This window comes from Rhamphochromis sp. 'chilingali', assembly GCF_963969265.1.
Source record: "Rhamphochromis sp. 'chilingali' genome assembly, chromosome: 17".
In the NCBI taxonomy this organism is placed as follows: domain Eukaryota; kingdom Metazoa; phylum Chordata; class Actinopteri; order Cichliformes; family Cichlidae; genus Rhamphochromis; species Rhamphochromis sp. 'chilingali'.
In genome coordinates, this window is record NC_137944.1 from 8,163,484 (window position 1) to 8,279,153 (window position 115,670).

The following is a 115,670-nucleotide window of genomic DNA, read 5'->3' on the forward strand; positions in this document are numbered from 1 at the left end:
TAACACAGACAGTAACACTCTATATTAGCACACATTTTTGATGCACACATTGACTTAAATGAACAGTTTCACAGACATTAACTAAGCTCATGCAATAAAAAGTGCTTCAGGAAACCTGTTGCGTCCTACATGTATTACTGCTGTAAATCCAGCTGTTAGAAAGCATTGACTGTAAAGTGTGAACCTCCTTTTATAATCTTTATACGAACTGTGACATATTCAGAGCAATGATTTCTCTCACCCTGCTGGGCAACCATTAAATTCTGATTTGATGAGTCCGGTGCCAAACGCTATATGACAGTGAACCTCTGCTGTCAGATGTCAGTGAAGTTGGGTAAAAAGATACAAACACCCGTAAAGAAAGCAGATAATTTGATTGTGTTCCACTGGTTTAGCTGTTGACATTTATTGTGGACTGGAGAAGAGGAGGCCAGAGAGGGTGCAACCAGTCTGATCACTAAACGGAGCTGTGACAAATAGCTCTGACAGTCCTGTCACTGGTGCAAACATTAAGCCACAGTGTCTGAAAGTGAATGGAGACCTGCCACGCTCCGTGTGACAAATCGTCTCAGACTGACAATTTGTCTGCCTGCTCACATACTTTCAGCTGTCAAATAATGTAGAGCCAAAGCTCAAAGATTATGGAATAAATGCCACATTTCTGTAATTTTTTTGTTTATTTTTGTTTTTGAAGTAGAACAGTATTGGGCAGAATTACTCAAATATTCTTAGTGGCACCAATGCTGAAGCTCATAGTAACTCATAGTACACACTGGGGAAAATAGTTAAATGGATATGAAATCACCTTATTGATGCAAAAATACTATTTTCTGTCTGCCAAACTATGTTAGCTTTGGCATTTTTCATAGATTCAGCAAAAGAAATTGGAGCAAATTATTTTTTTGCAGGCTTCTAAAGCACCTAAACACACTATTTAAAAGTGGTTCTTTGCTAAGTTGTAGGTGTGTATGGTTTGATAGTGTACACACAAACTGGTTCATCCCTTTAGTTAGGAAACTTAAAGAAATTCTCTGAAAATGGTCCGGACTAGATTGCTCAAGACAACTTTAATATGCTCATTTAACAATTTGCTACAAAGACAGGTGGCATTTATGCAGAGATGGGCGCGTTACTGTAATCCCATTACTTTTTTCAAGTAACAACTAAAGTAAGGGATTACTATTGCAAAAATGGTAATTAGATTACCGTTACTTTCCCGTAAGCACGCTGCGTTACTGCGTTAATGCGAGAATGTCTCATGACAGTGACGTAAGCGAGTGCGACATTTGTGACAACAGCCGTCTGCAGATCAACAATGGATAATATGGAGTGCGGGGGAGAGTATGAGTGTGCAGCGTTTAAAGCGTGGAAGTACTGACCTTACTTTGAGTTTGATTCCATAAAAAGTGACAAACACATTAGTGTCCGCTGTGCGTGGGAAGAAAACTTCTTTTTACAGCAAAAAAACCCCCCCCTAAACTTCCAAGCAAGCACCGAGTGCGCTACCACGTAATGGGAAACTCACAGAGAAATCTTCCACTGACCGCTGCGGCACACCTGCACCAGGGTAAACCTCCACCTACCCAACTCCTGCTTTACAGGTGAAAATAGAGCAACAGGACCGCTAGTCTTTGATTTTATCTATTTTCTGCTGTGTTTAAAGTTTATGTGCTGGAATGTGCAGAAAATAGGTTTAAATGTTAAACAAATTTCTTCCAGTCAGAGAATGTTGCATATAATTAAATTTTGCTTGTTGGGGGATCATGATAAAACTTCATATTTACAGCCTAGAACACAAAAATGCTTTCTGTACCAGGCTGAGTACAATGAATAGTTTTGTTATAACTCATCCAGGTGGATACTGGAGTTAGGGGAAAGAGCTGGACCCAACAGAAATCTCACGGGCCTATCTGCCTATCAACGTAATGGTAATCAGGACTATCTGACTACTATTATGTAGTGATGGGACTTCCGGCTCTTTTTAGAGATCCGGCTCTTTCGGTTCGGCTCACTAAAAAGAGCCGGCTCTTTCGCCTCCGAACCGGCTCTTCAGGTTGTTTTGTTGCTTTAATTAATTTATTATTAACAATAAATAAATAAATAAATAATAAATAAAATTATGCACAAAAGGAATTACTAATGTTAAAAAAAAGTGGTTTTATTTATATATGTTTATATATAAATATATGCGGTGGACCCTAGAGACAAAACACGCACAAACTCCAAAAAGCACATACAAACTCCAAAACACATTTCTAGCATGAACTGAACTTCCAAAACAGAGCTACCTAGATCACTTAAATTACACAATTGAGAGCATGAAAGCATATGTGTATTGTTTGTGTATTTATACACAAGCTTTCATATATAGTCAAATAAAATGAAAAAAAGTTCTTTTACCTTTTACTACCACACACCATATCCGGTCGTTGGTACTTGCTGGCTTGTGTAGCCACTAGGTAACAAAAGCTCAACACTGCCCCTAGCATCCTGGAGCACTTCTGTTGTCTTTTGTACGTGTTTTGAGTTTTTATGTGCTTCGGAGTTTGTACGTGTTTTGAAGTTTGTATGTGCGTTGTCTGTAGGGGCCACCGTAAATATACTTTTATTTATTCACTCCACATAAAATGTAATAAATAAATCATATAATACAAAAATCAACTATTCACATTTCAACTTTTAACTATTTAAATTTTCAGCTTTTTCCTTTTACAAATTTAAAGTGAAAACAACACAAAACACTGCAAACCACAACACAATTAAATATAAAAGAAGATGCATATTCTCTGTCATATGGGCCTGCATGAATAAACTTTCCGAATCCTTTATCATCTGCAACTGAAAATAGTTGTGGATGATTACTATACCTTTCTAATGTGACATTGTTGTCCCTGACTCTCTGTCTCTCTCTCCCCCTCCCGCTCTGTTCTTGTGCTACTGAGTGAAACTACCGCCCCTCCCCCTCTGCCCAGCGTAAAGCACAAGGCTCGCATGCTGAGTGAAGCGAAAAAAAATTGCGAGAGAGAGAGAGAGGGTGAGAGAAAGAAAAATAAAAACCCCACGGCTCGCGATAAGGAGCCGGCTCCCGTCGTTCACGTCAAAGACCCGGCTCTAAGAGCCATTTCGTTCGTGACTGACCCATCACTACTATTATGGCTTACTATGTGGCTTAGACCACCCTGAAGTTTCAGTTTGTGTGAGTAAAATTCTAGTTCGTTATTAATGCATTACATAGCATTAATAAGCTGATCTGTGTCTGTGTGTTGCACCCTCACAGTTTTTTGGTGTACATAGGTAACAAAGTACAGCTAACACCTGTTGCAACCATGTTGGATTCCAAAAGTTGGAAGATTTGTCCGTGGCACCACCACCAAAATATTTTTTTATTAAATCCTTGTGATTCTTCATCACTACATCATAGAAACATAGAAAATATATATCATCTTAAAAAAATCTATTCAAATTAAGTCTGATCAGCAATTAGCCTAAGTCACAATTTGCTCAGTAACGCAGCATGTGTTTTATTTTTAACATGAATACAGAATACAACAAGAAAATGACAGGTTTTACATGTATGGTGAAATAACCAAGAATGATCAAAATCATTGCTGTGATGATAACAAATGTACTTTTGGCTCTATCATGCAAAGAAGAACCCCTATATGAACATGATCAAGAAAGGCTGCTGCTTTGTCTGAGGCAAAGATTTTTAAAATGGACTAGCCAAATCAAAATGTGATATCTAAATGCCACATCCTTTCAATCACAGCTAAAAGGGGCAATTCTGTTTTGTTATGACCTCTCAGTTCAAAAGCCTGCAACTATCGGTGCACAAGTGACAGTGGAAGTGGCAACTTTGACATGTGGAAAGGCATATAATGGTTTAGAAGCAAGATATGCTGTGTTATTTTAATTTTATATTTATGTTTTAGAATCAATGTTGTAATTCTACAATCAAGCCTCCCTTTAGAAGCTTGATTTACACAAGTTGCTTACTGCAGAGTTTGTTCCCTTTTCAATAGTTTATACTGGCAGTGACAGCAGCTTCAAACATTTGTCTGTGGTATACGTTGATACGAGAGAACAAAATGTATATTAGTATTGTCGGTTTTTGAATAGGAAAGGAAACCCACTCTGAAATGTTAACCTTATAATCTCTCACTCAAAATAATTAAATAAGCTCTAACGTACCCCTAGTGCTGGTCCCAACCCTGGATAAAAGGAGAGGCCTGTGTGAGGAAGAGCATCCAGAATATAATCTTTGCCAAATCAAAGGAATGGCTCATCGAGAAGATTCATAGAAGCAGTGAAGGAGGATATGGAGAGGTTTTGTGTGACACAGATAGGGTGAGATGGAGGCAGATAATTCGCTGTGGTCTCGTCTCTTGTCTTCCTCTTTGTCCTCACCTCATCAATTGTTTTCCTGCTTGACATTACAGTCACCCTCCAAGTTACGCGTCTAACACCTTTTAAAATAAAAAATGAATAAAAAATGATTTCTCTTTTTTTATATGCTGTCAACCACAAACAGCCAAAGGTCATATATACAGAGAGAATCATGACATAGAGCCAGGCTTGTTACTATTACAAAAAACACTATAACAGTAACATTATTGTATGACTAAACAAAACCCAACCCAAATTTTCAGGCAGATTTTCATTTCACCTTGTGTATGTTAACCCTCATCATCCTAAAACTAACTTCAAACCAGCCATAATGTATTTGTTGTTCTTTTAAAAAAATTCTCTGACACTTTGTCAAACAGGAGACAAAAAGTGATGGCAGATATCAACATTTGTTTACTTTTTTCCCACCAAAAAGTTCTTCTTCTTACTTTTTTCAAAAACACAGTGTTGTGGTTAGGGTGTGGGGCTACGGCTGAGGTCATCACCAACAATGACTTAGGGCAGCGGTCCCCAACCTTTTTTGCGCCACGGACCGGTTTATGCCCGACAATATTTTCACGGACTGGCCTTTAAGGTGTCGCGGATAAATACAACAAAATAAAACTAGTACCGGTACCGAAAAAAAAGAAGATTTATTCATAACACACGTTAGTGAGTTAAAGATAAAAACGATAACAAAATAACACTGAAAACCGATAAAAACCCTGAAAAACATACATTTCACACCCGAGCCTCAACTTTCGCGGCCCGGTACCGGTCCGAGGTCCGGGGGTTGGGGACCGCTGACTTAGGGCACATAGAAAAGATCTGGGACTTTCTCATGCTGTAAGCAACGTCACAGATTCACTAATCACTCTCTTTCTTAATCTTTGTCTATCTATTTGTTTAACATTCCGCAGCATGTTGTTTTATGACTCTCCCTTCAGTCCAAGTCAAGCAATTATTGAGTTACTTAGATAAAAAATGAACAAACTGCCCTAAATTGCAGGGAGATGGGCAACTTAACTGAAGGTCACATTTGCATACAATTTCCCACTATTGACTTATAACCTGAACAACGGAGGCTTCGCGAGGCGAGTATTCCCTCTGACAGCAGCAACATGCTTGAGTGCCGGTGAGAAAGCCCCGGGGCTGTGTAAAGGCTCCGGGTAAAGTGTTTGTCACACACTCTGAAGCTCATTTTTTTCCCCAGACAACAAGCTTTCCCTCTCCTTCAGAGTGCCACAGGCGCACACACACAAACAACAATGACAAAAAAGTGCCTCTGGTGCAGAAATGTCATGCAAATTGACTTGTTAGTAAATCTGGAGAATGCAGCTTTTGTTGCTAAGGTAGTGTTTAAAAAGGAGAAGAAAGGGAAATAGATTTCCAGCAAGTCAGTACAGATGAAAAATGGGGCACTGATGGCCAGTGCCCTCCATCTCTTCTTGACACAGTTAAAGCCTGAAGTAAAACTCCTCAAGCACCTTGACTCTCAATAGAAACTCGTGATAATTCGGTTTTCTAAAGTTCTTCATAATAGAATAGTTCTTTTTTTTGGTGTCGCATCAAGATGTATTTTAGGCTTCTTGCCCCCCGCAAGCAACATGTGACCAGCTCTCATTAATTTAATCATACACTCCACCCATGGTACTTATCAGTGGGTCATGGCCCATTATAAATACAGTTTTCTCTATTCATGCACACAGTGATTCCCAGCGGGGTTGAAGAGTAAGTGATTAATTTGATTGGCTTTCCCCTCTGGCGGTACAGCCTCAGACTTGGCGAGAGTTTTGTCATTGTGCTGAGCAGATGGGAACTGCTACTGCGCTGCTGATGAAATTTTATGCAAGTACAATCTCACCTCCGTGCCGCACAATGACAAACACCTCGTCTAACATATTTTCTTTTCAGTGATAAAACACAACTGTGTAATATACTTTAATTGCTTTGCATCATGTTTACTCCCATTGAGCAGTAGATTAAAAATTATCATGAATAACAGTCATGCAAACATTTGATAAAAGGGCGTTTGTATAGGTACCAGTTACCGAGGTGATGGTAGAAATTAGAAAGAAGGCGACTGGACTTCTTTAATTATATTTATATATATTTTCATATATTTATGAATTATTTGGAACCTGTGTTTTTAGCGATACATCCTGAGCAATAGTATCATGGATAATCCACTTTGTAAGTTAACATTAAGAAGTTATTTAAAAGATATTTAGTTAAACAATTCTGTCTTTCCATGATGCTAGCATGCCTAGGTCCTATAAATCTTCTGGATACTAATGATGAGCTCATGATAACTTCATGGTACCAAGAAAAAGTTATTTTGTTTAAATTAAAAACATTACCAGTGTTTTTTAAAGATATTTTAAAGCAGCAGTCCCCAACCTTTTTGTGTGCCACCAACCGGTTTAATGCCAGAGAATATTTTCATGGACCGGCCTTTAAGGTGTCGCAGATAAATACAACAAAATAAAATGATACGACCGAGACAAAAACTGTGGTATTTTGTAAATATATATAATAATAAACGTGAATTCACTGTGTAATTGTGTAACTTTATTAGCAGCGTCCTCCTGAAATGTGCCAACAACATTGAGAGCAACAACCTCCTCCCTGCCCCTTAATGCTGTCTGGTCGCTATTTCTTTCAAAATAAGACACACAACTATAACAAGGGAAAAGACGCAGGGAAAACGAGTTAACCATAAAACCCCTGGAAACTATAAATTTCATGTATTTAAGAAATGTTATTTAAATAATGTTTTATTTCTTAATTATCTGAGCAAATTTAGGTCAGAACTAAAATGGTAAATGGCCTGTATTTGTATAGCGCTTTTCTAGTCCCTAAGGACCCCAAAGCGCTTTACACAACCAGTCATCCACCCATTCACACACTGGTGATGGCAGCTACATTGTAGCCACAGCCACCCTGGGGCGCACTGACAGAGGCGAGGCTGCCGCACACTGGCGCCACCAGGCCCTCTGACCACCACCAGTAGGCAACGGGTGAAGTGTCTTGCCCAAGGACACAACGACCGAGACTGTCCAAGCTGGGGCTCGAACCAGCAACCTTCCGATTACAAGGCGACCTCCCAACTCTTGAGCCGTGATTGCGAACTACACTATGCTCATCTGCCTTGACACCCATATGAACTTGAATGACATTCCATTCTTGATCCACAGGGTATAATATGATGTCAGCTGCAACTTTTCTATGAAGGCTTTCCACAAGGTTTAGGTTTATGGGAATGTTTGACCGTTCTTCCAGAAGCACATTTGTGAGGTCAGACACTGATGTTGGAGAAGAAGTACTGGCTTACAGCCTCCACTCTAATTCTCCCCAAAGGTGTTCTGTCAGGTTGAGGTCACGGCTCAGTGCAGTTAGTCAAGTTCTTCCCACCAGTCTTGCTGATGTATGTCTTGTCTAACCTTTCTTTGTGCGCTGGTGTGCAGTCAAACTTGGCACAGTGCAGTCAAACAAGGACTGATTTCCTGGCAGCTGCCAAATACAGACTCATTGGATTCCCAGATGGAGACCTGATTTGTTATTCCAGAGAACATGTCTCCACAGCTCTAGAATCCAGTGGTGGCATGCTTTACAACACTGAATTTGACACTTTCATTCAACTTGCTGATGTAAGGCTTGAATGCAGCTGCTTCACCGTGGAAAGTCATTCCATGAAGCTCTCTACACACTGTTCTTGATCTGATAGGCACTTGGAGCTTGGAGGTCTGTAGCTACTGACTCTGCAGAATCTTGGTGACCTCTGTACACTTTGCACCTCATCTACTGACCCCACTCTGTGATTTTACGTGGACTGAGTTGCTGTTGTTCCCAGTCGCTTCCATTTAGTTGACTGTGGAATATTTAGCAGCAGGGAAATTTCACGACTGGACCTGATGCTCAGCTGTTGTTTGATTTTATACACCTGTGCAATTGGAACACCTGATTTTGATGGGTGAGTGAATACATTTGGCAGTCTAATGTATTTTCATTGTTAGGGAACAGTGGAGTGTCACCAGCTGAAGGATCATAAGCCAAATTGAGACTTCAAGATAGACTGAATAACAATAAGCAAGGTTTTTATTTTAGATGATGAAATTTTTTTTAAAAAGGCAGGATTTAAATGCTCACACACGAGCTCATCAAGTGGAGTAGATACAGGACGATAGACTCAGGTCAAACCAATAAAGATAACGATACAAGGTAAGCACAAATAATACAATACAAGGTGACAAAATACCCAAATAGAACAGGAAGTAAGTAAAAAGGTTAGACGTTACACAAACACATAGCAACTTTACACTAATGGGAAGTCTGGGATAAACTAAAACACAAGGTATCAAATTGTAAACAATAAACAAACCAAGAAAAAATCTGTTCTTCTTCTTCTGCTCCTTCCTTTAGCAATCGCCACAGTGGATCACCTTTCTCCATCTCATCCTATTTCTAGCATCCTCTTCTGTCACAGAAGAGGGTTACTCTCACAGTCCCCTTTCACAACGTCTTTCACTGAATCTTCTCTGTGGTCTTCTTCTTTTTCTCCTGACAGGCAGCTCACCTTTCAGCATCCTTTGTCCAGTATGACTTGCAATGGTACCGCTTCTGCATATGTCAAAATCATCTAAGCCTTGCATCTCTGAAATTGTTACAAACTGCTCAATCTGACCTCTGATGACTCATTTCTAATCCCGGTCACTCCCAGTGAAAATGTTAACATCTTGAGCTCTGTCACCTCCAACTCAGCCTGTTGCTTTTTTGTTAGTGCTACTGTGTCTAAACCATGAATCACAGCAGATGTTTCAAACATCTTCACCCGCTCTGCGCTCTTCTTTACCTCTCTTGTGCACTGTTCATTGCTTTGGATGGTTGATCCTCTCTGTATTACAGGTATGCAATTTAGACCAATCAACTCCATAGCTACTCTCACTTCCCCTGCACTCCCTGATTTAATTAACTGTTCTCCATCCATCCTCCCTTCTCTTTCATTTTCTACATTCGTCAGCTCCTCAAATTAGTCCTTACATCATCTCAAGACACTCTCTTCACTTTTTAGCTCATTTCCAGCTGTACCCTTAATCACTCTAACCTGCTGCACATCTTTTCCAAATTGATCTCTCTGTCTAGTTGATATAAGCCAGTTTCCACTTTTTCATTCAAAACTTAAAACTTTTCCTTTGCTGTTTCCTCCTCTAAACACCTCCTCATCACCTCTGTTCCCTTCATCTACATGTCAGTTGAAGTTCTCTATTTTCTGTTGAAGTAATCACCAATAGAAACACTCTCTATTACTTAAAAAGCAGTTCACTCATCGTGCATCATGATGGTTGGTTGCTAGTGACCCTTCCAGGTTCAGATTGTGCAAGTAATGTATTTTACGCCTTTATGCCAATCAGATGTATCCTTTACTGCTATGGATACTATTAATGGTCTGCAAGGAACCTTTAATGTGTTTATTTCTGAATTTACCTCTTGAGTAGTTTTTGGCTTTAGCTGATAAAATAGAAATACGTTAAATGAACGCAAATGTTCAAAGATATTTTTGTGATTAGCTTCTGTAGAATTGAGCCAAAACCTTCACCACCAGGGGGCAGCATTAAGCAGAAGGTGTGTACAAGTATTTCCAAACGTGTCCATGGTTTTTCTTCAACAGACTTAGCTAGCTCAGAAGCCCAGGAGGTAGAGCGGGCTGTTTGTTATACTGCATGCCAAATGTCCTCGGGAAAGATGCTAACTCCAAGATAGCTATTTGATGCATCCACTGTGAATGTTAGATAAAAAACACTTACATATAGAAAAAACTGCTTGCTTGAATGGATGTGAATGAGGCAAGTGCTTTGAGTGCCCAGAGAGAGTAGAAAAGCACTGTGTAAGGACAAGTCCACTAAGTATTTATTGCCCATCTGCCAAATAAATTAATAAAAAGTTAGATAAAAAGGTGCTCCTAAAACTTGTCTGAGATCAATATCCCTGTGGGGTCATTATTTATAGATATTCGGCAGTTAGCTTTTGCATTTTAATGCAGCTTGATTAAGCAACAACAACTGCGGTCGGTTGGGTTTGGGAAAAGATTATTGCTACAGTTGCTTCAATAACTGCAAGGAAATCTGTCATTTCCAGAAAGGGGTGGGAATTGTCTTCATAGTAATCAAGACCTAAGGCATCTTGCCTTTCGTGTAATTTTAACACATTACATGCCACCAACGTCAAATGAGTTGATATGTGTGTACTCATGCTACTACCACTCTGTAATCAAGTGTTACAAGGATACATGGCATAAAAAAAAAAAGAAGCACCACAGTCTGTGCAGATCAAAGACCGTTTGTAGATGTATTATGAAGAAAGATGAAGTCTTCTGAAATCTTTTGAAATCAACTGTGTGAAGTTTTATACATACAGTCAAACACCTTTGGGAGCTGAAGACTATAAAATATAGATATTTCTGCATTTACTGCCTATTTTGTCTTTTTCAAAATAGTGCAAATTGCACACTTCTTGCAGAACATATTATATATACACAAGTTACTACACAGTCATTCCTTTCTCTTGGATGTAGTTAACAGTTAAACAACTGTGTTAGCTTAGCGTTGCGGCATTTTTCTTAGTGCATAAGGCTTGCTTCAAGTGTTATTAGGTCAACCTGTTTGACAGACAGGCTGCTGCTGTAAATGCACTTATTGGCAGCAGATATTCCACTGTGGTGTCACTAGTGTCAAACCCACTTAAGCATTTCAGAAGATGGAATAAGTTCGATTCAATTTTATTTATACAGCACCAAATCACAACAACAGTCGCCTCAAGGTGCTTTATATTGTAAGGTAGAGCCTACAATAATACATACAGAGAAAAACCCAGCAATCATGTGACCCCCATCCTCCCGCCACCCCATTTAACAAGTGAAGTCTTGGTGAATGCCTTTGTCAGGGCTCTGTATGCGGGGAGGTGGAGATGTGGATCCAAGTGCAGGACTCTCAGACGGAAATATAACTGAAAACCACAGCTTTATTGCTGGCACCAACAAAACAGAAACCAAACATGAAAACACTAACTGGAACACACAGGCAGGGTCTGAGGGTACGACGCGACACCGAGCATGGGAAAATACAGGGCTTAAATACACAGGGTAGTAATGAGGGAATGGGCAACAGAAGGGAGACACAGCTGGGGGAGATCAGGGCTAACGAGACGGGGGAGCTAAGCTGCACACACTAACATAAGACAAAGACTTTCACAATAAGACAGGAAACAAGAATTACTAAACCAGATGCAGACATGACACTGAGAGACGGACTAGACACTGAACAGAAACTGCAACACACATGAGAACCCAAAACCTAAGAACTGATCCCTCACCAAGAATAACAGAAACAGATCCATAATGATAATAATAAACAAAGCACCAGAACATCAGAAAACAATCCATAATGCAAAAATAAACCAAAACATAATAAACTCAAAATACTGGGTCCAACGGACCCAGAACCGTGACAGCCTTAATACATATTAACAAGACTTTGATTGATTTACACATCTTTAATCTGCTGCCACAAATCAGCAGGCTTTTTATCTTTTTATTTCCCTTTCATAACTACTGCCTTACCAACAAGCACACCTACAATGACATACTTTACTTCTCACCTTGTAGCACAGATGCACTTCAGTGGTGCTGAAGGAAGCTGGAGGGGGGAGGGGGGTTGCTCGAGCTAGGTGCTTGAATAATGGTTCATGAAGTGTTGATAACCTTTCAGCTTATTATGCCAATTAGAGTACACAGCTGGAGGAGGAAATTAATTCAACACCGGGCCATTTTGTTTGTTTATTTACCAACGTGCGCCGATTGCAATGGGGTAAACAGAGCTTGAGAGATCGAGGCTTTTGCTTGGCGCCACAACGATGGTCGTCGTTTTAACTAGACGCGCTTTAATTTCCAAAGCAACTTCAGAGTTGCTTGGGGTCTAATGAAGACTATTCGTTTAAACACACGGGGATAATCATAAAGACCCCATTTGTATATCTTCAATTTAAAAAAGCTGATTTTGTCATTAGAAATATCTAGTTGCAAGTAACATTAGTCACAAGAGATGACACTAAACTCCAAAGATAAACTGACAAAACACCAACAGTACCATAAAGCAAAGAGAAAGGACGGGGAATTGATAATCAAGCAGCAGATGGAAAATTTTCTTTTGAGACCACACAGTTGGCTCATTTTAAACTGAGAGATGTATGACAGGAGAGAGGAAATTGTGCTTTCCTCTGTTCTCCTCGAGCCATAATGTGGGTTTCCTCTGAACTGGTGTAATTCCCCTCCCAAGGGGACAAGGTTGTTCCACATGAGCTGGTTCCCTAATAACCAACCCAAGCCTCCCATTGCAAAATCCATTAAGGTCAAGTCATGCATAGTTGATTGAACATCTCGTCTGGTGGTCTGCTAAGGAGAGCCATGAGCCTAAGAATACCACATTAATCAGAGGCAAAATGTTTTTATGGTTATGGAACCGCAGATGTTCTTTAGGGGACTTTTTGGCACATTTGTATCATTAGCACATACGTCTGATTTCGAAGCATATTGCCAGCAATGACTTGATGTATGACTGCAGAGCTGGATGTAAACAAAAGCAAGAGACCTTTAAATTGCAGATCCAAACACTCTAAAGGGATCATCCCGCCGGAACCCCCTAGGAAGCCATGGCATCTTTCGCCACTAAATATTACTCTGCTTCCTAAAAAAGAAAAAAGAGAAACCCCGATGACAGTAACCTGCTGTTGTGCAAATGCAAAGAGGTGCTTCAAGAGCACCCTGATCTCTCCTCCACCTCCTTCTATTCACAGGCAGCCTGTGTTCTCCCTGCTCCATTAGTTCAGACACCGCATCCATCCCGCCGAGCCTCACACGGGGGAGGCAGAACCAAGGACGTCACCGTCTGATGCTGTGCGTGTTCTCATGTGTGTCTGCGTGTTTTGTATTGCGGCGGTGGAGTGTAGCACCTACGAAACGATGCAGTCGAGCATGAAATCACCTCTCTTCAGGTTTAAAGGGCTTACATGGATTTTTAATGATGAGCCCGTATCTTTTATGCGCCAAATATACTCAATGACTCCATTCTTTTCAATGCATATTTAACAGTAAGAAAGAGGACGGACTGTAACAAGATTAATGGGATATGCATAGACGCAGGTGTCTCTCTTTTTCTTTGGGTTAACAATGAAGCTGTTGTGTTCCTTCAAGCTGCCATTTGCATTTTTAATTTAGTGAGGTTTTTTTTTTTTTTTTGAGAAAACATCAAGCTGATGAGAGGACAACTTAATTATGGTTAAAAAGTCAATCCTAAAGTTTAGCTTGTAATGTCTAACACTTATAAGACATCTAGTCATTTAACTTAGACATACAAAGTGAGATTAATAATACTGATAACAATTAGTTTTCTAAATATCTAAATAGTAGCAGTTTAGTTTTTTTTTTTAAATTATAATTGTAAATGTACAGTACATATGTACAACTACTTCACAGATTCTTATTCTATACTATAAGTGTGTTAGGTGTAATGAAGACTTTCAAATTTGCATTGTTAAAATGACACATTTCAGTCAGTCATATCAGTGAGCATGTTAAGATGAGCTAGTGTGTTGGCAGAGAGGAATAATACGTAGCGTAAGTCAGTGACACACGCTTGTAATGTTTATGTGTTGTGGTAACATACAATTTACAAGGATGTTTAATTTGTGCTTAAAGATCTGAAATCAGGGGTACTGTGCTTTTTTTTTTACAGTTAAAAAAAGCATAAGAAGCAGAGGTACCCTGGCTTTCAGCTCTAGAGTAAATGAGAGCAGGAGTCGACCTGCTAAAGTGAAAAAGAAGGCAATGTGAAGCAGTAAAACTGTAGATCCCCTAATGGTAACTTGAGGTTGTACTTTATACATGAGGCCATCTATATTAAAGACCAGTGGAAAGTTGTTTTAATTCAGAGAGATCTGCTACTGGCCAAGCTTTATAACTTCTTTTCTTTTGTTTATTTCTATCTTCTCCCCTTCTTCTGTGTGCCTCCTGTGGTTGGCTCCACAGGGAGTCAAGACAAATAGAATTTACATGTTAAAATGTCCACTTATCAATAATCATTAAAATACATGTTTACAGCTGGGTAGAAAAAAAAGTATATTTTCCCCAATCGTAACATAATATTGATTTTTTTTTAAGTCTTTTTCCAGGATAATTCAGTCAGATCTGTCAAAGATGACTGACAAATGTCCAGGCACAGGCAGGTGGAGGATGGTAGGCCTCATCCGCTACTTCTTCCATTAGGACTTGATGTCTTCATTGTGTTGTCTACTGTTCAGGATTTTTAGAGTATTGTTTTAACAGGTGGTTCTGAAAACACATCTCTGTGTTCAAGCTCCGCTATACCTGATGTCTGATAAATATCTTTAATATACAGACCCCTAGTTTGTAAGACAGGTTTTCTGTTTGAAGTTTCGAGGCACGACTGAGATAATTCTATTTAACTGGTAAAATATAGACATCTCCTGATTAATTAATTCGGCCTCATCAACATTCTCTTTGTCACCATTATCAGTACTTAAGGAGTGTTCATAGGAGGTAATTTAGTTGCCATCCAGGTTCATAGGAGAAACCAGGTTGCTAATGTGGCCATTATGGGATAGCTAATTAGACCATGAGGTAAATTAGTAGGTTACTTTAGATTTATACAAGACCAAAACTCCTTAGCCCTGTTGGCAGCAGTGAGACTAGAATGAGAATTACCTTTCTTACACTATGCACAGCCAATAGTGGGGAAAAGCTAAGCTTGTCTTAAGGATCTAAACTGATCTAAAATATGACGTTTTTCTCAAACTCAGCTTGTCCAGCTCAGTCCTGCATTTTAAGATTTTTGGACGTCTCAGCTAGAAGATTTATAATCTGACTTTTCCTGCTAAGTAGATATACTTGGGCCCAATGGTGCTTTTGTTTGTGCTCATATAGCATATTGACGTCTATCAAGAATAAAATTGATGGACACCCATCCATTTTCCTCCACTTATCCAATTTGATGTCACTGGGAGCTGGAGCCTATCCCTACGGAAATGTAGAGCTGCCACCCAGGCAAAAGAAAAATAGTATTTCACGTTATAACATGAAAACTTTACTGTTCTAACAATGGCAGCTCTACACTTCCGTATACCCCAGCTGCTATAGGGCAGCTCCCTGTTTTTAGCCTGTGCCAGAGACACACAACCATTCACAACAACAGCACAACAACAAAACTATAACCATTGGCCAAAATGGTTTTTATATTTGCCTCTAAACATTTTATTGATATTAAAGCTGAGGTCATTAACATGGGAACTGAATTACTTTTGGAGGCAATCACAGGTGTTTATTAGAAGAACTGCAGTTTTTCTTATATTTTAGCTTAACTTTTGAATTAGCTCATCATGCAAGAGCATGCAGTTCTTGTCCTTAAGCTGAACTACTTCTTTTAACCTAAAGCTAGTGCTTTCTTTGCACAATGGATTTTTAACCCCTTTAGTTCATTGTGTCCACCGCTTCTTGTGAATAGCTGTTGACAGCTTGCGTGTTTCTTGAAGAGATACTAATACGATAGCAGTGCAGCCAAAATGAGAGACACCACTTTTGAAAACACTCTAAGCTTGGTTTGCATTACACGATGCAGACCAGAGACATGGCATCCCCCCGTTACTGTAATTATGTTCCGCAATGGTGCCAATGAATTTAAAGCAGCCACATTATTACAACTGACAGTAGACTCATCTCTTCATCACTTATTCAGCGCAAGGCAATTTTCCAAGGCTTCCCCAGATGGCTGTCAATTTTCATTCATTTCATTCATTCATTTATTTATTCATTTTCAGGCACAACAAATACCTATATTGAACATAAAATACACAAAACAAAAATTGCCTGAAAAAGGAGTGGGACGAAGAAAACTTATTAAATCCCACCCCTATACTCACTCATCAACAAAAAAAAACAATAAACTTCCCGCAGCTACGCCCATCATTGCATACAGACCCATCAACAGCTCCGGGCACATACAAGCATCTAAGCGGCAGCTCGCAACCAACAATTAGAGCCTTCATAACTGAATACAGAATATATAAATTATAAATTGCATTACCACAGGTAACAGGCAGTAATAACTACAAGTAACAAACACACATACATATACATACATATATATCTACACACACAAGTACATATATGTACATACATACGCACACTTTATTTTTTTTATTTTATTTTGGAATCCATACCAGCAATGGTAAGAGGACAGACATTACAGAGCACACTAAAACCCATCATTGAGTATACTGTGACCAGACCAACTGTTTGTAGAGAAATTTAAATCTATGAATATTTTTGCATTGTTTCAATTGTAAACTCAGACTGTTCCAGATTTTCACACCACATACAGACACGCAAAAGCCTTTACGGGTTGTTCGAGTTCTGGGTAATTTGAATTCTCCAAAGCCTCTCACATTATAAACCTTTTCTCGAATTTCAAATCTAGTTTGTAAATTTGCCGGTAAAAGTTTAGTAAAAGCTTTATAAAAAATTATGGATGTATTGTAATTAACCAGATCCTGGAATTTAAGTAACTTTGCCTGAAGAAAGAATTTGTGAGTATGATCTAGATAACCAGCCTTGTGAATAATACGCAGTGCTCGTTTCTGTACTGTGACTAATGGATTAGTTGTATTTTTATATGTATTTCCCCACACTTCCACACAATATGTAAGATATGGAAGAACCAGGGTACAGTACAGAGTACGAAGTGCATCTTTATCAAGGAATTGTTTCACTTTGTTCAAAACTGCGAGGCTTCTAGAAATTTTGGTTTTTATGTGTCTGACGTGGGGTTTCCATGAAATTTTGTTATCAATTATAACTCCCAAAAATTTGTTTTCACTCACATTATCAATTGGTACACCTTCAATGATAATTGGTAATTCTATATTATATTTTAAATTACCAAAAAACATTGCTTTAGTTTTATTTATATTTAATGATAATTTATTTATGTCCATCCATTTTTTTATTAATTGTAGCTCCCTGTTTACGGTCATTACAAGATCAGTATAATCATCGCTACTGAAAAATATGTTGGTGTCATCTGCGAACAGTATGAGTTTAAGTACTTGAGAAACATCAAAAATATCATTTATGTATACATTGAAAAGTTTTGGTCCCAATGCCCTATGCTAACATATTGTTCCCGACCCGTTAGGTAACTTTTTAACCAGTTACCAGCTTTCCCTCGAATACCATATCTTTCCAATTTATCCAGTAAAATTGAGTGATTGATTGTGTCGAAGGCCTTTTTGAGATCAACAAAAATACCAACTGCATATTTATTTTTATCCAGTGTATCAGTAATTTCTTCTACTGCCTCAATTATCGCCATTGAAGTGGTTCTTTGCGTTCTGAAACCATACTGACCAACATTTATTATTTGATGTTTTTCAAGGAATTTTTCTAATCTTGAATTAAAAAGTTTTTCTAGAACTTTTGAGAATTGAGGCAGTAGAGAAATAGGCCTATAATTGGTAAAACTGTGTTTGTCATTACTTTTATATAGTGGTATTACTTTCGCAATTTTCATTTTTTTTGGAAAACAACCGGACTGAAATGATAAATTACAGATATATGTTAAGGGACTAGCAATATTCAGAATAACCTGTTTAACTACAGACATATTTATGTCATGATAATCCATTGAAGACTTACTTTTACATTTTAATGTGATATTTATTACTTCTTGCTCATTTGTAGCTGAGAGGAACAGTGAAAAGGGATTTGATTTTATATTACTGATATTTTCATTTTTATGACACGGGATGTCCGCTGCTAGTTCAGGGCCAACATTTATGAAGAATTTATTGAACCCATCGACAATATTACTCATGTTGTGATTTTCACCATTTGCATCAGTAAAATATTCAGGATATGATGTTCCAGAAGATCCTTGTTTAATTAAGTTGTTTAACACATCCCAAGTTCCTTTTATATTGTTTTTATTTTCATATAATCTTCTTCTATAATAAAGTTGTTTGCTCGTTCTTATAATATCAGTCAATTTATTTCTATATGCTTTATATCTTTGTTCCACTTCTTTTGTTTTTACTTTGATAAACTGTTTATACAGATTGTTTTTCTTTTTGCAAGCATTAATAATTCCTTTTGTGAGCCAAGGACTTTTTATCTTTTTTTTCTTTGTCATGTGTTCGTTTACAGGACAATGTTTATTGTACCACATAGTAAAAATATCTAGAAGATTATCATAAGCCTTGTCCACATCTGACTCTTCATACACCGAACTCCAATCTTGTTGTGCTAAATCGAAATTGAAGGCATGAATTGCTTCTTCATTTATTGTTCGCTTTGCTATCATGATCTTGGTATCTATTTTTTTTAAATCACAGTCACACAAAGTAAAAACTGGTAAGTGGTCAGTTATATCACAGACAAGCAGGCCACTATTAATTTGGAAATCCATGACATTAGTAAAAATATTGTCAATAATAGTGGCGCTATGTGATGTTATTCTGCTTGGCTTTGTTATTGTTGGATATAGTGATAAGCTGTACATTGTGTCAGTAAAGTCATCAATGGCTTTTAACCTTGTTGGATTTAGCAAATCAATGTTAAAATCACCACAGATAAATAGTAATTTTTGGTTTTATGCAAAATGGAAAAGAGATTCAGTCCAGCCAGGCTCAAATTGATATCTCCGAGTCATAGGTTGGATAGCTGTTTGAAAGCGTTGAAATAAAGTATGGGGTTTTGGTCTCATATGTGCCTGACAAAAAGTGACAAAGAAAAATACATGTTTTGCACAGATATTTTTCATGAAGGATGACAAAACATCCTGGCTGGCTTTTATGGAGCCATTTATTCCACTTTAACATCTACCACACTTTTAAGGGTCACTTAGGTTGCGTTAAAAGCGGCCATTAGCGCAGCTTTCAGAGACAGGGAGCTCATGGACGAGGAACACCTTTCGTCTGATCTTTCTGTCTGAATGCAGTGGTTCAGCCGCAAAACAAACATATCACGCAGGGTTAAATTAGAATGTGTCCAGATAACACGTTACAACCTGCTGAAAATGCATTAACACCACAAGCATCAAGTGTACTCACTCTGTTTACTTTGAGCAACCGCTAATTATTATTTTGACCTACACAATGCAATGCTTCATGTTTTTGTAAAAAATCTGATACACAGTTTTTCTAATTGTTTGATGTGTTGAAACTGCGGTTGAGTGTTTTGCTTTTATTTTTCTCTCGGGGTTTTTTCTTTCTGTTCGGCTCCTTTGCTTAAAAGCCCATGATGGGTAGGTTAGACTTGACCCGAATGAACTATTACTTCTCACAGCCTCAGAACTAACATTGTGGGAAGCGAAGTGGTGATCCCAGAAGAAAATCAGTATTATTTTTTTCTTGATATTATATGGTTATATTATATTATATGGTTCTATTATATGGTTTATAATTATGATTATTTGTATTAGGTGCATTTGTGCCTTTACCAAATGTTTATTATCTATTACCACTCTTTACATTAATGACTGGCTGTGTTGTTACGGGAGATTGAATGAACCGGTTTTGGTCATGGTGAGTAAGACTGACTGAGATACAAAATGCAAAGCACCGTTTCTGAAAGTGAGAAAATCCATGAATTTTGGTTGACATGGTAGATTCAGTTAGGAAATGTTGACTTTTCTATGTCAGTCTGATTCGGTACCCAACTTAAATATGTACTTGCATTTAATACAGAGTGAATTTATTCATAAATTAATTCAAAAAGGCAAACATTTATATATATTCTTGCATTAAATACATATATGTCCAACTTATGAAAGGCATTTTTAATTTTTACGTTTTCAATTCAATTCAGTGTTATTTATAGAGCGCCAAATCACAACAGCAGTTGTCTCAAGGTACTTTATACTGTAAAGATCCCACAATAACCCCATTTATACTAGTGTTATTAGTACTTCTTTCAGTAGGAATTACTGCATCAGTAAGGTGTGGCAGGGAGGAGTTCAGCTTGTGGCACTGCTGATTTATTAAAGTCCTGACTGATCTGATAGTGCCTGCGACTGTATTTCTGGGTTGGGTGTTCGTCATCGTCCACTTGTTCAGGTCAGGTGAGTTGTTACGGCAAATCAACCATAGCACTAGCATGGTCAGGAAACTGTTTAGTAGTAGTATTGGCCCTTTGGTTAGATGCTAAGTCCTGCTAGAAAGGAATGGGTTTTTCCATAAATCTGATTTTACCGTCGAGCAGAGGTAGCACGTTCGCTGTCTCCTCCAGTCTGGGACTGACCATCTGCCTGCAGTGAGCGCTGCTGTCAGATAGAGGCAGTGTACAACCGGACTCTATCTTGCGCTTCTTTGGCCCATCAGTTAGTTGTCATGAAGACAGAAAGTTATTACATAAAATGAGCTCAAGTGAAACAGAGTGTTTAAAACAATGAAATGTGTCCAATGCAGCCACCATCTTTTCATGCTTTATTTTTTTGGTTTATCTTTACAGTTCTCCTGTTACCATTAAACTGGTTCCTGTCCCTATTTAAATATTCTGGCCAACTTGTTAGCAAGAAAATACCTTTCCCTCCTCCACCTGACCAGAACCCTGTACACTGATGGACAGGACTACAAAAAGATTTTCAGCTGATGGAAGCATGTAGTGGTCTAAAACCTAAAAACCTTGTAGGCAGCTGTGTTGACAGTGGACTTGATAAAACCACGACCACCTACTCCAACAGTTCACACCCCAAATCATCACAGCCAACTTAGAATTTGTGCCTCTCCGCTCTTCTTCCAGACTTTGATTTCCCAAATTAAAATTAAAATTTTACTTTCATCTGAAAAGAGGATATTGAACCACTGAGGAACATTTCAGATGTTTGTCAATGTTTCTTAATGCTTTGACGCCAGCCCCGTTTCCTGTGAAACGCTCCCAAGCTCTTGAATAAACTTTTCTCGACTGTCGCCTTGAGGCTGCACTTAGCCCCGTTCCTCGTCCTACCACACCTCTCCCTTTCAGTCAACTTTCCATATGCTTACATCGATACAGCACTCTGTAAACAGCCAGCATTTTCAGCAACAACCTTCTGTAGCTTACCTCTTTGGGGAGGGTGTCACTGATCATCATCTGGACACTTGTCAAGTCAGCAGTTTTCCCCATGATTGTGGTTGTGTACGTGGAACTAGGCTGAGAATTTGAATATTTATTTCTTCAGACTTTACATGAAATATTCTGATAAACTGAAATACTGGACTTCTGGTTTTCATTAGCTATAAGAGAATAATCAAAATGTAAATAGATAAAAGCTTAATTGTATATTTTGATGATACTTTTTTTTAATTTAGTGTACAGTATCCATGCACACTCCTTAAAATCTATTAGTTAACATGGACAATCTTAACTTTGATGTGAAAGTATCTGACCCTTCTTATATTATTATTATTTGGTTCATTGAATACTTTGCTTGAAAAGTAATTGATTTGAATCTGTAAAATTGTATACTTTGCTACTAAAATTATGCATCAGAATATTTAATAAATTGATCCCTTACTTTTTTTTTAGCAGTGCGTTATAAATACATGCCTCATAGGATCTAAAAAGACGAGCATTCACAGTAAAGATGAACAAATACATGATCATAACCAGTGAATATGAATGATTTCAAATCATTTTCTATTATAACTTCTGTACCTGAGCGTACCTGGATTTTACTTGTGTGGGCGACTCAAACTTTAATATCATCCCAGTACAGACCTGCATCACTGAATTTATACACACATTTTATGCATGTGCACCCAGTTATTTTTATAGTTTGTCTTTTCAACCATCACAATGAATACACTACTGTACAATCCCTTCACTCTTTATATTTTAATTTTTTGAAAGATTAGTCACTACTTGCACATTTCACGTTTCCTTGCTGTTAGGCTGATCACTGCACTTTTGCATCCCCGGAGAGGGAACAGGACTGAACATATCGATCGACTGACTGATTGAGTTGAACTCTCTGTTCTCTCAGCCTCATGTTCACATTCTGCAGCATCTTCCTCTTTTTGTTCTTTTAACCCGTTTTTGTCTGAACAGAATAGAACATTGCACACACGAGGGAGACTGTGGCCAAAAACTCCTTATGTTTCTGCTCCACTGTTCAACAGTTTTTCAGTTTCTCCCTGGAGCAGGATGGAAAATAATCTGAAAGGGAGTTTATTTGTAGTCTTGCAATCAGCGACCCTGCAAAGAGCCCCCATCTTTGAGAAATCTAATAGGTTATATCTGAAAACATTGACTGATAATAACATTTTGTTTTTAGCTGTAAGAGGGTGGCAGACTTTCGCAATCTTTTCAAAGTTTTCTGGCATGGTAGTCTTCAGTTGATCTTTGTCAAGAGCAGTGTATAGAATAGGTTTTAAGTCAGGATCAACCAAATTTAAGCCTAGACTCAACTATTTCCAGTTTTATTCATTGGCATGCATGTCTGATTTGCAGCAACACTGAATCAAAATAAAAACAAAGGGGAATTTAAATTATATTAAATTATGAAAATCAATAAAGCTGTACCGTCAACACCTTCACGGTCAAGCAGTCTAATTATGTATTAACAAAGTGAAAAGAGGTCTTCAACAAAGCAAAGAAAGGCATTTCTTTGAAAATGAGAGCAATGCTCACGTTGCTAGGTTTTTTGTGAAGATTCAACTACTTTTAAATGATCTCGCCACTCGCGATGCTGACCATGGTAAACACAAACTGTACATCCAATGGCAGCGGTAGACATTTCCTCCTAATCAGAGACAAAATCTCCCAATCAACTCCTCACTGCTGTGTACGCTCAGCTTCTTGCAAAGCGTCTGCTCAATTTAAACCCTTTAAATGACACGAGACGCCGTCTTCAGCGTTAGAAGCTGTACAGGAATGTCCAAGTGAAACGAAGGCTTAAGCTGAAATGGCACAACTTTGTTACAGCTGGTGCATTTGTTACAATGTTTGTCTTTGTGCAGCACTAATAGCTATGTGTTGACTGTCTGCTGCATGGTTTGAAGGATCAGCAGTGACTTTATATGACTTTAACACACAACAAGGTGAGCCTTGAGCTGCTAACTCTGTAGCTACAGACTGTGAGAAACCCAATAACACATACAGGAGCCTAAATAAAACAAGATGTGGACCCAAGGATAAAGTCTGGATTTGCTGTAACTCTGTTTCACCCCTCTGAGTCTTTCACAGAAACATCAGCTAGGGTGCAGAGATACAGCAGTTTCTCCAAACTGTCTGATAAAAAGATCACCTCATTATCACTCTATTGCACATCATAGTGGGACATACCTCATAATGGCCAACAGCTATACTCTAACAATACAACTGATTAAGCTGTAATTTTATGTACTGATTTTCAGGCAGCTCGTTGCAAGACTGAGTGTTAGATGAGAGAGGAAGCGTTTCCTCCACCCACATTTTGTATTTACTTTATAGGGCTATAAAATGTGTTATGCTTCATCCCTGATTGTCCTTACTTTTTGGAACTGAGGACAATCTTTGGCAAAGCAGAGACTGATCTTCAGAGAATTCACAGACATTATCATATTGTCTATAAGCCATCAACTGAACAAATACCAAATTAGCTTCAGACAGATAGAAAAGAAAAATTCCAATTAATACTAGTATAATCAATTTAGCTGATTCTGTGGGAAAATAAACTGTTTTGGTGGTAATTATTAGATATTACAAAATCACAAGTTAGAATCATTAATGGTATTTTCTATGCTTTTCTTGCTTTAGTTTGGGTTAGCAAGGTGCATATTTGGAGTAGCTCATTCACTCTATGTAAATGTAACTTCCTCATATGGAAAGTGGAAGTGTTTTATTTTTCAGTGCCAATTGTTAATGCTTGGTCAGGACCAGTGCGCTTCACTTTATATAAAATGGGCTCTGAACACCTCAGGAACACATTATTCGGTCTATAATTGATGAATCCTGCTTCAGGGCCCAAACTACTCTGCATTTAATAAGGCTGTTGTGTTTTTAACATGTTTTAATGATTTGTATCTTGTTCTATTTAATCTCAATAAGCCCCTAAAAATAGGCAGTGATCACTGTCGGCCTCTCTCGGTGTTTATTGTCACTGTTCATTTTAAAGCTCATTTTTAAACTCTTACGATGTAACTACGGCCCAGCCCATGCAGCAGTATATTAATGACTAACCTCATATTGTGGATGGATTATCTCAGTTGTTTTCCCACCCTCACGTTAACATTTCTGTAAAAAAGTTAGTGTTCATCCCCCAGCTTCGCTGTTTTAATTATGCTAACATAGCTGTGTCGCTAGCGATCACGTAGCACATCATTATATACCAGCTAGCCCAACTTCAGTAACCCTACAAACGTCACTGCTGTTTACTCTCCTGTCTTCATTTATGTTGGAAGTGATAGCAGAGCTGTACGTGTTAATTTGTCTCAGAAATCTCTCAGTAAGAACTTGCTATATTATATTTAGATGGAAACTAGCGAGCTAACTCCCTGCTAACTTCTGACTCTGTTAAATTTAATAAATTCTGTTTTCTTGGATGCCTGGATGCTAAACTTAATTGTTACACCTGGTACATTTTATTTTGTTTCATTTTATTACAGATGAAAGAAATTAGACAGTTTTTCAGCTCTCAATGATCCCGCGGTGACTGTGTGACTTTGTTAAAGTATACATGACATCAGGCTCAAACTAACTGTTTCTGTCCTAACTCTGTAAAAGATAATAATAATAATCATAATAATACATATAGATATACTCTCGTCATATGCAAGAATTTAATCCACACAGGGTCAAAAGTATATATTAAGTCTTTTATATACATATAGTCACCTAATCTTTTAGTAAGTGTTGCTTTAGTGTCTTTTAACTTGACAAGGTCTATTAACTTCTCGTTAGTGATCATGATTGACTACAACTGGTTTTACTTCAGCAGCATCAAAAGGATTTGTTTGACAGCGCTCACTGGATGAAAGTGTCACAGTCATGAAATACCTTCAAACTACTGATTCTTTGCTGTCAATGTTCTTCATGCTGTGTTAGCAACTCTACTAATAACTCATTCCAATGGCTGGCATTGCAAAGAATAACACAGAATTGAATTGAAATGACTAGATTAACCATATAAATTGCTCTGTGTCATGACTCAGCTTTCTGAGTTGAGATCGGACTGATATCTCATCCAGATATGGTATAGGTGCCGCCCTAGTCCTGGTCCTAGCTCCACCATCCTCACTTATTAAAGGATCCAGACACGCAGACAAGTAGTGCTTCTTGAGTCGCTGCAAAGAAGCTTTGCTTTTTTAGTGCTGACCATTCTAACAGAATGAAATCTACTGCAAAACAAACCCGTGCATACCTGCACATAATAAGCAGCAAGGACCGGGGCTTAATTTGTTCTGCGATGCATTTCAGCAGGACGAAAGACTCTGCAGGAGACACCGCAGAGAGCTACAGAGGTTTGTATTGATGCAATGACTGTAAAAGATGCGGCACCCTTTGCTTTGATTTATTAGCTCCTGCTCAATGTAACTGTAGCCACAGTTGAAAGGTACATATTGGTCACAGCCCGATATTGATTTTTCTACAGTTAAATGGATGGCTTTGTTTAACAGTGAAAAAGTGAGCAATTTTACTCGCACTAGCAAGCTGTTTAATAGTCCCAAATCTATATTTCATTAAAATGATGACACATTGCACTCCCAGCCCCTCTCTTTACTCCTGTTCTATTGATCTCTAGCAGTTTGGGTCTTGTAGAGAATCATAAATCGTCCAAGCATCTGTGGCACTTTTTTTTTAACACTTACCTTCCATCTCACAAATAATGAAGCACGGGAATTACACAGAGCCATGAGCGAATGTGAGGTCTGCGTTTCAGAGTATTCTCATCCTCATCATTTCCATGCAGAGCTGGACAGTAAACACCAGCTAGGAATGTTGTCATGTACAGTGCATGTTCCCTGTCACAAAAGAATTCATTCACTCAGTAGTTCTCAGTTTTTTGGAGATAACAGCAAGGAGAGTAACAGCCATAGAATTCCCTCTTGTTTTCCTTTAGTCAAAACACTCTGTGGCTCACACTCGCCTTGAACAACTACAGGTTACATCCCTGCTTAATAAGCTTGCAGTGTGTCTTCATTGTGTCATCATTCCTGAATAGATGACCTTTATAGTCCCTAAACTAGCATTTCTCTGGAAAAGAGAGCAGCAGACTTTTCCCGCATCTACCTTTCTCTCCTTTTTATTTTCACACAATTAAACCAGAGGCAATGGCTGCACAGCTCAAAAGGGGATGAGGGAATTTTTCCGTAATGGGAACCTGTTGTGTTTATGATGAATTCTGGCCAATCTGTCTGCTTCTGGAGGGTAAACACGTTTGACATTTGGTGATGACCTTATCCATTCTATTAGGCTGCTTGTTTTTCTGACAGAGATGGATAAGCCTGCTTTTTCTCGTTTCATCTTACAGAATGATGTTGGTTAACAAGGTGTCCTTGTTAGGTCAGAGCATGTTCACATTTACATGTTTCACTGGGACTGTCACTGTCTGTTTGATAACACGAAAAGCCATGAGATGCTTTCACCCCCCCTCTCAAGAATACAGACTCAATTTGATAAAAGCTTTCATTTTAAATGCAAAAGAATCAAACAAACGAATAAAATCCATAAATTTCAAATAAAGTTTTCAAATGTTTGACTGATTTTTTTTTAGAAACTGTGTAATATTTCCTTCTTTTCCCTTTTTTTCCCCTCCTAAAAAAAGCTGTCACTGTAACTTTGTAGCATAAAAAAAAAGTCGCGCTGTCAGCGTTAATCTCAACATGACGTTAACGCCATAACCGTTTTAACGCGGCAAATCTCTGTTAGCGAGTTAACACAGATCGCCCCGTGTGAGGGCTGCACGGCGTCAGCGCCTTAGCGTGGTTAGCTCGTTAACAGTATAGATGGCTGCTCGTTGTCCAGCCACACGCACGGGGCGATCCGGCTCTTTGAGCTCCTCCCAAAAATCCTTCAATTAGATTCTGTCCAATTATTACACACGTATTCTTTTTTAAATCATAGCAGGTAAATATGTTCTTATTAATCAATTATAGTATGTCCGTGTGTATTTACTGACCTCGTCCATTACAAGGTGATTTCCAGTCCCCGGCTGAAATTAGTTTCCTGTGCGTTTGTGATGGTCTTTTGTCATTATTACTGCAACAACTCTGATTTATGCTGATCGGCTTTTATAAAGCATCTTATTTTTATTTAGAGTGAACTGATGCCTAGCTTAAACGATGAATTTGGAGCCTTAAGATGAACACAATGTGTCACATTTAGAATAATGATTGCTTAAGTATACCCACTGTTGGTCATTAACATAATAATCAGTGTGTAACAATTTTATTGTCATCACCGGGACTGACAGATGTTTTTTTTTTTGTTTTGTTTTTTATAAATTTTGCTCCAAATATGAAGGGCTAGGCATAAAATTTCAGATGTGCAGGAGAAGCAGCCGTGGACAGGAGATGCTACAGTGGTTTAACAGCAAAAGGAAAGAGGTTGCTCTCCTAACAAAGTCAAGCAGTAAATCAAAGAGACGTCAGAGTGCCAAACACATGGCTTGATTGACAGGTGACCTCTGGGAGGTGCTGTGCTGAAACTCTGTGGCAAGATGCTAATCAGGATGAGCACCTGGGATCAGGGGAGTGCGTTGGGAAACTGTGACAGTAGAGGAGACGGGAAAATGTGACCCTTACTGACCCAGACACACCAACCATCACAAAGCATTTACATCCCACAATGTGGACATATTAAGAAGACGGTCCTCACAAAGCTTGTTTGTTTTGATTTGTTCACCATGAAATATATTGCATTAAGGCTAACAAGACACTTCTGATGGAACCTATTTTTTTAGCTTATGCACTAAACAATAAACAATAAACAGTGTATAGAAGGTGGAGTGTACTAAAATGCATGTTTTTGCATATTTGTCACACTTAAATGTTTCAGGTCATCAAAACATAAATATTAGACAAAAATGACAAAATGCAGGTTTCACATGATGACTTCATTTTTTAAAAAAAGCTTTAAAAAAGGCTAAAAATAGCGTCTCCTGTTTTGGTCTTCTATGTATTAGTGCAGCGGTCCCCGACCTTTTTTGTGCCACGGACCGGTTTATGCCCGACAATATTTTCATGGACCGGCCTTTAAGGTGGATAAATACAACAAAATAAAACTAGTACCGGTACCGGAAAAAAAGAAGATTTATTCATAACACACGTGAAAAGACCAAGGAAAACCGAATTAACGATAAAAACGATAACAAAATAAAGCTGAAAACCGATAAAAACCCGGAAAACCATACATTTTCACACCTGAGCCGGTACCAAACGAGTCACGGACCGGTACCGGTCCGAGGCCCGGGAGTTGGGGACCGCTGTATTAGTGCTTTCTCTATGCTGTTGTTTTGTGATGAATGCATGTTTTACTTGATGTGTGTATTGTTTTTGTTTTCACTTCCTCTTTACTTTCACTTGTCCGTTGTTCTCGATCTGTTTCACATCTCCCAGTAACGTCTACGATGGATAAGTTTGCTTTTAGTCCTTTTTATTCCTGCTTTCTTCTTGTCTTTGTTCCATCCTGTTGTGCTCCTCAGTTGTTCTTCCTTCTTTTGTGCCTGTGTTTCCCGTCTTAACTTAGTTTTCCTACTGTTTTCTTTGGACTTCCCCTATCCCAGCAGTTTAGAAAAATATTCTCTAAAAAGATAGCAGGCTTTTGATTGTCTCACCTCATTGTGATCTTCTTTACAGTATGTAAACAGTAAATACACCATGCCTTGGATACAGTGCATTTCTTCATTGCCTTCCTTTTACAGTAGACAACTGGCAACCCTTTTTTGGTGCTTACCATTTTTTAAATATTGTAACATGTATTTATAAAATGCTGTTATATCAGTTATAGCATACATTACAAATGTTGATCCGTGGTAATTTCAGAGAGCTAAGACAGATAGAGATAAAAGGAAATAAAGAAAAGTAAGCCTTGTTTTGTATCTATTTTTCTTTTAGTTTAAACAGGAACAATCATCTGTTTGATTTTTCTGAGCTGCTGCTAATGCTAGTTTTTGTCATTTTTTAAAATAATTGTTTTGATGATTGTTTTATCATTTGCTGTATTACACCTATACAGTTACTGTGCATCAGGAAACCGACTGGTTTTTTTTTTTGAGGGGGGTTTTTTGCACAAAGTGTCTTAAAAAAATTATTCTTTTGATATTTATTCTCCCATCATGTGCTTTAATTCTATGGAAAATATTCTTTGCTTTAGCTCTCATGCTGCTTGTCACTAACTATGTTTGCAATAAAGTGGCTGTGTTTTGTTTTGAATTTTAGTTTTGTCTGCAAAGGTTGGACATTTAACCTTCTAGAGTCGAAGAAATTGCTGGTAGGTCCAGATCACATGACCAATTAAGATCATGTAATAGCAACATACACTCTGGTTGAGTCTTCATTTCAAGTTGTGTCGAATCTCAAATTGTTCAATTATCTTGATAGGTCGGGTAAAACCAGACTTATGATAAATAAACTATTGTCGAGCTCAGCGCAGGAAAAAAACAGTAAAGATGGGATTTAAGAAGATTTAAAACTTTCTGCTTGAAAGCACCACCAAGCCTTCTGGTGGAAAAATGCACCACGTCAGCCAATCAAAAGATTAGAAAGCAACATGAGGCATTTGGTTGCTGAGGGAAAGGGGAGGTTGTGGGCATGACAGTAAAAGCCAGAAGAGTGATATGAACAGCAAGTTTTGAAATTTGTGACATGGTGGTAAGAAGCTTCTCGTAGTTGGTCACCAGATTTGGACACATTTCACGAGGGCCTGTTTACCTGAACTCTGTAAAATCCTTTAGGCTTCTTTGGGTGAAACCTGAAGCTTCAGCTCCCTTTCTGAGGTCTGGAGCCTGGTTAGGCTACTCCATGACATTAATGTGCTTCTTTTGGGGTCTTTTTTTTAGCCATTTTGTATTGTTGGTGGTGTGTTTTTGAAGACCTATCTTCAGTCTGCTGGCTGAAAGAAGAAGGTTAATTTTCCACGATTTTACACTACATAGTCCTGCCCAATGGGTGAAAATACTATACAGTATAAAGGGCAAATATACAGTTTCTCCGACCCCCTAACCTCAACCTTAAATAGTCACCAATAACTAATTACCGTATTTCCCGGACTACAAAGCACACCTGAATATTAGCCGCACAAGCTAAAATCAGGGGAAAATTCTGTTTTGTACATACATTAGCCGCACCTGACCAAAAGCCGCAGGTGTTTCAATGTTGACTCATCATATGTAAAAGAATATGCACAAAGGGAATTGTCAGGAAAGAGATGGCTGTTTGGAGACACACCCCTTTTATTAATATTTTGAAAAACAAGTTATGGGTACATATTTGCATAACTTTTTAGGTATATGTACAAGTAGCGGTAATTACAAGTACGAAACATGTACTGTGTTTCATAAATGAGTAACAAATGTAGTACATAACAATAACCTACAGCACACCAGAAAAATAGATTCAGACTACCTTTTAGGCTCAGGTGCAGTGACACGGCTTTAACAAGAAGAAAAGTCAGTCATTCACCATCTTTCTCTTCTTCCTGCGCACTAAAACCACCAAAGTCCTCTTCTCCAGTGTCGGACACGAACAGGCTCAGGATGGCTTCGTCATCCACTCTCCACTTCTCTCCTTCGTTGTCACTTACAAAACCAAAGAAATCCTCGTTGTCAGTGTCAGAGTCAAACACCATCAGAAGGGCCGTGGCGGTGTCCTCCTCTCCATCATGCAGCAGTCCAGCCCTTCGAAATCCGTTGGTGATCATGGATGTTTTCACACTTTTCCACGCTGTCAGATTCCACCGGTGGAGTTGAGCATAACTTGCTTTTCGCAAGTTTATCGCCGCTCGTCATCCACGACTCCCGCTGAACGCGTAGCGTTAATTTGAAGTTTGTTTTTCGCGCTACTTGTACGGCACTATGTTGCCTGGCGGATGGACACGTGACCAACATACCACTCTTGAACCCAGATACTTGTCGTGTCCAAATTCATGGGCTGCATCCTCCTGAGGCCGCATTTGTAGACCGATTACGTCACAGCGACGCGCCGAAGGCTGTCCAAATTCGTAGACTCCTCCGAATGCAGCCGACAAATGCGTCCTCCTTTTCCCCGAATTTGAAGGATGGGTCGGGTGTGTCCTTCGTGGCCTACCATATCCCAGAATTCATAGCGCGGCCCAGCCAAACTCCAGTTTCCAACAATGGCGGCCGCTACTAAGTTTTAAAATTACTCATACTAATCTTTCTGGGTCACAAAATAAACTTTTAACATATTTTCAGGCGATAAAGTAGTTATGTAAACATCAAATATCTGCTCAGTTTATCAAGATATCGCATATTTGCAAAAGTGCTTCGACGTTTTCGGAGGCGTCTGCTACCCACCAGCTCGACAGCTAGCCGGGAGCTCGAGGGTTACTGATGCGGCCGAGAACGACACAACTCCCGGCACATCATTTTCGCTGCTCGGGTTAAACGTAATATATAAGTCACTTAGACAACCTAAAAATGTTATTGTTGGGCTTTTTTCAGTGTTTTGTTTGTTCGTGAGTAAATCGGTTTGGCTGAGATTAAAGTTAGTAGATTAGATAAAATAAAACTTTATTAATCCCCCGGGTGGGTTCCTCCTTGGTTTTTACACAGCTGACTAAACGTCAAACAGAAAACTGATTAAACAGAAGTATGAGACAGTCGAGAATTTACGCCAGTGTCCCGTTATATTTTAGGTAGGAAGGAGCAGACGGCTGAGTTTATTAAACTCCACCGAGACAGCGGTGACGCTAATCAGAAGGCTAGACTGTCCAATTTCACGGCCGTTTACTTCCGGCCTACCCGACCTTCTGAGGACCCGGCCCACGTAGACCGCGAAGGCCTGGTCCTGAGGAGGATGCAGCCCATGAATTTGGACACGACCACTGTGTGTCTGATCACATGCCCTTCCGCCAGGCAACGTAGTGCCGTACAACAGCGGAACAAATAAAACAAATCGTCTTACGATATGACAAAAATCATGGACAATCCATAGAAAAGCCGCACCTGACTAAAAGCCGCAGGGTTCAAAGCTTGTGCAAAAAGTAGCGGCTTATAGCCCGACAATTACGGTAATTTGTCACCAATAACCTGGTGAATGTTAAGAGGGTTTTTCAATAGCGTTTTATAATTTGGTGCCCCTCCCTGAGCCTGGTTCTGCTGGAGGTTTCTTCCTGTTAAAAGGGAGTTTTTCCTTCCCACTCTCACCAAAGTGCTCACAGGGGGTCATATGATTGTTGGGTTTTTCCTCTGTATGTATTATTGTAGGGTCTACCTTACAGTATAAATCATCTGGAGGCGACTGTTGTTGTGATTTGATGCTGTATAAATAACATTGAATTGAATTCATGTTACACATCAGCAACAGTACGCTGACTAATAAGCAGTGAACTGAGCATTTTTATTGCCTTGTATGGTACAAAATGTAGTGAGATGGTAGACGGATTTTGCAATGCTCAGTTACCATTGCATGACTAACAGTGCCTTCATTATATAAAGCCCTGTTCATATAATTCATGTGCTTCATTTATAAACAGTTGCCTCCATTTGCTAAAGACAAAAGTGTTCATTTCTGTTGCTCAAATAAATATGTTGTCATGTGTCATTGTTTTCTCAGTGCCCAGACCCCAGAAAGAACATCCCATTAAAATAAAATTCTGTAAAATGTAGTCAATTAAAATCATTAAATAATATTTATCTTTCTGGTTCACTTACTCAGTGGGATTGTGCGAATTACAGAAACGTAAAATATATGGTCGATTTATTGGCTTATTTGATTCGATTATGCTTTGGTTCAACAGGTAAAGGCTGCAGCTGTTGTGATGGCCCCGGCTGTAAACAAAAATCCTATTAGGTCATGATAAATGATTATCTTTCTGTGAGAAAACTGTTCCATCGCTCTCCCGTGTGCCTCTTAATTATGTTCCTTGGCCCCGGTGAATTTAAAGAGGTAAATAATGATATGATTTTTTTATTACGATTCATCAACTTTGCCTTTCACTGCCATTTGAGCTCGGAGAGTGCCCCGAGTCATCATCTCTCATTAAGTAATGAATAGTGATTGGTATGAAATTACTTCACCCCACTCTGCTGCCTGTCCATTAGTCCGTTAATCAACAGCATATGACTGCCAGGCTGCACAAAATCCTCTTGCAAACAAATCACCCTCGCCCTCCGTCCCTTCCCTTACCCTAAAATACAATTCCTGATTTGCATAATGAGGGCCAAAGGAGGCCAATGTTTGCTCATAATCAAAATGCATTTATTCACAGGAAGCTGTCCTGTTTCACCCGCTTCATTCACACCTGCTCTTTTCTGTAATCAAAGCCAGGGTTCAGGTGGAAGCACAGGACTTGTAATGTGTTCTCGTTGGGCCCAGAGTCTATGAACTGACAAAAGAAGAATGTTTATGATTCAGCGAGCTTGCACAAGTACAGGCGAATCAGGAGGGTTACCCTTCACCAACATGACATGTTGACGGCCGGTGATTTTTGGAATCATCAGTTTGTTCTTTGCGCTGTGGTCTTCTTACGTGATAAATACATGCAATGTGACCAGATGTTTGATAATAACGCACAAATTCCCACCATTTCATGCTTTTATTCCTGGTAAATGCAAATCAGGACTCGCAGCTGGCAAAAATCTAATTTCAATGACGTCGATGGCTTAAAGCGTTGAATCATTCTTTTTATATTCAGTCAGTAGATGAAATGTGTAATGTGCATGGGGGCTGCTCATACGGACAGCACGACAGAGGAACAGCAGCCAAATCTGACATAAGTTTAAAGCACAATTTTAGTGATTTTTAGCTATTAAGCTCATTTAGCTCATTAAGCTCATGTATCTCACTTCTCCTAAAGGCCTTTAGGGAATGAAAAATTGATCCGCCAACACCAATTCCCCAGAGATCCTCGCTCCTCAACTATCCTTGGTCTTAATTCTTAAGGACGGTGAACGGGAAGAAAAGGCTGAGGAATGACGCATCACACAAGAACTGCACTGAAACAAGTGTTTTGGAGTGATGGACCCAAATTTAAAATTTTGGGTTGAAATCATCATCAGTTATTTCATTTTATTGTTCATTGTTTAATAGCCATTTGCAACCTACGCTTTTAACCTGGTTCAGTATGAACTGTGATTTCTTTTGTGTGTGTATATGAGAATTTTGCTTGTAATTTTTCTTCAATTGATTCTTGATGTATTGACTGAATACCAATAAAGGAATCGGAATCTGAAAATCTGTGTACGGAGGTCAGAAGAGACATAAAGCACTGGGTGTGTACAGCCATCAGTGATACATATGGATATAAGAAATGATGCAATATAAGCATGCTTTTAAAAAGATAGACTGGTGCAATAATTTTATGCTTTAGTACTATAAGAAAATCAGAATTTAAGCTTTAATTACAGATCAAAATGGCATCAAGCTTTGCAAAATTCTAGCATTTCTATATCTAGACTAGTTGTTTTGAATTGAAAAGCTGTGAAAATAGTTAAATGTGAAGGTTTGGGTGTAATATACATATAATTGATAGTAGACCTAATTTATGTGAAAAACTGTGATATACTGTTGAAATGAGGCTGTTCATCATTTCTTTTGTAAACTAAATAGCCACTTATTAAAAGAGGAGAATATCTTAACAAGAAATAATGCCTTCTGTTGTCTAGTCATTTGTCAGATGAGAGGTGTACGGGCTTGTGGTTTCACTTTTTTTAAATCCAGGCAATCGCTCAAGTGAACATCATCGGAATGCAATTATAACTAAATCTAAAGAAAGGGGAAAACATTTATTATTTTATGGATAAAAGGTATCATGCATTTGACAATAAATAGGGTAGCATCTGGCCCATGAACTAAGGGTAGTTTCACACTCACAAAATGCTGCAAAACTGGATAAGACACATAATAAATTTTTGTTTAAGTGTGTTTTAGCAGGGACCAAGAAACTTGCAGGTGAGTCCAGCAATGGCTGAATTCCTACAAATCATCCACCCACATAGCAATAAATAGCCTCCGAGCAGAGTTCACTAAAAGTCTAAATGTGCTATAACTCAGTTTGTGTTTGTTAAAGGTCTTCAGGCAACTATTTGGCAGGCTTTTTAACAATATGTGTTTTATGTCCCTGTTTTCACCATTGTTTTTGAAGGAGATATGTGATGGTCTTTATGGGATTTGAAGCAGCTTTTATTTCTTCTCTGCACAGTTTTAAGAGTTCTTTTGGAAATACTTCAGCAACTGAGGAGTCCAGATGAAGCGTCGACGTGCATATGGTCCAATAATCTAATCCATATGGTTGAAGTTATTCCTCATGTAAACATCCAATTAAATATGCTCTCTCATTCCCCGCGCAGTGTTGATCTATCATTACTGAACAGGTGCTGTTTGAATAGTGAAATGTGTAAATTGTGGAGCTTACCTGAATCTCTTGTCTCTTGACAGTCAGTGTGCATGTGCAGAGAAAAAAGGCAGACAAGGAAACGAAGTCATATTCCAGATCAATGTACCAATATATCACTGTGGGGGGGAGGTGGTGCACTCACACCAGATTTATTCAGATCATTGCAACAGATCATGCTGCAGGTTCAGTAAATCTGAATTTTAAATGCTCCCAACTGTGTGGCTGTCTGTGGAGGCTCAGAAGAGTCACGCACATCAGATAAAGAATTTCGTGCTTCAATAAGAATCGTGGAATGAAATATCTTTAATTGTTTCATTTATTAGATATTACTAAAGTCATTTATTATTTAATTTTTTTTTAAATGCAATTTTAAAAAAGAGAAATAAGTAAAGGAACCTCCCCGTTGCTTCTATCATGTCAGAATTTGAAGACTTACTAGAAGCTCAATGTTCTGGTCTCTGAACTGTCGAAGCCTTTAGTAAAAACCTATCTGGTTGTTCTTGACTGTTATCAAATGGCTGAAGAAACCCAAAGTAGAGCTTCGGGCTGATTCATCTGCAGTGCACATCAGGTGCACAGACTCCACAGGTCTCAATCGATATACAGTTTACAGAGAGTTTATCAGTCTAGAATCAGTTGTAAGTGTAGCAACAACATAGTTGGTGTTAAAATGCTCCTCTCTTAAAATGATAGGCTGCAGAGATTTTTTTCCTGACATTTAACATTTGCATTGAAAAAGCTAGCAGCACTAAATGTAGGGTTCAGCTTGTTCAAAGGTCTTACTGTAGTCATGCTAAATGAGCACGACTGGTCTTAAAGAAGCTGCTTGCATGATTCTTTCATAAGTTTACGATTCCTACCTATTGTTAGTCATGTTTTTGGGAAAAGAGGCAATAAATAAAATGAAGCTTGTGTGTAGGTTCAATAAGAAACATCTGTAGTCACACATCTGTCTGCTTCCCAGGTGTTTGGTGGATAATCTAATCACTTCCACTTCAACACACTGTCAAGCTCATTGCGACGTCACTCGTCTAATCCAATCATGTTTCCGTCCGCCTTCTTCAGTCCAATCAGCCTCCACTCCACGTACTTTAAGTCTCACTGCTCGTTGTAGGCACCTTCATACGATTCACCTCCTCCCATCTCAGCCTCCCCCAGGTTACTCAGGCTCCAGCTATGTCTCCATTTTCATGTCCGCTACAAGCGTCTAGACTCCTGGGGTGGTCGTGGCCTAATCCCGATCACCGCTGGGATTACATTCTGCTGCGATGGGCCATAGAAGTCTAATCACCAAATACCTTAATTAAATTCTGCATATTAATAAATCATGGAATCCTTCTAATGATCTCTATTTATTGAAATGGTTAATTCAACAATGGCTGAAGCTCTTGGTGAGTGACCACTGAGTTTCTGTTTGTTACAGAAGTTTGTTACAAGACCTGCCTAGCAACATTTATGCACACATCACTCACAAGTAGAAAAGAAGTGATAACAGTGAATGGCATAGTTTATAAAATATCCTATTCAGTCATATAAGAATGTGTTTCAAAGTGACCATTCACCTTAGTGTTCATATCATAGCTCTGAGGGGAAACGAGGAGCTGGTTCTCATGGATGAGCAGGTTAAACACAGACTTTAAGTAAGTTTCTTTGTTTGTTCTCAGTCAGACTCATGATATCGAGTATGTTGGAACACAGCACAATATCAGATAATGCTCTAGTTATTCTGGATGTATTAGAGAGACTCAGAATCAAGGATAATCTGTGAAATGCAAATTTCTTTCCTGTCTAATGACTCGTGAAAATGTTTCAGGGCTTTCAGCTATGCTTTTGTGTTGTGTGGCATGTTGGACATGAAAATTAAAGTTTTCATAGGACTTGCTGTGAAAAATGAAGTAAACTCCATGAGTCAGCAGCTGGTAGAACTACTTGTAGCAGCAGTAACTGATTTATTTTCAGTACGACTTTATCAGTCTCTCACGTCTTTGTGGAGGAATTTTTGACAAACTCTTCTTTGCTTCTGTATTTGAGTTCATTTCGATTTTGTGCGCAGCTTTTTTAAGCTACCACCACAACATTTTAGTCAGGTTAACATCTGGACTTTCACTGAGCCACTGCAATACCTTGATTCTTTTTTAGCCATTCGGTTTTAGATGTGTTGCTGTGCTTTGGAATATTGTCCCATTATATTGTAGAGGAATAATTTCTCTCTGCTTTGTTCAGGATTCTGCTGATGTAGGCGAACACTTCTTCTGTGCCTAATGCACTTTGTTGAACAAGCACAGCTCCAAGTCAAACTGGTCTGTGTACACAACAGAGGATAGGTCAAGGTTGGGATGGCCTAAGATGGGAGGGGATATCAGATGTTGTTTAAGTGTCTCAAAGGAATGCTTACATTCTGTGGTCCAATGGAATTTGGCTCCTTTTCAGTTTAAAGCATTCAGCGATTCAAGGGGAAATTCTACTATTCCCAAGAACCTCTGAACAGCCCTGAGACTAGTAGGTGCTATGAAATCCTTCATACCTTTGTTTTTTCTGGATCCACCTGGATGCTTTCTGCTGATACACTGTGATCTTAATAAACTTAATTATGTCTGGAATAAATGAGCTTGACCTGCCTTAATTTGTCTAACACACACTGAAGATCCAAAAAATAACTTTGAATTTGAAAAGGTCAAAGGGACACCTGAGCGCTGTTTAGTCAATGCTGTTTTTCTGAGACTCACCTAGTAGCTAAGTTTTTTCCTTTCACAAAGAGCCCTCTGGCTGGCACCACAAAAATATAAAATAAAAAAAGGATATAAATAAGGAAGTTCTTGGACAAACCGTTACAATATGAGCCAATTTCAGCCAAACTTTAGCTGTCGGACAGATTCCCTCACATTTGAATATAGAATACTTTAGTCTACAGGGATGTTCATGTTCATTTGTAAATGGTTTAAATGCACAGATGAACTTTCATATTGACCAGAAGTCTCAAGTATATAAGAACATTTCAAAAGAAAAAGTTTAGGTTGTAATTTATGTAACTAACACAGTGTCTCCACTCTGACGTGTAGCAACAAGCTGTCTAATATGAAATGCTGTCATTTAGTGCTTTGTGTTATACCTACTTCCTTTCTGACTTTTTCTGTGCAGGAGAAAAGTGGCCAAAGCTTAACTCAACACATGATTAATATGTCCTGTTTTAGTCTACGAACGTGATCCACATTACTGTTCATATTTATTCCAGTCACAGCAGATGGCCCCGCCCCTCCCTCAGCCTGGTTCTGCCTGAGGTTTCTTCCTGTTAAAAGGGAGTTTTTCCTTCCCACTGTCACATGATTGTTGGGTTTTTCTCTGTATGTATCATTGTTGTGTCTGCCTTACAATATAAAGCACCTTGAAGCGATGTATTTTCTAAGCTGCTACAATTATTGATAGCAAAGAAGACAGTTCTACTCTGAGAGCATCGCCCGACCTTAAAAAAAGTTTTACTTTTAATGTTAGTACTCTGCAACTTCAGCTTCACAGTAGTTTCTGACATCTTCCAACTGTTGGATAATGAAAAATGCATCACCATTGATCTCTGCTCTGTTGCAAATCTTGCATAACGTCGACTCTGTTGAACAAACCGTCCTCTTTTATTTCTGTTATTCATTCTTTGTCCTACCTGGTCGCCATTAAAATGTAATCTTGACAGTTTGATACCCAACATCAAAGCTGCCAGCACCACTTCTACCCAAATGAGATGAGTTCTCCTTTCAATTAAAAATGACTCCTGACTGTTCTTTGTTGGACTTTCTCTGTTCATGATTTCCCTGTAACCCTTTCATCACCTGCTCCTCATTAATTCACCTCACATGGTGTATTTCCTCCTCTCTCGCGCTCCTGTTTTCTGACTCTGCAGCACGCTGTTGTCCGTATATTTTTCAAGTCTGTAATGTAGGCACATAGAATATAAGAATTTTTTTTTTAATTCAGAAAACCCACCTGCACCAGCAATTTCAGCAGGTCGCTGTGCACTGTGCTGGCTTCCAGGAAGGCAGAATGAAGCCTGGGATTAACAGACTAACACAGCTTTACGTTTGCATATTTTTCCCCTCCTTTTAAATTCATGAAGTGGTCTATCCTTCCCTCTTTGCTGGATGTCCCCACTGAGATTGACTGAAGCTTCATGTTTAAAAATCATCTGCGTTTGACCCAATATTTCTGTTTGATTCTTCTTGCAAAGATTTCTGCCAACTCTGCAAACTGCTTAGTTTCAGGCCAACATCATAGTGAAGCTGGCATTTTAAAGTAATCCCTGGTAAAATCTTTTGTCTCCACTATCTTTATCGAGAATCCACATCTGCTAGTGATTAAACGGCTCAGCAGCTTTAAAAATTAGCTCAGAATCATATTACTTTTTATTAATAGACTTCTCCCTCATAGTCCGGAGAGAGAAAACTATATCTCTGTAAAATTAAAAGGGTGAATAGCCAACTGCGCAATTCAATTCTGAAATTTAATCAAATTGCCAATTAACTGTATTAGCAGGGGAGGCTACATGTTTAGAATTGATGGATCCCAGTTGCTCCCCTTCCTTGCTCTTAATGAAACTATAAGGCAAGTGAAATCTTCGGAGGATGACCTTCATCTGCTAATCTGGTAATTAACTTTGAATTAGACTTTGATGCTTAATTATTTACCTGCATATGTACAACTACATTTTCACAGATTACGGGAGTGAAGCATAAATAGAGATGAGCAAATTTGTGTACCGTGTCCTATTATTGCATCCTGCAGACATAACCACCCAGGGAGAGTAACTAAAACCCAGGCAGCTCTTACGCCCGTCCTCCTCCATCTGTCCGTCCATCCATCTCAATTCACTCCCCTTTTCTTACTTGTGCCCATCAAGACCAAGTGTCAGATGGAGGTGGGAAAAAAGCATTTATGGAAGCAAAAAAAGAAAATATCACGGAGTGGTGCTCTGAAGTTGCACAATGCTTTGCACAATGCTAACACGACATCAAAAAAGTGACAGCCTAAAAACCACTGTTATCATCAGCCACTTTTGGAGCAAAGGCTCCATGAAGTAGTGCTCTCTACTTGCTACAATATTGTAATGTTGTTATGCTCATTATGGCACATATGTATTAGTTCCTCACACATGCAGTCAGTGTGGAAACATACAGCCTGTTTTTAGTCTTAATGACCCCTGAAAGCCACATATACTCTTTAATAATATATAATTTCAGCACTTTTTTTTATGCATTTCAGTTCATGGCTGGACAGTTAATGACAGCTGTCATTTTGTCTGGTGTTATAAGCACATGACTTTTATTCAGCAGTGAAAGCCCAAAATCACGTGCAAATGTGATGGAAAGAGAGCCTTTTTAGGCGAAGTAAACATTTTTATAGGTGAGCATGTGAATGGATGTAATTTGTCTGCCTATTTTGCCACTGCTGACATCCCAAGCTGCATGAGTCCGATTGAGGCTACGGGACTCGCAGAGCGCACCAGCTACCTTTACAAGCTTAACTTTATGGTCAAAAATATGAGCAATCCGGTCTTTAAGTGATGACGTGATGAATCCTGCTTCCGGGCCCAAACTACTCTGCGTACTCTGCGCATATTAATGACTAACCTCGTATTGTGGATGGATTATCTCAGTTGTTCTCCTGACTGAAGTTTGGTCCGTTTACAGCATCCTGCCATGCGATTGCATTTGTTCCTGAACATCGGAAACCCTCACGTTAGCTTTTACTGAGTGGAAAAAGTTAGCGTTCATCCTCCAGCATCAATGTTTATATTATGTTAGGATAGTTTTGTTGTTAGCGATCACGTAGCATAGGGTGACCATATTTTGTTTTTCCAAAAAGAGGACACTTGGCTCAGTCATGAAGAGCTTTAATAATACAATAATGCAACTTTGGGTGACTTCAAATACATGGGTCCTCTGTCGGACTATAGGAAAACCCGGACATTTTCATCAATCTCGAAAATCCCCCCGGATGCCCCGGACAGAACGTGAAAAGTGGACATGTCCAGGGAAAAAAGGACGGTTGGTCACCCTAACGTAGCACATCATTATATACCAGCTAGCCCAACTTCAGTAACCCTACAAACGTCACTGCTGTTTACTCTCCTGTCTTCATTTATGTTGGAAGTGATAACAGAGCTGTGCGTGTTAATTTGTTTCGGAAATCTCTCAGTCAGAACGTGATATATTTAGATGGAAACTAGCAAGCTAACTTCCTGCTAACTTCTAACTCCATTAAATTTCATTAATTCTGTTTTCATGGATGCCTGGATGTTAAACTTAATTGTTACACCTGGTAAAGCAGCAACGCTGATCATTTTATTACAGATGAAAGGATTTAAACAGTTTTTCACTCTCAGTGACGCCGCAGTGATCGTGTGACTTTGGGACCTGCGGCGGAGTTTGGGCCCAGACACGGCTAATGACGTCAGACTTAAAGATCGGATTCTGGGAATAACGCTCCACCAGATGACTCTGTGTCCCCCACTGTCTGAAAGTCAAGGAAATCCCCTGTAAAGTTCAGTATCTACCTTCCATTCACGTCTACACATAGGAGGAAGCCAATGATTCCAACTCACAATATTCTTCTTATGAGATTTATGAGTCTTTGGCTTTGTTATTGGACCAGACGAACGTTTTATTCTTGGTTTAGTTACAGTATTTTGTCCTCTTCTGTAGTGTATATGTATAATGACTAAACAACCCTAATCCTACCTCCACTCAGAGGTGGATGTTAAGACGCTAAGGCTTTCATTCCATCAGTATCCTCTTTGCTTCACTGTTTTCTTCTCCTGTGGAAAGACAGAGTTTGGCTTTTTGAAATATTCATCCTCACTGCCTCACTCTTTCCCCACCTCATCCCCACCAGCTAAGATGTTGCAGATTTGTCATTTCAGGTGTCAGGTATACTTTCTTCTGTAATCCCAGGCAGCGTCAAATGAAAACCTCAGCGAAAAACAAACTCTTATTATACAGCAGTGAGCAAAAACTCTCTCCAGAAACGTCAGACTCATCAACATTAGATCTGTTGTATCTTTTCAATCCTCTGACGTCCTTTTTTTTTTAAATGAAATCTTAAATGCATCGAAAACAAGCCACAGATTTGTTTGTTTGTGCTTGATGTGAAGTTTGAACCTCTCTGTCATCTCTCTGTTGTCTTTGCATGAATAATTCCCCTATAGTCTATTCTATACTGTCTATTATTAAATAACCCTCAATTATGCAACTTAAAATGTCTTTTTCAGTCTGCACTCTTCACCGGGGCCTGTAGCCTGAGGCTGGCCTGCAGGGCTTAAACTTTCCAAAACTCCTTCACCTTTCAGTTTCTCTTACCACCTGAGAAGAAGCAGGCTGAGGCTGCAGAAGAAGCAAAGGTAAACAAGTGGAGGACAAATGCTGTGCACGTAAAGCGTCTGATTCTGCCTCGGTGTAGTTGTGTGATGTTCAGACGAGGACCACAAAGGCCCCTGACATCTGAAGAAGATGCTGTTGATTCTAAAGAGTGCCAGCAGTGCGATCTTGAAGAGGAGGGGACTGTACAAATGCATGCAGCTATGATGGTGGATTTGGATGCATTTCAGAAAAGCACACCATATGTACTTGTCACTGAGTGGATAATCCCGAGATACACAGGATCAAGGTTAATCTGTTGTTAAAAAATGAAATGGATTCAGAAGATATCAAGACCAAATATCTCTCACTCAGCACGTTCTGTGGTTTTGCCAATGCAGCACATTTAGCTGGAGGGCGAAAGTCATGATGACTTACTTGAGAGTCCAGACGTAAAGCCTGCATGGGTTTATGTCTGTATATCCTCTTTCACCTTTCTTTCACAGGCTTTCTTTTGCATGATAGAGTGGACCTTTGTAAAGATCATCTATCATTATGTGGGATTACTATTTCTTTGCATGTAGGGATCTCTTGGGATTACAGGGAGATTACTTCATATTTTTAAACCCCTGTGCTAAATCTGCCTTTATCTTTTCCATCCAACAGTTTTTGGTAAGACACTCAATCTCCTCCATCCTGACGACTTCTCAGAGAATTAATTTCTATTTTGTCAACATTAGTAAAACTTGTGATTTATGTGCATCCATCACCATTCTAGCCATTATCACCATTACCTCTGTAAGACCAAATCAGTATTATATGCTTCAGTTTGGGTGTTTTTTGTTGTTTTTTTTTTACATTTTCATATGCATTGAGCAAGACTTGCCTGTTCTCTCTCCCTAAGGATTTGAAGGAGATATAGTAGCTGTTCCATGTAGGAAACTGCACTTTATTAACAACGCACGAAGTCAGCTGAGTAAATTTGAAGGTGATATTCTGATCTGTTCTCTTTTGCCTTCTTGGAATTCCTGTATGGGGATAAATAATAGGCTTGGGAATTGTGTCTCCAACAAAGCACAGGAAGCTGGCTTAAATAAAATCTAGATAGATAGATAGATAGATAGATAGATAGATAGATAGATAGATAGATAGATAGATAGATAGATAGATAGATAGATAGATAGATAGATAGATAGATAGATAGATAGATAGATAGATAGATAGATAGATAGATAGATAGATAGAGTTTCTCTTGGTCAGCAGTAGTTTTCTCCTCAGAACTCTTGCATGGATGCCATCTTTGCTCGGTCTCTCTCTTATTGCTGAATTATGAACTCTGACCTTAACTGAGTCCTTTAGATGTTGTTCTGGGTTCTGTTGTGACCTCCTGGGTGAGTCGTTCATGCGCTCTATTAGTATTCTATTTTGTAGGCTGGCCACTTCTGGGAAGTTTCAAAACGTTTTCTCTATTTCGGGATAATAGCCAACTTAGCTGTTTTTCCATTTCAGCTGTCCTTACTGCGTAGGAAATGCAAAGAGTGACTTTAACCTTAAAGTCCAGACATGGCCGATGGGATCATATTAATCTATTGGATCACCTAAAATCATAATTGAAAGATCTAAAAACACAAATAATGCTGATTTCCAACTGCAGACATTTTCACCAAAATGATCAAAGCTGGACAATTTAATGAAACTGGTTGTAACTCAGTGTCTAAGTGTTACACACTGAATGACTTCTCAACCGATGGGAAGGGGAGTTTTTCTTTCCCACTGTCGCCAAAGTGCTTGCCCATAGTGTGTCATCTGATTGTTGGGTTGCTCTCTGTATGTTATTGTAGGGTCTACCTTACAGTGTAAGGCAACTTGAGGTGACTGTTAATGTGGTTTGATGATGTATATATAAAATTGAATTGAATTAAATAGAAAGAGGCACCGTGAGATGAGTGTGCACCGTCTAAAACATGCGACACTGGAAAAATGGACTGTTGGTGATCATAAAAAGTTTTGTAAAGCACCATTATTTCATTTTATTAGGGAAAATATTTCACCTTTCTAGCAGCTGTACAGTGGAGATTGCAGTATTCACTTCTATGGTTACTACTAAAGTTTGGAGCGTAGCTGCTGTTAAGGTTCAGAAATTGAGGAAGGAGAGTACAAACCACCATGGTCCAGAAGATCTTGGTCAAACAATGATTTTAATGACTACACACGTGTGGGAAGACACTCTGTACGCAGACAGCAAGTGGTCTTCAACTTAATCAAAGCATAAACAGATATTTTATACCGTCAGGGTTTGATTTACTGACGCCCCCTTCATGCGTCACAGACAGGATATATACACATACGTCAATATCAAAACCACAACGACTTTTGACACAATTTAAAAGAACAATTGTCTTCTATCTTCATAACAGGTGCTTCCTGTCACTGCCGGATGCTCGCTTGTCATCTTGACACCTCAGCAGCAGTTCTGCAACAAACTGCTCTTTTTGCAACCCCAGCAAAACATGATTAAACTTTCACCTATAAATGATTCTCTCTAACTGAGTGTGTGTGTGTCTGTGTGCTAACCACAATTGCACCCTATTTCACCTCGCCGACTAGCTCCTGACCTCTAACCAGACAGAGAGACAGAAGCCACTCTCAGATATGTAATGACTGAACTAAAACTATGGATATGTCCTCTACTAAATAAATGTTTTAATCAAGAACCCCTACTAAAAGCTTAATACAAGAATATGAACATATAAAAGATATTAAAATGAACTGTTGTGTAAGCATGTATTGCAATTCCTTCTATGTTCTAGTTTTCCCTCAGCATGGATCATCTAGACACTCTCACTAGTGAAGCTTTAGACCATTAATGAACCTGAACATCAACTCAAATAAGCACAGATATGCAATATGTATAAAATAGTTATAACTGCACCTGAAATACAAAGTTAATATAATAACTTGTATGCATAAACATCTTAAGGCCATCTTAAAGCTATCTGTTACATTGTTAGAGCAATGATCATATTGCAGATTATATTATGCTGGTAATAATGATTTTTAACAATAGCAGTAAAATAATTTCCCTGCTCCACACTGCTTTCCTGTATCCTGACATTCAGAGCAGCTGCTGCAGCTCTCCACCGTGTTCGTGGTTTGGTACGTCCTGTATAAGAACACAGTGCTTCCTGTTTTGGTTAGTGAAATTCTGCACCATTGCATAACCATTAATATTTCTTCATTCAAGAAGCAAGAATTTTTTGTCCCAGCAAATTATCTGACAATTTATTAAAAGCACTAATACTATACTTTCTCGTGATCCCTGCTATCAGATGCCTTATATTGTGGAGCACTCTATACGTGAGAATAAGTATTTTTCCTCCAAATGTTGAACACTCGCTTTAACCACATCATTTTCTTCTCTTATCCTCCCACTTTGCATCTGCCCAGCTCTTTCTTGACAGCCTGTCACCCCCCACAGATATATCTAGTTTCAGGTTTCACTGACCTCTATAGTTACAGCCCAGCCCAGCTGAGAAATGATATGAATGTGTCAGGTGAAGTGTGTTCACCAGCAATGACACAAAATTGGTAGGTATTGTCTGAATCACTTTTGGAAGCCGACTTGCTATTATCCCACAGCAGAGGTTGGTCACCTTGAGGAAAGATGGAGGAAATGGGTCTCATCGAGGTGAAAACGAATAGATTTAGTGTATTTTTTCCTTCCTTTTTTCTTGTCTGCTTTCTAACCACTTAGCTGAGATATGAGGAGGCATCTTGACACTTTATGGCCTGTAAGGATGCTACAGTAAATGTCTCTGGATCAATATCATTGCCTGTAGCGCTGCACAGTACAACATCTCTCTCACTTCTCTGCTCATTATAGATGCATCTGACCCATGGGTCTACATAACCTTAAAACTGCACAAACAGGAGCTACATAAACATAATGCAATGATTTAAAGGGCACTGTGTAGAAGTTTTATTCCCCATATTACTGACAAAATGTTTTCATTGATGGTTCTTTTAATAACAGGCTGCAGTTACAGGTGCAGTAGCATCACCTGCTGGACAAACGCACCGTGACAGAAGACAGCCAGATGTATTTATGCCCTTACACTTTCAACAGCTACAGTAATATTCAGCTGCTGCAATGCAATGTTGAAATGCAATACCCTCTTGTGGATGCTACTTAGACACATATCACACACTTAAATGGTGTTTCAGACCAAACATATGTTCTAATTATGTATCTGATCCATACTGAACTTGCACAGGAGTTGTCACCATCTTTTCATGATTCACTGGCATTTCTGTCATGGTGATTAGTATAAGGCAAACAATTTTGAATGTATATAACTCCATCTAGCAATTAGAAAAATTGTACTTCTCAGTATAACATTTTTGAAAGATTGCCAGCAGGCTGTGGTGTACACATGCTGTCGTCAGTGACAGATGAAATTATCATTTTAAGGAGATTGACATCTCAACTTTTCAGTCAACTTCTTGACTTTCTCAAATTTTCATTTATACATATTTGGAAGGCCAAGCTTGGAAGCAAATATGTAAAATATCTGAGATAACAGTCGTAGTGATGTGAGCAGATTATTCCAGAGCCAATCCACGAGAGTCATACTGTTTGATTGGTTTAGACCAGGGGTGCCCAATCCCGGTCCTCGAGAGCTACCGTCCTGCAGCTTTTAGATGCATCCCTACTCCAACACAGCTGAATCAAATGGTTTGATTACCTCTTCAGCATGCCATCGTGTTTGGCAAAGGCCTGATAACAAGCCATTCATTTGATTCAGCTGTGTTGGAGTAGGGATGCATCTAAAAGCTGCAGGACGGTAGCTCTCGAGGACCGGGATTGGGCACCCCTGGTTTAGACATTAAGGATTCATGACATGACATGCTCCTTTGATGTGTAGTTAAATTCAGAAACAGAAACTTACATGTGTAAATGAAGCAGCTAGCTGTGCTGGCCTTAAGCAAATATGAAAAGTGCTTCTAAATTCTGCATTTGTTGTTAGCGTGACTACAACATCTTGGATGTTTTGGGAACAGAAGGGACAACGAAGTGGAATATGAGTTTTCAGCTCATGCTAGAAAACTTTTTCCTTTTTTTAACAAAGTTAAAAACTAATCCTGTTAATTAGTCCCAAGCAAGTACACCAAAAACAAAAATCATTCAGAAACATTTAAAACACAGTCTTCTTTGATGAGATAGTGCACACAGCAAGTAAGATAGTTACAGCAGTAAAAACACAGTTAAGAGGTCCAGCTGGTTTATCTAGGATGAACCTAGCAGATAAACCAGCTGGACCTAGCAGATCCTGGCAATCACAGCAGTCATGCACCTTACCAGTATAACACCAGTATAAGTTATAAAAACAAGTAAACCAGTGTAAACAGGCTTTTTGTAAAACTGTGAAGTAGATTTTAAGAAATCCACAGTGACTGACAGTCATTTGAAAATTAGAGGCATTGTGAGGAACTGCACTTAGTCTGGAACTTAAAGGCCAGCTTAACTTTTAGCCCATTCATTCAGAAACATTTAAAAACACAGCCTACTCAGGGCAACGAGTCATCACAGGTGGTCCCCTAAGCCCAATCCTAATATATGAGAAAGGGAAAAAAAGACTTTAGCAAGCAGACTAGGGGGAAGCCAGGAGTTGAACCACCAATCTACCGCCTGAGCTACATCCTGAGGAAAGCCATTTGTGCTGATGTTTTCATGCATCCTGTCTGCACATAATGGTACACTACACTTGTTTTTAAAGGCATGTAGAGTGGGGGTATTGTTCTCAGTTGGATCTTTCTTTCAAATACATCATTTTCCAAACAAATTCTGCAGCAAAAATCCATAGCGGTTAGGCTTCAGAACCGTGTGCACTTCCAAACAGCAGACAGCGAGACGTCATTCAGAACAGCTCTGGAAGTCCAGTTCCGTCACATTTGTGCTGCTTTATCTCCCCAATATTTAGGTGTGAAATCCTGCTAATCAGTGTCACTGGAGATAATGAGACCATGTGAGATCTTATTACCTTCCAGCACCGACAGTTTCGTGCAGCAATAATTACTCCCACTGGCAGCTTTGCTTATTGACGACGCCTGCCCAAAGTATCGCTCTGGGACTAATGGTTTCCCTCCTTCACAAGGCAAACAATGGAATGAACACTGCTTCAATCAACTCTGAGTGATGGATTTAATGACAAAATCATTCCTCGCTCCGCTTTATGGCCGGGGCGGAGCAACACATGCAGAATGAGATGGGTCTCCGAGGGGATGTGTTTGTGCGAGAGTCGAGCTGTAAACACGAAACATGCCTTTTATTTGCTACGATTTCCCTGCATTTGATGATAAGTGAATGTGACCGACAAATTACTGTTAACTTGATGAAAATGAAATGCATTACTATGTGTGAGCGCAATTCCCTCATCATTTTTCCAGTGACAGTGATGTCTTTAGGGTTGGGGGAGGAAAAATGAGCTCTATTGATTTCAGGGAGGGAAGAAAGAAAGGAGAAAGGCAAGTAGTGGGACTCCAACTAGCCTCAGTTGGATCATGAGTTCAACACGCAATGACAAATGGGGGGCGGAATGAGAAAGAACACCCTGAAATCAAATTGAGTATGGATTGTTGTGGGCCTGGATTTATAGCTCCAGGGTACCCCAGACCTGGAAGTCATAAATTGATGTAGTTGAAATGGGGCGTCAGTAGGGGATTGCTGCTATGATTCGTTTACTGCGCGTTTACAAATGGCGAGTCACTGTAGTCCCACAACAGGGCTCGTTAATAGAATATACACAGACAGAATTTAAAGGGCGTGACAAATCTGCCTCTGTGGGCCGAGTGGCTCAGGGAGGCAGGAAACAGCCACATATCTGCGCGCGGCACAAGCACCGCTAAGGGACACTGATAGGTTGACATGCGAGGTTAGACCAGGTAGAGTACACATTTTTTTCACAAAATTGTAGTTTGTGTAAAAATACACAAACTACAAGGTAAACAGTTACTTTGCAAAAAAATAAAGTGATGCATTAAATCTGAGGTTTCTAAACCACTTTTCAGTAAGGTCCATATGGGGAAAGAAGAATCACAAGGAATAGAAATGTTTTAATAAGCATCCAAGTCTAAGTGATCGTCATTCGTGAGCCTATGATGCTAAATGTTTATGAAAATGTATATTTTCAACATTCAATGGATAAAGAAAGTAACATATAACAAAAATCTATTCACTTTTTTAACATTCTGCATGTTACTTGTTGCTTTTCTTAAAAGTAATGCATTACATTACTTCATTGGTCACCAGAGAAAGTCATGGGTTACACCAGCGGTCCCCAACCCCCGGGCCACGGACCGGCACTGGTCCGTGAGTCGCTTGGTACCGAGAGTTGAGGCTCGGGTGTGAAATTTTTGGTTTTCAGGGTTTTTATTGTTAACTCTGTTACCCTGGGTCTTTCCCCGTGTTGTAGTTGTGTGTTTTATTTTGAAAGAAATATTTACGCGTTACCATAGCGACCAAAGAGCATTAAGGGGCAGAGAGGAGGATGTTACTCTTACTGCTGTTAGCGCATTTCAGTAATAAAGTTACACAATTACACAGTGAATTTGCGTTTGTTATTATATTTCCAAAATACCACAGTTTTTGTCTCGGTCGTACCATTTATTTTGTTGTATTTATCCGCGACACCTTAAAGGCCAGTCTGTGAAAATATTGTGTGACATTAAACTGGTTCGTGGTGCAAAAAAAGGTTGGAGACCGCTGGGTTACACTACGAGTTACATTACTTTCTCATTACTCTGCAAAATGACCTGAAACACTTTATCACACACCAACACAATTCCCCATTTTCATAAGGAGACGGAGATAGGATCTTTTGTTTAGTTTTTAGGTATAGTTACAAGTCAACAACACAAAGTAAAAGTTAAAAGAGCCAAAAATACGTTGAAGCGATCGTCACAAAGATTCTACTTTAGAAACATGAACAGGTAGAAGTAGAGGTTGTAAGCCTGACTGCTCATCACTGCTTTAACATCATTTGGGTTCTTGGCTAGCTTAGCATTAGCTTGCCATCTGCGTAGGTGCTAGCAAAGAGCAGAAGTTCTGTTAGCAGCATAATCCAGCTGTCCTGGATGCAGTTTGCACTTTACCATCTCACTCTCGTCCTTTTGTGCAATAAAAATAAAAGTATAATGTCCACATCCACGCTGTAGGCTGCAACACTATTTTCCTCGTTCAGCACCAAATTCAAATCAGTGGATTATAGCAGTAGTGGACTGATAAATGGAAATGATAGGCGAGCTAACAATTCCAAGGAATTGAACTACAGTTCGCTGCAAGAGTTATTTTTTAATTCCGCTCCCTACTTACACCTCAGGGGGTTAATACTTCACTAATCCCCAAGGAAATTATGATTGAACATAATTTGAAAAGAGAGAGTTGAGCATAAAAATGAAGCTCTCAATTTATCAGTTGGTCTACGTCCCTACCCTCACCTATGGTCACAGGTTTTGTGTAGTGACCGAAAGAACAAGTTCGCAGATACAAGCGTCGGAAATTAGCTTTCTCCGACGGGTGGCTGGCCTCTCCCTTAGAGACAGGGTGAGCAGTTTAGCCGTCTGCTCAGAGTAGAGCCGCTGCTCCTCCACATCAAAAGGATCCAGTTGACGTGGTTCGGGCATCTGACAAGGATGCCTCCTGGGCACCTCCTGGGTGAGTAGTTGCGGGCATGTCACACCGAGAGGAGGCCCCGGGGCAGACCCAGGACACGCTGGAGAGATTATACCTCTCAGTGGGCCTGGAAACGCTTTGGTGTTCACGTGGGAAGGCTGGAGGAGGTGGCCGGGTAGAGGGAGGTCTGGGCTTCTCTGCTTAGGATGGATGGATGGATGGACATGCTTGTATTTATTTGAAAATTATGTCTTTTATAGTTTGTTGAGGTACAGTTTGGTCCACATAAATCCTTCAGCCCGTCCAGAAAAATGATTAGCCCTTATTAGACAAGCACAGTAATTAATTTGGAGTACAGTTTAACTCACAACAACCTGTCTCACAAGGCCAAAGCCTGAATTGGATAGCTATTGGCATGTAATAAAACCAAATACATCCTGATGTAAAAGAAAACTGATGAAACTTTAATTTTGACAAATTCCATATTGTGACACGAATCATATGTCTAGATAATTCCTAGCCTCTTTCACAGGTCTAAACAACAAATCTCATTTTTTTTAATATATACAAAGTTGCCAAAAAGTAGCATGTTTTCAGTCTTCTCCATGACAAAGGAAGATTGATTCTGCTGCAATTTTACATCTTTGCATTAATAGCCAGCAATTGTTTCCGTATTATTAACCAACACTTTTCAGGACATTTTCCGTGTCATGTCAACACATTTTAAGCTTTTCGCGAGTCATTTCACCCTGAGAAGGACTGCCGGAATTGATGGAGCGGAGACTACAGTAACTAAGATAACCCCTCTTTCGAACTGTGCTGAGATGACAAGCTTCTCAGAATGCATTCTGCTGAGGCTGCACATACGCTCACAAGTTGGCTCACAACAGCATGAACGAACAGACCAAACTTGCAGCACGTCAACAGTTCACGCTCAGTATCACGGTGTGAGGTGTGTTGTGTTGCCTGCACCAATCAATCACTGTTTGAATGCTTTGTGGCCTTTTATGGCCACAATTTTGCACCTTCTCAAGGTAACTTCCAACATGAACATGCTTCATTTCACAGAGCAGTCCACAGGATGGTTTAATGAACATGACAAAAATTCATATCATCAGTAAATACCAGTGACCCGGGTCCAGTGGCACCCATGAATGACAATGCAGTAATTATGCCTTTCACAATGTTTGAAAGATGCTTTGGATCATGAGCTTCTCATTTCCCTTCTCCACACTCATCCCATCCCTCTTCTACGAGTTCATCTAGGTTTAAGCTGTCCCGAAAAACTTGTTTCATACATGAACAGACTTTAAGATGTTTCCTGTGAATGTCTTTCTGCTTGTGAGTGTTACCTGTTACTGTACTTAGACTTGGATTCCTTCTTTTTAAACTGTACCAGGTTTTTGATTCAGTTCAATTCAGTTTAATATGTATAGCCCAAAATAACAAGTCACCTCAAAGTGCTTTCTATTGTAAGGTCAAGACCTCACAATAATAGAGAGAAACCCCCAATATTCAGATGATCCCCTATGAGCAAGCACTTGGCGACAGTGGGAAAGAAAAACTCCCTTTTAACAGGCAGAAACCTCCAGCAGAATCTGAGAGAGGGGCAGTCATCTTTTGATGTGTATCAGTCAGAATGATTACGTTCTTTGTCGCCCCTAATTAAAAGTACTTTTAAGGGGAAACATATATGCTGATAGCACTCTGTTAGAGTTAACAGTAATGACCTCGCCGAGCTAAAACCTAGCCTTTACCTCATGCTATGAGAATATGTAACATGTATGACCTCTTAACATGAACCAGGCTCCTAAAACTAGGCTTGTTTACCATGTCGCCAATATGCAACACAACCGTAGCCCTAATCCCACAGCAAATTCAAAAGTGTTAAATGTTTTGGTGTTAATAGTCTTCTTGCAAAAGTAGAGTTAATTTTACTCTAAGCAGAGTCACATTCTTTTAATGTAACTCTGAGGTGTAAAATGATAGTAGTTAAAATCGAGTGTTAAAAATGAGTGTTTCTATGTCAAATCTGGAGGTGTTACAATGGAAACATTAACTCTTGACCTCTGAACTCTGAACTCCTACAGGGGCTATGACACCAACAGAGTAAATTCACAGACTCCGCCCCCAGCACGGCTCCAATCGAAGCTGAAGTGAAGCCGTTTTAGAACATTTTGCTCTACATATTTGAGTTGTTTGCCATGCTTGGTAAGTCATTTTTTCAAAGATTGTTTCAATTATTATTATTAGCTTTTACTTCTGTGGCTCTTTGGAGTTGAGACAAAGCTGTGTTAAAGGCATTAGCCATGTTGCTCGGTGATAGCATAATATTCTGTTTTAGCTAGCCTTGAAAAAAAGCTTGCATGTGAATTTTCAGTCAAATTTTTTGGTCAAATACACCTAAAACAATGTCTAGAATGTGAAATGTTGGTATAATGGTGCTACTTGAACCCTGAAAATGATCTCCCATAAATAAAAAAAAAACGAGCAAACAGCAGTAGCTGACGTCCTGACTGGATTCTATGGTAGCATTTAGATCCCTCCAGAGTTTTGCGCACACGGTTTAGGTAAAAATGAAAAAGGTTGAGGTTTTACATTTAGTTCAGTATTACCTGTTGCCTGTGTCTTTGTCTTTTGGGAAAATACTTTACACAAGTAATGGCTCAAAGAGGATTCCTTTTTTTTTTTTTTTAACTGTGCTGCAATTGATTACCGGATTATTTGTGCCATTAATTAGTGTCAACTAATTTATTTTTTTTTCAATCTCCACATAGGATATGCTTGTGAAGATGGAATGTGGGGGAGAGCAGAAGTGCGTTGAAGTTCCACAAAGTGATGAATGAAGGACATGCATATTGTATTGAAGAAATAAGTGATGAGAATGCTGTTATTTGCATTTACCATGTCAGACCTTTGATAAACAAAATTCTAATGAAAGTGAGAACATGTATACTGTTACATCTTTCAGAAAATGTTTTGAAATTGTGGTGCACAGTTCAGAATAAATGTTTTTAAAAACCATTGCATCTTTTTAGTAAATGTTTATTTCCAAAAGAAATTTCTAGAGGTTCAGAACAGGAAAATTCCCGCTTTTTAGAATTAATTAGAAGATAACTCTTACGTAGTTAAACTAAAATACTCTTTGAGAGTTAATATATAAACTCTTAACACCAAGTGTTAAATTATCAACTCCAGACAGATTTGGTGTTTAACACTAAATCAGAGTTAACTTACCAACTCTCCAAAAAGAGTTAAATTAACACTCTCTGGTGTGGACCCATATAGACACTCTAATAGTGTTGAAATCAAATCTGACAGTGTTAATTTGGACATGCTGGATTTGCTGTGGCCTTGATTGTACTTTCTGTGTCCTCAAGTACGCTAGGATCAAATCAGGTATGAGTGACATGAGTTTCATTATAAGACAGTGAACACAATGGTCCACATGAATGCTGAGGTTTTGTGACCGCAACGACTCTTGCACATGTGCTCCATGTCTAGTTGTTCGCAGTGTTAAGTGGCTAATCCTCTGAGATCTAAGGCATTATTAATGATAATCCTAACCTTATGCTAACTCTGTACTTTTAAGAAAGAAAAATGTCCATTTTTAGTGTTTATCAGGTAGAAAGATTCTTTTTTTTGTTTTGGGTTCAGGTTGGAATCATCATTCAAACTGAGAGAGTTAACATCAATATAGAACTGAGGCTCACGAACAAAATAATTATGCAAAAGAACATTTGTCATTTATTTTTTTCATATATGTTATAACAATATTATGCTATATACTGCATATAATTATATTTCTATTTCTACATTGAACACAAGCTACTAAGGAATGCGTACAGTACAGTCAGCAACATAGAAAAATATTATAGTAGTATTGGCACAGATGAAGTAGTATTTGTTTTATACTTTACATGTTGTACATTCAGCAAAAGAAATGCAGAATGAAATAAATTAATGATTCTTTGAGGGACATGAAACATTTTTATAATCAGATCAAACAAATGGAGGGTCCAAAATAATAGGGACAGCGAAGACAGATGAGCTTTCACAGACATATAACACAGTTTCCATACACACCTCCATGTGCTACACATAAACAAGGCTCTCTAAAAAGTCAAATACAAAATGGTTCAAGTCAGTCAAGTGTTGGGTTTATAGAATTTACTCAACAACATAAATGTACAGTTAACAGCCAATAAATATTTGGTAAAAAAGAGAGCTAAGAGTGACGTAAATACAATTCTTTCTGATGAAACCTTCAAATGAAACCTTTTGCAGGACAGCCATCCATCTCATAAAGCAATTTCATACCTCTGTTTGCCCTTGAAGGGGTCAATCTCAATACCTCTCCATCACTTTTCCCCTCCATTGATTCCTGCCGACTCCTTTGAGTAAACACACACAAAGGAAAAGCAAACAAGCTTAAGCCTCAGCCATGTACAGTATGTGTGTTTTTGGTGCATGATACACGGCAGCTCCAGCAGACTGCTTGCGCAGCTTTGCTTAGCGGGTCTTTGAGAACCGTCGTCCTTAAGGAACCCATTTGGTTAGAGTCGATCACAGTGACAGAGCAGCAGCTTCCACACGGGGAAAAAAAGCACTTTGCCGTGTCACCGGTCGTTCTTTGAGACAGCACGCTTTGAACAAAAAACAATGCTTGTACAGCCAAGACAGACAGGTGAGGTTAGTTTTTACAATGAGAACAGGACGTGACCTTCAGATCTAAAAAAGAAAGAAAAATAGCTGTTTGTAGTTTGTAAAGCTAGTGGAAGTTGATCCAAGGTTTTCAATAAAGTGCACTTCAAACCAGTGCAAAGGTTAAAATATATCTCTCTGTCTGTATATAACTACATATGCAGCAGACGCATAACTACAGCTGGAAATGAGACGTGTGTGACAGTTCTCTAATATCAGAATATGTAAACACTGTCTGATGAACAGCACGGCGGTGAGGAAACAATCCTCGCCAGGATGCTAGAAAACAACACTTTGCATCTGACAGCCAAGGATGTGGGAAAAGCTGATGAGATCACAACACGGCATGTTACATGTTCAAGAGAACATTCGACTGCTTGCACAGCGGTTCCCTGCTATCATCATGCATCACATTGCGTAGACAGTGTGCGGGGGAGAATCTTGGCAGTGTGTCAGTATTACACAGAATCATCCAGGATAACAAAAGCAATGACACCCTGATTTACACCAATTTAAAAAAAAAAAAGCAATGCATTTCAAAGGGTTTTAATCTACAGCTTTACATGGCTAATTAGAAAATAGATCCTCATTAGACCACAATAGTCTATTGTATCGTACAGTCATGAATGGCAAATCTTTGTCACATGCATGCACATCAAATCTGCCGTTGATTATACCAGCAAGCCTGTTTACCGCCTGCCATTCGAGATTCAAGACGCATTATCAAAAGAACTGATTAACTAGAGGCTACAACTACTAGTAGTTGTATATAATTTTATATTTTATAGCAGTAATTCCATAAAATTGCTTCATGATTGTTAGATTGTTAAATATTCATCACGTCAAAGGAAAAATTGTTTGCTAAACCTCTCCCCCGGTTAGCTATCGCTCCATCGTAGCAACTCGTTTAGGCACAAGAAGCCTGTCAAGCTATGGATTTCTGCATGTTTAAGTGTGTGGGCATTTATACAGTGCTTTTCTAGCTTTGTTGATAAATCAAAGTGCTTTTGACTCCAAGCCACACTTAAACATACATTCATAGAGTGCTTTACTCGATGCAGTTTAAATATTTTATCTATACATCACATGCATGGCCAATTTAGACTTTAGACTGTGGAGGAAGATTACCCCGAGGAAAACCTGCTCATTCACAGGGAGAACACGAAAGCTCAACACAGAAAATTCCCAGCTGGGGTTCAAACCAGTGAAGCAACAGAACTAAACGCTGCCCGTGGCTTGTTCCAAAACCAAAAGTAGGCACAAAAGTATGGGAGGGTATGATAATGTTGGGTGCTACCATCAGCTGCAGCTGTATGCATTTACATCTTACATCATTGTAACCTATCAACTTCCACATCCAAAGATGTCCGGGCAAAAGTAGATGAATAATTTGTGTTATAGGTTGTGACATATAAGAAGTTGTAGACTGCCTTTAGATAAATATGACGTTACCTTTTGGAAGAAAATGTGCTGTACTGTGCTGAGGGCTGAACATTTTCACTGTCGCTACTTTGGTGTTTTTAAACCGGATGTGAGAGGGGAAACTGACGGAGAACCAGAATGCACTGCAATCACATGCAGCAGCCACTTGTCAACCACACAGCAGCCCTGGCCTAAGGGCTTTTACCCTTTTACTATTTTTTTATAACCTACTAACCTACTAAGGACCAGAATTTACCAAACATGCACTGTGACACCATAAAAGAGATCAGAAGAGCCAAGGACAATTTTTCCATTGACTATAGAAGTTCTTTTTGACACAAGAGGAGTCGCCCCCTTCTGGTCATTAGAAGAAATGCATGTTTAAAGCCACATACAGTATCTTTTATTTGGAGCTGATTTCTTTTTTCTTTTTTTTCTTTTTTTTTTGCATTATTTGACAAATACTATGGCTGTGCAGTTATTTATTTCAAACACACCATATAAGAAGTCCAAAAACATCATGAATCTACATATACACTTCTTGTTCCAAAAATCCCAAATGCCAAATTCACATTCACTTTTTATATAATGCCATGCACACATTGCCTAAAATTTGTCTGCCATAATGGACATGATACAACAACCTGTTGCTAAGGAAACATATGTATGCCTTGACTGGCTGGCAGCAAATGTTTCCTGTAGTTCTTCAGATTTGTCAGCAAACACTGTTACCGGCACTATTAGCCAAGCAGATATAAAACAAACCAGAAAGGGAGAAAGCTCACCTTCAAAGTAATGGTCAGACTGTCGCTAAGATTTTGTGTCTAGTCTTCAACTGATCTTGTCACCATTTTTGGCACATGTCTAAAATGGGTGATGAATGGTTGGTGGTCAAATGTCTACAGAATCAGTATAAAAACGTCTAATCCCAACTTGTACTACTTTTTCCTTTGTGCGCTGTTTAACACATTTTGGGATGTTGGCTTCCCCAACCAACATAACCCAAAACGTCATGCAAACGTCATAAAAATCATGCAAATAAAGCTATGTTATGTCTAAATTCAGCTTAAAAAAGGAAAAATTGCAGGCAACAAAGTCAAACAGAGGTATGATAGTCAAGTAGCTGAGATTAGCTTGATTGGTTAGCTAGCTAACGCTGAAAAATCCAGGAGCAGTGACAGGTCTGCTTTTGTCTACTTAGGTCTGACATCACATTTTAGTAATGTAAACATTACTGCAGGTTGGAGGGGTATCATTCTAGATTGCATAAGGGCCTTAAGAGGCTGAAAAGCTCGACAGGTGGCACGATGGTAACTAAGGGGAGGTGGGGCTTAGCAAATGGTCCAATCCTGAATCTTGTTAATCTGTTACTAAGTCAGTACAAAAACACAATTACAAAGTAAATGCTATCACAGCAGGTAGGATCATTTCTTATCAAATATACTTTGCTGCACACTTCTATGCAAACGTTTGTTGTAGCCTAACACTTAGCTAGTCATGGACAGCAAGATTTTTTGAGATGTACAGATAAACATACAGACAACACACTTTTTACTTTTCATTTGACACATTTGATGATAATTACACACAGAGACTTAAATGTAGACGGACTACTTACACTGTAAATAACATAAGCAGGTAAAAAATAAATAATTTTAAACAATATAGTCATTTCTGTATAAATGAACATCTATGTTTCGTACAACAAAATACTTCATGTACAATCAAGGACATAAATGCTATGCATCTATTGCCTTGTAAGGATAGTGTAAGACTATCATTAGTGTAACCCTTAAAGAAGAATTCAATCAACCAGCGATAGCAAAGGCTCTAAACCAACTCTAAAGGGAAAGAAAGTAAATGCTTTAAACCACAATTAGCATCTGTTAGTGTTCTGGCTGAGAGGTTATTCATAAGGCCGACAAAACATCTACAATCAATCCTGTCATCGATGTCAGATGTTTTGCTTTGACTGGCTACACATCAAACTCAGACTTCTGAGTTAGCGGTTTAAACAGTCACAATATACCAATCCTTTATTAACAGCTGCTAACCATCCTAACAAATGGGATATACAAATCTGGCCTCTTGGATACCAGGAAATATATACATTACATCTATTGTACAGGGTAAAATGACCTCATCCCCTTCCTTTATACTCTTTTATCCACCATTCAGATCGGTCCAGCAAGCCTGCAGTAGGAGCACCTTTACTTGAAGTAGTTGAGTCCTGCCACTAAGAAGAACTTCTCCAGGAATAGCTCAGAGTCCAAGACGGCGATGTGGGCGGCGCGGCCGATCAGCGTGTTGGCTGTGTTGGGTAGAGCGTGGAACACATTCTGGCGGATCAGGCGGCACTCTTTAGCTTCTACGAGTGGCTGCAGGAGGTTGTTGATCATCTCGGTGTACACGGGCCCTTCAGTGCGAGGAAAAAAAAAAGGAAAGTAATAGCGTGTCCTCCTACGTGCATGATGTCTTATCCATATTCAAGTGTTAAAACTTAGGGCCACAGTTAGATTCATTAGTGATTCATCAGCTGTTTTTGTTTGGTCAACAAATGCCAGATATTCTATGGAGAAACTTACTTTTTCATGTTGATAGAGTGGATATAAAATTAGGAAAGCTTCTAAATATAACGCAGTGCAGAACATCACCACCATCTAAACGACCTTAATAAGAAACATGAAACATACACCCCATAATAACAATAATTCTTGTCAATTTTTCTGATTTGCATACTTACTGCAACATACTTCCGTTCCACTTTTTTTGAAATCTCTGATGAGTGCAAAGTTTTGCCATTGCAGAGTGTTTACCCTTACTGGGATTTTTGCCCAAAGTTGCATGAGGCATGTACAGGTGCTGGTGAGCCAGACTGTTTTTTGCCCCAGTGCAATGACTTCCTAGAGTCTTGGCTGGTTGCCATACAACACCCTAGAGCCTAATCTCCTGTAAAACTAAAAATGTCATGCCAACCCCCCCAACCATGTCATGTGTGGAACATGGGTGGCAGGATCAGTTCAGAGTGTCTGCACAGATATGTATGACTTAAGTTTTCCATATGGGTAGAAATTTAGAAGAAGTTGCTAAATCTGAGCTGTTAAAGTCCAGAGGTTTATAAATGAAAGCAAATGAATTTGTTAAAGACGTCATCAGGCGATGCATTCATATTTAGCCACATGCTTAACGGTTTTTATACAAACTAGCAGATGTTTTAAGAGCTGACGGCTTGATGTTTTAAGGACATTTCACTTCTCATTCAAGGTTTCTTGATTTCTAAAAACAAAAGGTGCAGAGTGCCAGGTATTTACCTCCCTGTGGGGGTTAAACAGAGCTTGTGGCTTACAACACCAGCTATCAGCTACCTACCATGCAGTCTTGAGATCTCTTTCCAGGCATTTTACCCGTATTCACACTTTGCCTCTAGTTACCTTAAGGTCTCGCAGTGATTTAACCCTTAACTCCTGGTGACGTTAACAACTTGCGCCTGTTTTCACACCTTAGCTCACATGATCAATAGTGGATCAACGACCCTCAAGACCACCTTGAACTCTCCACCTTTTGGTTTTTAAATCTGAAGAAGTCTCTTGTGCTACGTCCACATGCACACGGATATTTTTGAAAACTGAGATTTTCCGTTTTCATTTTGAAAAAACAAAACAAAACTCTGTCCACATGTAAACGCTAAAAACGAAATGTTGGCCAATCAGAAGTCTAGAAGCCTGGGTGTCAGCGTTTTCAAAACTACCCATGTACGTGTGGACATAGCCTTGGATGAACGGTCCAGTTCCTTTCTTTTTTTAAACCCTGACCTGGATGACTAAGAAACATATAAAACTAGAAGATGATACATCAGTGAATGTATTTGGCCTACACTGGCACAGTTACAGGTCTTCTGCTAACCATCTATAACCACTGATAACCCCAACCCTAAATGTATGGTATAAGATTTTTTTTTCATTATTCCATAAAGTCTTGGCAATCCATGGACAAAGAGAGGAATAATTCTCACTGACACATATAAAAATCTGTTGAGGCTATTTTCCAAAGAGGTACTTTTTTTGCTTCTCTCCAAATAATAAGGTCAGTGTTGAGAGCAAAGGCTGGACTCATCACTGATGAAGCCCTTAAAAGGTTTTGCATGTGGGTGTTCTAGACCCAGACATACGTAAAACAAAAGTAAAGCATTCCTATATCTTATTTTAACTCAACAGGGATGGCATGAAATGAGAAAAAGTGTGACTAAGTAACCTTCTGGCGTTTAAGTCATCGATGACACCATCAACTCTAACTCCAACTCAAACTCTGAACCCGAGGCGATCAGAATATGTAATTGCTGTTTTTATGACACTGTTCTGTCAAGTCTTCCCTATTAACCTGCAGTGTTAGAGGAGAGAAGGGGACACAGTCTTACCTGCTGTTATGTGAGGCACGCTCCTTTCGTGAATAATGTAAAATGTCATTCTAGGAACAAACAAGTGTGCTAAAATAATGTGGACGACAAGGTCCCCAGGTGCCCAGATATCCAGATAGAAACTATTGAAATACAAATATGAGCTGAAGTGATGACAGCTGGATTGTTCACCTGTGGTTCTATCTTTGAGAGCAGTTTTGCACATCTCTATTCTGGCAGAGTGAAAAGGAACGTAGCGGTCCTGCGGAGACGCCACTAGCACAACGTTCTTGAAGAACTGGAGCCCTACAAGGACATGAAAGACGCAAGTAAAGGAGACAGCACAGAGTAGAGAGAAGGAGGGCAAGACAGGGTAAAGGATTGAATTGGTTGTAAAATGCAAAGTACAATCACAAAGCACAATGACAGGCCTTGATACGATAAAGCTGTGTTTTTTTTTTTCTCTCTCTCTCTAGTCTCCTCTCTGTGTGCTTTTAAGAGAGTGCACTGGTGGGTTTCCAATGGCAGGGTTTGGATCACTTTGTCAGCCTGCCACAGCTGTAGAGAGGGGGGGGGAAAGCGTTTTCAGGCTTATCTTCTTCAAGCCTGTGTGACAAACGACTGCTTTGTTCCACTCACACAGTGGGGAGGCCTCTCACAGGCCTCTTGCAGCTCGCTGGCAGGGGTTTGAGTGTTAGCGAGCTGACACGTACAGAAATTTGACAAAAAAAAGACAAGATGACAACATTTTCATGAATATTTGAACAGCCTGCCTTTCAAGCAACAGTCTGTAAAGTGGGGCCGTCAACACGCAGCCTCTGTTTCGGATCTCAGCCGCTTTCAAGCCGTACCTGGTTTCTGACTCAGGAGATAGAGGAACGTTTTCCGTGGATCAACGTGATCTCTGAAGGTGAGCTGCAGCAACGATCCGGATTTTTTCAGCTTCTGCATTAACCACAAACCTAAGCAAAACACACACACACCGAATCAGGACTCCACATGCATCACAGTAGCTGAGCAGTATGGATGATATTCTTAGACAAAAGACAATATGCTGCTGAGAGGCGCGAAACATGCAGCGCTCTGCCTTCTTCCAGGAGACGAGCCGTGGCCTCACCTGTGCTGACCAGTGTGCTGTTGTTGTACAGCGTTCCCAAGTGTGGCCCTGACAACGAGAGGAAAGTGTGCAGTTTGGGCAAATAGCAGCGGAAGCGAGGCCTCGTCAGCACCGAGCGGATGATGATGTTCCCCAGAGAGTGGCCGATGAAGCTGTTGGCCGAAGACAAACAACTTTCAGAGAGAGGAACTTGCAGCATGAGTGGGCGGCTGGGAAAAAAAAAATGCCTCCAACGCTGTTGACCTACGACACTGCCCGATAGCTTTGGTAGATTCCTCTGGAAGCAGGAACGGGTTGCAGCGGAAGCTATTTGGAGATTCCTGCTGCAGCATGCGGTGATTACAGAAAATTCATTAACTTGCTAAATGTTTAAACATCCTCAAAGGCAATGACAACTTATTGATGCGAACATAGAGGACAAACCGCACGAATTAATAGCAGCTTCCCAGCAGTGGGAAATATTAGATTCATCAAGCTATGTCTGTCACTTAGTTTAATTACTGTACTGTTGCGGCTCTACCCACAATCCCTCATCTCCATCCCTGCTCCTTCTCATCTGTCTGCTCCCAAACTAAATATAGAGGTAATGTGGAAAGAACCAGATGCTGTTGCGGCACTCCATTGCCTTTTGTCTTTGATACTCGCTCCCCAGAGAATACGCCACAATAAAAAGAGAGTTAAGAAACTTGGGCAGAAACTCTCACAAAGAAATAAATTGTCACATTGAGGGCAATTAAGCGGGAAGATGAATAGCTTAATTTGATTGGAACTAGGCAGCACAGTGCTGCATAAAGCAGCGCAGTCTATCATGTGAAAGTCACAAGCTTATTGGCACGGTATGATAAGAGCTTTTCATCTGTTTTCTGCCACTTATCCATTTTGAGTCTATACATTATGATGGAGCTGTCATTCTCCGAAGTTAAGACTTCCACAGAAGAATCAGAGCCAAGTCTCTGCTGCCATCTGCTGACTGGACTGAATACTGCTCAGGCTGGTCCTTTACTGGTTTCCCTTAACCTCAAATGACTTCCCACATGAGAATCTTCTAGCAGAGGAACTGTAAGACCAAAATGAAACTACAAACTCAACTTGAAGGGTGATATATTCTAATTTCTGGAAGCAGGCTTGTTTGAAAAGTCACTTGAATGTATTTGCACCCTATCTCTGCCCTTAGGGGGTTCACCAGCAAGCTAGTGGATATTAAGAGGTTTAATATCCAATCAAAATGAAATGTGTCAATAATGGGCACGCTGCAGCGTGTTAAACCTGGCCGACTGACCTGATCCTGCCTATGGTGAGATTGTAGAGCTGGATGTGCTGAATGATTTCATCCAGCAGCCTGTCCGTCATGGCGTCGAAGTCTGCAAACGTGTCGGCCTATGGGAGAAAAGCAAGGCTGTCAGCGCTCTGCAAATTGCCTCGAAGCACACTTTCACAGTTTTGCTCCCGTCACTGTCAAATGTACCTGGTTCCTCTCAGACATGAGGAAGTCGAGCCTGGATCCTGGCAATCCCAGCTCTATGAAAGTCTTCACAAGACGAAGGTCAGCACTGTTTCCTAGAAGCAGGTGACGAAACAGACACACAAAGTTTGTAGCTCTGCTTTTATTAAGCATGTTCGATAAACATTTAAAAGTTAACCTGAAATGAGTTTCAGGGAATTAGTATTCACAGACTGCACAGTGCAGTGTAATAAAGTTGTAGGACTTTATCAGGCTATATTACATTTACAATGCTAATAGGGAATGATATGAAAGGCTGTACAGAAAGTTATGGATGTGTCAGTGCAATGCAGACGTGGAACTGGATCGCAGCGAAGCAGAACATTTTTTAAATGTGCAGCCTCACCATCAAGCCCATGGACGCACACCACCAGGTGTATGCCGTCATCAAACTCCTCATCATCCTCTTCAGGAGGGAAGTAGGGGAGATCTGATGCCAGGAGCGGGAGGTCGCTGTACAAGCTGGCCTGGAAGCTCAACTCTTTGAACAGCTCCTCTTTGGCTTTGTAGAAACTGGAGAAAAAAATGTGATATTATATTACTAAACTTATACTGAACAATTTTAAGCTAATGAGATATGAGCTGATTTAAGCCTTTAACCCTTTGCTGTCTCAGCCATCATACGTTCTAATTGTAATCTAGTCTTAAAAGGGCAAAATGTGGCTACTTTTTCATGTGTGACAGAATGATTCATTTTTATGACTCTTGACTGTAAACACTGGAGAGAATAGTTTAATAATATTTTTTAAAAATTATATACTATAATTGCCTAGCTTTAAACTTAGGCCTGAGTTTAGGGTTGGCATGTAGACCTTAGAGCAGGGGTGGCAAATTAATTTCCCCAAGGGGCCACATGAGATGTGGAGGGTCGCGCCAGTAGTCTTATAAAAAGATAAAATTGATATTAAGCAGAACTGAGTCCAGCCTACTGGGACAGTCCTCCACAACAGTCCCAGTATCTCACTTGCAGCCTGTTGGGAAAACCTAATTGTCTACCGCTGCCTTAGAGACAAGTTGATGAATGTTTCATTTTCCAAAAAGTGAATTACTCCTACAGCTTTCGCTGTGTGGCCCAAATATAATAGACAACCTACATTCAATTTTCAGAATTTACATTGCTCATGCTGCCCACTTCTTGAGCAAGCCCGTGTTGCTTAACAGAAGTCTCAGACTAACCAGTAAACTGCTCAAAAGTTTTACTACTCTGTCATTCTGCCAGGTTTCAGATTACAGTCATGCAGAAGTCAAAGCCAAGCCGATTCAAGTTAGTGTACTTCCAGCTTATCGTGATGGATTTGTCTGTGTACTCTTTGATGTGACTTAATACATTCAGGAGGCATTTCACCTCGTTTTGGCTTCCTTGCTTCATATTTGCCCTCGTTTCATTTTGTTATGCTAGACTTTCCAAGCATGAGTAACTGCCAGCTACTGCACCAGATGTCAGGAGTCATCTCCCAAAACCCATGTAAACCCCTCATGTTTTGGCCTTCAGTGATTCCTGAGATTAGGGACAAAACAGGTTTTAATTTTCTAAAATATATTTTTTGATTTTTCAAAAACACATTTACATATAATTGTTACACAAAGTTTTGTCTGTCTCACCATGTTTTGGTACAATCTCCCAGGTGTAACAGTTTTTAATAATTTATGTTTTTGCTGGAGAAGTGCAAGGTTTTTGTCAACACCGTCAGACACAAAGAAATGCAAAAATATATATTTTAAATGAAGTTGTTGCAGCTATTTTGACAATTACTTTTCATACTCAGTTGTAAATAGCATTTGTATTCTATTTTATTCTGTTGTATATATTATTTTATTCTATTCTATTTTATTCTATTGTATATAGTATTTTATTTTATTGCATTCCAGTGTTTTCTAATTTCTGCTACATAACTTTGCACTTTTGCTGTAACAAAACAAATTTCCCACCTGTGGGACTATTAAAGGTCATCTTATCTTATCTTATCTTATTAGCAGCTTCTCTATTCTATTGTTTATGCACATAGGTTTTCAAAGTAATTATACCACATTTAAAAGTAAGATTGTTTTGGCTTTTTATTGTTAGAGTTACAGTCATACATATTTTCAGAAGCTTGTATTTAATCTGTATAAGAAACAGTCATATTAAGCAGCATGCAAATTACACATTTATTGAGAAAATTATGTATTTTTATTGGAAGATCATGAGGGAGGAAAATGGTTCTCCAAAAGAGAAAAATAAACAAAAACTCCATATTATGGAGTTGACAAGGCGCTGACGGTGGTGACACTCTAGTAGAAAACAAGATATTATTTCTTTCAAAATGACAATTAAACCTTAACAACCTTTGTAATATCACAAGACACATCATAACAATTCTGCTTTTGCACATGTCAAGTTCTACATCTTAATAGTTCACCAGCAAGTAGCTGCCTACTACTCCTTGATTCCTAAAGTTCTCTGTGGTTGTGTGTTTAGACCCTGCTGGACTTTCTCTCCTTTTGTCTCTGTGCTTGTTTCCAAAACCTTCTCTTCTGACTTTTTTCTCTTCCTTTCAGATCACTGGTGTTCTTTATTTTTCCCTCTTTCACTCTATTTCTCCATCTTTCCCTTTCCTTTATGAGAAACTCTTTCTTCAACTCAGGCTGGCTGTTAATTTTTTCTCTCTTTCTTTTTTGATCATCCCTGTTCCTTCTCTTTCGTTCCTCTACTGACAGGTTCACCTTTGCTATTCTAGCCTGAAATGTACCATTTTGTAATTACTATAATTTTTCTGAACCTTATGCTTTTTCACAGATTAAGGATGAATATTCACAACACAATTATGCATTAAGCAATAGAAATGCTATCCGGCCATTAAGTTTGATGGTTCAGAGTTCCTTTGACTTTGGAACTCTGCGGCATCACTGAGAGTTACAAACTGTCTAAATTCTTTCATCTTTAATAAAATGATCAGTGTGTGGCTCTACCAGGTGTAACATCCAGGCATCCATGAAAACAGAATATATGAAATTTAACAGAGTTAGAAGTTAGATTGCTTGTTTCCACCTGAACATGATACACCAGCTCTGCTACCACTTCCAACATAAAGGGAGACAGAAAACTAAACAGCAGTGACTATTGTCAGGTTACTGAAGTTGGGCTAGCTAGTATATAGTGATGTGCTACGTGATCGCTAGCGACACAGCTGTGTTAGCATAACATAAACACAGTGAAGCTGGAGGATGAATGCTAACTTTTTACCACTTGATAAAGGTTAACGTGAGGATTCCCGATGGTTAGGCTGGCAGTGATCACTGGCTGTTTTTAGGGGCTTGTTCAGATGTAATAGAACAAGATAAAAAGCATTAAAAATTTTAACAGCACAACAGGCTATAAGAGTAGTGTGGGCCCCGAAGCAGGAAGCATCATCACTTAAAGACCAACTCTCGGGGCACAGCTAGCTCAGTAGATGCCACATGATTGAAAGGTTGGGCGTTCAAATCCAACGAACAGAGGCTATCCTGGATTGGTAGCTGCCCACTGCATCACTGAGTGAATGGGTTAAATGCAGAGGACTAAGCATTTTCCTCTGCATTCCTCTACAGGATTAATAATGTATACATAAACAATGAGATTCAAGATAAGGCAAATTTGATAATATTTGACACATCTGTGAAGCAGAAATATCAGTAAAACACACAAGAAGTAATATGACTGAAATATTAGTAAAAAATAACTTAATATAAATGGTGAATAGAACACTTTTGTGACATTTGTCAACACCATTAGAAAAAGGGTCAGACAAAAGTCCTGATGGTGTTGACAAAATACCCGACTTTCTCTCATAACACATGTTTATCTGACAGAAGCCATCTTGTTTTTCATCATTTGCTGATGGCCTCTACAATCTACCTAAATGAGGCTGTTTTTACAAAAAAAATAATTAATTACATCGACTTTGGTGTTGACGCACTATGGTTGTGACACAGAGTTTTATCAGAAAGGTGTGCAATAAATGAAATAAAAACAAACAAATTATCACAGCAGTGACCTCATGGCATGTGTATCAAACAGGAAGTGGTAAAGGGGTCCTCAGAGTGTAAGCCACCCACAATAATTCCTGATTTTTTGTACTTTTAAAAAAATCTGATGGTGTTGACAAAAACTCTGGACATGATTTTAATCACTTAAAAAATATTTAAAAATAAAGTTTCAATTGCATATTTTGATATTATATAAGGTATTGACTTAAATACTTAGTGACGAGAGCCATGATGTTTAATTTTACATTACTTTAAAAAAAAATTTCTGTATTTTAATATTATCACACCTGCTTCTGGACAATGGATTTTTAAGGTACTGGTAATGTACTGTACCATTTAAAATAAATATATATTTATAAAAAATGCAAAATCATAGTTTTGTTGTATAAACATTGCCTTGGTTTGTCTTTTAGGCAGTTGGGTTAACACTTGTATGCATATTTTTAACCACAAAATTGGGGTTTTATCTGCCAGACATGTTTTGTCCCTTATCTCAAGAATCACTGCCTTGTTTCCTGCAGCTGGTGTGGATGATGATAACACTCAAATAACACAAAATTTTCCTTCAGAAATTGAGCTAAATTTTAGAAAAAATTTTTATTGACACCCAATTGAGAAAGGAACCCTGAACATAAATCCAGCCCACCATAACCCCCTGAGATCTAAATTCTCATTAGTGATGACCTCAAGTCTCAAACCCTAGCCCAATGTTTTGGACACAAGCAAGTATTTATCAGAAAAAATGTCTACAGATTTTGATGCACATCTGCTAGGATGGTTACTTTACTTTTACACTAATTGGCTAGAGCTTTAGAAAGAACAAAAACATTATATTCTCAACTTTCTTTTCCATCTTCCGTGTTTGGTGGGTGTTAATCAAGAAAGTCTTCAAGCTTTGTTGTACAAGACACACTGTACATATTTAATAGATAGTTATACAGACATTTAAGCTAAATACTGCGCTTCAAAACTTGTGAAATTGATCACATCGGTCCTTGAACTTTAAAAGTGCATAACAGAACTGATGTCATAGGACTGAGAACATTTGCAAAGCTATGTTAATACATGTTTAAATTTGCAGCTACTCAGTAGGTCAGTGTTGACCGAAGTCAACAGTTTAATGCCACATTTTAATGGTAATTAAGTTTAAGGTTTATTTGAAGCATCCAGTTAACCCTAGGCCAAAGTCATCATAGGTGGTAACCATAATCCTAACCCTCGTCCTACCCTAAAACAGTTTTTAGAAAAAGGTAAAAGATGCCTTTATTTGAATAAATATGAATAGTTTTCAGTGTGTCCATTTTTTTTTTCTTGATTCCCTCATTGCCAGAACTTGAGGGAACACATAAAAAAAACATATATGACAAATTCCCACTGATTATGGTTAGGTTGGGATTAGAGTTGGTGTTGCCAGTGTTGTCAACTCAGACAGAGTTTTAAGATCTTCAGATTGAAAATATACTTGTGCTTCTTTAAGTAGGCGGTTGTTGATTCTCTTGCTTGTTCTGCAAACCAAAGTGCAGCATAAGTCTTGTCTCTTTGTTAGCACTGGCATTGTATGTGTATCATTCTTTGTGTATTTCTGCTTTTTCCCATATTCCCATATATATTCCCATATATTATTTGTTTGCTTTGGGAAAAGTTATTTTACTTTGCAGTGCAAAGAGAATTGAGCACATTTCAATGAGACATTATATATTAGCTAAGCTAGCAAGCATTGCTAGGCCTGCCGGCTTAGCTAATGCATTTAATTTTTCATTTCTAAAGGTTACTGCTTGGTAAATACCACAAGAAAGTTGTATATGCTTATAGATCTTAAAACTCTGTGTAAATTGGATGTGATTTGCACTTTAAAATATCTTTTTTGTATTGAGCAGCAACACAAAAGTAAGTAGTAAGTGTACTAATAAACTTAGCGGGATACAAAGAGGTAGAATGCCTGTTAGGAAAAAGAAAAACTCACTTCAGCATTCGTTCATTTGTCTCTTCATCCATGTTCAGGGGACTGAGTGAAGATGAGGAGATGATACCGAAGGAGCCCAGAGGCTGATGGGTGATAGGTGAGGTAGTCTGACGAGTGGACATTCCACTGATAGATGGAGAGTCTCTCAGGACGGATGAAAATGGGAGGCAGGTTGGGGCACAGGAGACTGACATGTTCACCACCTCCACCATCTTCTTGTTCACAAAGGCTAGTCCTGAGTTAGGGATCTTGGTGGCCTTCGATTGGCAGTCCAAAGGTGCTTTCTCACAGCTCGATACTCCATTTACATCAGCAGGTGACACTATCTCTCTGTTTGTCACACCCAAGGGGTCACTTGGCCTCTGAGTGGTGCTGTTACTGTTGGGCAGATCACTGAAGCATGAAGGTTTTATAAGTATCTGTGAGGGATCTAGGCATTCATGTTTCTCAGGCCCGAATAGTTGGGTCTGATGGAAACTTTGGCATTCATCTCCCGTGTTAATCCTCTCCTGATCTGTTGCACTTTCATGCACACATGGTTTGTTTCCACAGCTGCAGGGCACTGTTTCCGATTCAACGACAAAGACATTCTTCACTGAGGTTACTCCACTGATGTGTGTTTGATTGTTCGTATTCTCCCTCTGGCTGCCAATAACAGCACTTTCCTTGACATGAGGGCTTTCTGCAGACTCTTGTAAAAGTAATACTTCAGAAACACTGCTTGACGCTGACTTTATCCTGTATGTCTCTGACAGGTACTGTGGAGAGTTTGACTTTTCAGAGGTCCCATTCTCCTTGACAATATGGCCAGGATTTGATGATGAACTCATGTCTAATGGTGATAATTCTGACTGTCCAGAATCCAGGTTGCTGTACAAAGAACAGTTTGTCCTACATGAATCTTCATGTTGTACTAAGCTCTTGCAATCTGTTTCCTGGTTGAGCAGCATATGGCCATCCTCTACATCTTCTGGGCTACTTATCTGCGGCGCAGAAACAGACTTGGTCAGCTTGCTTAGCTGCCTCTGATGCTGATCCTCCTCATAGGGCAGAGAGCTAATTGATGTAAGTGAAGCCTGTATACCTCCACTTGGAAGGCTGCCGTTGCTCTCCATCTGCAGCCCTTCCAGATAGCTGCGGTGCACCGGATGATTTAACACTATTTGCTGTGGGATCTCCCGTTCGCTGGAAAAGTCCAGAGGGGGTCGTCCTCGCAGTGCGGCCTCCACCGGCCACGCTACAGAGCTGGGCTCACTCTCGATACCAGAGTCTGAAATAACAGAGGACGAGCGCTTCATGACCTTGGTGCCGACCAAACCTCCGCGATGAGTCGTCTCTTTTCTGAGCTCACCCGGAAAGAGTGGTATTACTGGACAGCCAGCGGGTACACTGATAGGAGGGACATCCTCACTTTCATCATCCACTGAGTGATTTAAAGGCATGGCAATGTCAGGCTGCTCTTCAGTGTTTTCATTCTCTATTGCTTTGCTGTGGTTTGTGGCATCACAAAGTTGGGTAATTACTTCTGTTACAGGATGAGAAGACTTGTCACTGTTGTCTGCAGAATCTGTGAGGGGACTAAAGCTTGAGGAGGGAGCCAAAATTGCCTCTCCTCTACAAGGATCACATGACTTATTTGCAACGTAGATCTCTCCTGAACTATAGCTCTCCTTATTTTGGTTGTGATTTTCTGCTGCTTCCGTCAAGTTTTCCTTCACTGCTGCGGAAAGTTCAGTTCTGCCCTCAGTAGGAATGATATTCTGGGTACATCTGGTGTCGCTCTTATTCTGGTCTGCTGTGAGCGAGACATACAAGGGCAGGTCCGTGCATTCACTACCCAGAGAGTCATTGGGTACTGCTGGTGATACGGCTTCTTGGCTGCTTTCGAGAATCCTCTTGGCAAGATCTAAGTTGGTTTGTTCATCAGCAGTTGCAGGCATTGGCACATGTGATGTGTACTCTGGAAAGACAAAGAAATTCAGTTTGTAGAACAAGAGTTTGGTCCTGAGACAATACGTAATGATATGTTAATAGCAGGTAGCAGAAGATATATATTTTGTAGTACGTGTTTGAGGAGACTCCACGTATCTGTCCTCAAAGATGATAGGCAGGCTGTTCCAGTCTCCATCGATGTCCAGGCACTCAACAGGTAAAGGAGGCATTTTGGTCAAGTAGTCTGAGCTCCGTACTTCTGCAGCTATCTGGCTGTGTCTATTGATTCTAAATCAGGACAATTCAATATTAAATATTATACTTCTTTGCACTCACAGAATGAGCTTTCTGACAGGGGTGGTACTTACAATTCCTCTTGAAATGTCAGAGATATCTCTTTGTGGTGCTCGGTGAAAAAGTACGCCTCAGAGAACCTCCTGACCTTGTGTTTCCAAAGACATACAAACAAATTAATTTTGATAAGAGCCTCAGTCTCAGTCTCAGATCACTGGCAAACATATGGTTGGGTTCGATTTCTTGGTTCAATAAGCAAGAAAAATTTACCAAGTATTTGATGAGCACAAAAAACAGACAAAAAAGCTTGAGAGCTACTCCACTGTGTAGCACATTTTCATATTAAACAGCCCAGTGATTTAATAGAAACTGCAGGGGAAATCATATTAGATTGCTCAGCAAGCTTTAGGATATAGAGGTCCAGAATGGCATTTATAATTTGAATGATTCCTTTTGAAACACTCAAAGCTCACAAATAGTCAAGTGCATCAGCAATGAGACTAAACATAGTCTAAATGTGGACTCAGAGAGGGAGCAGCAAGCCTGCTGTGTTAATGGCAACAGGTTTGATGCATTTTACACAAGATTGGAAATTAGTGTATTCAATATTTAACAACAGAATAAATTATGTACATGGAAAAAAGGACAACTTGATTTAATGGGACATGACTGATCAGGGGTTCATGATATGAAATTACATCATTTAAACCTTTGTCTCTGATCTTACACATATTCAGTAAGCATAGCTGGACTGGCCATCGGGCATACTGGGTATTTGCCCGGTATGCCCGATGGTGATTTTTCGTTTTCATGGGCTGATGTTTTTTTGTTGTTGTTTTTTTTTACGGTATAAACAACGAAAGGTGGTGGATTGGCCAGATGCTGGCAGATGTGTAAAAATAACTCAGTTGTTTGGTGGTGGCTTCTATGGCGAAGCTTCCACAGAGGCCAGCAGGTGGATGAGGGAAAGGGGAGGCAGGAGGAGCAGAGACCCGAGGCAGCCGCCGGTCTGAGTGTCAGGTGAACTAAAATTCAGGTAAAAAGTTGTGACCTGCAGTCTATCTGGGTCAGATATAAACAGAGTTTAGGTGGAGTTTTATTTTCGTTGTGCTGACTTTTTACAGTCAGCTACAATAATAATACTGCGTACTAGCTAGCATAATGGAGTTTCTATACAGCTGGGTGGGTGCTATGATGTTACTGATAGTGAACTTTATTTTATTCATAAGGTTAGTTAGTAGAGTTGCCAACCGTCCCGTAAAAAACGGAATCGTCTCATATTCAGGGAAAATATTACGTGTTTCGTATTGAGCTGAGAAGGAACACAGTTTGTCCCGAACTTCAGCTAGAATGGAAAAGACACAAAGCTGGAGTTATTCTGTGTCTTTGCTGCACAGCTGCCTCTTGTTTGCTCATTCTCTCCCCTCTCTCTCCTGTTATTATTTCAATCATGAAACTGATCAATGATCAGCTGATCGGCTTTTCTGTCTCAAGTCCCGTCTCTTTTGTTTGTTTATCGCACACTTTGTGCCAGAAAGAGGAAACCAGCGGATGTCGCGCTAAACAACAGCAGCACGTTTACGCTTGATCAACTGTGGTTAGAATTTTTTAATATTAATTTCTAGTATCAGCTGATGTTTGCTGGAGCCACAGCTGTAAACCTGCTGGTCATGACATCGGTTTGGATATGTGGTGAGAGGGAAACATGAAAATGAAACCAGGAGATGTCCTTACTGAATCATCAGAGCTGAACAGGTGATTGGAGAAACAGTAGGGGTGCAACGATACTCGTATCGGTATTGAACCGTTCGATACACTGCTTTCGGTTCGGTACGCATATGTATCGAACAATACAAAATCTTTTAATTTATTTTATCAACTTTTCTTCTAACGATGCTGTCTGTGTTGAGCGCTCAGTGGAACTGTGTTCGACTGCGATCGTGGCTCAAGAGTTGGGAGTTCGCCTTGTAATCAGAAGGTTGCCGGTTCGAGCCCCGGCTTGGACAGTCTCGCTCGTTGTGTCCTTGGGCAAGACACTTCACCCGCTGCCTACTGGTGGTGGTCAGAGGGCCCGGTGGCGCCAATGTGCCCCAGGGTGGCTGTGGCTACAATGTAGCTGCCATCACCAGTGTGTGAATGGGTGGATGACTGGATGTGTAAAGCGCTTTGGGGTCCTTAGGGACTCGTAAAGTGCTAAACAAATACAGGCCATTTACCATTTTACCATTTTACTCCGCCTAGGCTGCACTGTCGAGTGCAGATCCACTGAGCGCAGTGCAAGCTAGCAAGACAGAAGTTAAGCTCGTTACAACATGGCAATTGCCTCAACTGTACTTTTGAGTTAAAATATGTGTTTATAATTTTAATAAATGACAAATTAAAAAAGGCATGAACATTTTTTTGTATTGAAAAAATATAAAATAATATCGAACAGTTACACCAAAGTATCGAACGAACTGTGAATTTTGTGTATCGTTGCACCCCTCAGAAACAGCTTTTAGGTGACATGAATGAGTTGAAGGGAAGTTATGAACTGTTTCTGAGAGACAAATAACACCAGGATCCTTTTCTAAGTAGCTGACAGCTGGTAACTGTGCAGCGGCGGGTCTAGCAAAGTTTTGGCAGGTGGCCAGGTAGGGCATTAACATTTAAAATGTTTTGCTTTTAATGAATAATTATCTGAATCTTACAACCAAAGTTTTGACCTGATGTAACATGTATAGAAATCATACATATACCAACAAGACAGTGCATATCACTGTCACAACAGCGTTTATTTCCATTCAAAGGCCTTATGGCTTTTCCTATAATACCTTGTCTCTAGTCAAAATGCCCGGGCAGATTTTTTTGTCCCAGTCCAGCCCTGTCAGTAAGCTAAGCACAGACTTTTCATGCTCCTTACTCACCTGCGATCAAATCTTCTGTTTGAGAAAGTCAACTAGGCTTAAGGGCAGGGGAGGGAGAGCTTATAAGGCTTATTTAGACAGAGGATGAACTGAGGGTCAGTATGGATGTATAATAATAAATTTAAATCATGTGCAGTTACTCTAGAAGAATCCAAGAATAAATATGCAGAGCTGGAATTGAGAACAAAGCTCCCCTTTTAAAGACTGACTTGGCTGCCTCTGGTATCTTATTATCTTCATGTATTTAAACAGACATTGATGTCATGGGATCAGATGTATTTCCAATACCAAACTTTAAGGAGACAGTAACATGTATATTCTTTTTACAGAACTTTATGCACTCCTGTGAAAAACTAAGTACACCTCATTCAGGAGCTTATAGAACCATCTTTACTAGCGGGAATGTGAAGTAATCACTTTCTCTATGACTTTATTAGATTCTAACATCACTGTGGGGGGATTTTTGGCCCACTCATCTTTACAACACCGTGTTGGTAGGGTGCAGGTTGACTTTGGAAGTCAAGAAAAGGAAGCAAGTGAAGGCAGGAACAGGAATTAAATATTGGAAGTTGAAGAAGGAGCAAAGCACAAAAACTGGTCCTGGGTGGTAGGGAAGAGTTGCCAGATATCTGGGAAGAAGGTGTTGAAGGTTAAGGATGTGGGTGATGATCAGTGAACAGAGAGCAGCCAGTATTGGTAGTAGTAGAAGAAGAAGATGATAAACAGTAGGTAGAAGGTCTGATCTGATTGATGGATTTTTCAAGTCTTGAGGTTTGCTAAGATGCAACCAAAGTCGCTGCCATGTTCTTTTTAGGGAGACGATACTTTCTCCTGGCAGCTCTTCCTAAAAAGTAATTTTTGTAATATCTCTGAGCTTTGCTTGAGGTAATCTTGGGATGAATTTGCTGGGATGTCCACCCCTGGGAGGACTGTGTCACCCTGCTTTTACAGAGGTCAGTCCTTTTTGGGACGATCACTTAATCAGTAGCACTTGGCTCCTACTTAACCTCCAAATTGGAAGCAATAAGGCTGTACTTCATTTTTCACGAGTGCGCATTGAGTCCTGTGAAAGCGCTGTATCCAAACTATCTTCATGATGGACAAATTTAACAGTACTTTCTATAGGTAATCATCCGAACTTTTTTAGTGCATAACAGTTATTGATGCTTGATTGGGCTTAACTTTGACATGTTTTTCCTCATCAATGTGAAAGTTAGTTTGATTCTTCTTAGACAGACTGTTCAGTATCATGTTACTTTCTGAAAACTGGTGACAACATGCCTTTAAGGAGCTGCTTTCAGAGATAAAATGTCAATGCTTATGAAACATGTTTTATTGTTCTGTGGTATTCTTGCATTTTAGCGTGGGTGGATCACAATCACTATATTTAAACATATCGGCACCAGGGCCTAATAAAGGCTCAGCACCTCAGAGAGGCAAATGATGACGTTTGAACATTGTATAAGCCTGCCTTTGATGGAGCTGAACTCTCACCCTGAGCGTGTGGTGCTCCTGGGCCAGATAGGACAGGATGTGGGGGTTGAACACAGCGGCCTCCAGGAAGCAGCTCCACAGAGCAGCCAGCTGGAAGCAGAGCTGGCTTACGTCCCTGCTGATCTGCTCCGCCACCTTCTCGTGGCCTTCTTGCAGCTGAAAAGAAAAACGCAGTCCTGTAATATTTAGCTGAAAGTGTTGTAATAAAATATTTATAAAGATACAATAAGATAAGATATGTTTGTTACTATCATACAAAGACATGAACTTACCTGTAGCTCTATTGTCAGCTGATTTAGCGTTTCTTCTACAGGCGACACATCTGTGGGAATAAAGATATTTGGGGAGTTTTAACTTTCGTTATCCTGTGACAGGGGGTCATACACACATATAGTTTGAAAATCTTATAAAACAAGTTAAGCATATGTGCACAGTTTTAGATATAGACAAGCTGAAGTGAAGGGAACAGAAATGGCTTGTTTTACTGAGCGGCTAAGAGGCTGCGCGAAGCCCCGTCTAAAAGGGCAAATACGGAAACTTTTACATTCACTGCTTAAGACCATGTGATCAAACTGTGTTCAGGAAACTGGAGGTTACAATCAGCATGCTTGTACTCCACTACATATATACGAAGTTAAGGTTTTAGCGGAAATATACTGTCACTGTACCAGAGTCGGAAAAAGGTTTACAGAATACACAACAAGTACTCTAAGTACATCAAATAATAGCAGTACTTATAGTTTAGTTTTCAGTACAGGTAAACTGTTTAATGTTAGTCCTCTATTTCTATTGGGCTGATTTTAAATTACTTTCTGACAAGGTCATTAAAATAATACTTTTTCTACAGTTTTAATCATATTTTTTTAATAATTTACATTGTCGTAAAAAAAAACAGTTCCTGCATTATTAAAATGTTCCAATATGTTATTTTCAGATCTCACTAGACTTTTAATGAAGAAACAGGTCCAAGGCTTTCTATATATGTGCCACCTGATTCCAGAGGAATCTGCTGCAGCTGTGGGATCTCCTTCATGAGTGCTGTGTAGTACGTGTGCAGGCCTCTGTGTGCCACCAACAGGAGGCGACAGAGTCGCCGGTGCCACGTATGAGCTCTCTGCAGGCAGTTTTCACTGGGCACATAAAAACTTCCCTGAGGAGAAGGACAGAGGAAATGTCAGCTACTATGTAGGTCACAAGCCACCTCTCAAGTACAATGTCCTCTTTTAATGACAAACATGTACACATACTTGAACTTAACAGGCTCTACTATAGCCTGGTTTGAAGGTTTGTTGCTCTGACCTCTTAGTAATAGAAGCTTACTGTCATGGTCCTGGGTCGGTGACCCAGCGCTTTTAGTTATCATTTTCTAGTTTATGATGATGATGATTATTATTGTTTGAGTTCTGTGTGTTATATTTTCGATCTGCCTCTGAGTCTGCATCTGAATCTGTCTGTTTAGTTCAATGTCTTGTCTGGTTCCATGTATCTGAGTTTCCTGTTTTATTGTGAAGGTCCGCGTCGTATGTGAGTGTGATCAGTTTACGTTTCCCCTGTCCCGTCAGCCCAGATTCCTCCCAGCTGTGTTGCCCTCCTGTCTCTCATCCCCTGATTACTGGTGTGTGTATTTAAGCCCTGTGTGTTCTCCTGCCTGTTGCCGGTTCGTCTGTGTTCCTCCGTGTCAGTCTGTGTAACTCTGTGTCAGTCTGTTACCCTGTGTTCCACGGAGTCCTGTTCCTCGTCTGCGTCTCTCTGCTATTCATCATCCGTTGTCATATGCTCCCAGGTCTGTTATTTTAGTTCTCCCAGTTTAGGTGTCTTTAGTTGTTTGTTATGCCCCACTGTTTGTTTGCCACTACACCTCTGTAAATAAAACCACCGGTATCTCATCCACTGCCTGCATCTTGGGTCCTCCTTCTAAATCCACACGGCTCGCCTCGGCAGCCGTGACAGTACGAACCGGCCAACATGGACCCAGCAGCATTCGCACCTACCCAGGAGTTTCGGGAGGAGGTAACCGACACGGTCGCAAGGTTGGTAAACCTGTGGCTCGAGCAGGAGGAAGAAGAGTTCCACCGCGCTGTAGAAGCCAGGCTACAGCAGCTACTCTCTGCACACTCCTGGCTGCTAGACTCGCTTCACCCACTGGCACGGGACTTCCTCCTTCATGAGCTGCACCTTCGCCCTCCAGCCGCTACCGCTTCCCAACCCAGCCTGGCGGTGAAGATTTTGCCCGGCCTGGCAGTGAAGATTTTGCCCGGCCCGCCGGAGGTTTTGCCCGGCCCGCCGGAGGTTTTGCCTGGCCCGCCGGAGGTTTCGCCCGGGAGGAAGCGACGATCGCGCCGTCGGCGCGTCGCCCCACAGCCGGAGAGTAGGACTTCGGAACTGCCGGCTGTGGTGAGTGGAAAAGACACTCCGTCTGTTTCGCCAGCTCGAATGACTGTTTATTCCGGGGCTGTGTTTGTTGAGCCAGCTGCCCAGCAGGTAGCTCAGTTAGCCGCCCGGCCGGAAGCTCAGTTAGCCGCCCGGCCGGAAGCCCAGTCGCCACCTCCGCCACATTCAGCCTCACAATCCATAGCTCAATTACAGTCACAGCCAGACTTATTACAAACCCTGTTACAATCCATGGCCCAGTCAGTAGCCCGGTTAGCAGAAGAATCATTAGCTTTATCCTCAGTTCAGCCTCCTGTTCAGCAGTCACCAGCCCTGCATCCTGTGTCAGTTGCTCCACCACCTGTTCAGCCATCACCTTCACCTACTCCTCCTGTACAGCAAGCCATGTCAGTCCAACCCATAACGGACAGTTCAACAACTCCGTACTCTAAGCAGAGAGACAAACCCAAGAACAATGTCAACATTCCTCAAAGGCTGGCCAGTTCTGAGACTGAGATGCACTCCAGGGCCTCCCCAGAGGCTGGGTTTCAGCCCCCATCAGACTCTGGACCCCTGGAGTTTAAGAAGCCAGCTGAGGACTGCACAGAGCTGTCGCTGTCTGAGCAGGGTCAATGCTCTGCGCAGCTGCAGGCCGCTATGTGTTTGCCAGAGGCCCGTGTGCCTGCTGGTCCTGTTCTGTTCCTGCCAGAGGCCCGTGTGCCTGCTGGTCCTGTTCTGTTCCTGCCAGAGGCCCGTGTGCCTGCTGGTCCTGTTGCGTTCCTGCCAGAGGTCTCCGCACCTGCTGGTTCTGTTGCGTTCTTGCCAGAAGTCTCCGCACCTGCTGGTTCTGTTCTGTGTGTACCAGGGGCTCCAGTGCCCACTGGTTCTGAGACTGTTTTTGCTGGGGGGCCCGAGGAGCCCGTCCAGCCTCCTTTCTCGTCAGCTGGGGGGCCCGAGGAGCCCATCCAGCCACCAGCTGCTCCACCAGCAGCCTCATCCACGCTTGCAGCAGCAGTTTCATCCATGCCGCCATCTGCTGCAGCGCCTCCGTCTGCATCCTCCACGCCGTTGCCTGGCCCGGCCTCTGCTGCATCCTCCACGCCGTCGCCTGGTCCGGATTCAGCATCCTCAGCGTCGCCTGGTCCAGCGCATGCTTCGGCTTCATCCGCTTCACCTGGTCCAGCCACTGCTTCATCCTCGCCTGGTCCAGCCTCCGTGTCGTCATCCTCGCCTGGTCCAGCCTCCGTGTCGTCATCCTCGCCTGGTCCAGCCTCCGTGTCGTCATCCTCGCCTGGTCCAGCCTCCGTGTCGTCATCCTCGCCTGGTCCAGCCTCCGTGTCGTCATCCTCGCCTGGTCCAGCCTCCGTGTCTTCATCCTCGCCTGGTCCAGCCTCCGCATCACCTGCAGTGGCCTCCTCTTCAGCTTCCTCATCAGCTGCTTTGCCTGGTCCAGCTTCAGCTTCCTCATCAGCTGCTTTGCCTGGTCCAGCTTCAGCATCCTCATCAGCTGCTTTGCCTGGTCCGGCCTCCGCTTCTGCTTCAGCCTCGTCTGGTCCAGCCTCTGCATCATCCCCGTCTGGTCCAGCCCCTGCAGCATCATCCCCGTCTGGTCCAGCCCCTGCAGCATCATCCCCGTCTGGTCCAGCCCCTGCATCATCATCCCCGTCTGGTCCAGCCCCTGCATCATCATCCTCGTCTGGTCCAGCCCCTGCGTCTTCATCCTCGTCTGGTCCAGCCCCTGCGTCTTCATCCTCGTCTGGTCCAGCCCCTGAGTCTTCATCCTCGCCTGGCCCGGCTTCAGCCTCCTCATCGGCTGCTGCCTCGCCTGGCCCGGCTTCAGCCTCCGCATCGGCTTCCGCATCAGCTTCCGCCTCGTCTGGTCCAGCCTCCGCCTCGGCTTCCGCATCAGCTTCCGCCTCGTCTGGTCCAGCCTCCGCCTCGGCTTCCGCATCAGCTTCCGCCTCGTCTGGTCCAGCCTCCGCCTCGGCTTCCGCCTCGTCTGGTCCAGCCTCCGCCTCGGCTTCCGCCTCGTCTGGTCCAGCCTCCGCCTCGGCTTCCGCCTCGTCTGGTCCAGCTTCCGCCTCGGCTTCCGCCTCGTCTGGTCCAGCCTCCGCTTCAGCTTCCGCTTCAGCTTCCGCCTCGTCTGGTCCAGCCTCCGCTTCAGCTTCCGCCTCGTCTGGTCCAGCCTCCGCTTCGCCTGGGGCTGCAGGGGCCACGCAGCCTTCAGGTCCCCTACTACCGCCTCCACATCGTCGGTCATCTGCCAGGCCGCTTGTTGGGCATCTCCGCCACCGTGGACGCCCTCCTGAACACCCTCCTGAACGCCGCCACTGCCTTCCGCGTGGCCGGCCCCCGGAACTGTTTGCCCGTCGTCGCAGTTGCCGTCCACACGGTCGGCCCCCGGAACTGAACTGTTTTGGCCTCCTGCGCTGTCGGCCTCCGGGTCGGCCCCCTGAACTTGACCTTCTGGGTCTTTCTGGGCTCTGTCCCTCCTTCCTGGTCCCCCGCCGCCCACCCTGGTTGGGTTGTTTTCTGTTTTTGGCTGTTTTTTGTGCTTCTGTTGGGCGGTCTGGAGCCCGCCCTTGTGGGGGGGGGTACTGTCATGGTCCTGGGTCGGTGACCCAGCGCTTTTAGTTATCATTTTCTAGTTTATGATGATGATTATTATTGTTTGAGTTCTGTGTGTTATATTTTCGATCTGCATCTGAATCTGTCTGTTTAGTTCAATGTCTTGTCTGGTTCCATGTATCTGAGTTTCCTGTTTTATTGTGAAGGTCCGCGTCGTATGTGAGTGTGATCAGTTTACGTTTCCCCTGTCCCGTCAGCCCAGATTCCTCCCAGCTGTGTTGCCCTCCTGTCTCTCATCCCCTGATTACTGGTGTGTGTATTTAAGCCCTGTGTGTTCTCCTGCCTGTTGCCGGTTCGTCTGTGTTCCTCCGTGTCAGTCTGTGTAACTCTGTGTCAGTCTGTTACCCTGTGTTCCACGGAGTCCTGTTCCTCGTCTGCGTCTCTCTGCTATTCATCATCCGTTGTCATATGCTCCCAGGTCTGTTATTTTAGTTCTCCCAGTTTAGGTGTCTTTAGTTGTTTGTTATGCCCCACTGTTTGTTTGCCACTACACCTCTGTAAATAAAACCACCGGTATCTCATCCACTGCCTGCATCTTGGGTCCTCCTTCTAAATCCACACGGCTCGCCTCGGCAGCCGTGACACTTACTTTTGCAGTCACAATAACTCCTTGGAAGATCTGATACAATAAAACAAATGCCTCTTAAAAACAGCTAGCTGTGAGCTGCAAAAGCAGATCAAGACATTTATGTGGCACACGTGGATGTATGGCAGCCCTTTAGGGCCTTCAGAGGTCCCAGGTGTGGGAACTTGGCCCAAGAAGCAAAGCACTGTTTGGAGAATAGTCTTTTTAAAATCGGTGCAACAATCTGTATGAAATAGTATTTAACTATGCTTCACATTATATCCACTGAACTAGAATCAAACGTCCAAACACAGGTCCTTTGTTTGTGCCTGTAGGTAGATATGGTTTTGAGTAGATGAGTCATCCCCCAAATAGTGCCCAAAAAATTGCATCTGCGTCAGGAAAGCACCACCATCAGTTTGGTAGCTGGTGTAGAAAAGTTATTTTTATACCATGTTATTTTGCACTTCATCCAAAAGAAGGAAACTGAAACTCAGAATGTAAAGGGTGCGAGTCATCAAGTATAACAAAAACAACTAACCCCTATCAGTGTCTGCTGTGGCTCACTCATCTGCCTGCCAGCCCATTTACCACTGAGTGTTTCTTTCTTACATAAATAAGTGTATGCTAAAATGTAGGTGAAAAGCTGCTTGACGAGGAACCAGCACATAAAAAGAGAAATAATAAAAACAAGATCTGGTAGCTCAAGTACAAACCTCTGCTTTCTGATCGGCCAGTAAAATCTGGGCTGTAATATGGGCCTTTGTTCCAGCAGATGGCTCTCTAACAATGAAAGACGGGCTCTAGCTGTGCTTCACCAAAGCCGTTAATAGCATTTGCTGGCACTGTGCAACCAACTACAAATCACCAAAGCCTTGAAGTCTTCTAGAAGAGACAGTGGTCCAAAAAGACTGTATCACTTTAGACGTGAGTCATCACAGTATGCCTACAACCATCCATGGTCCCTGACCCCAAACACTCATCAGAGTTCTTCCCACCCAGTGCCGAGATTTTTGGCTGCCTCTGTGGAGCGTAGAGCTCCAAAAGGCATGTGATGCCTGAGTATCAGGACATACTGTAATTTCCCTCGAGCTAGTAAAGTTGCCGGCCCTATCATCATACCTGTGCACACTCTGTAATTGCTCCAGTGGAGTATACCCGAACCAGGAAGGAACACCTGTATGTTTACTTCCATAATTCTCTTTAGCTTTATAGAGGCCCGCTGGGGAACAGTCTGTAAGCGAGATGCACCGAAAAATAGCTTTTTCCCCCCCATAAACTAGTTATTATCCTAAAAGCACAGTTTCTCTGCACACTAACAATGGTTAAAATCTGCCACAGTTCACCTGATGTCGATTTCTGCTTCTGTTTGCTGCTTGTTTATGGCTACGGAGCCGTTTACTTCTGAAGCATGCAGGTAGCGTTTCATTCCACAAAGAAACACCACATTTTAAAAAGTCTTATCTTACAGCAGAAGCACAAGATTTAGACAAAATGACACATGTTAAGGGGGAAAGTGCTGGAAACTAAGCGTAGCCGCGGGTAAAAAGCTGTAAATAAATAAAGGTGAAAGAGTCTGCAGCGTTGTGCGCAGCTTTCACCTGCAGCTATGTGGTACGTGGCGCTTGCAAGCACAACTCATTACTGTGATCAAACGGAACCCCCCCGCTTGGCTAAACGCTGAGCTTATTAAAGCGCCCAGCCAGGGGTGGGAGTAAAAACCGGGAGGAGGAGAGGCAAGGTGGCGTGGGGGCCTGGGAGCTCATTAGGATTTACTGTGCAGACCGTGACGTTCACGGAGACCTGAGAGATGCATGTTATAAAACCTGAGGAAAAACTCTTTGTACCTTATGTTGGTGTAATTACCAAATATACACAAGAAAGCTAAACTCGGTAAGGAGCAACAGCCCCAAAATATAATTTTTGGATATGCGGTGATACCTGAAAACAGCAGCAGTGAAACTATCATAGATTTGAGTTGTGTTGGGAGTACACCGCTGCATTGGGTTCTGCAATTCTTGGAAGACTTGAAAAAGGTGACACTTTTTGTTTCCTTTTGTCTGCTCAGTACTGTTTGCTCCGAGTCCAAAGAGTCACGAGGACAGGCTAGTTGCTTGATAGTGCAAAGAGATACTGTGTGGCTCCTTATCTGTAAACTATGCAAACTAGTCTAGACAGGAATCTATGTGAGATTAAAACTATCATTCACCCGTGCTTTCACAGCATTCACTGCATTGTAACATATTGAAATATAAAACATTTTCTTCTAGTTTTAAGAAGTGCATGTAACTTTATACATGAATCTTCCATTTACAGGAGAAATGATGGTAAATAAGTGGCACTGTGTCTCAAATGCACCCACACAGTGGATCGACAAATGCACAAAACCTTTTTATGAGTCTTTTGGAAAAAAGAAATTGCTGGAATCACCACTCTGATTTTTAATGATATCTTTTCACACTGGACCCTCTGATGAGGCCTTTTCGGGCCCGCTTCCCATACGTTTGACACGCCTGCTGCATACTGGTTGTGTCTCCGTACGCCTGCAGATTTCTCACTTTTATCTGTGAGCTGTAGGACTTGTTAACCAAAGTGCTGCATTCTCTCCTATTGACTGACAGCTAGCTACACACTCACAGAATCAAGGCTAATTACAAAACTAAAGAAAGAAGTTGTTGAGTCACAATAATGAACATGAGTCATGTGTGTCTTTTATCACCTGCTACTATTGAATACAGCTTTTTACTAATATACGCCTAGGTGAATAAAAGGCAATAAAATAAATTTGCTATAGGCCATATATGATCATGATTAGTAATTATGATAGATTATTATTTATTTCATTGTGAATTAAGTGCGCTATAAATAAGCCAGAAGCATGAGAGACAGCACCATCATTTCCAGTGGGAGTTCCTATCAATTCCAGATGCTAAGCCTGGAAGCCTACAAGCCTGGGCAAGCGGCTTCAACAAATAGTATGAAACACCACAGCGCTGCACAGTGATAATCACCACGTTGGCCTCTGGTCTTAAAACCTACAGGATTCTGCATAGTGCCAACAAATGACTGATTCCGAAGGACAGACAAGGTCTGGAATCTGTAATCCAAATCAGGACATGCCCAAGCAAATCCCGGCTAAATCTGTCGGCCTCTGTCCTAAACCTTTCTGTTTACGTCATCGCTTGGCATTTAGCTGCTTGCTCACAAAAAGAAGAGAACAACCAGCTCAAAGGGAGACATTTGTTTTCAGCTTTGTGAGACAAAATAGGCTTTGACTTTGTGTGACTTTCTATTTGAAAGCAGCTGAACCGCTAAAGGTTAACACACCTCAGAGATGACAGGTTTGCAGTAGCCAGCGCCGAATACGAGGTTCTCTACAGACATGGCGGACGGGTCGTTCGTGCTCTCTGGCGAGCCCTTCCCAAGCCAGGAGCCCTTTCCTGTACGGGCAAAGCTGGAGAGAGGGCAGGGATGACACAGCAGGGGCAAAGCATGAATAATGTTTGTGTTGTATTTAGTGTTTGTGACTCTGAAGGAAGACATGAACTGAGAAATAAGAGCAGTTCTGCTGCAATCAGTCAAGTGCTGCAGTAATCTATGTAATGCATGTTGGAACATCGACTATGACACTGACGGCTGAATTCATCAGATGAGTGTTTGGAAAATTATTCATTCAGCTCGCCAAGAGATACATTATATATCATATTATAAGATGTGCCAGCAGTTCAAGCTCACGTTCTCGCCTGCTTGATTGTATGGGTTTCATTTCAGTTAAATTTTTCACTTAAAAAATTAAAACCTGCTCATTGCAGATGGTTGACCTTTTTTCTTGAACACATCTCCAAACAGCATTCAAAGCCATAGATTACAAAATGAATGGCTTATTTATAAAGAAACAAAAATGAATCCAAGCAAGGTTTGGATAACGGATTAGCAGATTGTGCAGTGAAAAGAATAGCTGGGTTCCTGAGATCATACCAAATCAGATACAAATTTGTGTAATGTGAAGATTCGGGGTCTGCAGGATGCGAAACAGTTGCAAGCTTTCCAGACTTTACCTGAGCAGGGGCTGATGTAAGGCAACCAGTGAAGCGTGGATGGAGACAGAAATGACTGACAGGTGGAAATAGTCGAACATGACAGGGACGTGGTGGTGGAGGCCTCTTCGCGGGTGGAAATGGAGGCTGAGGGTCCGACTACTGATCAAGGGGACAGTCGCTATATCAGCCAACCTGAGGGAGTAAAAACAAAACCCAACTCTTTAAGTGAAAATCGTCCTTTTTTGCCATCGTCCATAATGTTTGCAGCTGTTCCATTAGAATGGCTCATGTAGCAAAGGACAGAATAACTAAACAACATCATTGATGGAAGTACTCAGATGTTTTAATTAGATAATGCTACACTGTTCTCCGTTGGTATATTAAATTAATCAGGAAACACTAATGAAAATATTTACAGTTAAAGTTTTTAATATGACGAATCATAACTGTTATTTATGTTATGAGTAGACTGTTAAAACTAAGCAGAATTTCAATGCCTGCTTTTTTCAGCACTGAAAATGAGAATTAAATAATACATAAAAAATTAAAATCTGATAATCTTTGTATCTGTGCCACAGAGTGCAGATTAACTAAAGAAGTGGTTTTATTGCTGATAGTAAAAGTGTGACCCTGTAGCGCCTAAAACTTCACATTAAAAGGAGCATCTCTTTGTTAAGTGAGTGGGAAATATCAGGGCAACTGCCTTTAGCAAGTACCAGTTTTAAATAACTGGGAAAGCTGCTCACTCATAATCCAATATCAACAATGATGATACAATCTAAATATTTCTTCTTCTTCCTTTTGTCCCAAGCAAACATACAAACCCCTGCAGTCATGGATCGTATGCCGTATATTTGTGATCAGGTGCTTAAAGTGATGTCTAGCAGCCAAATGGGAAAGTCGCTCACTTCACATCTCAAATACACACCAAACACATATTTTCAAAGTGGTTCAGAAACTTACTGCTGCTCATTGTCAGTGAAATGAAGATCCAGCTTCAACTGAAAATCCACCTCACTCAAGGCCTCCTCCACCTGCAAATGGGAACGATAAGGATTGTTGATGCATAAATATTGAAAGACCTTGGGCACAAAATAATCATAATCATAATCTTTGTATCACAGAACAAACCAAAAAAACTCATGTAGACAGGTCAAGTTCAGCTACCTCAACTGGTCCCTGTCTGCCAAGGTGACCACGCCCCTAACTACAGTGTCCAGATGTACACAAATCTGTCCATCCACACAGTTATTATGGTGGGGAAACTTTCCATAGAAGCCAGATCCCTTTTTACCAGGTTTCTAAACATGCTTTTTTATGGTGTAAAATAAAAATGAACGTGGGTTAACTCGCTTTGGACATGGCATCAAGTGGCCCATGAGTCTGTGAGAGTTTTGGTCTCTGTACCTTTGCATTAGTGTATTTTAATCGGTGTTGGATTATACTTATTTACTTCCACCTGTTTATTTGCTAACCAAATGTAGCATTGATATCACATAGAATTGTAACTGCACCTTGCTAATCAAGCTAGTTAGCAATAGCTGATAACCAGAGATGGGCAGTAACGCGTTACCGTAATCCGATTACTTTTTTCAAGCAATGAGTAAAGTAAGGCACTACTATTGAAAAAAAAACCTAATTAGATTACTGTCACTTTCCTGTAAGCACACTGCGTTACTGTGTTAGTAGACCATGATTTTGTTTGTGAGAGTGTCTCATGACAATTACGTAAAAGTGTGCGACGTCCGTGGCAGCAACAGACGTGTGTAGATCAATAATGGATAATATGGAGAGCGGGAGAGAGTACGACTGTGCAGCGTTTAAAGTATGGACGTACTGACGTTACTTTGAGCTTGATTCCGTAAAAAGTGACAAAAACATTAGCATCTGCTGTACACTCAGCGTGGGAAGAAAACTTCTTTCTACAGCAAAAAATTTAACTTCAAATCTGAGCAAGCACCTAGCACGCTGCCACGGGAGTGTGAAATTCACAGAGATCCTCCCACTGACATGACCGCTGCAGCACGGGGCAAACCTCCAGGTGACCATAGATATAAGAGCGACAGGACTTAGTGCCGCTAAAACATTATTTTATGTTATATGCTGGAATATGCAAAAAAATAGGTTTAATTATTAAACAAAGTTCAAGTCAAAGACTGTTTCATATAATTACATTTTTGCTTAATGCAATGTGCATAAAGCTAAAAGATTAAAACTAATAAAACAAGTTTTTCACTTGATTCAATTTTATATGATGGATTATGCAGAAAAAATAGAATTGGGCTGAAAGGTCTATTGCTTTAGTATGTATTTGGGTTGTGTATCATGTAACTAAGTAATAAAGTAACTATTTACTTCTGAAAATAAATATCAGTAAAGTAATGGGATTACTTTCTTGGAGAAGTAATCAGCAACTAATTACTTTTTTTAAGTAACTTGACCAACACTGCTGATAACACCCAACAGCTTCCATCCTGACACAATGGCGAATGCAAAACTGAGACTTCAGAACGGAAGTGCAACAAATCAGTGCAAGAGGCCGTTGGGTGTTTCACACAGAAGACTAGACTAGTGTTCATATCCAGATTTAAGCAGCACAGGTAGGCTGGTAAAAGTCAACGTATGTAGATTCTGATATTTCACAAAAACATATTTTTTTTATAAATGCCATTTCTAGATGACAGGGTTCATTTAACATGTTCAAAAATCTCCCAGACGTGGATGTGACAGCTGTAGCCTCAGATTTCACATTATCTTTGCACTCATCAAACCATCCGGCAGCCACTTGTGCTCTGTGGAGAAGGATCTGACTCTCATTTATTTACTGTCACTCACGTGAATGGAGAAATTCGGAATTAATGAAGGGGAACGGCCATCACACGGTACACAGCAAATTCAAAAGTGTTAAATTTTTTGGTGTTAATAGTCTCCTTGCAAAAGTAGAGTTAATTTTACTCTAAGTAGAGTCACATTCTTTTAATGTAACTCTGAGGTGTAAAATGATAGTAGTTAAAATCGAGTGTTAAAAATGAGTGTTTCTATGTCAAATCTGGAGGTGTTACAATGGAAACATTAACTCTTGACCTCTTAACTCTGAACTCCTAGAGGGGCTATGACACCAACAGAGTAAATTCACAGACTCCGCCCCCAGCACGGCTCCAATCGAAGCTGAAGTGAAGCCGTTTCAGAACATTTTGCTCTACATATTTGAGTTGTTTGCCATGCTTGGTAAGTCATTTTTTCAAAGATTGTTTCAATTATTATTATGAGCTTTTACTTCTGTGGCTCTTTGGAGTTGAGACAAAGCTGTGTGAAAGGCATTAGCCGTGTTGCTCGCTGATAGCATAATATTCTGTTTTAGATAGCTGAAAGGTATTGTTTGCGGGCAAATACCACAGCCTTGGAAAAAAAGCTTGCATGTGAATTTTCAGTCAAACTTTTGGTCAAATACGCCTAAAACAATGTCTAGAATGTGAAATGTTGGTATAATGGTGCTACTTGAAGCCTGAAAACGATCGCCCATAAAAAAAAAAACGAGCAAACAGCAATAACTGACGTCCTGACTGGATTCTACGTTAGCATAGATCCCTCCAGAGTTTTGTGCACACGGTTTAGGTAAAAATGAAAAAGGTTGCGGTTTTACATTTAGTTCAGTATTACCTGTTGCCTGTGTCTTTGTCTTTTGGGAAAATACTTTACACAAGTAATGGCTCAAAGAGGATTCCTTTTTTTTACTGTGCTGCAATTGTTTACTGGATTATTTGTGCCGTTAATTAGTGTCAACTAATTTTTATTCAATCTCTGCACAGGATATGCTTGTGAAGATGGAATATGGGGGAGAGCAGAAGTGCGCTGAAGTTCCACAAAGTGATGAATGAAGGACATGCATATTGTATTGAAGAAATAAGTGATGAGAACGCTGTTATTTGCATTTACCATGTCAGACCTTTTGATAAACAAAATTCTAATGAAAGTGAGAACATGTACACTGTTACATCTTTCAGAAAATGTTTTGAAATTGTGGTGCACAGTTCAGAATAAATGTTTTTCAAAAACCATTGCATCTTTTTAGTAAATGTTTATTTCCAAAAGAAATTTCTAGAAGTTCAGAACAGTAAAATTCCTGCTTTTTAGAATGAATTAGAAGATAACTCTTACGTAGTTAAACTAAAATACTCTTTGAGAGTTAATATATAAACTCTTTACACCAAGTGTTAAATTATCAACTCCAGACAGATTTGGTGTTTAACACTAAATCAGAGTTAATGTACCAACTCTCCAAAAAGAGTTAAATTAACACTCTCTGGTGTGGACCCATATAGACACTTTAATAGTGTTGAAATCAAATCCGACAGTGTTAATTTGGACATGGTGGATTTGCTGTGTACCAACAAGAACATGATGGATTTGCTGCTATTTGGCACAGAAGCTAATGTAACCAACCTTGTTTGCAATTCTGATTTAGCCACTTTAGTGTTCTTTTTGATTAACTGTTTATGTTCTCTGTATTCCGGCATTTATGTCTTTCATGTGGGCTGAAAAAATCAATTACTTTCATGTTCAAAGTGCGGTAGAAAATAAAGGCATAAATCTGAACAACAAAGTGAAAAAAGAAAAAGAAAACGATATTAGGAAACTACAAAGCCGGGGCCGAAAATGGATGCAACAGACTCTTCTGAGGATTGGTGTGCAGCGCTGTTAAATTTTAATAGAAGTAGTTCCACTTTTGTAGCGCTTACAGTAAACGTATAAATCCATCTGATATTGATGGTGTGATTGATTAAGAATACATCGGGTGTGCACAGGGGAAATGAGAGGCTATTTTCGTCTGCGCTATCTGTAGCTGTGAACAGCAGATAACCTCCGGAAGGTTAATGAGCGGGGAGCCTTCGGGAGAGCTTACAGATGAAATCTGATATGCCTTTAAGCTCTTCTGTCTCCACACCTCCACAGCAACACCTACGTTTAATGAAAATTTCTAAAATTAGTTGTCATGTGAGACAGAAAATCCACATTCTGGCAGAAGCAGGAATCCTTCCACAGTAAACTAGGCGTATACACCACATGTTAGGGAGCAGCTGAGCGACGGTTTAGAGTACTGTCAGTGTGTGAGCTACGGCTATCAAATGCATGATTAGCTTCAAATGAGGCCATCTTAACACTCCCACGTCCCAGCATCAAGCCCGTGTCACCGCTGTCACTGCTGATCAATTTGAGCTCCGGTGGCTCCCACAGGCAAAAACGGGCAGAGTGGATTCTCAGGGTCACGCCCACAGTAAAACAGAACATCAATAACTGTCAGGTAGGTTTACACACCTGATCAGCTGAACTAAATATGGCCGGTCTGGGTGCACAGGCACAGTCTTTCAGTTACATAACATTAATTTCACGGAACGAGTCTACGAGCTCAGTGACCCTCACACTGGTTGAGTGGTTATTATGATTAGCACAGAATTCCTTTGAAAAAGGCAATTAACCTTTTCCACTGAATAGCTTTTGTTATCTTTCAGGGAACCAAACTCCTGTCAATCATTTCATCACATTTAAAAACCGCTAATGCCTCCGTTAACAAAAAAAACTATAGTGTGCCCACAGACCCTTAAAGAAAGTATTGGAGACAAGTTCTAGGCCTGAAAATGAAAGCCAGCTGTCAAAAAGTTGAAAAGTTCCACTTCAGACCTACTCCAAAATAAAATCAGTGCCCATTTAAAAAAATCTGTTACTTACCACTAACTCTTTCTGGAACAGTTCATGCATGTAGCTAACCAATTAGCAGCCATTTAATAGTTAATTTAATATGACCAATGCAATCGCAAAAACAGTTGCTGTGTCTGAGGTCAACTTAGCTTTCAATAAGCTTTATTACATTTTCTGGGTTCATAAACATTTAAGAGGAAGTTCTGAACTGGATTTCCTTTAACGTCTATCCAAGTATCCGGGCTACACTGGTAGCCTCAGAAAATTAGCTAACGGCACCAAAGGGCGAGCCATCAGACTGACCAGTAGTTTCAAAGATTAGAGCTACATTAACTTATAAGCTTTGTTTATTTAAATGCATTTTTATCCCTGTTATAGCCATCACATGAAATGTTTACCAAGAACATCAGTGCAAACTTCTAAGAATATGGCAGCTGTAACTGTGATCAGTCTGCAAAAATCACAAATCTGTTGCTGTCTTCATACACAACTACTTCCATTTCAGCCACAGTTCATAGATCTGAAGTAGAAATTCAGAAATTCCTCTGCTGCATGACGACACTTTAATTTCAATTTGCTATAGCTGCCCGGCAATCTTGCTTTTCAACAGGAATCTATAATCAGAATGCAAACAGTTTATATAAGTTGAGTCGAGTCCCTACCTACGTGTCACTGACAAGACTGAGTCCGATTGAAAGCAACATATCGGCAATCCGTCTGCTTTATTTGCAAACCTTCGCCTTCATCTGGATGAGCGGGACCGCAGTTAGTCTGAGTCGGACTGCAACTGTTTGGAGATAGGTTGCCTCCTGCCAGGTGGCCTGTGCAATCGTCAGGTGAGGGTGTTGCGCACTGACAATTACTTACAATTGGTTCCCAACAGCAAAACAATTTAATGCAACCACTGGGCGCCCATCGATTGTTCCTAATCGCAAGGAGGTTGCTGCCCTATTTTCATTCTACAGTCAATGATGCTTTAGACATCTTAAGCTCTGTTAGACAAACCTTACAAGTCAATGTTTCCAGAAAGTACATCTTTGCAAATTGAGCTGTCTTTGGCCAAAGAAATAGAACGGCTCCAACACCCCTGCTTTAAATCTATACTGCTATAGACAGATAGACTATATATTTTGCAGGTGTTCAGACTGCAAAATATATAGCACTGTAGTTTTTTATCTTTTATTCCCTGTTGTGTAAAATATCTGCTGTGATTAAGTGGAACGAATGTGTGTGTTCTGAACAAGGAGTATTGTTTGTGTCAGATGATAAAAACAACAAGTGCAGAAGGGAACAGAGAATGATGAAATCCATTAATTACGGGCCATTTAATATGCTGTAAAGCTACAAGTTGCTATGGAATAAATAAAAAAGCGAGCAAATGGCAATCAATCCACCCCCCCCCCCCCCTTTCAAACTGGATATTTGTCTGTGTGTGTGCAGAAAATGTCACCGGCATGACTCACCCGTTCTCCGTCCAATAGCAGGTGGACTTTGAAGATCATACAGTCATTCACCGCAATCTCCTCATTTCTGTACAGGATCTGAAATATCCGGCTGAACACGGTGCCGTCGTAAACCCCCGCAGAGCTGAAGCTGCACTCTCCTAATGTGGGACGCAAAAGCACAGCACAGTGACAGCAAGTGCAATTAGTATCCACATATGATAAGACATAGATCCGATAGACTAAAACAAGCATTAAACACCAATGTTTAACTGATAACAGGAGCTTTCTCAGAGCTCTCTGTCATGACTACAAACAAACAAAACATCACTTTATCTTTGCACAGCATCAACAGGTTTGTGAGGACATTTGCACATATTTACAGGCACTCAGAGGCAAGCATCTACGTTTAGCTCTAGAACCAAGTGATAAAATCTGTAAATGAGTTTTGGGCCAAGAACGCTGAAAAAAAAGAAATCAAGCAGCAAAATGGAAACATAAAAAACTGCAGTTCTTCATGTGACCACTTAGGCTGGTTCAGAAAGCAGGTCAGCGCACACTGTTAACAAAAAAAAAATCTATGAGTAGGTTCCCTCTAAACCTGTATTCACACTGGCTGCGGATGCTAGAGAAAAAACCTTCCTGCAGTTGTATTGATCAGTTCAATTCAGAAGTTCTTCCACAAATAGCGAAGTAGTTGCTGCATGATGGCAATTTAATTGCAAAATCCCACATGTACCTGGCAACGCTCTGTTATATCAGAATACATATTGTAGAATAGAACCAGAGTCACAGGTGAGGGCAGACTGACTCGGGTTGACTGCAACATTGGGTGATCTGTCAGCTTTTATTTGCAGCTACCTCGAAACACCTGAAAAATTGTGATGCAAACAGGAAACAGAGAATGTTCAGTGTCAGTGTAAAAGCTGTTGGTTTCAGCAGTAAGGAACAACATTTACTTTGAAAGGTGAACATTCCCCATTTCATTAATCCATGGACAAATGGCACATGTTTCCCATGCAAACTATGGGCAATCGTGGCAGTCTGTTAGCAACCAAAGCAATCACAGTGAGGCTGTTGGTGCAGCAGTCAATTTCGCCCAGGGCCAGCCAACAACCTCCAGAAACTACTCTGGAGTTTTTCTTAGCAAAGTTACCGCTTGTCTCTAGGCTTGTTTAACTAAAGCAAGGCAAAGCGAACAGCTGTGGGCTGTTTTTCATATTTAGGTCTATCGATGTTGCTCACATCAAGTTCAACTGATAAACTTTAAAGTCCTTTAAACTTCTTGGTGTGGGAATGCAGAGCCAGTAGTACCTTTAAATTCACATATGTTTTCAAGCACAAGGAAAAACTAATAAATTGGATTTTATGTGCAAAACTTAGGTCACACATTTGCCCCCAAAACTCACACGATCTCAGAGGCAGCCCATTGTTTCAACTGCCATCATCGTCCACGTCGCAGCACTTTGGTGTGCGACGCGGTGGCTGTTTACTGTGTGCTACTAGCGCATTTTTCCCTGGCAGCACTGCAGAGCTGCTGTCCAGCTGTGAGCCGTGAGAGGTCTTTGAAATCCCCTGCTGAGGTTGTGCTCTTTTCTGTCTCGGTCTTACTCTCCCTCTCTCTGCAGGCCTCCTCCCGATAATGCTGTCACTACTTGCAGCATCAAGCAGCCCCAGCCAGGGTGACGGATGTGTGGAAGCACGAGTGCTGTCAAAGGCTTGGTGGATGTGTGGCACAGACAGCGTAATCCCTCTGGGGATGTACTTTCTGGGGTAGGAGTTGTTGCGCGGTGTTAGCACGGTCTCCTTACAGTTGCATGAATGTGACTTTGATGTTCTTGTTTTTATTTTGTTTTTGTGTAGGTTTCAAGCTCCTGTTTCAAGACACATAAGCAGATTAGAAACTCGACACCGTGTGCTGTCATTAACATAAATTATCCTCTGTGTCTATTTGACCTGTGAAGGACTCATCGTTTCCCTCGGGAGCCTCCGTGCTTCACAAACGCTGGATTTCTCCCTTCATGTGGCCAGAATCACTAAATCAACAAACTGCACCTGCTGCAGTGGCTACTCTCACACGCTCACAGATATTATACTTCCCTTTCAATGCCTGTTTGTTCTACAGACTTGATTAAATGTTACAATACGTGTCGAGGGACTTTCAGTGATAAGGCCTTGATAAGAACGCAGCTTAACTGAAATAACAGCTTTGACACATCTAGCAGTGCTGTGCACACTTGAGGTGGAAAAAACACTAAACCACCCGTAAAATGCAATATAACAATATTATGAACCCTTCTTTCATAAGACTGAAGATCAGTTAAGATGGAAACTGATAATCGGTGTAACACTGTATTGTTTATAGTTTGTTTATACAGAACTGGCACTAAATTGGCTGTAAGCTATTTGTCATGGCAGTCACATGAGGCTGTAGAAGAAAAGACCTTTAAATATAGTATATAAAAAATTTTAAAAGTTGCATTTTCTTACACATTCGGTAGAACACACTCACACACCATATATTATATATATAATACACATTATATATATAATTTAAGACTTACAATATAAATATATTAAACTGTAATTTTGCTGGTATCTAACGCTAATTGATAAAAAATAGTAATATCATAATCTACTATAATAACACTTCTGATTACTTATTTTAAATGTAAATATTGTCTATGTCTATATGTTAGCCCTGCGACAGACTGGCGACCCTATGACAGCTGGGATAGGCTCCAGCGCCCGCCCCCACGACCCTGAAAAGGATAGGCTGTAGTGAATGGATGGATGCCTATTCTTAAGGAAATATTAAGCATCATCAATCCCAAGGTATTTTTTTTACTCAGGCCGACAACATCTCAAAATGAAAGTGTTCTTATTTGAAAGTAAAATGATAATATTTTTGATTGAATCAATATCGATGAGAGGGTGGCACATGTTAACTGAAGGAGCCTTTAAAACTCACACAGGCAGTTCAAAACATGTCAACAGGAAGGCTCAAGCTGACCCACATGTTCATTGACAGAATCTGGTAGCTGTAAGCAGCAGTGTTGACCACTGTTCCACCGTGCCATAAACATCTTGGTTTTTTACTCCCAGTTTTGACCAGTTTCTTTGTCTTTTTTCTGGACTAGTCGTCCAGAAATTTGTAAGAAGCTAAACCTACCTGACACAAAATTACCTAGCATCATCAAACTAACTACATATTCACATGCCATCAGAAATCACTCGGTTCTGACACTCTTCTGGTGTACTGTGCTTCTCACAGGTACTGGACTGTTAACACATCCTGCACATTAAAACCTGCTGAAACGCCCTTCAGCTTTAGCCACAGTGCTTCTGTGCTGGAAATAATCAGCTTACAGCCTCTGCTCTGCATCTGCTGTGTGTGTGTGTGTGTGTGTGTGTGTGTGTGTGTGTGTGTGTGTGTGTGTGTGTGTGTGTGTTCGTGTTCTGCCTATCAGTAAAGCACACAGAACTCGCCACACAGATTTGCTCCTCATGATATTAATAAGAAAGGGCATCTTAGCCGGTGCACCGTAAACAACACTCCAGTTCTCCCAGTTAACATTCTGACTTGAAAATCCTAATCTTACTGCGCATGAATCACAGTCATTAAATCCTTCAGCTGAGTGTGTGGCACGATCCTTCACAAGTAATTCATTTTTTTTCTGAAGGGCACAGACAATTGAAATGTCAAGCACACGCTTTCAAAGAGGACACAGTAAGGGAATTGTATGATGAATGTAATTGTTCTATCTGTGGCCAGAATGGCAGCTTTATGTTTATGATTCAGTCTGTGAGGTATGCAGGCTCAGTGCATGACCTTGTGGAAAGAGCTGCAGAGGAGAGGGGAGGGCCGCAGCCTTCCAATTACAATATGCATGCAAGATCTTCACTGTAATATACGTAGCTGCAGTGTTTCTTGCTGTCTACATATGCTAATGGCTGGTGAAACATTGCAGTGTAGTCAGCAGCTTAGATATTAGTGCATCAAAAATGCACTATACCAATCTATATCAAGTGCTAATCAAATGTATTTGATTATTTGATCATCAGAAAGTGTCACGCCAACTATTAAAGCAAAGGTTTTGGCCGTTTGCTGCTCTGTAGCGTTCAGGTGAGCATTAACACAATGGAAAAATTGTTCACGGAGCAGATGACCCAGCAAATACACCCCAAGATCAGACCATAAAATTCTCAGAGAAACTGCAAAAAACCTAAGAGCTGCATTCCAGACTCCACAGAGCTCAGTTAGTGTCAGACGTTAAAGCTCATGATAGTACAAATATATAAAATATTGCTTATATAAAAGAATATTGCCCAGAGAAAGTCTCTTCTCTCTAAAAAACAAAACAGGACTGAATGGCTTAGGTTTTGCAAAGCTGCATTAAACACAGTATATCAACAAAACAGCCCATGCCAGCTGTCAAGCATGATGGTGGAGGGATAATTATTTTAACTTGTTTTGCAGCCACGGGATCTGGAAACCTTGAGTCAACCATGAACTCACAAACATGAGCATATATCAAAGTATTCTAGAGTCAACGAGACGCCATCTGTCTGACAACTAAAGCTTGGCCCGAATTAGGTTATGAAACAAGATAATGAAACCAAACACAAATGTGAAAGTCTAGACATCAGCCTGACTGAAATGCTATGGCGCGACCTTAGACTAGCTTAGACTAGACTAGCTTAGCATGCTGGAGTTTTCCTTACTGTATATGAAGAAGTATTTTATAAAAAACGCAATTTGTGAATTTGAGGAAAGTTACATGTTTAAAACAAATCATGAGCTCAAGCATCTACAGTCACCTGTAGTTTGGGATAATGTGTGGGCCTACAGTTGTGTAAACAGGTAGCATTCTGTCAAGACACAAACTGTCAATACTTAAGCAGCTTTTAGGTGAAAATACTGAATAGTAAGCACCATTAGGCACCTCTAAAAATGAGTTACATTATTAAATATATTTGTGTCAGCTAATCTGAGCTAAAGTAACAAAACTGAAGCCTCCCCTGTCTGGAAAATGATCTACCTCTTTCTTTACAACATGTAAAAAAGCTGATCCTCCAGGATTCAGCAGCCCTAAAAATAGACAAACCGCTATTCTTCATTTCTATTCAACTTGACATTATAGTGGCTACTTGGAACCAGCAGTAATGAGGGAGCAAGAAATTCTTCTTAATCAAAAACCCCGTGCCTCCTGTCACTGTGTTTTAGGTGAAAACACTCACACATCATCTTTACAATCACGCACGCATGGACGGTTTGGTGTTGCTGGTGGTGCTGTCCTCTATAGCAGTGAGAACACTGACAACAGCTACATGCCTGAGACTAATATCCTGCTCCAAAAGACCAAAATGCCCTCACAATCTAAAACATCCTAGTGAAAACAGTAGGCTGCACTGTCACAAGTACAGCTGGTGTACACACACACGCACACATACACACACTGCTCCAGTCATGATAGGCTAAAAATAGCCAATATTGAGAATCAGGATTGGCAGTGAAACAGCTTTCTGCAACGCCACAGATCCACATTTTGACAGTTAGGTAGGTTTGGAAGCCTTCAGTCACAACCTATGAATACAAATATGGACGCAACAGAAGAAGAATATTTCATGATCTTTGAGGAACCTGAAAGTAATTGTATATTTGTATAGGAATGAAGCATTCAATGTTCACAAAACTTTCACTACAGTGTATTTTTTGGTGATTGTTTACACTTTTTTTTCTAATTAAGTAGGAAACAAATGTATTTTAGAAATTTAAAGAGCTTTTTCAATACATGGACATTCTCCATAAGATGAGTTTTTCTATTATGCAGCACAGTGCAGCTTTAAGCCGGCTTTGCCCTTTTCAGCCAAGACTAAAGACTTTCCCTCAATAACTGGAAATCCAATAAAATTTTATTAAGCGTTTAAGAGTTATTGTTTGAAATGTTTCAAAGCTATTTTAGATGCCAGATATTCTGCAGGATGAATCACTCAGTTTTTAAATCCTAAATCACATCGGTAAGACAGGGCCATAAAATTCCCAGACAGCGCTCTCACTCTCTACAGATCCTGGATAGCTGGCACAGTGGTGGGACTACTTACTGTTTACTGTAACCTTTTGTAAATTTCTGTCTTTTATCCACAATAGCAGTGAGAAATTACAGTGCATTTGGAGACAAATCTGAGTACTCAGCAGTCAAATTGTTGGTTGTTTTATTTTCCTATTGTCATTATTATTATTATTATTATTATTATTATTATTATTATTATTATTATTAGTATTATTACTATTATTAAAATTATCATCTGTCATCTGTTGACAGCTCTACGTTAAGAAAACAGTCACATCTTTAATTGATACTTTTTTAAATATAGACATCAAAATTTTATATTCAATTTTTTAATATGGTGCCAATTTAAGGTGGTTTAAATTCTTAGGTAAAGATAGAGGACCACATGTTGAGACAGTCCCTAATGGTAGGGAGAAAAACTGCTTTTAATAGGAAGAGACATCAGGCAGGCTCAGGGGTCTTCAGCTGACTAGAGAGTAAGGGGCAAAAGAAGAGAAAAAGGAGGGCATGCAATAGCAGCATATAAATGCAAGGGGAGTCAAAGTACGTGAGTGACAGTAGTCGATGCATCATACGAAGCCTACAGCAGCTTAATGGTTCAGGATTTCCAGAACCAGCCTCAACAGTAAGCTTTAAACAGGAAAATTGGAGACCTAATCATAAAAGTAGAGAAGGCGTCTGTCTTCTGAACCCAAACTGGGAGCTAGCTTCACAGGGACCTCCCATTCTACTTTTGGAAACTTGAATTATATGCTAGAAGAATACATTTAAGCTCAATTCTGGATTTAACAGGAGCAAATAAAGAGGTATGTGAGAAATATTAGCTTTCCTTCTAGTCCCTTCTATCATTCATGCTGCAGCATTTGGGGTCACTTAGAGGCTTTTCAGAGTGCTTTGAGGACGAAGAATTTGAATGTTCCAGCTTAGAAGTTTAGAACAACTGCATCAATTATTCTTTCAGGATCACTCATAGACAGATGTGCAGATGAATGAAGACTAGTTTAGAGATTTGATTAACCTCTTATATCCCTGCAAGGTTCAAATCTTGTCCTTTGTATCCAATTTATACATGTCTGATTTGAAAATCTTAGAAGAATTGTGAAACCAAGAAACATCTAAGTGACTTGATTTGAAGGGTGACATCTACTTTTTCTTACTTGCATGTTACTGAAATGTAATCTAATGCTACATGTTTCACTAGTCACCACTGGGCAGGGCTCGCAAAATCTCTAGCCCGGGGCTAGCGATATCTCGGGTCGGGCGACCGAAATCTATCTCAGCCCCGCCCATCGGGCTATATGATTGCCCGGTGGGCGGGGCTGAGATAGATTTTTATGACTTATTTTGTGTGCGAGGAAAACTCTTTGTTTACCGGGACAAATTAGAATCTATCATACAGATGCTGAAGTAAAGTGTTTTTTACAAATTGACTCAAATCTGAGACCATTACTGAGATCATTAGTAACCTTCACTAGTGCTGTTTTTTGCTATGATGCGTTCTAAACCTTCACTTAAACTCTTTGTTTATTTGAAGAGTTTCAATTGATCAGCTTAAAAGACTCTGGTACTACAATACTACAGGTGTTCACAGCCAGGCCACGTAGAAATGACTGCAGTGTACAGAATCTTATTTAGCTAATATTTTTCATGAAATATTAACTATATTCAATATTCAATCTTTTTCAAAAAACAAAGTGTGTTAACTCAAAGGTTTATTTGGTCTAATTTTATCATGTCTGGTAATTTATTAATGCAGGTAAATTTGGAGTCTGTGTGCTGTTTCTCAATGCAATTTACCTTTAACTGTTAGAAAGTCATTCAAACAAGTTTAAAAAGATCCAAAACTGTATGAAAAGATCGATCAGAAATGACCACAAAACAGCCAAACATGGTTGTAAAAATATTCAAAAAGAGAACAATGGTGAAGCAAGCAACACAGAACAACCTTTGTAGTCACAAACGACACACAGAGAACAACACTATATATGAAAGCACAACGACTAAAGGGTGATGCCAACTAACTGCTGAGAGACACTAAATGGCCAGAAAGGGACAATGAAGGAATTAAAATGTGACGGAAATTGACCATGAAAAAGCACCAGTAAAATGGCCAAACATGAGGCAAAAAAACAATAACCATGGTCTAGTACCCAGTGTCAAACTAAAGTATTCAGACATGTGCTCCACCATCTATTTAACAAAACTACACAAACAGATTACTGAACACAACACAGCAAATTAAGAGTTCCTCCACACACCAGAACAAGTGGTAAAGTTGATGTGTGTGTTTCTCAGAGTGTGAGGAAGTAAACATCGTCTGTCTTACCTGCATTGTCTTGTGTTGTTGCTATGACCCTGTGGGGCACTCGAGGTGAGACCTTCAGCCCTGCTCGTATCTGGTAGAACCTGAGGTGGTGGATAAAAACAGAACAGTCACGCTTAACGAAGCAGCACTGCTTAACTTCACCCTCTGCAGTCTGTGAGTAGGTGAAAGGTATCAACACAACTTTAGGTTTTAACAATTTTTTGTATGTTTATTTTAAATTACTTTCGATTTACTGTCTCTGTTTGTACTCTTTGTATGTTTATTGGTTTTATTTTTATTTTTTATCTTTATCCATTTCCTTAGTATTATTTATCCAGTGCTTTAGATCCACTTTATTGGTATTACAGTTGAATTGTTTCTCAGGGTTTGTTTCTTTTGATTCAAGAGTTTCTCTGTCTCAGTCATAGTATAGGTATATATATACTATGTATAGGTATATATAGTATATATATACCTATACCATTCTCATCCTTCTTGATCTTAGTGCAGCGTTTGATACCATTTCTCACAATATTCTCCTGAACCGGTTAGCTTCCATTGGTATTAGTCATACCCCACTTACCTGGTTTACCTCCTATCTCTCAGACCGCACTCAGTTTATCCAACTTAAATCCCATTCTTCAGCTCTCTATCCTGTTTCTGCTGGTGTGCCCCAGGGTTCAGTATTGGGGCCTCTTTTATTCATTATTTATATGCTTCCTCTTGGTTATATATTCCGAAAATATAATATAAATTTTCACTGTTATGCCGATGACACCCAGCTCTACCTTTCTTCTAAACCCAATTCATCCCTCCCACCTACCTCCCTCTCAGACTGTCTTATTGAGATTAGATCCTGGTTCTCCTCCAATTTCCTCAAACTTAACAGTAATAAAACTGAAGTTTTACTTGTTGGTACACCATCTATCTTAACCAAATCCCACAGCTTTTCCATTAACGTTGAAAATTCTCCCACCCTTCCCTCCCCTCAGGTTAAGAGTTTGGGTGTCATACTTGATAATACTCTTTCATTCCAGTCTCACATTAATTACATAACACGGTCTGCTTACTTCCATTTACGTAATATTCACCGACTCCGTCCCTTCCTTACTCCCCATGCTGCTGCCATCCTTGTCCATAGTCTTATTACATCCCGTATTGATTACTGTAATTCCCTCCTATTTGGTCTCCCTAAAAGGTCCCTTCATAAACTCCAACTTCTTCAAAATTCTGCAGCTCGGGTCATAACTTGCACTCCGTTAAGTGCTCATATTACCCCAGTTCTTCAGCAGCTTCACTGGTTGCCCATAGAAGCCAGGATAAATTTTAAAATCTTACTTCTTGCATACAAGTGTATCCATAAATCTGCTCCTTCATATTTGTGTGACCTGCTCCATATCACCACTGTTTCCCGCACTCTCAGATCATCATCTGCTATTCATCTTACTGTTCCGTCCTCACACCTTATCACTATGGGGAACAGAGCTTTCAGTCGCTCTGCTCCTCGGCTCTGGAACTCTCTTCCTCCTGCACTAAGAAATATTGACTCCCTCTCCGTATTTAAGACACAGCTCAAAACACATCTGTTTAAACTGGCTTATTCGCTTTAATGCTGATTTTATCTGTTGTCACGCTCTGTTTTGTAATTTTAACTTATTTTATGTATTTTATGACTATTGTTCCTTTTATTAATTGTGTTTTTTGTAAGGTGACCTTGGGTTTCTGAAAGGCGCCCTCAAATAAAATGTATTATTATTATTATTATTATAGGTATATATATAGTATATACCTATACTTATAACTTTATAGGTATATATTCTGTGCCCTTAGTTTCCTTTTAGTTTCTAGCTTTGATAACAGTTTCTCCATAAGACCCTTGGCTTTCTCTCCTGTGTCAAGTCCTGTCTCTGTGTGAGGTGTTTCCCTGTTTAGTTATTTCCTGTTTTATTGTTTCAGACATGCATTCCTTGTACTTTGTCTGTATTTTTGTCTCGTTGGTGCTCTTTGACCTTAATAAAGGTTTTAGTTTTTTATATCCTTAGTATTGGCTTTCAATTCCCATTCCCACAAAATATTTTCTTGACAGAAATGTTCTTAAGCCCATCTTTCATTTAACTTTGCAGTTGTTTGTAAAACTATTCTTCAACTAAAGCCACTTAAATTCAAAAGATGTTAAATATCATATTTTCTAGCCTCTTCCTAACCATCCATACAAACTCCACACAGAAAGGCCCTGGACACTTGGTGGAATCAAACTCAGGCCCTTCTTCTATGAGGCAACAGTGCTAAACACCACGCCATCATGCTGCCCACGCTAATATCTGGCTAATTAACATTCAGTTTGCATGTTAGTATAGTGGAAGTGACAAGAAAATGGTACTTAAAAATTGCATAAAATTGTCTGTTCATTTTACTGTGTTCACCAGGCCCACTTGTTTTGTAGTTAAACACTTGGAGCAGACGTTGCTAGGACAATTAACGATTAAAACAATTAAATAAATGGTTTGGAGGTAATGTATGTGTTAGCCAAACCATTTCTGGAGCATAACTGTGCATTGTACCATGTATTTATATTAATGTGATAAACTCATTTAAGATATTTGCCACTTATAGTTTGACTTGCTGAAATTTCAGCAACTGAAAAATGCAGTTACAGATCTTTGTAACTACATTTTTTTATTAACAAGAAGATCCAGGGAAACTGATTTAAGGTATGTGCAGTTTTGGCATTGTGAAATTCACCTGGAGCCTAATACAGAAAGCTTTGGCTAATTTGGCTAACTTTGCAGCTCTTGTTTAAACCAACGTATTGCAGTAATCCTGTTTATTGAAACTGATTAGAGTCTTTGTTTTCAGATTCTAACGTGCTTTCCATTAACTTAATGAGAAAATAACATTAAAGCTACACAAAGTCGCCCATCGATTGCACAAATATTCTTATACTATTAAAGAATTATTGACAGAGGGTTATTAATTAGGTAAAAGTATTGGAAAATATCTCAAATAGGGTTCATTTGAAATGATAAACAGTCTTTTTGTGTTAAAAATGTATCATTTACATTGAATCATTGTGACCCAAAGCAGATTTGGGTAAAACCTTCACATCATTAGCAAGCTGAGACCAAAGCATGGCTGTGAACTTGATTATGTCATCAGTGTGTTAATGACAGCGCTCGATAGAGAAGATGTCACAATAAAGAAAATCAAAAAGGTGTTTTTTTGGAAAGAAAATAGGTCAATTTAGTGATCACTTCTTACTCATGTGCTATGGCAGAGATGTATAAATAGCAGTGTTCCATGAATAGTTTTCAACAAGCTGAATTGTTTTTATTAAAAGGCTAAATTGCAGAAAGGACAGAATACTGAATAAGAAAATGCACCTGTGTTTTTAAAACGTACTTTTCCTATTACAGTATAAAATGTAAATGCTGCTTATCGCCATTTTATCCTTTGCAAATCAAATGCAGATTTAATCAGTATTCCTAATGCAATCAGTGGACAGCTGTGTGGCCCACTAGTCTAGCACAGGGATTAGTATTGACTTAAGAAAGCACATTTCAGTGTGGGAAGATGTGTAGATGTTGGTAACTAAACTATTCTCTTTCCATAGGGCTTTATCTTTACACTGGGGTCAGATTTTGTTTCGTGCTCACAACGGATCTCTTCTGATATCACAGAGCAACGTGGCATCGAGTAAAAACAAACATATTAGTGCACTCAACTGAAGGGATTATCGTGATAAAGCTTTAGCCCATCACATTTGGAGAGGGAAAATCATTTTGATAAAGCTGGTGTTTCACTGAGCCAAATGACATGTTTTAATCTGCAGACAGAGCAGGCTACACAGGGCCCTTTTTTAGTCTGGGAATATCCTAAAAACTGCAACAAGAAAGAAGAACTACCTCTATCATTAACAAAACCTTTTAAACTCCCTATTTGTAAAGCACTGGATGTAACATCTGTCTTTTTCATTAATAATACTACATTATATAATAATAGGAAGACGACTTTGCATTACAGGCAGTCTGCTGGGGGCCTCACTGCTTCATTTTCATTTGCCTCTCTTGAACACTGTTCCAAACAGCACTGTCAGTGCTCTGCATGTGACATTTTGCAACACTTTACTGCAAACATTTCTTCTTAGGCCTGTGCATCGGCTAGCAATAGCAGAATTAGCAGCTACAACACTCTAGCTAGTTAGCGCCAGTTTTGATATAGCTTTTGGACTTTATCCACATCAAAAGCTTTAGATTGTGCTAACAAATTGAACTAATGTTTGAACTAATTTTAATTAGTTGCGTACACAAGCTCTGTGTCAAAAAATAGCATTGTTATTGTTCTATGATGAAACAAACAGAGATTTTGATATTAGCTAACAATGGTTGCATTTAACCAGCAGAGTATTTAACTAGCAGCAGAAATAGAAATAGAAATTTTCCAGTAAATTAAATGATTCAGGATATGTGCACTTTTTAAATACTATTAAATATATATAAGAAAAATTCTTACCCCCTTTGAAAGAGATCCACATTGTGAAACTTGTGCAACTCTAGAGAAAACTCCACTGTTCCCTGTACTTCAGACATGATATGATCCCACTCATCACCTGTCAAAAAAGAAAACCAATCAATATGATGTATAAGACCAATGAGCCAAAATAACACCAAATCCACACTGAGAGGTAAGACAAATGATGACATTTCTAAAACTAGCTCCCATGGAAGTGATACTGCATGACTCATTCAGTCCACTGCAGTGTGGATAGCAGACAAAGATAGAGACCCTGGTCTGAATATAGTTCTCATTACCAGTGGTCAGGTTAATGTTGCACATATGACAACCACCACTGTGATTGAATTATGTCACAGTAAAAAATGAATGCGTGCAGCTGTATGTTCTCTGTCTTCTATCTACCTTAAAAAGAAAAGCTGTGAGCCAGGTTCTATTGTAGAAAACATCAGTTTATTGGCAGCAGTAGCATTGTCACATTACCTTTATAGTACATTTGAATAATAATAACTTTTATAACACAGATGTTTTTCATTTTTAAACATCACTTTTGTATGCCCAATATTTTAAAACACAAAGAAGAAGAGTCTCCTTATTATGTTTGACATAACAATAACATTTAATACTTATAGTTTAACGTAGTGTATCGCTGTGGTGCCCATTTATTCAAAAGAAAGGGTGATTATCTATCACAGTTTTGTTTACTGTAGCACAATTTTTTTGAATCCATCCTTTGGATACACAACACAGAAACCCATTATCTTTCTCCAGAAGCCTTACTATTATACAGTTATATAAACTAATATTGAATTTCCATTGTCTCTTGACTTAGGTATCTATTGGGATCTCTTATTGGTAGGATCTAATAGGTATGCTTCAAGTCATTGAGTCCTGCTTAAATAAATCACAATTATAAACCCATGTGTCCAAAATAACTTCTGATCAGTACTGTACATACTAGACTTGCTGACTCTCTGTTCATTCATACCATATTAAAAGTACTACCTGTCACTTGTAATTAAAGCTCAGAACATGAACCATCCAATTTACTACAAACATTAGATACCAACCTCGTAGTACACAGGCTATAAAGTGCTATGAGAGCTGAAACACGGCAAGTTTGAGCTGCCATCAATCGAAAGGTGCTCAAACACTGACTGTGTTTACAGTCAAGCATATTAAGAAACCCATAATTAAACGCTTTGAAATATAACACCACCATGTGTGTGGTATTGGGTGAGTCTTCCTGTAAGCACTGTAAAAACTATAAAAGCAATATTACTATAAAGTAAGACGTACACAGTGACGTTTCATTTCATCAGAGCTCAGACACTCAGAGCGTATATCATTTGAATTTGCAATAAGGAAAATGGGGGAAAAAAATACAACTGTCCCTGTCTTAGTATTCAGTGTATTTATATCGATATAGCGTGAGGTTAGCACTGTTGCCTCACAGCAAGAAGGTGATGGGTGTGTTTGCAGTTAGGCTAATTGGTGATTCAGTATGGCCCATAGGTGTGAATGGTTGAGTTAGTTTAAAAAAGGGGCCTTTGGGGCACATTTTTTTAAAGCTTCAAGACACTTGTTTTAAAACGAATGCACTTTAAAATACTTACACGATGTGCTAATAGCTAAACTACAGGTATATCAACTGTTTTTTCTATTTTTATCTAATTTGTTTTAAATTGAGGATTATGTAAAAGGAGTCCTTGACTACACACATAGTATTTCATTAACAGCTAAACTATATGCATGAGTCAGACAAAAGCACAGACGGTATAAGAGCGTCCAGGCCAAGCTAACTTGGAGGTGCCAAGCTAGCTTAGCCGGGAGCAATCTTCCTCTAAGCAAAAAGACTTCTGGTGGTATAGAAGGCTACATGAAATCACCCGCCTTCAGGTCACTTTAGGTGTCACCTTAATAAACATTTCCCTGAAAATGATGGTCATTCTACGAGTAAGGAAGAAAGATTATCTGGAATATCCTCATTGGGGAAAAGCTAGTAAGCCGTTATCCAATGAGCATCTAATGGTGAGTTTCTGAGTCAGTTATTGTACCATTTGCATAAATGTGTCTGGGCTGGGACAAAAAGGCTTCTTTTATTTCAGAATTTTTTCAAGATTCTTTTAAGAAGATGTTACAGCTTTTAAAAAAGAAAGAAATGTTAGAGAAAAAAGTCTGACTTGTCCCTTCATCTGAGCAGAGAAATTAATTCCCAGTGTCCTCTCTTAACACTTTATTTGACCAAATAGGGTGAATCTAAGGTGTCCTGACAGTTGGCAGAAAAACGCTCTCTTCTAATGCTGATAAGATGGATTAGAAGATTCCTGCCAACAGTGGAGAAAGAAAGTAAAATCCAGTGCCCACATTAAAGCTGAAGACCATAAAAGCAAATGAGTACAGTCCTGAGACACACAGTATCCTTCACTAATGTAGTACATCAGCTGCCCACTGCCGCAAATGGCCTAAGGAGACAAGTAACGACAGAGACGCTTTCTCTTTGTGCTGACTCGGCATGCTGCTTGTAAGAACAGTTATAGGTCATTCGATGGGAGACGGTGAGATGCTGAAATATGTTTCTTTTTGCGCTGCTTAAGATATAGCTAAAGCTGCTTTGTCGCTTCCTTAATTCACTGAACTGTTGTGCAGGCCACCGTTATACTTATCTGTTATCGGCTGTCTCCAACATACATAATAAGAAGGAGCAGCTCACTTCTCCGACAATGTGTTAGGTAGGCAGTAAGTCGAATGAACACTGTGTACTTGATAAAATGGAAGCTCACAGGCCGGGGACTTACTGTAATATGTTTTTATTTCCCAGTGAAACAATCAGCAGCCTACAGTACATGACAAGAGCACCCAGACGCATGCACTGATTATCAGCCTGTGTTGAAAATTCATCAATACGTTAATCAAATCAGCGAGGCACACACCAAAGCACCCACGCTGACAGCTCCAGAGGCATACAGCTGTCAGTCATCTAAGAGAGACACACTGTGTTTCTTTTCATGACGATGACAACAATGATCTTGGTTGATGAAACGCCCCACCAGCTAAACTGCAGCATCGGACCTTTTAAAGCATAGGTGTCAAACTCTGGCCCGCGGGCCAAATTTGGCGAAGCCATACCAAATTACTATTAGAGCTGGCCTACTGGTATTATACAGGTAATATATATATTGTTTAGTATTAAGCTTTGCTTGTTCCATATTCAGTTTTTCAGCAAAACTTGTTTGAGTCCATAACAAAAGATTCATTCTTATATCTGGAGGAAGATTTTTCAATAAATATTAATGTTAGCCCGCGACTTTGTTCCAGTTTTGAATTTTGGCCCACTGTGTATTTGAGTTTGACGCCCCTGTTTTAAAGCATTCTCTGTACCTTTACGTCAGCATTAATAAATTAGTGAATAAGTTGAATGTAGATGCCTGTGGGACTGAACTTGAAATGCTGGCATTTAAGGATGAGAGAAAATTCCAATGCAGTTCAGTATTATTAATATAGCGCCAAATTCCAACAACAGTCACCTTAAGGCGCTTTATATTGTAAGGTAAAGACCCGAAAATAATACAACAACAGAGTTTTATTTTATTAACTGCTCGATTTGCATAACTCTTTGCAGAAAATAGAACTCACAGCTTTCTTTTTTCTTCCATTTGTTCAATTTCCTCAATTTTTTTATAAACCCATTGCACACGATGCTGCTATAAGCCCAATTTTTAGATAATACATGTTTGGGAATCGGTGTGCTGGTGCACAAATACTAAACAGGTTTTTTTGTCTGTTTGTTTTGTAGATTCGACAAAAGAAATTGAACAGATGTTGAGTTTTTGCAACATGCTGTGACAAAGTGACAAAGTGCCTAAAGGTACAATTTACATTTGGTTCTTTGCTAAGAGGTGTGTTATGTGTAGACACAACCCTGGCTTACCCTTTGAGTTAGGAGGCCTCTTTTATGCCTGAATGATTAACAGGTCAATGTCAACTAACATAACAAGTAAAAAACACATTCCTGCATTCATACAATGTCCTTAATACACTGTTGAATTAACTGTGTTCGAGCACAGCTCCCAGACATCTCTACATAACCTGTAGCCAAACTACACTTGGAATTTTCTGCTTGTGCAATTTTGTGAATTATCTCTTTCTTACTAGAAGCAAATCATTAAACACTAATCGTTGCAAAACACCCATCTGCTGTCTTATTATTATTTAATGCAGGCCACAAACACACCACACACTCTGGCATTCTTGGAGGTCTAGAGTTTGCAACTTGGCTAATTCTACCACCTTAAGGAAAACCTAAAAACTCTTTGTTGTCCTTAAGCTGCCCTCTTTCCTTTGCTGCAGCTCCTGTTGGCGTCAGCTCAGCTGGGACCACCGATGACATCTCCAGTGTCAATTTGAGAACGGATGAAAAAGCAACACGTTCACAGTGTCTGCGTGTGAAATAAGCACATTTTTGCAGGCTTAGCAGGCATAAATGTCACTGTAAGACAGAGAGCCATTGTTTGCCATGAGCTGCTGTATGTGCACATAGCTCAAAGAACCGGAAATTAATCTCAGACATTATTCCACTGATTAACATCCACATCCCTCTCCAGCACACAACAACAAAAAGCTGTCACCAAATATGTGACAAAGGGCCGTTAGGTTACAGCACCTTCTTATAAGCAAGGGTATCAAATCACAGTTGCTGTAGCAAATCCATCATTTTCACCATCTCTAATTTCGAGAGAAAGCTATCTGCAAATTGGTTATCTGGAGTGGCACTTTACAGAAATCCACTGAGCCAGCCCAGCAATCATGTGATGGCATAATCTAGCATTTGCTAAAACCCCTCCATGATGCTGTATTATGCTCTCTGTTGTTAAATTACAATATTACGCCAAATCCCTGCAAAAAAAAAAAAAGGATAAAAACGAAAGAGAACAAGAGAGAGGAGTGGGCCGAGTTATGGAGTTAAATGAATCAGAATATGACTTTGAGAGGATGTGACTGGCATCGCTGCAATCGCCAAATTAGATTCTCTGAAGATCAAAAGGCTTTTCTGCTGGCGTTTGGAGGGCTGCATGCAATCCGTAAACAGACGTACTATTTGTATTCACAACTCTGAAGCACTGTTCACTTGTATGGAAACCGAGTGCTGGTCACGTTGTCCAAAGAAAAAACTAGTTAAAAGTGTGAAGATGGGCATTAAAATGGAATGCTCGGTGTTGGATTAACTGGTTTCAAAGTACTCTAACCTCGGCGTTATGTTCTATAATGACATTTTGAGATCAGTCAGCTACACCAGTCCCTGAATTTGTCACATTAGTACATGAGCAGCATTATTAAATGAAGACTATTTGCCCTTATGTCATCAGTTATGTCTGTTTTAGCATTTTTGCACACGAGTTTCAGTCTCTGCTGTGTTTGTGTTACACTATTTGAGCCTACAGGGGGACAGCTTTGACAAAAATCCTTTGTTATCAAAAGAAATCCAGTGCTGCACCAAACACAGTTGCCAGTTATCAAAATTAAACCACACTGTAGTATGTGGCTTGCTTAAAGACAATTATCAATGCTTTTATTTTGAAAGCTACATGTATTTTCCCCATTGCTTCTTCAGCTTATCACTGTAGAGTGGGCTTAAATGTTTTGTTTCCTCAGTGGTGACCACATATATGCAATAGGTCAGACAGAGACCCTCAGCTGCCATACAGAGGAAACGCATATGGACTATGAATTTAACCCGTTAGCCTCCGTGTTTTAAGCAAATCCGTCAGCCTTGCAGCTCTGGCGCCGAGCAGCAGTGTACTACAGAAAGCAGCTTTCTCTGTTGTAATGTATGACAGCTGAGCTTCCCTCTATCCTCTCGTGTTCCGAAGACAACAAACCAGCCAGCAAAAGGCAGAGGAGGAAGGTGTCACATGAGGAATGAAACAGCCTCACCTTAGCGCTGATGTGGAGTGATATCCGCAGAGGGTTTCTGGTCCAAGCCTCTACTGGAGTGAATTGCTGTTTGCGGACGGATGCGCGGATGTAAATGTTTATATCATCGCTTCTCCTGCTGCTGCTGCTGTTGCCATGGTTATTCATCCAGACCCTGTGTGTTCTGCAGTCCCCTCTCGCTCCCCGTCTCTCTCTCTCTCTCTCTCTCTCTCCCTCCCCTGAAGGGGATTTCAGTTTGGGAAAAGTATCGCTGAGTGGCCGTGTCTTTGTGCACAACGCTGACCGCATATACTGACTGTGGATAGTTTCACAAGGTGAATATTAATAGTCAGCAGCACCCAGTCAGCGTAGTGCTGCTGGTGTCCGTCCGGCAGGGCGGGCTGACGTCAGAGCCGGCCCCCTAAAAGCTGTAGTGAACCGTGCACTCGGAAATTACCATGATAAGGAACAAAAGGGTGACTGTTATGCAAACAAAGTGTTATTGCAATAATAAGCAGGCGGACGTCACGTGATTTGGACACACTATTGGGCTTAGTGGAAGGAAAAATAATAATGACTAAAAATGAAATGCGTGATTGCTTAGAGAAAAGAGCTGTTTGATAGGTGACCATAGGTTTCTTTGGGAAGCGGTTTGATTATAACCCATAATTATCCTCTATGATGCACATACAAATTAGCATTTCTTAAAATGAGTTTGCTATATGGGAACAAAGTTTGAATAGAATTGAGATTGGGGTGGATGGAAGTTTATTTTATCCATCATATCTTTAACAACATGTGTATTACCATAATAATGTTAACAAATCAACATTCCTATTCAAACAGAGGCAAGAAATTCTTTATTTATATGTTTTATTATGTGAGCCATTATCATACATTATATAACAGTGTGGTGTTTGGAATTGGATGTGAAAAGCAAAGGATGGATCTGACTGACAAGTCATTAGCCAATAAGCATATCCTGGATAATAATTTACAAAGTCATAAAAAAATTACATTTTTAAATTTAAATTATAAAAATAAAAATATATAAAATGGATCCAGGTCATATGAGCTTGTACATGAACGGATCTGTATCTGATCTGGGCCGAATGAACTGGGAAATGACTGCATCCAAATGGTTTCCAGTCCTGATCTGTTCCATATTCATTTTGTTGTGCAACTACAAACTACAAACTTTTGTTGTTGACTTCAGGAGACACAGCACCGACTTGGCCCCCCTCTACATCAACGGGGAGTGTGTGGAGAGGGTCCACACTTTCCGTTTCCTTGGTGTACTCATCTCTGCTGACATCTCCTGGACAGGAAACATCTCAGCGGTCATCAAGAAGGCCCAACAGCAGCTGCACTTCCTGAGAGTCCTCAGGAAGTACAAGCTGAACTCCAACCTGCTGCTGACCTTCTACCGCTCGTCCATTGAGAGCCTGCTAACCTACTGCATCACGGTATGGTACGGCAGCTGCATCAAAGCAGATAGAGTGAGGCTTCAGAGTGTGGTCGAGACAGCACAAAAGATCATCGGCTGCCCTCTCCCCTCCCTGATGGACATTTATTCCTCCCGCTGCCTCACCAGAGCAGCAAACATTATCAAGGACAGCTCCCACCCTGGTTTCAACATGTTCAGCCTGCTTCCCTCAGGGAAGCGCTACAGGTGCATCAACACAAAACCCCACAGACTCAAAAACAGTTTCTTCCCCAAAGCGATAACCACCCTGAACTCACACATGCACAGATAACACAGCCCCCCACTTCCCACTTCCTCTATGGACCACCACTGTGCAATACCAATTCTATGTGCAATAACTCAACTGTATATACATAACACTATTTATTACATATTACTTACATCTTGTATATTGTACATTTTATATATATATATGTTTTTCCCTATGTTAATACTGTCCATATGTACATAGCGCTGCAGAACTGTACCCCCCCCCCCCCCCCCCCCCCTTCCCCAGCATGTTTACACTGAGTGGGAGATGCTCTGTATCTCATTGTACAACTGTATAGTGACAATAAAGGCATTCTATTCTATTCTATTCCAACTAGAATCCGTTACTTAGCCTTATCCATTATGCATCCGTGGTAGATCCAGTCCATGGTAATGAGCTAAAACTAGCTATTTAACCCATAAACTTATCAGGAAAGTCTTCATGGAGGCCACAGAGCATGGGAGCAAGGATTTCTCCAACAGATGTTTATTACAACCAGAAGTCTTTTTGGAACCAGTGGAGTCGCTCCCTAATGGTCATTGAACAAGATCTGCACTTCCATGTTAGCTTTGTGTTTGCAACCCAAAAGTGCTGTTCATCGTTTAAACTGTCCAGGATTTCCTTACCTGTTTTGGTTTTCAATGCTATTTTGTTTTCCTGTGAGATTTT

The 115,670-nt window shown here is 40.1% G+C and overlaps 1 protein-coding gene and 1 long non-coding RNA gene across 2 annotated transcripts; one reads left to right on the top strand and one right to left on the bottom strand.

The window, feature by feature from the left end:
- Positions 1–55,785: 55,785 nt before the first annotated feature.
- On the bottom strand, positions 55,786–113,618 carry fam135b (family with sequence similarity 135 member B). The gene is made up of 20 exons (XM_080862860.1): positions 113,287–113,618; positions 107,353–107,449; positions 102,865–102,944; positions 94,486–94,625; positions 88,289–88,359; positions 87,344–87,517; positions 86,613–86,739; positions 78,713–78,872; positions 77,995–78,044; positions 77,723–77,878; positions 73,397–73,470; positions 73,162–73,316; positions 71,097–73,056; positions 65,475–65,641; positions 65,093–65,184; positions 64,907–65,004; positions 63,628–63,779; positions 63,362–63,472; positions 62,703–62,816; positions 55,786–60,533 (listed from the first exon to the last, which is right to left on the bottom strand). The coding sequence occupies exons 2-20, from the start codon at positions 107,427–107,429 to the stop codon at positions 60,328–60,330; spliced, it is 4,164 nt and encodes a 1,387-aa protein (XP_080718986.1). The 5' UTR covers positions 107,430–107,449; positions 113,287–113,618; the 3' UTR covers positions 55,786–60,327.
- Positions 90,280–91,383, top strand: LOC308384358. The gene is made up of 2 exons (XR_013969315.1): positions 90,280–90,553; positions 91,135–91,383. It is a non-coding gene; the product is annotated as an uncharacterized lncRNA (long non-coding RNA).
- Positions 113,619–115,670: the final 2,052 nt, after the last annotated feature.

What these genes read in the sequence shown, in the direction of transcription:
- fam135b (XM_080862860.1), bottom strand. Translation starts at nt 107,429, where the DNA reads ATGTCTGAAGTACAGGGAACAGTGGAGTTTTCTCTAGAGTTGCACAAG. An exon ending in GCAGATTCCTCTGGAATCAG is followed by an intron (nt 78,045 to 78,712) that starts GTGGCACATATA and finishes TTATTCCCACAG; the next exon opens with ATGTGTCGCCTGTAGAAGAA. An exon ending in TCTCCTGAGTCAGAAACCAG is followed by an intron (nt 62,817 to 63,361) that starts GTACGGCTTGAA and finishes ATGTCCTTGTAG; the next exon opens with GGCTCCAGTTCTTCAAGAAC.